The 125,886-nt window shown below is 33.0% G+C and overlaps 4 protein-coding genes across 9 annotated transcripts; 1 reads left to right on the top strand and 3 right to left on the bottom strand.

Moving 5' to 3' along the window:
• Nucleotides 1-7,516: 7,516 nt before the first annotated feature.
• On the bottom strand, nt 7,517-15,686 carry LOC124368904 (zinc finger protein 836-like). Its single transcript, XM_046826433.1, has 3 exons — nt 13,907-15,686; nt 9,412-9,906; nt 7,517-8,635 (listed from the first exon to the last, which is right to left on the bottom strand). Exons 1-3 carry the CDS (start codon nt 15,377-15,379, stop codon nt 7,553-7,555), a joined length of 3,051 nt encoding a protein of 1,016 aa, XP_046682389.1. The 5' UTR covers nt 15,380-15,686; the 3' UTR covers nt 7,517-7,552.
• A 2,256-nt stretch (nt 15,687-17,942) lies between these two features.
• LOC124368895 (queuine tRNA-ribosyltransferase accessory subunit 2) lies at nt 17,943-61,515 on the top strand. The gene is made up of 9 exons (XM_046826404.1): nt 17,943-18,380; nt 26,412-26,564; nt 30,979-31,097; nt 35,441-35,597; nt 36,395-36,586; nt 36,879-37,057; nt 40,402-40,548; nt 44,108-44,233; nt 58,171-61,515. Exons 1-9 carry the CDS (start codon nt 18,258-18,260, stop codon nt 58,262-58,264), a joined length of 1,290 nt encoding a protein of 429 aa, XP_046682360.1. The 5' UTR covers nt 17,943-18,257; the 3' UTR covers nt 58,265-61,515.
• A 298-nt stretch (nt 61,516-61,813) lies between these two features.
• Nucleotides 61,814-84,713, bottom strand: LOC124368900 (b(0,+)-type amino acid transporter 1-like). Its single transcript, XM_046826418.1, has 10 exons — nt 84,572-84,713; nt 84,082-84,207; nt 80,253-80,353; nt 79,789-79,833; nt 77,413-77,536; nt 69,710-69,813; nt 68,220-68,316; nt 67,432-67,581; nt 65,171-65,339; nt 61,814-61,965 (listed from the first exon to the last, which is right to left on the bottom strand). Exons 2-10 carry the CDS (start codon nt 84,094-84,096, stop codon nt 61,898-61,900), a joined length of 873 nt encoding a protein of 290 aa, XP_046682374.1. The 5' UTR covers nt 84,097-84,207; nt 84,572-84,713; the 3' UTR covers nt 61,814-61,897.
• An 18,755-nt stretch (nt 84,714-103,468) lies between these two features.
• Nucleotides 103,469-117,200, bottom strand: LOC124368873. 6 transcript variants are annotated; one of them, XM_046826349.1, is made up of 5 exons: nt 117,090-117,168; nt 114,704-114,861; nt 110,111-110,248; nt 106,793-107,054; nt 103,469-104,105 (listed from the first exon to the last, which is right to left on the bottom strand). In XM_046826349.1, exons 3-5 carry the CDS (start codon nt 110,216-110,218, stop codon nt 103,579-103,581), a joined length of 897 nt encoding a protein of 298 aa, XP_046682305.1. In that variant the 5' UTR covers nt 110,219-110,248; nt 114,704-114,861; nt 117,090-117,168; the 3' UTR covers nt 103,469-103,578. The 6 variants fall into 6 exon arrangements, with proteins under 6 accessions (XP_046682305.1, XP_046682343.1, XP_046682315.1 ...); XM_046826387.1 differs by having other exon boundaries at nt 110,111-110,236; XM_046826359.1 differs by lacking the exon at nt 114,704-114,861 and having other exon boundaries at nt 117,090-117,200.
• Between the last annotated feature and the right edge of the window lie 8,686 nt (nt 117,201-125,886).

The raw sequence follows: 125,886 nt of genomic DNA, 5'->3' as shown, positions 1-125,886 counted from the left end.
AATTACATTAACTGGATTAATTTTAATTGTTCGTTAATGTTAATTTAGAGCTTGTAACAATGTTTCTTGTTTTACGACACCATCCATTCATATACACTGTATGTATTTAATGAATAATAATGTTTCTGAATGAATAAATTATCATAGTTTAGAACCAAGCCAAAATTTATAGTAAAATTTGTTTTTTTTTTTTATTTTGGCCCATGTTCTAAAAACGGGGCACATGAAAAATGTGCCATTTTCTCTGCTTTTGGGAAAATAATCATATATATATGTATATGATTATATGATATATATATATATATATATATACAGGGTGTACATAAAGTCCTGCACAGGTATAATATTTTCTGAACGATAACAGATAAATCAACAAGATTTGGTACATCAACACTACACCTAAAAATCTACTTTTTGAAGGAACTATCAGTTTTCTGTATTATCATGGGGACGTCCCGCAAGGAGTCAGAAGGAAATCTTAAATAGGAGCATAGGTCAATATGCACATCATTTTAAAGGGCTTATCTAGCAGAGTTTAATGCCGCAAACCGCACTCAAAAAGATCAATCCAGTACAAAATGGCAGCTGTTCAAATGTTTTACTTGGTTACATTTTATTAGTAACCATAACCCCAGTAAAGCAAAACTGTAACCAAACGAATACTACATTATGCTTGTCAGTTGTACTGAAGTGAATTATGACGTTAGTTATCCTCAAGGGTTACAAATTTGGTCCTAATATATTGATAATGGGGAAAACCTGATAACAGTAACAATTAGAAAGCTCTTATCTTTGGGTCGCAGTTTGGACTTTCCTATTAGCTAGTCTATTCACAGTAGGCTATTCTAGTTTTCTTGTTTCAGTAGTGTTGTCCAACCTTTCTATCAGTGCGCTTTAGTACAAAAGAGTTTATCGTATTGCTTGTAGTTCTTCAACTACACTATGTCGCTTGACGAACGTGAACGTATACCACTTCTTATTATGGTTGGTTGGGGAAACAACAGACAATCACACGAGGAATCGCGCACTGATAGAAAGGTTGGACAGCACTACTAAAACAAGAAAACTAGAATAGTCTACTATGAATAGACTGGCTAATAGGAAAGTCCAAATTGCGACCCAAAGATAAGAGCTTTCTAATTGTTACTGTTATCAAATTTTCCCCGTTATCAATATATTAGGACCAAATTTGTAACCCTTGAGGATAACTAACATCATAATTCACTTCTGTACAACTGACAAGCATAATGTAGTATTTAGCTGCAGTATTCTTTGGTTGCAGTTTTGCTATACTGGGGTTATGGCTACTAATAAAATGTAACCAAGTAAAACATTTGAACAGCTGCCATTTTGTACTGGATTGATCTTTTTGAGTGCGGTTTGCGGCATTAAACTCTGCTAGATAAGCCCTTTAAAATGATGTGCATATTGACCTATGCTCCTATTTAAGATTTCCTTCTGGCTCCTTGCGGGACGTCCCCATGATGATACAGAAAACTGATAGTTCCTTCAAAAAGTAGAATTTTAGGTGTAGTGTTGATGTACCAAATCTTGTTGATTTATCTGTTATCGTTCAGAAAATATTATACCTGTGCAGGACTTTATGTACACCCTGTATATAATTATTTATTCAAAAGCTCTAGTTTTAGGCATTATTTTTTTACCTGTATAATATACTGAAAAATATATACGTAGGACTATGAAAAAATTATATATATATATATATGTATATTATATAACGGAATTGACCCCTAAAACACTGATTAAAAACTACATCGAAACGCTGAAATATCTTCTAGAATTAAAAAATTCTTAATGCTAATTTTTATTTGGGATTACCATTACAAGAAAAAATATAAAAATGTAGTTATAATAATTTTTAAAATTTTTATACTGAATGAAACCCTTCATGACAGGTTACACTACAGTTATATATATTCTGTTAAAATTTGCATAAATATTTACATGAAACAATGTGAAACCCATACAATAGTCTATAAAGGAAAAACCAAAATTCCCCCCTTTTTTGCTTGAATTTGGTTGTACTTTATAAAACCTTATTTATTTAAAATAATCAAATATTATTATGTATAATAACATTGTTATAATATACAAAATATTGCACATAAAGTACACAAAATGCATTCAAATTACGTTTTTCTTAGTAAAATGATAATTGAAAAGTCAGACTAATTATAGTTTATTTATTTTTAATAAAACATATTCATTATTAACTAGCACGTACTCATCACTTTCACATGGATTATGAAGAATTATATTTTCATCCTCTTCATTGTCCACAGAGTGAACACCAATCGCACTTGAGAATGAAGTGTTCATAATATTACTTGCAAATTCATCCAAATTTGGATTGTCTGGACTAGCCATTATATTATACAACTATTCTACAACTCAGTTAAAACAACCTAAAACATCAATTGAATAACAATAGTTTGTTTCAAAAGTGACGAAAACTTTGTTTACCAATACACACACAATTTAGCAGCTGATAAAAAGAAAAGGCACATACGCGTCACAGGCTATACGAGAAATGGCAGCCGTTACTTTCTAGCCGACTGTCGACCGTTTCAACAACGATGACACAGTGCTTTGTCTAGTGCTGACAGCCAAAACGAACATCAACCTGCTCTCTTACTGATGTTTTAAGCACTGATTCTTAGCAATTTCAAAAGTAAAGCTTTTGGCGTTATAGACGCTATCCATGTTTAAAGCATCATCAGTTTCACGTTTTGCACTAGCCATGCTGGAGGTGTTAACAAATTACCATAATTTTTAAAATAATACTTGGCTTGCAGTTCATATTTTATATAATTATGTTCATACATTACCTTGAGTATACTATTTTTATGCATGGATGTCTGCTGATTGATGACAAAAAATCAGTTTTGCTTATCTCGCAATTAGTGTTGTTGCTTAAATATATTCTATATAATATAAATATTGTTATATTTTAAAACTACCATGCTTAACCCTTTTCATGCCAACGTACCGGTATTACGGCCGTCGGCTACTCAACTGAAAATCGCCAACGGCCGTAATATAGGTACGTCAGGTTTTTCGCCTGTAATTTTCTTATAGTTCATCTGATTGCCGCGAAATTTTGACTAATCGATAGTGGATTAGTTGCTTTGCAACCACAAAGTAGTTAATTCCTTTATGGACTGTTTGTTTGGTCGTATTTGAGCTACGCAGCTGTTGAATTGTTTGGTCGAGATTGAGGTTACGTTCGTGTTGCTATGCGTTGTTTACGTTTGTAATTCTCTCATTACTTTTGTTGTTAGGGCATTTTTACTATGCCCCTTTTATTAGATTCATTGGTACTTTGGGATTATACCGACCACACCCAGACATAAATCGTTATTTGACATTTAGCTTCAACTGATTATTAGATTAGCGTAGAACAATATTTCGTCGATATAAAACAGGAATTGTCTTATCGCATACCCCTCCCCATCCTCAGACAGTTGACATTTAGCTTCTACTGATTACTAGATTAGCGTAGAACCATATTTCGTCAGTATAAAACAGGAATTGTCTTATCGCAAACCCCTCCCCATTCTCAGACAGAGGTCAAAGACGAGCGGTGTAGTAGATAACGTGATTGCAGAGTCTCGCCGCCCGTTCGCTTTGTTGTACTTTCGTATTTTACCCCTACATTTCTCCAAACACAAAAATTCAACAAAAACAAACATTACCAAACAAAAACTAAACTCTTTATTGAAAAAAAAAACACACAAAACTTGTTATTATTCTTGATCAAACTCCGCCACCCAAAATGCGAGTGCCTCCGGCCGAAGGTGCTTCCGAAGCTCGCGCTGATGTCAACGAAAGAAAAACATCCCTCGAGATAGTATCTATCAGTAAATATAATTCTAGAGGGGCTGATCAGAAATATAAATTGAATTGTAATGGAAAGGCAATTATGTACCGTGCAAAAACTTAAATAATCATGTGATGCCGCGCGGCCTGCCGTAATCGGGATTCTCGAGAAAGATAAGATAACAGCGACCACAATACCGATCACAATACCTGGAAATGCTTGTTGATTGATGGAATTTTAGTTCTGTTACTCAAATACATCGTTTTATAACGTTCTAAGTTCATTGAAAAAAGTTTAAGCGAATCTAACCTCATTAACAATTGACAATCTTTGTAAGTTTGTAATTTTGTAATTAAAGAGTTGTTTTTTCGTTCTAAAATGTTTGTTTATAATATATCTATAAATTTATATTTTTGTGTTCTTCATACTGGTGTGGTTAGTATAATCCCAAAGTACCGATTTGTATAGTGTCAAATATTGATTTGTGAATATAGTGTAACATTACATACAACGTCCATGCAAATTACAAAAACTGTGCCCGTGTCACATTTAGTGAAAAAAATCATAACTGGACTTCTATATAAGGTAGGCTTTTGAAATTTTTTTAATTAGGTTAAGGGTTAGATATAGTTTACTAGGATATAACAGGAAATCAGCATACAATTAAACCACTTATTTGTGCTAAAAAAAAAATGTTTTTTGGAAATTTTAATTTTCTTTTTCTTAATTTTGAATTTTTTTATAAGTTTAAAGTATATTTATGCAACTAAAATTTACCAACAGAACAAGGGCATTTCATAATTAAAATAATGGTAAAAAAAATCATCAATATCTGTAAAAAAAATAAAAAAGTTATGATACATTTAGTGAAAGCTTGCAAAACTGCTGAAAATGCCCTTGGCGTTTCTGGGTAGTACTTTTGGAAAATGGGCTGGCATGCAAAGGGTTAAAGTTCGTTTGACATTTTTTCAAACATTTAAGGTTCAAATTTATTTTATAAGTAATAAAAATACATTTCCAGATTTTTTCAGATAAAATGCATATATTCTGAAAGTGTATTTTATAATATACTAAATAAAATGAAAAGGTAGAGGACTGGATTTTTGGGGTATGCATTGTAAACAAAACTGTATAATATGCTTTTGAAAGGAATTAAGGTTATTATTATTGTTGTAATGTAGCTCTTAAAATAAAATATAGCCAATTCCAATAAACCTCTGCAAATCCTGTATATACGTTCATTGTGGCACAAGACATGTACTGACTTAAAAATTTGAAAATCAAGAGTCAATTTTTTAAGATTCAAAATCAAATCCAAAAATTATGGATTTGATCATAACTAGTGTGTTTATGTAAATCAAGTTCTGGACTGTTTCATAAGACATATTATTATTATTCCTGATATAAATTGCATTATTTTAAATAATTTTTAAGTTAAATAAATTGTACTTTAACTATTTGTTTTTTATTTGTCAGTAGGATAAGAAAAGTACATTTATTTGACTTATTTAAATTAAAATATTTGTATTTGAAGATTGCAAACAATAATTATAAATTGTCTTCATATTTAAAATACAACATTTATTAGTTTAGAACACCGGTATTAAAGTTTTATTTCTAATTTTTGTGTGCGTATTTTATGGGTTTATTCAAGCCCAGTTGTCATGACTAAATGGTAAAATGTGTTTCAGTGCGTGTTTATAAAATTAGTCCCCACCAGTTGGGAGTACCGTATGTGAAAACGTTCATAACTTTGGTCGTTAAGGTGGGTTTTATAACCATCTTTAAATATTATTTCCAATGCATTAAATGAGTTACGATTCTTCACTGGTGCAAACGTTAGATAGTAACTTTGTCTTATCTGCATCACTGATCAAGCATTATGTATGCTTTATATTTTCTAAAATTTAAATCTAAAGAAATGTTTCATCCTCTATGGCAAATTTCAGCTGAAAGTGTAAACAAAAGTATCAGTTAAATTTGGATTATGTTCCACAAATATTATTATTATTTCCCAAATTCAAAAATGTTCCAGAAAACTATTCCAATTTTTATTTTAATAAATATCTTCTTTTGATTTTAAAGAATAATTAAAAAGAATTAGGTAAAATCGATCTAGCCATTCTCGAGATTAACAAGGCATTTAACGATTAATTTTTATTTTATACAAGAGGAATTAAGTTATATTTAATGAAATCAGTACAGTTCAACAAGAGATGAAGGTGATCACCCAAATCATTTTCTTATTGTTAATGGAAATAATGTGGAGCAATCATTGAAACTGTGTTTTTTTAATTGGGTACAACTTACAGGGAAGCAAAAAAAAAACATTTAATTGAAACATATGCTACATAGCTGCTGATTGTTACTGATTTATATCTATTAAAAGTTATAATCACTGATTTTAAGCATGCAAAAGGTATTCTATTACAAATTATTTAGAAATGTGTTTAAAATTTGGAGAAATACGAGGGGTATTAGAAAAATAAGCTTCCCTATGCCGCCAAGACAGAATGCGATATGTTGGGAGAAATCAGGCAACACTGTCTTACCCATCAGCTGTCCCTCTCTCTACCCATACCACTCACGCCTGGCTATGTCCAACAGTGCCGCCCTAACTACCTTCGAAGATGGAGCTCCTTATCGTTGTTATTGCCAGATGCAAAATTCGTGCTGTGATACGTTTTTTAAATGCAAAACAGATTTCACCTATTGAAATTCATCGTCAGTTAATCGAAGTTTATGGGGAAAACTGCATATCTGTTTAACACGTTCGGAAATGGTGTAGAGAATTCAGTGAAGGCCGCATGGAAATTCACAATGAAAACCGAAGTGGACGGCCTGTCATGACAACCGTCTTTTGGGACAGGAAGGGCATGCTTTTGATTGACTTTTTGCCTCATGGAACAACAGTAAACTCTGAAAGATATTCCGACACATTAAGAAAACTGAGACGCGCGATCCAGAACCGCCGGAGAGGAAGATTGTCCAGTGGTGTGAGGCTTCTCCATGAAAACGCTCGACCTCATGTCTCACGTCAAACTCAAGAACTGCTGACAAATTTTTCCTGGACTATTGTGCCCCATCCCCCCTACAGCCCAGACCTAACCCCAAGTGATTATCACTTTTTCCCAAAATTAAAGGAACACTTGGGTGGCCAACGCTTCAGTACTGATGATGAAGTCAAGGAAGATGTTACTCGATTCCTCAAAAGATTGGTGGCAGAATTCTACAACATGGGGATAGAAAAGTTGGAGCATCGTCTACAAAAGTGTTTGGACAGAAACGGTGATTATGTGGAAAAATAGCTTAACTTTTAAATTTATGTATAACACTAAGTATAAATATAGAGCTGTCTATTTTAAAAAATCATGGGAACCTTATTTTTTAATACCCCTCGTAGTATTTTGACTGAACTAAGTGGTAATTAGTCTGTATTGTTGTTATTTTTTTTGTGATGATATCAACAAAAAAAGCTAAGAATTTACACTAAAAAACAAATTTTTACAATTACAATTAGTAATAGGATATCTTAAACATGATTACATAATACATTCTTTCAGACCATTCAAGGCAAGGAATAGAGGAAATGTTTCATCATAACTCCATACAAAAGCAAACTAAAGGTGTATTTTATAAATATTAAATTTCCTCGGAGAATCAAATAAAAGTCCATCGATTTCATAACAAACTTTACTTAAATAAAATATGTTACGATTTACAATGTTTAGCTTCTATGTGTTTTTTTAGTGTGATACCCACTGAAAACGCAAGTGGACAATAAGTGCACTGATAAGGCTTCTCCCCTGTATGTGTTCTCATATGGACACTCATCCTAGTCTTGATAGATTTACCACATACTTGACATGTTTTCAGTTTAACTTTACTCGAGTGGGTTTTGAGGTGTGTAATGAAGGTAGACTGGTGAGCGAAATTCTTATCACAGTGCTTGCAGTGATAGGGTTGTTCATTAGCATGTGTTGTCATGTGTTCCGAGAGCAGAGACATCTGATAAAAGCTTTTACCACATACAGCACACCTGAAGAGTTCTTCCTTATGAACAACTTTAGCATGGTAATTCAAGTTTCCTACAGTTTTGAAGGTTTTATCACAGTCAGGACATTTGTGCTGTCTCTCACTGGAGTGTGAAAACATATGATAGGTGAGGTCCGAGGGCTTGTTGAAGCCCTTGCTGCACACTGAACATGTCAACTTGTACACTCCGTTATGTTGCAACTTGTGCCTGGTTAGTTGACTCTCCAACACAAAGATCATTCCACATACATCACACTTGTGTGAAAAGTCCTTAGTACATACTTTGATATGACTCCTAAGATTAGGTTCAGTAGTGAAAGTGTGTCCACAGAATTCACATATAAACGGTCGAATGCCAGTATGTTTGTAACTGTGAATTTCCAAAGAAACTTTTCTCGTGAAACCTTTTCCACAAGTTTCACAGTTAAAGTTGAAACTCCCTGAGTGGTTTTTCTGATGATGTGTGTTAAAATGATGCTTGCTTGTAAAGATTTCACCGCAAATTTCACAAAGCATCAGGACATCTCGAGTTGATCCATTGTGCCAGTTTAAATGTTTTTCCAAGTTAGATTTCAAAGGAAACCCTTTACCACATCGCTCACAATAATAGCGAAACTCTTTGGTGTGCTGCTGGAGATGAAGATCAAGTGTTTTCCGTGAAGATAGAATCTTATTGCAGTATGAACATTCATAGTCATTGGTAGTTTCACAGTCACTGGTTGCTAATACTTTTTCATCATCGAGGTATTCATTTTCCACCTAAAACAAAACATTCAAGTAAGATCTTTGGATACAATTGATAAACTAATCAATTGTAACTATCATTGAAGTTTTATGGTTCACACCGTGTTTAAACAATGTTAACACAATTAAACATATTTTTAATTAACCATGCTGAAATATCTCAAAATTTTACTTTTGTGAATTTGTAAAACTTTTGACATGGTGTGAACAAAGAAACTGATGACACCAGCCACCAAAGCCCACCAGCTAAGATAAGCCATTATATATAATTTTGTTGCAATGATAAGTCAAGGATGTTCAAAACACCTATTTGTAGATGAGAATTAGATTGATAAATGAAGCAAATATAAATCAATTTACTTAGGATTAATTTAGAAGTATCCACAATGTTGGTTAAAATTTACTTTGGATAAAAACATTGGTATTAATTTCTGTGAGTGCTATGATCATAAGTTTTAGGTTTTTTTTTACCAAATATAAATAAAAACTAAGTTGTTTATTTTCCCATTTTTGGCACATGGAAGTGCATAAATTATAATATATCAGAGAAAATTTCATTTAAGAATATTTTTTATCTTAAAAGAGTTACAATTATCATATTCATAATTTTCTATTCAACTGAATAATGTGAAAATCTAAATTACACACCCTGTTTAACGTAAATGTAGACTATTTTAGGAATTATGAAAATACACATACAAATCACAAATACTGTACAGACTGGAGTAAAAGAAAGCATAAACTATCCTCTAAAAGGACAAACCAATATATAATAATCATATTAAACATACTGATTGTTGATCCATTTCGACAATTGAGTTTTCCAACTTGTTGTTATCTTCAGTAGGAAGAGATTTAGAAACTTTTTCATTTTGCAAGAGATGTTCAACTTGAACCACAATTTGGACACCCTCCTCCAGCATCTGATCTACCTCCGGCATCAGCTGCTGAACTGTCTTCAGGAAACTGTCATTAATCGCCTGCTTGGTTGTTTTCAACTTGACTTCCAGTATTTCCACAGTTTCAATAAGGTTTAAACACCGACGGCACATAAAACTGTTGTGGAGTTTTATATAATGTTGCAGATCCATTGGCAAGATTTGCTCTAGTTTTGTACGGACAGGAGTTCTTGATGATGTCAAAGGAAATGAGTCATTTAAATGAATGAACTGGTTGGCAGGCATCAATGATGATGTGACTGTATTACAAATTAAACATCGCAATAACACTTCACTGTTACAAATTTTACTAGCTTGATATGACTTCTTTATTTCTTCAATGGAAATCTGAAAAGAAATATATGTAACATTTATTAGTACAGTGCACTGGTATCATAACAGATCATAATATTATTATAATTTGTTCAATTAATAGAGATATAAAAAGCAAGAAATTGGTTCTAAATTACACTGGTACATTTTTAGAGATTTAAATATCATATCCTTTAAGTAACCCAATTTCTAATATGTCGTAAAGTAGGAGAGGTTAAGGAAAACCTGTGAAGAATCTTAAAATGGCATAACAGGCAATAATAGCAATAGCAGGTTTAGGTAAGATGACAAGCAGAGATAAAAGACTTTTTAAACAATACAAATTCTCAATGTACTTTGTCAGATTGTTTTAGGGATAATCCTTTACATAAATAGCCCTATTGACTCGGTCAGAAAAGTAGAGAGATCTTGTTAAAGTTAAAATATGTATAATTTATTTCTTGGATTTACTTAATGAGATTGATTTAATCAGTATCTCAAAAACCTTTTGACAGAACTATGGAACTGTTAACAAGCAATGGAAGTGTCTAATTTTATTAACGCTAATTTAAAAAAATCTATTTTTAAATAAGTCAAGAAAAGAAATTCATGATCCAGCATCTAAAATATAGTTCTGAGTTTAAATTAAAAATGAAGTAAGAACTAATCATGATGTAATTTGGGATATTTTAAAATTTGTCGTTATCCAATCTGTTATTGGATATGCTTTTACATAGATTTCCTATGAAATCTATAAAACTGCTTTCTATAAATCTGCCTATTGCAATCGCCCTCATGACAGAATTTCCACAAGATCTTTTGCATTTTCTCCAATCATGACCCCACAGAATCCAAAAATGTATACGTATGCATGTTATGGACTTATGCAATATAATACGAACTTGTGAACACAATAACTACCAGAATTTAAAAAATATCCAGACTTAACTTAGTACAAAGGCAGTACTTACACATAGATTGGATGAGTTCATTAGTCTTAATAAATGTAACATTTCAAAATGGCAACCATTCACATTGGAGCAAAAATTTAAACTTAACTAATACCCAACGTAAACCTAAAACCATAATTTAAAAAAATATATAATAGGTAATAAACTACTTTTATTCTTTTACTTTTTTCTGTCTCTCTTAAGGATAAAAGGTGGTGGTAGTCATTCAAAGTTTGGAAAATAAATGGTTAGAGTTGTGATTATCCAAGGTAGTTGGGGCGAGGAATAACTCATATAGTACCTACTAAGGTTATGTGGTTATGCAAAAAAATAACATGGAGTGAGATTATAATATATGAGGGTTGTTTGGAAAATAAGTTGCTTTAAAGCTTGCATGCAACTGTAGCAGCTTTTTTATTATATACATTTGAAAGAATAACTATTTTTCTACACAATTACCATTTACATTTAAGCACTTACCATGTAAGTTTTCAATACTAATTGAATAAAATTCTGTTGCCTATGCACGTGACCGATTGTGACGGTTTTCACGATTCCAATGAGGTGTGGCTCCACAATTGATTTCCTCTTTTGTTTGACATTGAAATAAGAAACCCGTTTCTTGGATAATGTAACAGAAAAACCTGAGACTATGAAGTTAAATGCATCACCTTCTTCATGGTACCAGATTTAAAAAAAATTAGATCTGGTTCCACTCTCTTTGTTTTGAGTTGATCAGTCAAAGACAGTCATATAAGACATAACATTAAGATATCCAAATTTCCCAGCTGAAATTTTAACTTGATAACTATGGAAAATGCTTGAAAGATCTGTAATTATTTTAATGAGGGCGGCGAACCATATAACGTATATGGATTTGTGTATATCAATAGATATTGTTCTAGAGAGAGGGTATGCCGCCTACTTCTCTCGTATCATTAAGTATAGAAAACTGAGCACGAATGTACTACCAGAAACCTACAATTAAATCATTAAAATTTAGCTTGTTTACTTGTACATTTACGCATATAAAAAAAAATTTACAAGCTATAGCTTCTTTTTTCTATTTCAACAGCAACGAAAATAAAGAATGAAGGTAGGCCTACCAATTCTTGGTGCTTTTCAACAAAACTTCAACTATGAAATATTGAATTCATATTTCAGAAATTTGTGATCCAACTACTATAAAAGATAGTTACAAGTGTAATATTTTGAGTACATAATTATAAATGTTGAATTACACAAACAAAAGTTGTTATCAAATTACCATCTGACTTTTATTCTTGATCAAATGGTTAAAAACATTTGGTATTGCTCATGTACAGATTTTTAAAGTTGTTATCTTGGATGTGAAATGTTACACTGTTTGCTGACCAACATTGAAGAATGAATCAGAAAACTATCTCTTATAATTAATGATCCGTGGAATAAGTAGCCTCTAACGAATAGTACCTTACAAAGAACCCCACGAATATGAACATAATAAATAACATAATCAATTATTGGCTATTCGTTACACAACAATAAAATTACGCCATCACAACTAGATGTTTATTTTACAAAGCATTGTGAATAGTAATGCCTTGTAGCTATATAGTAAACAAATACAAGAAAGGCTGTGGTTCAGCACACGGCTTGTTCAATAAATTGTAATCACACACTCTGAAATGCCTCAACGTGATGCGACATAGGGGTAAGACTAACTTAAGACAAGTAGAGACAACTTTGAATTAATCAGCCACAGGTAAGACTCGCGAACATATCATGATTACACCACACATTGTAGCAAGCATGAGCTATAAACAATTTTACGACATCACTGCCCTCACACCATCAATTTCCTTTCACAGTTAAATGGATCATGAGATTTAAATACAATGTATGGGATTAATCTACTCCTGACTCAAAAAATTTGTTAACATTTTCTTTATTTTAGAAAGTTGGTACTTAGATATTATCCAGAGGCCACTATTTTTGGATGAGTTTTACTTACCAGGGACCTAAAATCTACATTTTTAAAAACAGACTTTATTTTACTTCCTGTGAAAATTTCATGTCTTTATATTGGTTCTTGTTTTCTACCTCCAAAAAGGAGGCGCTGTTGACAAGGAGACCACTCTGTCTATATCTACCATTGGTTATTAGACTATAATAAGTAGGTTTAGATTAGGTTACCAAAAATGTATTAGTAGTACTACCAAAGTTAAAGATAATCTTGATGAGTGCTCACATAATCTGAGCTTGAATTTGGGTACTATATAGAGGAATATTTTTCCTTTTTTTGACAAAGGTACGGGATGGTGCCATTGAAGCCCACACTGATGGTTAGGTGTGTCACAGATCACGTTTCAGATTGTCCAACTTTTTCGACATCAGATCACTTTGGATGATTTGGTTAAGTTAAGAAAATTACAGATTGGAAATGCCCCTAGCCACAGTGCTTGTACATCCCAAGAGATAGTAAATTTATGATAACCTAATCTAAACCAACTTATTATAGCCTAATAATAAATAGTAGATATGGACAGAGTGGCCTCCTTCTCGCAGACATAGCTTCCTTTTGGGAGGCAGAAAACAAGAACCGATTGTCATAGTAAAACAGTCTGTTCTTTCTAATATAGTTTTTTATATCCTCAGTAAGATAAACTTCCAAAAATAGTGGTCTCTGGAGAATACCAAAGTAGGCACCAAAAATTATTTAAGACATAAAGTTTGGTTTTTAGGTTCCCCAGCTCTACAATGAGATTTATTGTTGATTTTCATGGTCAGGTAAATTTGTGGCCACCCAGTCATGATGTTAAGGGACTATGGAGGGAGGCTGTTGATCCATCCCTCCCTGATAATGTAAATGGTAATTATGAAAAATTAATTTAATTGTTCTTTCTAATGTATAGTTTATAATTAAAAAGCTGTAAAATTTACATATTTTTTTATCATAGCAACCTACTTCCTGAGCACCTTAACATTTTATATATTTAACATTTTTATTCATTATTAACACAATGTCATTAACATTAAAAGGAAACCCTTTTACTGTCAAAGAAACGCATACCATAACTAAAATACTAAAAAGTATTTATGCCTACCTCACTTTCAATCTCACCAATATCATCCGATTCTTCAACGATTATATTGCTTTCGTCACTTTCACTTGACACTGCTTCGGAATTTTTAAATCCATTTTTTTCATTTTCATTTGGGTTTAAAGAAGATAAATTTTCATTTCCACTACTATTTTTTCTTTCCTGTCCACTATCCCTCAAAACAAATCTTGTGCTCTCAACCTGGTTTATCACTTTTCCTGAACATTTGTTAATTTGGCAACAATCTGTTAAAGTACTATTGAAAGTTGTTCTATTGTTTGCATTACTTCCAAGAGTTTGTTGCACCTTGTTAGGTTCTTTGTTGTGTTTGGAATGAAATTGGTTGTTGACACTATTTTGAGTTTGTGGACTGGTAAAAACTTTGCTGTTATTCTGGTCAAGTAATGGTTCTTGTATCGTGTGATTTTCATTGTGATTTGGATGAGATTTTGTTTGAGACATACATGCATTATTCTTATTTACATATGTTGAGTAGTTTTCTGATGGAGTATAATAAAGCTTTGATGGTGGAATATTATACTGTCCAAAAATCATGTTTTCTTGGGATTCACTGACAGCATTGAACATATTAGGGCTAGATATATAATTCTGCATAGATTGGAATGTAGATTTCCAATCTTTAGGCACAAGGCCTGTTTGATAAGAACCTTGTTGTTTTAATGTTGCAATATTCTCTTGTAACATAGCTGATTTATTTTCCATAGGAAATGAGTTGTGTTTCAAACTATTCACATTGCTGTCAACGTGTTTATTGTTGGCATTTAAATTTTCGAAACAAACATCAGGACTCTGAACGCACATATCATTTTGCTTTAAATCTGACTGGTCAATCAAAGGAAGATTCATCTGTGGAATATTATAGTTTTGAGTTACAGATCTTTCATTATACTTGCAATACTGTTGGTTACTAGAAATCTGAGAAGGAATTTGGAGATTCAGCCAACTCTGAATGGGATCAATCACGTTCATTGTTAAGTTTGTTTTATTCTGAAAACTTGGTACATCACATGTTGACTTACTAACTTGTTCGGTTGGTAGTGGAGAAGATATACCTAGAGAATCGAGCATACCAAACCTATTAACACAACAAGAATGAGATGTTGTTGGAGGAAGAGAGTGGCTAGTAGTGTTGATACTTTTATCTGGAATTAAGGATCCTGTTATCTGATTATGTTGGTTAGGTATTCTATTGTCAGAGAGCCATTGAAGATTGTTGTCATAACTAGACAATGATGTGTTAAATCCAGGACTGCCATAAAAACCACTAAAAGATGTACTTTGATAGCTAAGAAGAGGATTCCCAGATGGACCTTGTGAATTCTGTATGAGTAGATTAGTAACGTTTTGATTTCCACTGTCCACTAGTTGAGATATCTGAAGATCATTGTGATTTCTTCTTGAATCAGGGACAGTACAAGGCTTTCCTTGGATAACATTATAGGGATTGTTTGACATAGCTTAAACCTAAAATAGATAAAATATATAATATATGCACAAGTAATATATAATCACTTGATATTTTGTTTTAAATTACTGGTTTGAGGTTAGGTGTACATTTGAAGTAATGAAATAAAAATCGTGTTACACAGTAACAATAAGAGTAAAGTATAACATAAAAAATAAAACTTATGAAATTGCAAATCATTAAATTCAATCACCAGTTCACCAAACTAAAGGTTTCAATTCACAATGTAAACAAATCCTGTTTTTTGACAGTTAGCTTCCCTCACTTGACCATTTTTAGTTTTGTTTCGGTTCGGTCATGTGCACTTCAGATGGGTGATGAGTTGCCAACGTCGTAAAGTGCAAAAACCACGCACCCTTAGAATTAAAATTGCCTGCAGAGCACCAACATGAAAACGCTTTACCGTTAGGTACTTAAATTAGGTCATAAGTAAATACTAACAACTATAGTACTGTATTTAAGCTAAAACTGTTGAACTTAAATCACCTTAGACTTTAATTTAGAAAATACTAAGCATTTTCAAATTATAGAACATTTTGTTGAAACATATAAAACCTCAAAAATAGAGTACTATAACACCGCATTCATTTTGGAATTTCTTTAATATATTGTAATCGGTTTCTTATAAACTCAAATCTTTAACAGAAAAGTCTCCCACTTTGGAGGACTTGAGTAAAGAAACGACTTTAATGTTGAAGATGGAGCTTGTATTCGCTACTATTAACTTAATCACTTCATTTAGAACACCCAAATCAATACGTAAAACTTTTGTTTTTATGAGGCCGAATATAGCCTTGCTTTAAGTCTATTTTCCGATTCCAAAATCTCTGTAAGGCTAATGAGACAATTTCCGCCACTCAATTGACGATACTGCTCAAAATTTGATTCAATGTAACCATTTTCCAATTTTGTAATTTAGTTCTAAGAGCGTTGTTGTTAGTTAGCATGCTCTGTTAGGCTTTTAATATTGATTGCAGTTTCAAACTAAGATTTATTTTGAAATTAATCGCTTTCTGAGTGTTGAAGCGGCAAATCTACAACCATGAAAGATACTTTTAATGTGTCAATTAATACTGCCCATGCTACACGGAAAATCACTTTTATTGCTTACAAAGCTAAACACATAATTTGTAATGTCACTATCTTTCAAACAAATATTAAGGAAAGTGTATTAACGCAAACTGACAAACTTACTTTAGGAGGACCATTTATAAATGTGAATTGATTCTGCAAAAAGCTATACAATTTTCATTTGTTATTGAAATAAAATCAAGCTTCTTATTATAAAACTTGGCTACATTCTTACTAACATTACAAAAACGATTTATGTTATTCTGTTTGCTCTATTCATATTCTTATATTAGTGAATTCATTTTTTGATTTTCTATTTTCAGACGTTTTCTATTTTTGTTCTAGTATGTAACATGCAACTGGGTTAATTTTTATATATTGTAGGAAAAGATCCATTTTTTAATTTTGGAATTGCCCTTTTACTGGTAGTAATTCTATATGTTTTTACAGTCATCTCTAGCTATACCACAATGAAGGAAATGATCACAAAGTACATAATTTTTTCAGGTACAAAATTGTCACGATGAATAAATGTAACTCGTATTTGCATTAAATCATTATTTAACGGAAACCTCAATACCAACTTTAGTTCTGTTTCGTCTTAATTGGAATTGCAGTCTGAAACGCATAACTTTCGTAGCACATTTAATAGAATAGGTACTCGTATTTATTCACCGTACGTAATTGCAAAATAATTAATTGCTTCCATGTTAGACAAATAATAACCATTAGTTTAGTTATTCAGACACTAATAAAAAAAACATACTGTACTACCAATACCAAAGCCAACGCAATGCTGTTGTGATTTGTCAATACGAGCAACCACGGGGATGATGCTCCAAGAGCTACAATTCAGCCACCGTTCGTGGCACTTGTGGCATTCTATCGGCCCAGAGTTTATGCTGGTCCCGAACAAACCACTTTAAAAGCTATATAGTTATATCCATCTCCAGTTCTTCTTTTTATCCTAGGTTTATCCTACGATGTAATGGGTAGTCTGTGAAATACACGTAAACACTCAACTCAACGAGGAAATACTAAGTATAATTTAGTTTTGGTGTATGTCTGGTTAAGGACAGGAATGGACTATCTCTTATTTATTCATAGTCAAGTATCAATACAGGAGTCAAAACATGTATATAATCGGTAAAACGTAATACAGTTTTTTGTTTCTTTTTTGATATTGTATATAAGTTGTGCTATTATAGTAGTTGTGCTATTGTATATAAGTGCTATAGATTTGTAATAATCGACGATTCATATTTGATTTAATATTTAAAAATTGCTTATTTTTAATTATGAATTATAACATGAAAAGGAAGACTGATGCTATAATCAAAGCTTTGGTAAAATCGGTATTCAACTATAGTTATGCTTTTAATTTTTATTTCCAATAACTGGAGCTCTTTAAATAAGTTAAGTTGGTATTAGATGAAACATCTGTTTTACTATAACCAACGTGGGGATAGCAGGATGTCTGTGGTTGCAAAAAAGGATTGTAAACATTTGTTTCTGTTTTTGTTTCTGATTCATATTGTGTCAATTATTTGAAAGAAACTGTGTAGGAACACGTGAGCTTGATTATTATAACGTAATAAAATACATTTAATTATATAAACAGGGAAAGATTTATTTTCAAACATTACAATTGAATCTGCTTTTAATTGGTATTTATTATCTTTGTTCAGTACAGCAATAATAAGTCTGTCTTTTGCTAATCCTAAAATATTTATTTATTCAAAATAAATAATTATTTTGACAATAATAATCTGTATTAAACCCATTAGGTAAAAGAAAATGAAGTTTACAGTTCGTCCTATTGATTTACCCAGTTGTAATTTGAGAATAGGTAAATTGAGTGAAATCAAGAGAATTCCAAACACAGTTCTTCTAACACCCCTTCTTCTCCTTTATTCCAAGGTAAGTAGTGAGTCAATCTCAATTTGAAAAGTTTTACAGGTATCTATGAGGTTAAAGGCTGACCTGGCAAATCACGAATTTGATGTTATCAATGTATTCTGCTCATCCTCCTGAACCAAAATATATATATGGTTTTTAGGGGGTGCAAATGACAAATAACATGGTTTTAGGGGTTATATTCATAAATTTTAAGTTTTTAATGTTTTATGTTTTGTTTGTGTGATTTGTCTGGATGCCTGTTTACTTCAATATTATCTGCAGCCGGGAATGATAGTGTATCTTTTATCTGAACGCTCCGGGGCAGAAGTCAGTTCTTCACAAGATATTGTGTACTGTAGTTTGGATCGAGTGAGTGCGTGACAATCATGGATCAACCATCCACTAGTTCGACGAATCTTAGTAAATTGGGGTAGGGTACGATAAGCGGATCCGGTTTTTTATATAGAAATTGGCAAACGATATTACTTAATCATAACCATCGATATAATCAATCAATACGATAAATTATTTTGAACTATTAACTTAAATAATCTATATCAACAGCTGTAAACACTTTAAAATAATACACGTAGGGTAATATTTCAATTTTACATAAGTAATTTTGATTATTAAAAATGACAATCAATTTTAGAAAACTACACTCGATAAGACATGTTTTCGTGGCTTCAACATGTTGGACACATACTGAAAAACCCATTACGTGAAATTTGAAACCACGTGAGAGGAGCAAATATGGTCGTCATCAGTTTTCCTAATTTTGTTATAATAATTTGTTTGATCACTGTAAATATTAAATTCATATTTTAATTTAAAACATATGATTGTTGTTGAGGACTATAGGTACTTTTATATTGATTGATAGTCTAGGATTTGAGATGCGAATATTAGGTATTGATGACTACATGCTTCGATATAAAAAACGGGTCTGCTTATCGTACCCTACCCGTAAGTTGTGTATGTCGGAGTGTTTTGTCGGGCATGTTAAGACCGAAACGAGATTATTTCCTCTTTAATAGAACATGGATTTTTTAATAATGAGTGTATTTGTTCGTCGTGTGGTTGCGTATTGTATTTATACCGGAAGACTTTGATGTTTTGTTGCAACAGAAAAATTCGTAAAAGTAGTAAAAAAAAGTTTTAAGTGTTGTCATTTTTAAAAATTGGCCAGGGCAGGTTCCTTTTTTGAAAAAACGCGCTTATACGTAGAGAAATATTTTGGTTTGGTGGCCACGTTGCTTTTGAAGCCGCCGAGACAACGCTATATTTCGTTGGAGTTTGATGTTTCTGCACATTCTGTGTAGATTGGTATTCTTTCTGCCACCAAGTCGTTGAAATTGATGAGGCCAAATTTGGAAGGAAAAAATACAATTGTGGCAGAAGAATTCAGGGACAGTGGGTTTTTGGGGGAATCAAAAGGCAGAGCAGAGATTCCTTCCTTGTTCCTGTTGAACAATGTGACAGGGACACCCTCCTTGACATAATTAAAGAATGGGTTCTGCCAGGAACGACAATTGTTACAGACTGTTGGAAGGCCTACAACTGTTTCGGTGGCGAGGGATTCAGGCATTTCTCTGTCAATCATTCCATTAATTTTGTTGACTGTGATACTGTGCACTTACAAACACCATTGAAAGACACTGGCGTGAAGTCAGGGCGAACATCTCTCGTTATAGTGTCCGGGGTGACCATTTTGTCTGATACCTGGAAGAATTAATTCCTTTTCAAGGCCAAATACCCCCACCACGTGTTTGTTGCTGCTGCTGAGCTCTATCCACCTACTAATGGTAAGTATTCTCTATTAATGTCCATTTATATATTTATATTAGGGTTTTTCATAATTTATTACATGATTTAAACTTTACATAATTGCCTTTGCAATACATTTCAATTTATATTTCTGATCAGCCCCTCTAGAATTTGATATTTTACTGATAGGTACTATCTCGAGGGTTGTTTTCTTTCGTTGATATCGAAGGTGCTGCTGCTGCCTGCGCTGATGGTTGGAGGCACTCGTCTCAACCCAATAATAACTAATTAATTTATAGCTCAAAATTAAGAAAAACATTGTTCATTTAGTAAAAATTTTGTTCATATTAGTATTATTTTTCATTTACGTTTCCAAAAATGGCGCCGCATCCGATGACGTCATCACAAGGTTGAACCACGGTCACAAAAGGTCACATGACACCTGATGCATATGTAAAACATGGAAATATTGCTCCGCACATGAACAGTTGTTCCATTTTTTTATGTTCTACAACTTCGTTATTTCTCATTTCCACCCTGTCAAACCTTATATTGTTTTGTTCTGTAGGACGATTCCAATAAGTTAATAAAACAAAACTCGTATTTTGCCGTATTACTTTCACAATTACCGTTTTACAATTTACAGAATAAGTCTAGCTTATTAATTTAAAGGGGACCATGCTATTAGTTTTCATTAGACATAGCTTACTGGAATAATTTAGTATTAAGGGTTGTCCCCTAAATTAAGCAATGCCCCATGGGTGTTTTCGGCACTGTTTCATGGGAGAGTGTGGGGTACCAGCGTAATGTAACAATTAAACTTCAATAATTAATTCCTAGAATACGTTAACAAACTTTTCCTGGTTCCCCAGGAAGTTACTGTTATAACTCCCCTCATTAAAGGAAACATCAAGATTTGTAAATCTTTTAAAGAAGATAAAACTTTGTTAAACATTATCTTTATCATAAATTAAAATATGCAAGTTGATAAAAACATTTACTGAGTGGTCTGTCATGTTAGGACCGATGGGTGCGACAAGTATGTAGGCGCCAAATCATCTGTTAGTGCGTTTGCATTACAGTTTATATAACAGTGTAGTGAATGCCATGCCAAGAGATGGTTTAGTGATTGTATTAAAATGTCAGAAGAAACAGCAAACAGTTCAAAATTTTGTTCTTCAGTTATGGATATTATGGTAATGGTATAGTAATAAATCATAATTTACTTTTGAGTTTACAATTATTTTAATTATACTACTATTTTTAGAATAATATAAATTGAGGGAGGGTTGTTGGTAATAGTGTTAAGGTTAAAAGTCCATTACAAGCTGAGGAAAGGGGGTCTGAAAAATCCAATTTTAGCGTTACATAATTTAGGGCTCCTTAACCCATTAACCACTTACAAACACCCATCACGAGACGGTACTGTGATGACGACATGCGTTATTAATATATTTTTAAACATTATTATGGACTCAAATAGTAAAGTTTATATATTAAATCTATACAAAAGAACATATGTACTATACATATAAATATGTATTACTCTAGAAAAATGGGTTAATAATAGTTTCAATATCAATTAAATAGTAAATGTTGTGTTTTGGAACATCAGTAATAATGAACTTAAACTAAATTTACAATATTTCTGATGGAAAACTTTAACTAACATGATACATTTTAGTATAAAAACTAATTAAAAGGGGTAGTGTACGATAACTAGACCTGGTTTTTTATATTGATGTTAACAAACAACATTGCTTGATTATAACCATTGATATAATCAACATATAGCCTACTGATTAATAATAATATATATTAATGTCGGCATACAGTCGAGAATACTGCATTATAAAAGTGTTTTTGAATGGAAAGTGGTAAACCGGTGACTCTTATTTTTGTTTAAACAAGTTGAGAACTAAAATTATGTTTTTTTTTACAGGGTGAGTCTATTATTTTTCACATATTACAGATACATAATTAGGCTAACTTAAAATTAAATTTAAGAAGTTATCTGGTACATACAGTTTTTCAAATTTTAGAAACATTTTCTATTAGTAACTGTGACTCATGGAACAATTCAGAAAATGTCTGAAGATTTGCTTCCGACTGATGATGAGATGAAGAAGAAAACTATGAAGTCACAATAGCCCTCTTGAAATACTTGTATTGGAAAAAGAAGAAAATATCATATTACTTTAAGGGAATTAAAACAACTAACTGAATTAGTTAAAGAAGTTAAAGTAGGCAATGGCCAAGGACAACAACCAGATGATGAAAGCAATCCTTTATTCTCAACACCAAAGGTTGATAATGGTGAATTAATAAAAATGGGTGAGTAAGCATGATCAGCCTCACTGAAGAAACTTATTCTAGTGTGGTTAAGAAGAAACAAAACAAAAGTAATATTTTGAAACTAAATCAGTCTAAGCGTAGGGATAGAGGGTCAAACTATAGTTTTAAGTCCACTAACCGTTTTGAGTTATTGGAAGTCGAAGAAGAAAATATGGTTGAAAAAAAGGGTTTTCTGATTGGTCCAAGTCTTTTGGACGAAATACTGAAAAGAAAATATGGATTTTTCTGACAGCCATGGCAGAGATTTGTTGTGGTATGTGAACTCGCAACAAGATACGCATAAAGCGGTTGGCTTTGTCAGACCTGGTGCTGGCTCAAAACAAGGAAATGTGCAATAATTTTCAAGAACTTCACAAGGAAAACTTGAAAATTCTTTACTCTGGTTCTCTTGTGTGGGTTGAACGATGTGACAAAGAATGAGTCTCAGGTAAGTCATTAATGGAGTTTCTGATATTCGCAGGAGAGTTAATGGGACCTGCAAGATAGTTTTTGTTGACTTACCAACAAGGTATGATTTGGTTGAATGGTCATTTATAAACATGTTAATAAAACATACTCATTTCTTAAGGAACTATGTAATAAAAATCCAAATTTAATTCCAGTAGAGGCTAGTAAGACTGAAAGAACTCTTCATACAAGGTACGGGATTGTAATCTTAGATAGACAAAATGGTTATCTAATCAAATTATTAAGACAGTAGAAGATTTAGAACTTAAGTTTATTCCGATGGACAATTCTAGTCCTGTTCTTGAGTCACATATTTATATTGGATGTATCTCTCCTGGAAACTTCTCTAAGATCCCCTCTTTGGAAGAACCTAAGACTACATTAAAAACTGAGCCCAATGTTAAAAGAAATCTACAGCTTAACACAGGCTCTAGGTCAGGAGGCTTGTGCAACTAGTTCTGAGTCTAGTTGTTTGAGCTGTTTTCTTTTGTCCTTCTTATTTTTAAACATTCAGGGTGGATTGCTTGGCAAGCTAAACACTCTTGAGTCTGTGATTATGAATAATAACTGTGATATTGTTTATCTGAGCATTGACTGAGCAGTTCTGAAATTAATGCCTGTAGCTTAAGAAATTTTTATTTAGTTTCAATATATCAGAGAAAAGTTAATAATTATGGACTTATTTATGCTTCTAATAGACTAAAATGTTGTAATGTCGATGTTTCATCTTTTTGTATTGACAATCATTTTGAGGCATGTGCTTTACTGCTTGACGAATTCAAGATTATTGTTATAAGTCTGCACCGTATTCCTGCAAATGATGAGTGTTTGTTTTACAGAAACTTGAAAGCCTTTTGACTTTTTTTACTGATCAGTGGGCGAATTATAGACGTGTGGTGGTGACTTTAATGCACAGTTTGATCTAACCAAAGATGTAAAGTCTGTTATAGAATTCTTAAATTTGTTGAAACAATTCAGCATGTATTGCCATAACTCTAAACCTACTCGTTATAATGCGTGTTTGGATAATGGTTTTTTTTAATTATCCCACTCCAAAACTATTTCTCTTTTTTGGAACATTTCCCATATACGGACCACGACGCTGTATGGTGCAGGATCTATGTCACCACTATTTTCTTAACTGTCCACCCAACACCCTTAAGGAGTCAACTGGTGAAGAAGCAATTTTACTCACAAGGCAAAACCTTTCAACTAAGAAATGAACTCTCAAGGATTAACTGGACTCATACATTATGTTGTAGTGTTTTGTATTTTAATGATGCGGAGACCTTTTTTTAACAGGTTCTATAGTATATTTATGTCTATTTTTGATAATATTTTTCCTTTTAAGAAATTTGGTTGTAAGCCCAATGATAAAACTAAAACAGGGGTAACTGGTTTAATGGTAATTAAAAAAAAAATTAGATCTTTGTTAATGGTTGCTTATAACAAGTACTGTACGAAGTTTCAATGTCAACATGTGATCAAGATTGTTCAAAAACAGTTAATAAGGATTCCTATGGCCTATCTAACAATATGTTGAAGGAAGTAGTAAATCATTTTGCAGAACCAATTACCATTAGTATTAATTTATGCATGGAGCAGGGAGTATTTCCTGATAGTCTCAAAATGTTCAAAACAAAACCGGTATTTAAAAAATGGCCAAAAACAAGTTCGGCAAGTTTCTATCCTATCTCCTTTATTCCAGTCTTTGGTAATGTAATTGAACACGTTATTTATAAGCAGGTAAGCCTGTACTTGGTTTTTTTATCTGATCAACAGGTTGGCTCTAATCAAAGTAGATCAACAATATCTGCTATTGGTGCTGTGGTAAGGAAGATTTTCAGTGCTTTTGAGTCCAAAGAGTATGGCCTAGGGACCACTATTATTGACCTAAGCTGTGCTTTTGCTTGCGTTGATTATAGCTTGTTGTTTGGAAAGATGGAACATTATGGCATCAGTGGATCTGGAAACAATTTTTTACATTTTATATGTCTAACAGGAGTCAAACTGTATATCGAACATGTATAATGTTCACTAGCTTTAAGAATAAACTTTGGTAAATTGGTTATCTATTCTTTTCTTGTACAAGTTGATATGTAATTTAAGTTGTGGTTTTCTTAACTGGATGTATATTTAAGAGTAATGTTTATGAGCAACATAAAAATAAAGTTAATTTAAATAGATGTTTAATATCAACAAAACATGTTCAACAACTTAACTTCAAAACTTATTCCACATTTCTATGTTTCGCCTCACCAAAGCATTAGTACTTCAGTCGGTGGTGTAACTAAGAAGGAGAGTATGAAGGGGGGGTAGAACCCATCTCCAAAGCCATAAAAAGTTTATATATAATAGCAATCCTACAGGTTTAAAATAAAATAGTGAAATATTTTACTTTGAATTAAGCCAATCTAATTGATTTAAATTCAGATTCATTCCATACTGTCCACTCTTCCCCCCCCCCCATTTGGTAAGGTGTGTTATCAGATTCTTCCTTTCCTCCAAAACCAAGTTCTATTTATACCACTGATTTAATTTAAATTATAATATACACTATAGCAGTTTCAATAGCACTGACCTAGTAAAAAAAACTCAATGCAATATTTAGTGTTGTGTGTACTGTAAATAGTGAAATATTAATTTTAGTATCTTATTTAGCCAATAGAAAAATGTTTCTGAAACTTTCGATACTCCTAGTGGCTAAAAGGTTAATTATAATCAAAATAATGCCAAGAATAGAAGTCTTAGAATTGCATGTCAAACCCAAATCAGTCAGAAGAAATGTGGGTTTTCATAAAAATTTCAATGACACATTTCCCAAATGTTGACTGCCATATTGGAAAATGGTGACTGAATTTTTAAATTAATGTAATTGTAATAAGCATAAAACATAAGGTAAAGTTTCCAATTTTAAGTTTAATAATTTCTGAGATCACACTGGTAGCCTCCCTGAATTGATCACTCTGTTCACTATCTTTCGTGCATTATATGATATTGCTGTTCCTTATACCTTGAACACTGTACCGCTCATTAGACAAGTGTTATTATACTATTCTATAAGTTAGAAGTGTTGTCATATAAGATGTTCACTACCCCAGCTTTATACGTGGTCTTTCTATTCACGAAATCGTCACATAAGAAACTGTGCCCCTCATTATTTAAAGAGTTAAGGTAGAGTGTTATACCATCAGTGATATTCAAATTAACCTTGAGAACTAGAAATGAATCTTTAATTTGATATTTAGTATAACGTCTGTTCATTAAATATACATTTGTTACAACAATTCCATATTGTAATTTTTTTATTTTATATTTATGCTGCTATTAATGTAAATAAAATGTTATTCCTCAGAATTGAGTAACAGTGACCTACTTATACTTGTCATTTAGCTTGTTGAAGTGTCATATTAGTCATGTAAAATATTCAGCTAATGTTACAAACTTTTATTATGTTTGATAGTTATGTTTTTATTTTTCTAGGGAGGAAGTGTAACACACATGACACGTGAAGTCCTTGAAATGGTTACAGACATTTCTTCACAAGCGGTGCATATTCCATTGTCAAACAGTGCTCAGTGTTATAATGGAGTTAAACACTTTAAAGAGGGAATTTCCAGCTTTGCTGGTCTACATGTAAGTATAATCCTTAAATTTGTTAGATCGAGGATGTCATTCATTTTTCTTTTAAATAGACACTTAAAATTAAAATATGAAATGTTTTTGTAAAAGGAAATAAGTTAATTAAGGGAATGTAGCGCAGCATCTGAAGAAAAACGTAATTTAACTAAAAAAAAAAATAACAAAAGTAAAAAAAAAAAAAAACTAGATAAAATGAAGTAAGAAATATAGGAAAATAACTCAAAATTTTCATTCAACAGTATCATTTTCAAAAAGTCAAAAGTAACCAACAACAATAATGAATTATTATTATGCTGGCCAAATTGATCAGCTGATGTACTGGTTGGACATGATCTCCTTTTCATTGTTTGTTGAGACTCTTGGTTCACTCTGTACATTAACATAATCATCAAATCGTCTGGGAAGAGTAACTGCTCTCCGCAGTCTTTCTGATCTGATGTCTTTATTTTCATATACAGGTGAACAAACTTGGCCAGAAGAGGACTGCCCCTTGATTCAGCAGTCTGTGGTACTAACTCACTGTCGTCTAATCTGGCTTCACTTGATATAGCTAGTCCTGGAACACAGGGTTTCATGAATCTCTCAGTCCTAACATACACAGCTCCATTTTCATCATCCTCCACTTCATATGAATGATTTCCTCGACTATTGACCACTTTACCCCTTTTCCATAAGTCATCTTCTAGCTTCCTCTTGTACCAAACCTCTTCACCAACAGCTAGATCTCTTCTTTGAACCACATTCTTTGTATATGTTTTTGCTGATCAGGTCTTATTTTTAGCCAAACTTTCTTGAACATCTGCTGGATCCACAATTCTTTGATTTGCTTTGGTGTTTGGAAATTGTAATCTTAACCAGCAACACATGATTCATTGTGCTGGGCTGAAGTTGGTCTTGTTGGATGTGTTTCTTTGCAGCAGTAATATCTTGTATAAGTCAGTTTTTTCTTATATTGGGTTCTGGATCATATCCTCTGCTAGTCTTACAGACACCTCAGCCTTTCCATTGCTGTGCCTACAGTAAGGACTACTTGTGATATGTTCAAACTCCCAGTCTTGAGCAAATGGTTTGAATTCTTATTTGAGATACACTGAATGGCCTTAGTACTGCTCTGGACTCACTAAGATTTAAAGATTTTATACCAACAATTCTCTGCAGGAATTTGAGACCGACAATGTTACAAGATGCTCCTGTGTCCAGTGGAAAACAGACGTCCACCACTCCACTATCTCTTCGGATGATTTTCAAAGTGGCAAATACTCCCTGGCCCTGACGCTTTTCTATCTTCAGAACAGTTTGGTCATCTTCCTCAACATCCACAGAGACTTGCTTGATTTGTTTTGGACTTCTACAAACAATTTCAAAATGTCCTTTCTTACCACAATTTATGCATATTTGTTCTCTCTGTTCATATCTTGCATCTTGTTCATTTACTGTTTTGTCACCTTGCTGCTTTTGTACATTTGAACAGCGTCGACCAAAGTTATATATTTATCAGCCAAAACTTTTTTCACAGCTTTAGGTCCTTTATTGAACAAACATTTTGTTGTCTAAAATGAGCTTATTCTCCATTTGCGTGAAGTCACTCAGATTCACCTGAGTCATTAGCCTCATGAAGTACTCCTGGTATGTCTCTTCTGTCTCCTGCTTGATTAAATTAAACAAGTATCTCTCATACTGAATATTAAACTCTGAAGTTAGCTTCTGTTCCAGCACACATAGCACCTCATTCATCATTGTCCTCTCAGGTTCATCCATCAACCTGTAAATGATCCTGCTGGCCTCATCGCCAATGACGCTCATCATTAAAGCTATTTGAACAGAGTGGTCCTCGTCACAGAGCCTGGTTGCTAAGGAATAGTTGCTGAATATCTTCCTAAAGTGTTGAATGTTCTCCCTCATGTTGCCATCAAGCTTCAGCTTACTAGGTACTGGTACTTGTCTTACCACATTGCTGCCAGCAGTGGAACCTGATGTGTTGTTGAAGGACAAATGTTATCTTTGATCTGAGCGTTGCTAGGCCTTGACATCTGACTCATTTCTTGTCTCAAGCGTACATTTTCTGCTTCAATCTCTTGTCTCAGACGTGCATTCTTCCTTCTACTGCCAAGATACTGTCATTGACATCTTTATGAAAAACCTTCACTAAGCTTATAATAAAACTTTTTAGTACCTGAAACCATAATGTAACTTCAGAAAAAACAATAAAATAAAGTAAGAAATAAAAGAAAATAACTCAACATTTTTATTCAACAGTTTACAACAGAATCATTTTCAAGAAGTCAAAAGTAAACAATAACAATAATGTATTATTATTAATGCTGGCCAAACTCTGATCAGCTGACCAGCTGATCAAGGTACTGGGTGTACGTCAAAAGGATAACATGAAAACTCATTAGGTCTTAAACATACATTAGGTATGCTTGTCAAGACTTCATATCACCAAATCAAAAATCTTCCCAAAAAAATAAGAATCTTTTTATTTGGGGTAAATGGCCCCCTTAAAAAGTGACAGTAAAAAGAAAAAAAAGTAATAAAGTGGTGAGTCAATGTTAAAAGTCAGTGACAAGATTTGTAAACATTCTATTCACTCTCAATCCAGTCAGTGTCCAGTCTTAGTAAATCTCTTTGCTAATGAAGCGTGTAAGTAAAATGCAGTGAATTTTGCTGCATAATGTTAATTAGTAGTGTTCTAATGTTATGCTATGTTATGTCCATTATGTTATTCTGAAATTAAAATTCCAGCATGTTCCAGTATTTAAGTGTTCCAAATGTTATGTTAATTCCTAATTTTTAATGCTGCAAACTTTTTACTCTTTGTTCATGAAATATGACTATATATATACTCCAATATGGGTATGCCCTTGAGATTAATCACTTCAAACTTAAATCCTTATAATTTTTACTTTTAGAGCAAGAAATTTATCATACGATTTGACATCCAGCTAAAGATTTTGGCACGTTGTTGTAATTTACAAAGTAATTGCATACTGACTCTAAGAAACACATGATTCATGTTGAGTGCTTGAGCTTATTATCACTGGAGCTCTATACAAAAAGCGAAGTCTTGACTCCTCCCTGTGTGAAAATAAAATTAATTCATCTAGTACAGTCTTTAGTTATTTATTAATGGTGATTTCCCCCCCCCCTCATTTATAAGGCATGCACAGCCATGACTTTCATCTAAGTTCTCTGGTTCACACTGCATTTAAACATTATTAACACAATTGAAATCTTGAAATGTTTTATTTAACTTTGGAGAACCATCTGTTTCAGATAGGTGTGTTCACACACCTACAATTGCACATGGTTCTTCATAGCCAATATATCTAACCAAAATGCTTCAAGAATTTAATTTTGTGAATAAGTTGTAAGCCCTGAAAACTTAGATAGTACCAGGCTGCTATTTATGTTTCTGGCCTTGGTAACACTGATTTGTTGCTTGGCACCAGCTGACGTTTCTAATACCAAGTTCACATTGTTAAACATAACATCAACCAAAACATTTTGTTATTTCACTGTTGTTGCTGTTATTGGCACCAGGTTGTAAAATTGATCTTTGGTGAAACTGGAATTAAATCGTGAACACTTTAGTACATTAATTTTTCAATGACTAAACTTTTGATATAGCCTGACACGGCAAGAGTGCACAGATGAATTTAATTCCTTTCATAGTAATGAAGCGCTTTCCTACAGCACCGTAAAAACTGGTATAATGAATTCAATTGTGGCTGACGATCACTCCAGGAAGAACCCTGTGAAGTTCGTCTAACATCGGTTGTTATGAAAGAAAACCGATGCTGTGCATGACCTGATAAAGCATGATCGTCATGTGACATATCGTGATATTTAGGCATCTTTAGGCATTAGCATGACAAGCATCAGTAGGATTTTGCATGAATATTTGCATGTGAAAGATATTTGTTCGTGTTGGATACTGCATAACCTGACAAACACTCCAAAGGAGGCTCGTGTTGATTGGTGCAAGAAAATTCACTCAAGGTGCATCAAAAGCAGTTTGTAATATCTCCACAGGTGACGAATCATGGATATACTCATATTATCCTGAAACAAATCAGCAGTCTGGGTCTTTCAAGATGAACCAAATCCAACCAAAGTTGTTCGTGGAAGAAGCAAATCAAAGCAAATAGTTGCCTGTTTTTTGGCATTGAATTGGAGTGAAAAAATGCTTTGAAAATTGGTTCCAATGCATGCAAAAGTGTATCAATATTCATGGAGAATATTTTGAAAAACAATAAAACTGATTTTGTCCTTTAGTTCTTGTATTTTCATCCTTAGGCCAGAAACATAGGTAGCAGCTCTCGTAACAACAGTAAATGGTAGTAATTTCTCTGAACCAAATACTGTAAACCCGAGCCATGTTTGATTGTTGTTGCTATTTTGACAGGAGTGTTTATCATACTGCTCAGTACAAGACCCTGCGGAAGCAACTAGAGTGGGCTACAATGAGAAAACTAGCATAACAATTTGGACTCACACTGGTAGGAAACAGCTTACAGCAGATAAGTAAGTTAATAGGAATCTAGACCTATTAAATATCTTCAAATAATTAATTTAACTTTTTGATTACTGTAATATATTAGTCTTACAGTGCAACCTCGTTTATCCGGATTCCATTTATCTGGATCATATGAATTGGTTTATGCAGTGTCAAAAATCTTTTGAAGAATAAACGATTTCTGTTGAATTTCCAGTGTAATTGGTTGTTTTGTTAAGTTTAGAATAATGCTCACAATATAATAACAAACTAAAAATGTTGTAGTAGGGCTGCAAGAGGTTGATAATTGTAAATTGAAAAACGTGCATGATTGGTGTCAGGCCGACAATAGCATTGGCGTGATGATGACGTAGTTGTATCAGCTGCTTATTCTTCAATGTAACAGAGTACAGAGCAAATGATTCTGATAATGAAGAACCAGAAGATATTATGACTCATAGTGATGCCGATACGGCACAGCTAGATCTGCTGATAGTTTATTTTGGACGACATCAACACAAATAATGGCCTTGAACATTTGCGAGATTATACTCCCCAGAAGCAGTGTACCAGAGTTAAATGAATAGACTAATAAATTGAGGTTTCTTTTACATTAAACACATTTTTTAATTTGTTTAATTTATAATCAATCTCTGTTTTTAATAAATTTTCTCTCTTTTACTACCATATTTGTAACAAACTTCTTATTATTTTTAATATATTGTGTTTATATTGTATTCTTTGTTCATCTAGATCACTTCCAATCCCCATTAAACCAGATAAACTAGGTTGCACTGTACGTAACAATAAATAATTTAAATGTTCTTCCTTACATATTTGATGCTTGATGTATTGGATTGGAGTAACAATACGGAATATTGTTGTTCCATAGAAATTGTAAATATCCCAGTTTAACTCAAAATATTACACTAAAAGTTTATAAATGATAATAATATATAATAATAATTTTGTATTTATTGGTTAAGCTTTAGTGCATCCTATCACTCAGGCTGGAAAAGTTTCAATATCTGTTTTTCTATGTATCTGTTTGTCTGGTCACATGATATTTTGAAAATGAAATAACCAATAGGCTTGAAATTTTGCATGAAGCTTAATTTCTGTATAGGCAACTCAGAGTTCCACAAATAAAACATGAAGTTAAAAAAAAAAAAAACTAAAAAATACCTAGTAGATTTAGCTGGGTACTCAATAAAGAAATTATTTTAAATAGGATAGTGTAAGAATATTATTTTATCAATATGATTATAACTCAGTAAAATAAGGCAAAATAAGGATGCAACCTCGGAATGAGAGATAATAAGCTAAAATTTTGCATACGTCTTTGTTTTGATGATATAAAACTTACCTCAAAAGTCTCTTATAATCACGTGTATGCGTCTTTAGATATTTAAGGTCAAAGTTCACGAAAATCAGTTTTTTGCAAATATCTCGTTTCCCTTACGCTAAATGACTTTGAAGGTGGTTAGAGAAATTGTAGAACGGAAAATTCTCTTCAACTTTTGTATGAAGTAATTTCATGTATGTTCAACCCTTTTTGAGATACAGCGCAAAGAGTAGGGGACCGCTTACCTGTATATATACGATAATGCGAGGTCAGCCAGTAGAATACAATAAATAAATGAGTTATATTGTTAATTATTCACTTACTATTATTATTATTACTTAATACTATTATTATTGTTAGCATTATTATCATTATTATAAAATTTTTATTATTACTTATTATTTAATATGCCTAGACGAAACCACTACAACATATATCATCGATGGTGGATTTCTCTTGCATCAAATTGTATGGAATAAAGATGATACTATCTCTGATATTTTGAATAAATACGTCAAATATTTACAAACACATTATGGGTCAAGTATCGTTGTTGTATTTGATGGTTACTCAGACTACACTAAGAACATTAAAGCAATGGAACAATTAAGAAGAACTGCTGGTGTTTCAAAATCTTATGAACTCCGCTTTGATGAAACAATGGAGGTGGCAATCAGCCAAGAAAAAGTGTTATCGCATTCATCTAATAAAAAAATATTTATAGACATGCTTATCAACAAATTAAAAACTGTTAATATCACTACAAAACAAGCCAGAGATGACGCTGATGTTCCCATTGTAGAAACAGCTATTGTAGAGTGTAAACTTAAAAAAAACTTCTGTCATTGTAAGAGAAGATATTGATTTGTTAGTTATTTTGATAGGACGTGCTCAATCACATCAACAAGAAATTTTTTTCAAAAAAATGGGTAAGGGTAATGTGGAGACAATACTGAATTCATCGAAAAGTTTTCATAAATACCCCATTATAAGAAACACATATTATTTTTACACGCGTTTAGTGTATTTGATACGACTTCTGCGCTTTATAAAAAAGGTAAAATATCGTTTATTAAAATGTTAGAAAAAATCACAATTTAAATCAATCAGCTCAATTATTTAAACAAAAAAACTGCTCTGTACAAGAATTATTTGAAAATGAAGTACGTATTTTCTTAGCAACGTATAATGCTCCGAAATCAGAAGTCATTTCGATACACCCAGTTCATCAAATCAACAAGACTCAAGAAACCAGTGCAGTTATAAAGTCTTCTACCTTCAAGTACAGCAGCTCGTCAGTATATCCTTCGTGTCTATTATCAGACCCAAATTTGGTTGGGAAATGATTTAGAACCCCAGGAATTCGGCTGGGTAGTGCAAAATGTACTCCTGGAACCAATAAAAACATTATTACCACCAGCACCAGAAGAACTGCTGAATACATTATTTTGCAATTGCAAGGAAGGTTGTGGTTCTAATAGCGGATGCAGGAAATCAGGATTGCGATGCACTTTAATTTGTCGGCAGTATAATGGACAATCATGCCTCAACGCTTCATCAACTTCAGATGGTTTCAATGAAGAAAGTGAATATGCACCTGATATTCTTGACTCTTTCTATTCTGATACTTTAGTAAACGAGAATGATGATAATGAATCCGATATTGAACAGCCAGAGGAAGAAGAAAAAGAAGAAGAAGAAAAAGAAGAAGAAGAAAAAGAAGAAGAAGAAAAAGAAGAAGAAGAAAAAGAAGAAGAAGAAGAAGACGATGAACATGAAGAAAATTAAAACAAAAATACCAATCATTAATAATGAAAACAAATATTTTATATTTGATATTTTAATAAATTAATTATTGGATCAATAAATAAATATATAATTAAAATTCATTTGAAATATTTCTTTTAATATTGTATGTTTGGTAAAAATAAAATAAGTATTATTTAGAGAATATATAATTTATAATTAATATCTATAAATATGGTATATTAAATAATAATAAAAATGTAATAATAATGATAATATTGCTAACAATAATAATAGTATTAAGTAATAATAATAATAATATTAAGTGAATAATTAACAATATAACTCATTTATTTATTGTATTCTACTGGCTGACCTCGCATTATCGTATATACAGGTAAGCGGTCCCCTACTCTTTGCGCTGTATCTCAAAAAGGGTTGAACGTACATGAAATTACTTCATACAAAAGTTGAAGAGAATTTTCCGTTCTACAATTCCTCTAACCACCTTCAAAGTCATTTAGCGTAAGGGAAACGAGATATTTGCAAAAAACTGATTTTCGTGAACTTTGACCTTAAATATCTAAAGACGCGTACACGTGATTATATGAGACTTTTGAGGTAAGTTTTATACCATCAAAATAAAGACGTATGCAAAATTTTAGCTTTTTATCTCTCATTCCGAGGTTGCATCCTTATTTTACCGGACTATTATTGTTATGACTATTTCAATGTAAAGTTTGAACTTGAAACTTATGATAATTAAAGAATGATTGTCTGGTGGTTAGTAGAATGAATGAGAGAATTGAAGAGAACATGATTCACAATGGAAATGCTCTCAGATTAGTTTCTATAAGTTTTAGTACTGTTTACATGAGTGTAACCAACTGCTTAGGTTTAAGTCAAGTGTTTTCCTGCTGAGTTTTCTTCACTGGTGGCATGTTTATTTGATGACAAGTACAGTACTTGAACAGTCATGTTCAACCATCACAGGAATCATGTTGAAAAATAGTTGAATATAAAATAATTATGATCAGTAATATAAGATAAAAATTATTACTTACTGTCCAGACATGCCTTGTATAAAAATTAGTGTACTGTTTAATATTTTTGTAAAGAAATTTGGTTTGCTCTTTTTACAAAAATATAATTCAACACAAGCATTACTTGTTGTTGCAGTAGATATTAAAATTGTTTATGTAAAAGAAGTATTTGCTCTTATTGGTTAAGAGAAGGAAAACTTTAACTTTAAGTAACAAATACTTATTTTTTTGCCATCAGGTACATGGATATGATGGAAGCATTCAGGCCAGACATGTACCAAGCACTTTGTGATGGAGATACTAATACAGAAAGCTCCCGGAAGAGAAGCCAGAAAGCGGTGGATGTATCGACTAGTTTGTTCCTATCATGTGCAGACAGGCACACAAAGTCACAGGTACTGTTCTCTCAAAAAGGTAGTTTATTGGTTGCCGAAAAATAATATTTTTCATACTCATAAAAATGCACTCTTTGAAACATTTTATTGTATAATTTGTGTACCAGTCCTGAATGGAACTGGTTGTTTGATCTAAGCTACTCGGAGGTCTGGTTTGGAAGATGATATGAAGCTAGGTGTATTGGCCTCTTAACATCTTTGTGCCTTCTGATGTTTGCACTTATCCCTTCTATGACGGTGTAAATGCATCTAGGTCCCAGACGGGATTTGAGGAGAAACAATGGAGATTAAAAGCTGGATTTCAGAAAACTGCTTCTACAGCTAGTTATTTAATGATTTAATGTAATATAGAAGGGAGATCAACAAATGACCTAAAATCTACTCTGTATGCTGTAAAACCTACTGAGAGAGATGAGCAAGGGAGGTGAGTGAGTTAATCTTTCATCACGTTGAAGGAATGGAGGGAGGGTACATCATCAAAATATCATGGCATACTCCTAAAATACAATTATCTTAATAAGAATGTAATCAAATCTTCATCATCCAATCGAATGGCCAAAGTATCAACATTTTTTTAAAACTTGATTTTAAAATATATATATTTGTGTGTTTCTGTTATTGAATATATTTTGGTACTGGTTGAACTAGTTGAGAAGCACAAAATAATAAATCGTATGATGGTTTGAGCCAATAACAAGATTCACCATATAGTTATATACAGTAACAAGTTTCACCATATAGTTATATACAGTAACAAGATTCACCAGATAGTTATAGACAGTTGCAGGATGTTTCAGAGCCTGAAGGACAGTGCATTGCTTGCTACAGTAGAGGGGGGATATGACCTGGAAGCTAGGCGTCAGTCAGCACAGATGTTCAGCCGCCATCCCTTGGTTCAAGGGTTTGTCATCGATGGACTTCATAACAACGGCATGGCTGTGGAACAGATGAGTTATGACACCATCCGGCCAGTCATCACGGAAACATTGGTACTCAACTTTTATTATAATATACCCTCTTTAGGTTTAGAGTGGTGTTCTGCTGTTACAGAAACTAACACCTTAAGCTGATTATAAATATATTTTATGTATTATATTTTGAAAAGTTGGTGTATAAAATAACAAAGCCAATTTTTACTTTCGACCTTCTTTTTCTAAGATGATTAAACCTTTTATAATAAAATAGAACAATGAAGCATTAATTTATATTGATTGAGGTTTTTTATAATTTTGTGTATAATTAATGCAAAACTTTTCTGAATTTTTTTCTACCTCCTTATAGAAATACTTGCCTGAAGATAAACTACGAGTTCTGCACGGTTGCTGGAGACCAGATGTTGTGTTAGAGCTAGTCCAAGCAGGTATCGATGTGTTCGACTCCTCTCTTGTATACTTGGCTGCTGAGCGTGGGTGTGCATTTACTTTCACCTACCATGCTTGCCCTCATCCAGTGTTATCAAAGTAAGTTAGTTTTATTTAGAATAAATATGTTATTTTTGTCTCTGATGTTTAAAATACAACCTGATGAGCATTATATGTGTGTATATACAGGGTGCGGCAGCATAACTTCCTTTTTTTAAATGCGCGCCATTCAGTAAGTTGATGTCATAGCGGAGCGCTAGTGGTCTCATTCAAGAGGGGGTACTCTAAAGTTTTGTCCCGACACGGTTCAGTCACCATCATGCGTTGGAATAGTGAGGAGCGTGCCTTTGCCGTTGAGGCCTACTTTTCAAGCGGATGTTCGGTTATTGCAACACAGCGTGCATTTCGGAATCGCTTTAATTTAGCCCCGTTGGCTCCGGTCCCAGACCGCAAATCAATTTTTTACATGGGTGCGACAAACTGCAAGTGCGATAAAACGAAGAACTGGAGTCCCTCGGCCCGTTAGATCACCTGAGAACATTGAAGCAGTGAGAGCGTCAATGTTGCGATCACCACGGCGTTCCGCGCGCAAACACGCATCTGCCCTTGGACTATCCGATCGTTCTGTGAGAAGAATTCTTCGTGATGATCTTCATTTTCATCCATATAAGATGGCGATAGTGCAGAAAATTTCAGAACGTGACTTCAATTCTCGGATGAACGCGTGTGAGCTTCTTCTTGTTGTCGTTCCCGAGGTTGCTATTGTTCTTTTTAGCGAAGAAGCCCATTTTTATTTGAGTGGGTCGGTTAACAAACAAAACATGCGCTACTGGGCTGACACCAACCCTCGAGAATTGCATCAAAGGCCTTTGCATTCATCGGAAGTCACAGTGTGGTGTGCAATTTCCTCAGCTGGAATTATTGGTCCCTGGTTTTTTGAGGAAAATGAGGTTACAGTGACAGTGACTTCTGACCGGTATGTAAACATGCTACAGAATTTTTTTGCCCACGGCTAGAAGATTGGGATTTGGGTGACACTTGGTTCCAACACCCCTGTGGGTGGTGTTGTTGCGTATATTTCCAAAACCCCATAGAAAAAAAATCACAAGGTGACAGATCGGGAGAACGTGCCGGCCATTCCAAATCGCCTCTAATTGAGATAAGGCGCTCTGGAAAGTTTTCCCTCAAAACAGCCATCGATGCTCTCGCAGTGTGTGCTGTTGCACCGTCTTGTTGAATGTTGTGACCCATGTAACAATTGATTGCGGTCTGGGACGGGGGCCAACGGGGCTAAATTAAAGCGATTCCGAAATGCACGCTGTGTTGCAATAACCGAACATCCGCTTGAAAAGTAGGCCTCAACGGCAAAGGCACGCTCCTCACTATATCAACGCATGATGGTGACTGAACCGTGTCGGGACAAAACTTTAGAGTACCCCCTCTTGAATGAGACCACTAGCGCTCCGCTATGACATCAACTAACTGAATGGCGCGCATTTAAAGAAAGGAAGTTATGCTGCCGCACCCTGTATAATGCTCATCACACACACACACACACACACACACACACACACACACACACACACACACACACACACACACACACACACACACACACACACACACACACACACACCACGCACACGCACACGCACACACACACACACACACACCACACACACACACACACACACACACGCATACGCGCACACACACACACACACACACACACCTCTTCCAAGATACTCTTCAATAGTCTACAAAAAATTTGCTATCAGCAACTTTTTTACTTAATTTTTTAAACTTTTAGCTTTACACTTCTTGAGGTCTTCTGGTTCCACAGCTTTTCCTATGTATGAGGGCTTCTCCTCAAATAGAGCTAGTTGGTGCATAGGAAGATTGAAGTTTGCTTCACCTCGAGTGATGTAGTAATGGATGCTGGAACATCTGGGTAGGCTGCTTTCATGCACAAATTTTACTGCCTCCAGAATATACAGAGCTATTATTAGCTCGTTAGTATTGAAAAGTTGATAAAGGATGGGCAACCTCATTCTCTTAGTTGTAAGTCAACAAGTGCCTTCACTGCCATCTACTGGATAATATGCTGTTTTGGCAGTATCTATTGTTTTTGTTAGACTTGTTATAATATAGATCTCAGTTTTCATTTTTTGACATAGATTATCAATGTGCAATGTCTAACTGAGGTCTTTATCTTTTATCACTCTCAAGTATTTTACCTCTGTTGTCACCTTAACATTAGGTAAGTGAGCTGTTTGTTCTTTTTTGCTGCAGATAATGATTTGGTGGGTCTTAGTTATATTGGAAATACTACACAACCAGATTCATTACAATATATGACTGGATCTCTAGTTGTTCTGCACATTTTTCAAACCATAATATGATTGTGTCATTGGCATACATTTAGTTTTTGGCAAATTCTTCCAGATACTTAGGAAGATCGTTAGCAAAAATTGTGAAAAGAACAAGCCCCAAAACAGATTCCTGTGGAATACCCCTTAGAACTGGCCAAGTGCAGGATCTAGTTTGATGGACTATTGGCCCACCTAAAGCATTTTGCTGTGGTGTCTTGTATGCCCAAGGAGGATAGTTTTGTCAAGAGTTGTTCATGTTAAAGGATGTTAAAGGCTTTGCTTAAGTCCAGTAGTATTGCAGTAGTTGTATTGTTTTCCTTCTAATTAGTCAATGATGTGTTCAATGAAGCTAACCAGAGCAATCGATGTTGATTTCTTAGTGGATCCGGCCATTTAGATTATTGTATATGGATTGTCATTATAGCCACAGAAGACCACTTCACGATGTAGGCTCAAAGGTTCAAAACTAATAACAAATAGGAAAATAAGAAACTCCAGACAACAACTTTCAGTTCTCAATCAACATAGCTTCCCTATACTCGATAATTTAGTCCTCAAGAACCTGAAATTCCTTTAGTGTCTTTGAATTGTGTGTTGCATAGTTAGGATACCGAAAGATTGGTGGATGCTTCAAGCATCTAATTACACCTAACCAGTCTGTGGAGTTTTAAAGAGTTTAATTACATTTAAGTAACAAAGTAAGAACTTTTAAGTAACTAGATTTTTTAGTTATAGTGTGTATAATTCTCCACAATTTCTTTAATTATTTAAAACATTTTTCATAACAAAAATTTTGTTAAAAAAGTTTAAAACTTTGGAATAGCATTCAATATTTAGGAAAACCAAAGTTTATTGATACTATTATTTAGTGTTTGAATAGTAAATTATACATTAATAGATATTTTCAGTTATCTTTACAGGGCAGGTACATAAATTTAAGGAACATTTAGATTAATAGCTTTTACAACTTTATTATGACTTTTAGAATATGATTATTTTATTTTAAAGAACATGTTTTCTTGTATGAAATGTATATTTAAAAAGTAATGATTAAAATTTGGTGAGCTGCAGTGAGGACCAGTGTAGTAGAGTGATTGAGGAAGAACAAAAAGAGAATGGATGCATTAAGAACGTTACACAGAACTGTAAGCCAGATGACATGCAGACCAAGACCTGTAAACGTATTACCGACTATGAGATGAATCTCAATGACAAAATGTAAGTAGTGCAATTTCACTTTTGCATGTTATTATAACTTGTATATTTTTAGAGTTTTTAAAAGAAGTTTCCAATGCATGTTAACTATCCAATTACTTGAAATATAATTGATTAACATCTTTAAATGTGTGGATTAATCATTTGATGTAGCTTCAAAACATGGAACAATGTTGCGAACATTTTGCTAGCTGTAAAATCATGTTGCTATCATTACTAGTATCAGGCTCTGTACTAGTAAAACTAGTGGTGACAGAAGAGCATTGTACTCCCTTTTTTGTTGTTACATTTTTGATTAATTTGATTGATTTAGTTTAATTAAGATAAAAACACGGCCAGGTTCAGTCTTATGCTTCATAATACTGAGTTTGACCTAGAAATAAGAGGTGATTGTGATTAGCGATATTGAAAACATAGATTACTTCAAGATGATCACAAAAGAAGTGTCAGTGATTCTGTATATTCCTGTAACTGTGCAACAAACTGTTCCATGGCTCGTTAAAGCTATCCATTTATATTAACAGATGGGAAACAATTTGACAATGTCAACTGAAATATATTTTCACCTATCATTCTTCACATGGTAAGTTCTGGAGAATTATTTAAAAATTTTCATTGTGTCACATTTGAAATTAGTTAAGACATAGGGAAGGACACAATGTTGTTGTCAAATCATATAGAATTATATGGAATCTAACTTACATAAACATTGGATAAGTGCAATTATAACACAGTATAATATTATGCAGATGCAACCATTATGAAAAGAGTGCTAGTGAAAAAAGAGTATTGACTGAAAAATGATCAGTCACAATTTCGGGCAGATTGGTTGTCATCTACTAGCTGAACCCGGCCCACACTTTTCTATAATTAATTTTTTTGTTAGGTAAATATAAAAAAATCTACATAAATATCAAATGAGATCTGTTATACATTTTAGAGTTATTTCCTGTTAGGCTGCCAAACACTTAGAGCAACACATTCTTTATGAAAACAAGATTATTTAATAAATTACCACTATAATCCCACTATCATGTTAGTCTAAGTAGATTTTACAAAAATGTTTGAGTGAATGATTGAAAAAAGTATTTGTACAAAGTTGGATGATTACATGAAAGCAGATGGTATAAGTTTAAGTAAAATCTATTGCATGTAAATTATAAATAATTGATTATTATATTTTAATATTGTTGTATTGTTTAAAGGGGAGTTGCCCTCCTGTACTTCTCAATGTTAACTTATGTACACTTTACTCAATACTCTGCAGAGATACAAGAGTGAAATTTTGTACACTTATTCTGTGGTATTTGATACACACTTGTGTGAGTTTTTTTGCTTTAAGTAGCTTGGAAACCGTTTTATGATTTTTTTAAAAAAAGCTTTCAAAACTTTTGAAAATAGGGTTGTAATAGTTGTAAATAATCCCTCATCTAAATATTCAATATATATTCAAAAGTATATGTACACATTTTCAGGCCTCTATCTATTATACTTTTTTTAAATGTACCTAAAGGAAATAAATACACACAATTTTCAAAATCTCAAAGAAAAATAAATGTAATCGAAGTTTGTAGGATTTTCACCTTTTAGTACTGTCCTGGAGCATAGGTTGGGTTGTCAGAGTCTTCACCTTCCTGCTCATCGTCCTCTAATACCTTTTCAAGGTAGTGTCTTTTCAGCATTTCCTAGCTATTTCGTTAACGGCTTTTTCAGCTTTTTGAATTAACACTGTGTCACTTTTCTTTAGCGCCGTGACACAATTTTGGCCCGGTTATAGACCTAGCACTATAAACACAAGACATTTTAATACAAGACCCTTGTTGTAGTTGGATACTGCTTCATAAACAGCCATTTTCAGAGTATCAACTCGAACAAACACTTTCTTAGGAATTTGGCTCCATATTATATTATTCAGCGATTTGCTAACGTTTTGAGTACCGCCATGTGTGCACTTTGCAACGGATTCAATAGGTCTCTGAAATGGTGTTTTATTTACATCATCAGAACTTTTGGCAGATTAGTGTTCTTTTCATGATCGTGTGGAGAACCTTCTAGGACTGAATTCTGATACTTGCACCAGGTATCTTCTCCTTTGAGACACATATTGTGGTGCAGTTTGTCATTTGTAGAACAGAGGTGGAAGTAAGTAGCCCTTATTCTTTTTTTATACATTTTCATCCTTAGGGCTGAACTTATATGAAGAAGAAATTGGCTTTGTTCCACTCGTACTTGGGGTTTGTACATAACAAAATCTACAGATGTTTCAGTTTGTCAAAGGTCACTTATTGGGAGGTAAAACTGTTTTTTTTACAAGTATTTTTTAGAAATATCTTTTTAAACCTAAAAATTTTACACTAATCTGAATTTAAACTACAATAGTAAAAACATTTAAAAACAATATACTAAGATATTCTCCTGCATATAAATTTATGAAAACACACTTACCTCTTCTGGCATAAGCCATGTTAGTTTGTGGGTGATTAGTTTCAAGTCGTCTCCGAATGATTAGTCAACTTTCTGGTGAGTTCAACTGCTTGTACTGGCCCGAGTATCATTGTTAACAAAAGTTATTTGACCCTTGACCCTAGAGTAATAAAACCTCATACTTTAGATCAAATATCTGGTTTTCCTGTCTTAATGGCTAGTTGGTAAAATATTTTTAGGTTTACAATTAAAAATAAAATTATAAAATTCTATTTTTGTCCATTGTATAAACCAAATAAAAAATATATATTACTATAAACTAGAAAAGTTAAGCTACTCAAATATGGCAAGATAAAACAAATCGAAAAAGATTTAAAATTTGGATGTCGACGCCCCTTAACTATTTAGTACCTATTTAGTCTATTATTTGTTAATTTTGTATAATATTTTACTACTATTAATTTTTTTATATATGTATTGTATATTTGATTTATATTATCACTTAAGTAGTTAATAACAAAATGTACTTAATATAATCTTAACATAAACATAATTATTGTAGTAATATAAAACTGATGATATCCATTGCACCAATTTGTGTCTAATGATTAATATAATCATAGTAACAACATAATTATTGTAGTAATATAAAACTGATGATATCCATTGCACCAATTTGTGTCTAATGATTAATATAATCATAGTAACAACATAATTATTGTAGTAATATAAAACTGATGAGATCCATTACACAAATTTGTGTATAATGATTGTCTTGAATCATCTATATCAACTGTAATTCTGTCAATTAATAATACTGCAATTCATAATATTATACAGATATAATATTTTTAACACACAAGCATAAAAATCAAAATCCATAAAAAATTTAAAAATTAAGTAATATCACATTGATTTGTATTAACAAATAAGTTTTACAGAAGTGATCAAATTGTTCTTGTATCGTACTAAATGAAAATTATATTTTTTAGTGCATCAAGGCTTTTGGGAAGTCTTAATGGTTGTGAAAGAATGTCTAATACAATGCCTGTTCCCTTCCTACCAGTCTCCCTCCCCTGAAACCTAATTATGAAAATTAAATGATTCATAATAAAATAAGTTTTGATCTCTTGTTCAGATATTTTGATGACCTGAGCCCCATAATGCGAGATTGTAAGTGCCTGGCTTGTACTAAACACACAAGAGCTTATATCCACCATCTGCTCAACACCAGAGAGATGCTGGCATCCGTTCTGCTTATGATGTGAGTTAGCCTATTAGAATATTTCACTTTCAAGTTGGCTATACTAAATCATTGTCTTTAATTTTTTTACAAATGATTAAGTAATAATTTAAAGTAGTTAGTCAATGTAGTATAAATATATCTAACAGCTTGATAATTTGTACACAAACTGTTCTCAGCCATAGTTGCCTAATTGTTAACGAGATAAAAGTTTTTAAGTCAATTTCATAGAAATTTGCCTTTGCAATTCGTCTCAACGAGAATTTTCAGAAAATATATTCGTCTATCTTCTCAATTCGTTGCCTCCAGAATTCAAAACCAGTTAATATACCAAATATCTAGTAATTCTATTCACTATCTAAAATCAAAGGTTTGTAGATGCCCGCTGTAACTTGGGTAAACCTGCACATATTCTGACTAAAATTTGGTTGCTTAGTTTATGTTACGTCAACTCTTTGAGAACTAGACATTATTTTTAGGTTAAGCAAATCTTTTCACCTCCCTTTAATAGGCATGTAAAAATCAACCTGGTCGAAATTGTAAATTTGGTTTGTGTTTGGAAACATATTCAGAAATCCAACACATTAGTTTCATGAGAACTGAACAAAATGTTCACTAAATTGAAGGCCAACAACTCTATTTTTATTAAAACCAAAACTTTTATATTAACCCATTGGGGAAGACATCTATGCTGGTTACGTGCCCGTTCTGAAAGCCAATCTACGTGCTGTTTACGTGGTCTTTGTTTAGCCACTCTTTATTGTGCCTTTTCTGTTACATTGTTGATAGTATACTTCAACTCAACAAGCTGTTTCCTGTCATTTAATTAGCTGTGAAACCAGTCTACTGTTTCTCTGCTATACCTAATGCTTTTAGTTTTTCAACTAGGCAACTGTGATTGAGGCAGTCAAAAGCTTTACTGAAATCTAAAAATAGACTGGTGACAATGCCCTCTTCTAGCTTATCTATGAAATGCTCTACAAGGTGCATTAGAGCAATTGCTGTTGATGTGCCTTTTTAGAAACTATGTTGTTTATTTGTAAGCAGGTTATTTTGCTCAAGATAGTGTAAGATCTGTTCCAAAACAATCTTTTCAATCACCTATGAAGAGGTTGGTATAATTGAGATTGGGCAGTAATTATCTATTTGTATAGCAGACCCATTTTGTACTTTGGATACATTTCAGCAGTTGTAAGTTGCACTGGAAAAATTCCTTGCTGCAACAATTTATTTATTATAATTGTTAAAGGAGTAGTCAATTAGTGTTTAAAAAACAGCCAATTTGGTGGATATCTAATCTATTCCTGTCGATGTTTTAGGTTTAAAAGTGTGTGGCTTTCATTACTTCTTTTACACCTACAGATTTGAACTGGAGTTTATTTGTTGCTAATGATATTGCATGCTTTTTACTATTAGGATTGATCTTGTTATTTCGGAGTCTTTTTCACTATTAAGGTCAAGAACCGGTTGAAGTGATCAGCTATTTCCACTGGCTTTTAATGGTAATTCTATTTACTTGAAAATGATTAATAAGATAAGCTTTAGCTTTCCTTTCTGTATTAATCATTTACCAAAGTGCTTTAGATTTGTTCTCTGCGTTGTTGGTGTAGTGTTTTTGTGTTAAGGTTTAAGGTCATATTCCTTTTTCCGTGCAGCTGTGACTCTTTTGTCTTCATCTTGGCCTGTGGAGAGATGGCATTCCAGAGCTTTGATGTAAGCATTCTTCAAACTTGTGCAATCAGTATCCCAGCACTGCTTCTATTTTTCTTGCAATAAGTTCTTGAGAATGGGCAGGTAGTGTTCAAATTTGTCTGAATGATGTTATGGAAGGTGTTGTAAGCTACATTAACGTCCTCAGTCAAGAGAGAGTTTTCTCAGTTATGCTTTCCCCCAAATTTGAATGGCTTATGGAAGAAGTTTGTGTAGTAACTATTGAAATATATATATATTTTTTACGGAAACGAGGCACTTGATGGTCCTGTGTTATACAGCGACCCATGCAGGTCCATCAAGCCCCCTATTTAAACCTTCATATAACCGTATTATGAATTTGTTCTCAGCATATATTTATGTTTTATAACTTGCTTAATAAATGTATGCTAATATTTTTTAATATATAAAAACTTTTGTCCACATGCTGGTCCGCGTGTAATGAGCCGTCCATGTTGGTCCTTTTTATACACCGTACAATTAAGCTGTACATGTTGGTCCGCGGGTCGTGTGGTTGGTGGTGGGAGACAGAGGGGAAGGGACCTGCATCTGCCTTTTGATTGTAAATTATTGAAAGGACCTGTACTTGCCTTTCGTTTGTAAAACTCCAAGTCACAAAGCATTAATTTCACATATTTAATTTAATTTTAAGGTAATCAATAATATTACCTTTGGTAAAAGTAACAGAATTTCTTGGATAATCATTAATACTAAAACAAAAGTTGCTGTTGCATCTGATCCGTGGCCTCCTTATTACCCATAGATATTTATTGTATTTCATAATATTAAACATGTATTTCAATAGAATGACATTTTCTAAATCATACGCATTAAATAGATTTTCAGTTTAAATTATTTTTCCATTTATAATTATAAATAGATATGGCAATGCGCATGTTTTAATGTAAGTAAAATGTATCTATGCCGTGCATTTTTGTCGTAATACTGTTTTTTAATTTGTTAATGGGTCGCGTTCCTGTAGTGAATTTAACAAAAAAGTTAACTGATAGTGGCTGGTTTACACACGGAGAATACTATGCTTCAAGTGTCTCAATTATTGCTGGGTAGTTGTGTGGTCAGCAAATCAGCGCAAGGATTGCATTTAAATATACAAAATAACAGTTTTATTTTGCCAGAACATCACAAATTTTATAGCACTCTTCAAAGTATTTTTTATTTTAATATTTTAAACATCTACATCACATATATCACCCTAACACACTAAAAGAATGTAAATATTCTACATTAATATTATTTTTAAAACAATACACCAATCATCAATGATGAACTTAAATCTAAGAAATGTTTTAAATTTAAACTAATTTTCGAATATGATCAGGGACCAGGAATGTATACACGTATAGGCCTACTAATTCTATACTAACTGCTGAATTACATCTATCAATTTATACTATGAGATAACCAGCAACATATTTATCTGCTAAAATTATAAATACGGAATGAGATGAAAAAAAAGTTGTACATTTTATAATAAACCTGCCATAAAAATTAAATTATAACTATGTAATATTGAAGGGAGTTGAATTCACTAACAGCTAAAAAAGACACATTATACTAAGTTTATACAAATAAGGTCTTAACATTTCAATTTATTGTGGACAACATCTTGAGCTGATCTTATAAAATTATTAGTTCTCAGGTACTGCACTTAATTGTAAAGTTTTAATAAAATTTATTCCTTTTCCATAAATGTTTTATAGAAATAAGTGCGCACAAATTTTATTATTTTATTAAATTCGCCTATTAAGAATACAGAAGGCCAATGCGCAATACCGTTTCTTATATTATCTCTTTTTATTGGCCCTTTAATTTGTAAATATTTAATGTAACATGTGATGTTAGTCTTTCACTACTTTAGCCTATACTGGTTATGGTTGTATTTTATTTAACAATTATACAAGAATTTACTTCCTCAAATTACATATTAAATGTTTGATTGCAAGAAGATGGTTTGAAAGTTATTTAAAAGATAGAAAGCAGTGTGTGAGAATAGGGAAAGTATACAGTGATTTTGAAACAGTTGAATGCGGTGTGCCTCAAGGTTCAGTTCTAGGTCCAATTCTTTTCCTTGTGTACATAAACGACCTATGTAATGGAGAATTAAATGGTAAATTGACAGCTTTTGCAGATGATACAGCACTGACGTATTCTGATTACAATTTGGAAGCTATTAGTAGACAAATGAATGATGATTTGAAAGTTTTAAATTTTTGGTTTAATAAAAATGCAATGCTCCTAAGTGACAAAACAAAATTCATGATATTTAACTTACGAGGTATAAGTAATTTTGAATATGATGTATACTACCATCATTTTACGTGCTCTGCGGGTAACGTTTGTAATTGTAAAAAGATTGAAAAAGTGGACAGATACAAATACCTTGGACTTACCATTGACTCAAATCTATCTTGGAAAGGTCATGTAAATTCACTGAAAAAAGAGTTTTATAGAAGTTTGAGAAGCTTTTATATGTTGCGTGATGTATGTCCTCCAAGCTTGCTGCTGAATGTTTACCACGCTTTAATACACTCCAGACTAAGTTATGGGCTTGTATGCTGGGGAGGTACGTATATATCCATGCTTTATCCTCTCATTACATTTCAAAAATCCTTTATCCGTATTATTACCAAATCAAATAAAACCAATCATTCCTGGCCACTATTTTTAAATTTAAAAATACTCCCTTTGCGAAATCTTTACATATATAAGGTATTAAAACTATTTTTCACAAGAAGCTCAAACCCGGCCCTCACACGTAATATTAGATATAATTTCAGAAGTTTGCTTGTTCCGGTTCCAAAGCCTAATCTAACTGTTTTCAAACATTTTTTTACATTTAATGCTCCAAGATTGTTTAATCTTATTTCCTTTAAATTAGATCATTTAGCACCATTAAATAGTTTTTTAAAAAGTTTAAAAATGTTTTTATTTTCATTGGATAATTGTGAGTGCCTTCTGAAAATTGTTGAATGAAGTAATGAATAATGTGTACATTTTAGTTCGTTTTATCATCTTTTATAATTCAAATTAGTCTTTTAATTTTTACGTCCATGACTTGTTTTTATAGATTTTGTATGGTTTTCTTGTTAATATATTATTATGTAGCGGTTTCATTCCTTCATTGAGTTTAGTTTTGTTATGTTATTTTAATCTGATGTGCATCCTCCATCGGGCTTTTGCCTATTGGATGCTCTATTTTATTTCACAATTATCGAGCTTGTATTTTTTAAGTTCTTTTGATTGTTAAGTTTACTTTTAGTTTGTTTGAAGATTATATTATTATTTGATTATTTTTAAGTTTGTAAATATTTCAAGATCAATGGTTTTATATTCTTTGTTGCTTTTGTTTTGTATAAATATATTGTAAAGTTTGTAAATACTGTGAAATAAAATCTTTTTGAAATGAAATGAAATGAATGAATGAACCACTGAGGACTAATTTAAAGTTACTGAATTTGGGAAGAAATATTTTGGTATTACACAAAGAGATATTACTCAAACATATCTCCATATAGCATAATATAAAACCATAAAATGTAGCTAAGGTCTGTTCACACTCTACATTTACAGATGGTAAAACCAACTCTTCGTTATACTCTGCATTAAAAGATGGTACATAAAAGCAACATAGATATTTTCACATTCTAATTCTGTATTAAACATATCGGAATTAGTAAATAATATACAAGAGTGGTCTGAAAAGTTTGCTTTTTGAACATGAAGATGGAAGCTTCGTTAACAAAAGCTACTGAATTTCGTCTGTTGACAGTTACTCAAAAAAGTTTTAGCTATTTTCGACGAGCCGTTTTTATGTAACAGTCGAGTGAGGTGATGTGAGTGTTTTTGTGACATGGACAACGATTAACGTGCTGCCATTAAATATTTGTGTTTCAAAGGCAATACGCCTTCTCAAATCAAAAATGAGTTGGATTCTGTGTATGGAAACTCTGCAAAATCATTTACCTCAGTGAAATTTTGGGCTGCTTCATTTAAAAATGGCCATAAGATCTTGGGAGACGATGAACGTTCGGGACGTCCAAAAGCTGCAACTACCCATGAAATCATCGACAAAGTTAACCAAATGGTGCTAAACGAACACTGAATTAAAGTGAAAAATATATCAGAGGTTATATTTCTAAAGAACGTGTTTATCACATTTTAACCCTTTGCACGCCAAGTAATTACGTATATGTTTTGCCCTAGCGGCAAATTACTGAATATTTCAATTTTTTGAAAACTGTAAAGCCATTTTTTTTATTTGTTTAAGTAATTGATTTAAAGAATAAAAAACCATGAAATGCTTTTATGGGCATTTTTTAAAATGAAATATAGACATTTTTCTATTTTAAGGACCAGTAGGTATGAAATGAATGAAAACGTTATTTTGATAAAACTGTATAATTTTTACAAACGTATACCGGTACATGAAGTAGATATGATGTGTGATAAGTAAATAAATACACATTTTGGAAAACAGTAAAAAAATATCTTACAAACTGTTTTCTGTTTTTTTTTTTTTACGAATAATCGTCCAAAGTATATAACCCCAAGAACGAAATCGTCAAAGTCTGGATCGTCTGCGTTAGCCATAATTATGGCAATATATTCACAAGTTACGTCAAAATAATAAATAATAGTTATTACTATAGTAATAATTTTAATAGTTCACAAGCACTAAACGTAATATAAACTAATAAAACTGTAAAAACATAAACTGTCAGTGAGCAGGAACACTAGAGATAGAACTTCACGAAATGGCGGCGAGTATAATCGCTTTGGGCGTTTCGAGAAGTACGGGAAACAAACATGAATAGAAAGAAACAGCTGTGTTACCGATCGATACTCCTCAAACGTTCAGTTGGCACGTTAGCTAATGCACTAGGCAGTAAAAGTGACTTTCTCTGCCATCTAGCGGCAAATTCGACAACTATTAAACTATCTAATGTTGTAAAATGTAGTTCGCGATATAACTCGCTATGGGCGCTGTACGGACTTTTATGCATGCGAAATAACTCGCTTATGGCGTGCAAAGGGTTAAATCAACATTTAGGCATGAGAAAGCTGTCCGCACGTTTAATGTCGCGTTTGCTCACGTTAGACCAAAAAGGTTTTAGGATGAACATTTCCAACGCTCTTCTGGCGCAGTTTTGGCGAAATAATCCAAATGCGCTGATTAATTACTGTAGATAAAACTCGACTACACCATTTTACACCCGAAAGAAAAATACAAAAGAGGAACTGACTCAAAAAAAGAAAAAAATGCTGCTTCTTTGGCTGGGAAAGAGATGACGACTGTTTATGCGATATTAATAGAATTAATTTAATTGATTAGCTTCAAAAAGGAAAACCATTACAGGAGCATACTATCCATCATTACTTGACAAGGTAAAGGTAGAAATTTTTTAAAGAAACGCCTAAATTTGTAAAAAAAGAATATAATGTTTCACCAAGGCTATGAACCTTCTCGTCCCTTAGTGGTTATGATGGCGAAGATCCATGAATTACGGGTTTAACTGATTAACCATCCGTCTTACTCACCAGCTCCGGTCCCAAGCAAATTCTTTTCATTCCTTCATCTCAAAATTGCGCTCGGAGGACAAAGATGATCGTCAAATGAAGAGGCAATCACCTTCGTGAACAATTATTTTGCAGAGAAATATTCCGAGTACAATTTTTACGGGTTACAGAGATGGTATTGCTGATAGAAGTGTGTAGAGTGACAAGGAAACTATGTTGATTTTTTTTATTTCACAAATGATGTCATGTTTGTTAGGTCGGAAACTTTTCAGACCACTCTCGTAGATATAAAGCATTGTTAATGGCTTTTAACCCTTCGACGGACCGCGACGTACGCCGTACGTCTAGTGTTTACCGCTGAACTCGGCCCGCGACGTACGCTGTACGCATCGCGCAGTCCGATCTTATAACGAATATATTTCGGTTATTTTCGGTGTAATACATTTGAGTTATACATCGTTGGAAAGAAAATGAAATGAACTATCGGTGTGTCGATACCTATGTATCAAATCCGTTCAACATGTAGTTTATAGTAGACGAAAAACATCGATCAAGGTGGCGCTTGCTGTCAGCTGTTTCTAACTACACAATTGACTGTGAAACGACTTTGTCTGCTGGCATGACAATGTTATTGTTTGTGTTTAGCTGTTTATTTGTTTGGTTATGATTGGTATTGTAGTAGAATATAATAAGAATATGGGGGTGTGGACCATAGAGATCAAATGCTAGAGAACTATCAACTGGAAAGGAAAAGAGGTACTAAATGGTACATGAAAGTCTTCAAGCGTATGCTAAACATTACAATTCTGAACTCATACATCATTTGGAAGTCAAAAGACAACAATATTGATCACTTAACATTTAGATTAGGTCTAGTAAAAGAAATTTTGGAAAGATTTCAACAAGAGGTACCAAGAACAGTTCAAGGCAGACCATCCACTGAGACTCCACCAATGCGCCTAACTGAAAAACATTTTATTGAAAAGATTCCACCAACTGGGAAAAAAGCAAAGCCTCAAAGGAGATAGTGTGGTTTGCTACAAACATAGCAGAAGAAGGGACACAATCTACTGGTGTCCCCAATGCGAGGCTGGCCTATGCCTAGAGGACTGCTTCAAGACATATCACACAGTTTGCAAATTTCTAATGTAATTACAGCAAATAACTTCCAGTAAACATGTCTTAAAAAATGTTGTAATGGTACTTTGTACATGTTTGTATGGGTATACTTATATTTTAGCAATACAATCACTTTTACAAGTATAGGCTTAACAGAAAATCATTTAATGTATGTATAGGTAATGTTGTCACAAAACTGTGAAAACCAAGAAATTAAGTGGACCACTTAGGGGGTGTTCAGTTGAAATTAAATAGTGCGTTGAAGGGTTAAGACCTACATACATTGAATGTAGAAAATGTTTGTCAAGTTTGTAAATTAGGACCAAAAACGGATGGATATCAAAATTTTATTTTTGTACGTAATTTAGAACTTCAGGAAAGGACAAAATATTTCATAAATAATTACTTATTTAAAATTACACATATCTTAAAAATGTCTATCTTATATCAAATATAATTTAAGAATTTTATGATGAATAAAATAAAAATATTCCAACAAGCCACTTTTCTAGCACGTACTGTAAAATGTATTATCCTTATTATGAATGATTTTTAGGCCTGGATATAACATGAAGGTATTAATAATATTACAAATGGAAAAGTGCTTATGTTTATTTTTGCTTATGGTTTTGCTTTCACGCTTTAACTATTAACTCATTGTACTGCAATTTTACGTAGACATTCTTAGAGTTCCTTGGATGAATATATGCATATTCTTATTTCAAAAATCTCTTCGGGCTACGCCCTACTGGTTTATAAAATAGCTAAAAATCCCATTTTCTGTCTCTACAGTTACAAAAATTAGTTAATTAGAAGAGCCTCTTAAATGTCAACTGTTATAAAATATTATAGGTGCGAATTTTGCACATTGATTATTTTATGATCATTATTATAAATTTCTTTGTGTTATGGAACTGCCCAAAATAGAGAATGGTGTGAACCTACCGATAAAAATGTTTAAAAACTCGTATATATATTTTTTAATAAATATCAACGTTTTTACATACCTATTGCGTAAGCCGAATAAGGTTGCTTTACTCATTGTGCATTGCATTTGATTAAGGGGTCTAGCCAAATAAACCCTCCCCCCCCAATTCTTTCACATTCATACACACGATAATAGTCGTTGCAAAGAATGTTAATTATCTTTTAGTATATTTTTGAATGAAAATGAATTCAAGATATTTCTATCGATTTAAACACTACACAACACAGTAATAACAGCTAAATATACTCTTATGGGATAAATGTAGAAGAGGTTTCCAATGTTGCTTGATTTTGAAACTTCAACGCCGCGCCTTAGTTTTCCGTATATAGTAGTTTTAATTATATCAAATAATTTTCCTGAAAAATAGTAACACTTACGAAAGTAATATGTTTTTTGTTATGGTTCATGTTAGCAAAATCAATACGAATATTGTTTGTATTTGTGTTGTTTTTACTTAATAATTAAGGTTAATAATAACATGATGTAAATAAAAATAACAAATGTTTTAACGTATTTAAAATGAGAAATGAAAATAATAAAATTGTTTCAGCTTTAAAGAATTTCCATAAGATGTGAACCTGGCAATCAGCGATAAGATAGATGGTCGCTCAACATTGCTTTGCGGATACCAGTCCCAGAATAAATGGCAGATTTTCCAAATAAACCTATATAGAGCACACATAGTAAATATTGTATTAGTTATGAACGAATGAAGATTACTCCGTATAAGAAAAATATCATATGGGAAATCCACCGCTCCTTCCCAGGAAAGGAAGCATCACTATCAAATGCTCCTAATCTCTGTTATGTATATGCGATGGATAAACACTCAGTAAATTGCGTTAAATCACTTCCATCCTAGAGTTTAGAATATTTGTTTGCACTAAGTCTGGTGCATGAATGTAAAGATCAAATGAGTATATGGCCATTTCACAAACCTTCCATGAACTAAAATCTCCCCATAAGGGAATCGTTCACCGGAAATAACTGCGACTTTGGTTTTATTTAATATGGTTACTGGACCGTAATGCCTCTCACCCATAACAAAACACATCCGCTGGTCTAGTGAAAAATATAGCGGGCATACATTGGAATGACCATTTTGGAAATCCCCATTGCCTCATTATTATCAGTGTCGGCAAACTGTGGTTCATTGATGTAGAACTGCTAATTTGCTCAAGTCACCCTACAGCCCTCTTTCTAGGAAAGTAATTATAAAAGGCCTTTGAACAAATTTTGACCGTGAACGTGTTACCCCTAAGATACCCTTAAAATCTTTTACGGATATTCGTTTTATGAAGTACTTGATTCTTGAGTGCTATAATTATCGTGTTTGTTTCGTGCTTTAACTACATAAATACGTTTGAACAAAACAATCTAAAATTAAAATATATTGAAATATTTGTATAGAAATCAGATAAACTAAACATTAACTTCATATAACGTGATTTCCCTTTAATTTATTGAATGCACAAAAATACACATTATACTTATAGGGAGCATAACGCTAAAAAAAAACTAAATAGTTCTTCTCCAAGTTTGTATTGTTTGGTAATAAATTCACCTGTCATTATGGGGGAAATATTTGATCTGAACATAATTTCATTCTCAAGGTACTATAAAGCAATACGGATAATTGTTCACGTAGGTCTTATTGCAAACCACTGTTTAGATAAAGCAATATTTGTAACTAAATCCTATGATTTGTTTCATTAGCCCATAGGAACCTTAGTTTTTTATAGTTGTGGCAGCGAAAATTTCCTCTTGCCAATGGCACAGTGTAGCGGTACGGGATCAAGCAACGTCGAGCATGGCAGCTGCTTGGATGGGTAACCAACGTTTTAAAATAGGTTATAGCAAAAATTTAAAAATATGATTGTGCTCTTATACCATAACTCAATAGTAAAAAACAAACAATATAATTCTTTAGGTAAATTTTGGAGTGCCACTGAAAGAAATGTAAACAGTATTCAATACGTAACTTAGTAGTTATCAGAGGCGTAAAGAATGAAAATATCAATTCAAGAACGGCCAGTAAGAAGATATATTTCATATGTTATCATTCAATCACATTCATTACTCTAGATAAATTTAATGTAATTTTACTGTTAATAATGAACGTACTTGGGAAGTCCGCCCAAAATCATGATCATTACTTTACCCTTTATAAATCGGGATTACTTTTCCAAGTTTGAAAGCGATTGGGAAAATGCCCTCATTAATACTCTGATTCATTATATGAAGTAAGGGAAAAATTAAATGGGCCAAATAAATTTGAAGGAATTAAGCCAGAATGTTATCACTGCCGGGAGCCGAGCCGCCCTTCATATCCGTGACAATGTGCTGGAGTTCGGGGCCTGTTATAGATTCTAGCCGGAAGTAAGCATCCACCAGGTACTCAGTATCGTTCGTGATGACCCAGGTTACAGGAAAAACCAGGGCTAGGCTGTCCCCGACGTTTGCGTAATATTTCTTGAATGAATCTGCTTCATCTTTTACATCGTAGAGTTTTAACCTTTCGTTGACCCTTGATTGAAATGATCAATTAATTGGAATCCTTTCTTTATCTTTGTTTATATCAATGGCTTTTGAAATATTTTCCCACATTTTTTCATTTTTCGAGTCATTGATTTTATTACAGTAATTACCTAAATTTTTTGGAAACGTCAGGACCATTTGAAATTGGGTTTTCAAAGCAGTGTTGAAAGGTTGCCTTTACAAACGGTAGCTCATCTAATTTCTCCTCTAGATTGATCTGATCAAACCGCTAATTATCCAAGGTATTTCATATGGTTAATTTTGTATGGAAATTGTGATATCTTCGTTCACAATATGATAATATTCTGAAGCTGCTTGACGTAAGTTTCACAACTTGATTCGAGCTCTTTATTGTTTAGTACTGAAAACCAATCTCTACCAGAGATAAGATGGAACGTCAAGTTAATTGTTCTTATGTTTAAACAAAGTCTGACCTGGATTTTTGTCCAAACTTGGTTGAAACAAGGCAACAGTAAAATAATGATTTGTCATTTCTGATTGTATTACTGTGGATTTGACTGAATTTGCGATTTTTATGCTCATAAATATATCATTGATATCATTAGAAAACGCTTAAACACTAGTAGATACATTGATACAACTTACATAACAGGGTATCAAGGTATCTTTGAGAGAGCTTATCTGTTAAAATACAAAAATGTATGTCTCTAACGAGTCACTGCGACTCCACCCTACCCGGTGCCTACCGTCGAGATAAAACCCAAGGTCGCCGGACGGATTCATGTACAGTGCAAGCAGCAATAGCTGCTCACCGCCAAACTTTATGTCCACTCTAGTACACGTGCTCCATGCAAATTCACTTCTTCCGAACACGCAAACATATTAATTCACAAACGCAATCACACCGTTGTTCTGGTTCTTACTACAAGTTTTACCAATCACATCATATCCATTCATACCCACATGCGGAATATCTCTCATCCAGCTAAGTATCTGTTAAAACGATAATGTCAAATTTGTTGTTAAATCTATTAAGAACATCATTAACTCGTTTTCATTTATATTATACCAATGAATATTTAAACTGAGAATTGTTAAGGACTTTCTCAATTCTACAGTCTGAGAAAATCTTAAAGGTGCCCACCTCTTTATTTATGCATGCATTCATAACTCTATTAGCTATCTCATCCAAAACATCATCCTCTGAGCTGTAAAATGTAACTTAACAGCCAACGTTTTTCATTTTAATACTTAAACACACAGAAAATAACCAAGACCTTAAAAATTTAAAGTGAATTATGTGTGGTCCAAATACAAAACTGACATTGTATTGTATTATGACAATTTGTATTGTCTTTGTGGTATTGGTTAGTTCGGTGATAAAAGTACCTTATTTAAAATTCCGATCATCATCGGTGCAAATATTATACACCTTGGTCACTTCTTGGTCCAGGATGTTACACGCTCTATACAGAACCTCGTAACTTGCGGGTCCGGACCAACACGTTCCAGGCCGGACCAGCATGAGGCGCGATGACCGACAAGGTACGCACGATTTACGCTCCTGGACCAGCAAGTGCTGAGGTTCTAAACATATATATATATATATATATATATATATATATATATAGTCTTAAAGAATAATTCATTTGGAAACATGCTTTACCATGCAAGTTCCATGGCAACCCTCACTGCATCTTGAGCTGACCTTTGCCTATTTTAAGAGTGTTATAAAACATTGTTTTTCAATGTTTGAGATGGGCAGAATATATACCACCCGGTCTTGAGACGGTTAAGTTAGTTTTATTCTTTTTAGATTACATTAGTTTATAAATATTTATTTTGTTACTTTTCAGTTAGAATGTGTTTGCCTAAATTAGATTAAGCTATGGGATTTTAATTATGATTAATTATTTATTTTTTAGTTCAAAACTAATTAATGTTTTACTTTGTTTGCTAAACATTGCCATTTACTCATTTCATTCTTTGTTTAAAATTAATCCGAATTTCATAAAATTTGGGTTTTAGTTCATAGAAGCTTAACAAATTAAAGGGAATATTGTTTATTTCAAACAACAGTAATAATGGCTTGTTTATTTTTCAGCCATAACCTCCACCACTATCAGAAGTTCTTTGAGGCAATTCGAGAGAATGGAAAAAAAGGTCAGCTGTTGGCCATAAACTGTCACCCAAGTTAGCATGAAGCATGCGGTACTTGAGTTACCTTTTAAGTATTGAACAGTCTGTAATTCCTATTTTTTACTTTTTTGAACAATAGAGATAGTTTATTTATAGTTGTAGGTAGTAGTAGTGACTTTCTCCCTTGTATCTGGTGTAGGAGGAAGAATTCCGATGATTTGAAGAGTAAGGTTTTGTCTTCAGAGGAAATATCCACCCGATTAACATTTTGTTTTGTGAAAATAATAGTATTCAGTTTTTGGTAAGGTTATATCGCCAAAACTACAAACCAATAAATGAAACGAGGCTGACCAAATTTTGTTCATGGTTATTTTATTGTTAGGACATTTTTATTTTGGAACTTTTTAATCCAAAACCATATTTTTTTTTAATATCCAACATTTTGTTAAAACCAGAGACGGATAATAAAAAGTAGACTGTCATTCCATGTGGGAGAAGTTGTGCTAAGTCGGTGTCAGCCAAATTGTTGTAGTGTTGACAGCCCACCCTAGATTGTGCTGTGCTGGCGTTCCCTCTACCCTGAACTTCCTCATCCCTTGCCCCCACCCTCCCCCACACTACCTTGCTCTTCCCTCCCCATCTTCACTCCACAGCTTGTGTTATGGCTAGATCTTCTAGAGTGAACTATAGTTGCACTGTTCTCGCCAGCCTCCAATTTCAATATATGATTACGTCTGCTTCTATTATTGGTCTCTGGTTGAAACAGCCTGAACAATTTTGAAACCAAGAACTGTGTGGGATGTATCGCTTTGAGTTTGAACCACTGACAAAAACTTAATTTAGTACAATCTAGCAGAAATTGAAATTGCCAAAAACTTTATAAGAATGTTTTCTTGTAATGCATACATAATGGGAGAAAGATTTCAACAATATTATGTGGCACCAATTATTTTTATTATTGTACCCTATATAGATACTTGTAATGTGTAAGAAGAAACATGTGCATTTTGTTAAGGTAAATAATAACTGTGCACAGAGGAATTTGTACAATTCATGAAATAATGAATGTGTGTAGTTATGACCAAAGAATAAATCTTTGGCTGTGTTTATTAGAGACTTTTAATTAATTAACTATCTTTAATTAAATACTCTTAGCCGGTGAAAGACAATTACCACAAAATACCATATAGTATATAACAAATGGACTTTCTATTTTGTGGAGAAAAGTTTTGGTATCAATAAAAGTTCAATTAATGTACTAAATACTTCACAAAAACTAATTGACTGTTGGAAAAAATCATAACTATATAACAACAATATTATAACCATAATATACTGTTCCTAACTTAAAATAGTTTAAGTAAATATTTATTTAACATTTAGTGATAGTGTCAAATATACAGTTATCACATGTTGGACTGTATTGTTTTCTGTGTTATAATTGTTTGTCTGACCATATATTATGCGATTTAGCAGAGGATCGTAGAAATTCTTCTCGTGGGTTCCTTTGTGCCTAAGTGCAGTGGCCTGATTTCTCTGTTTCTTTTCATTTATAATTTCTCACTGATTCACTGTGGCTTGTCATATCATCTATTTAGAACAGTAAAAAAGATCAGAACAAAATATTTTTTAACGGCCGTAAGCTTTTACAAAATTTTTTTGTAGCACAATTTTTTTGCTTAACCACTTAATTTTATTTTTGGTTTGTTTACATTTTTTGTTACATTTGTCTTATATACAAACTTATGTTTACATAGTGGTGGATGTGATATTTATGGGTTGCAAGTGATCATTAGGTAATAAACATTGTGCTACTAGTGATTGTGTAGAATGACGCAATAATTATTTCAGATGAATTTTTAACAGAGATTTTTATGAATGTAGTAAGTGACAAGTTTGTGATGATGCCTTCCCTTAGTATTCAGTTAAAAAATACTAACAAAATATTTATTTTCCATTATATTGTTTATTATTAATATACATTTTTTAAGTCAAAAAGTTTTATTTAATTAAAAAAAGTGTAATTTTTCTCTCTCTGTCTATCTAGCAAATGTAAATATATATATATATATATATATATACAAACAAAGGGAATTTAAAAATCCAATTTTGTCACGAATATTAAAAACACGATCTATAAAATTGAACTACAGAGCTATTCTTCCTATCATACTATATGGAAGTAAACAGTATAACCCTTAATAGTATTTATATATATTCAACATAGATTTTATCTTTACTATATAAATGTCAATGCTGTTCAAATGTTTTTGTTAATGTTGTTATTTTAAAATAGTTATTTTTGTGTATTGTATCTTGTGATGTGTAAGGCAAGGCAGAAATCAGTATAAAATAGACATTTTTTGTATAAAATGTTTAAATATTCAAGACTTTATTAACAAAAATTTTTAAAACAAAATAATAACCCTACATTATTGGAACAAATATTTGAATCATTTGTACATTTCTATTGCAATCCTTTGTAATAGTATAATGCAAGTATGACAAGCTCACAATAAAAATATCCTTATGAAGGCACCAAAGCTTATGTTGAGAATGCCATTGGATATTTATTCATCATTTTGATCTTTCATCTAGAATAACTTTCATTTAGAATAACTTTCGTCTAAAATAAGAGATAAATGAAACATATATGATTCAACTGAAATATTGAGAATAAGATACCGAGCAATTAATTGATATATGATGAATAGAGTAAAGCCAATTGTAATTACAAAACCCACAACTCCCTTACAATATTTTAATCTTAATTTATTTTTATTTAATTACGTGAGTAACAAATCTTTTTTACGGTAACAACTGCCTTACACTTATATAGTGTTTTATTATATACTTATTAATTTTAGTTTCAAAACGTATAAATTGTTTATAATAAGGTTTTTCTGTTACTATACAGTGCATACTTTATTTTAATCATGCTAAAAAATAAAATAAAATAAAATGTTTTTTTAGTATATGTTTACATAATCTTGGAAAACCACATAACATATAAGTAAGAGCTCATATTATGCATTTTATAAAACATAATGAATAAACTTGACATGTTTTCAGAAAATTTGTTATTTGATTAGTTGCTATTAAAATGTATGAATACTTTTCATTTCTGTATCTGAATGGTTAGAAAATGAGTTAGACTGTAATTTAGATACAGAATTTAGTATAATAATAGGTTGTAAGTCAATAAATCTGTGAATTATCTGTACAAATTAGGTTAAAGATAAGTTTTAGTTTGGCCAGTATGTCATTTGCAAATTGTGATTTCTTTGGAAATAAAACAATATAAACACTAGGGGATGAGTTTATTGTATTTCCATTTTTAAATTAATGAAATAAATCTGGAAGAATTTGTATACCTTATATAAAAATATTTTAATCCCACATTAATTCGAACAGTTTGAAAAAAGAAAAGAATGATGAGCATAATTTATTACAGTTTAGGTTGATGTAAACTTAAAACAGAATTTGGAACCCATTAATTTTACCATTTATATGTATTGTATATTATTAGTATTATGTACAAAATAGTTTCTATTTACAAATACGTTAATAAAGTTAATTAAAAAAAACTTATGAGTGAGTACATTTAGTTAATGAGGATAAATATTTATTTACATTATGAGCAAATGTTATATTTAATTAAAAATATTATATGATAAAGTATTAAATAGTTATCACAAAACATCTGGCTCGGCTGTAGGTACCACTTGTAGTAGGACCTGTACGAAGTATGTAAATTTATCTGAAACACAAGTAAACAGAATAATTACAATTTAATGATGTACAGCTTCCTTTTCACTGATTCAGTAATAAATATAATAACTACAGTGTTGGAAAATATTAAAACTAATTTTGGTTTTAAAACTTAAATCCTAAACCTTAAATTTTGGTTTGTATTATTTGTATTTATTTTACCCTTTATATATAGTAAGTAACCTGTACTTTGTGAACCTTCAAATTTAATGAGAGAAATCAATTTGATATTTAGTGTTGTTTATACAGAATTCTTCTAGAAAATAACGTTTTTTATTCTATAGGAGAAATTGTTATGTGTTTGAATCAAGTAACATATTAATTTTCGTAACTTTAAAATCAATGAAAATACAATGAGTCATAAAACCATACAAGGTCTTAAATCCGTCTTCTATTTAGCTAGTATTTAAGATTATTAAGTTATACATAAAATATTTTAAACTATACAACTATGTTACTTTATAATTCTGAATTACCACACTAAAGAATTCCATTGAAAATAAAAGGAATAAATTGTCATTATTCCATTGAAAGGGCTTTTATTGTTTATGCTACCGAACATATTATTTACAGTTTTGGTTCATACATACAAGTCAGATATCGCTTATTCTTTTCTTTATTATGTGTGTATTATGGCATTGTATCTGTTTTTTTTCTTTAATAGTCTTGATCAAATTATCTTCATTTATTAAACTCACAATATTTTATAAATATCAAAGGTACAAGTACGTTATACTATGTCGTAACAGGCTTTCCAGAGATTGCATTAAAAATTTCAAATCTATAGCTCATTTTTTTTAGATGTCCTACGGACAGATAGACAGACAGACAGACAATCGTACAACAAAGAAATTTACATAAAAATTACACATTAGAACTCATTCTTGTAAAAACGAAGTTTCATGCAAAATTTAAAGTCTACAAATGAAATCTTTCTCAATCTATCTTGCCCAATAATACATTTTTGTTCCATTAAATTAGGTTTAATGTCAATGTTTAAATAATAAAAGTCTACACACCAAGTCACTATAAAATGATTTATGTGTGGGGGCTTCATGTGTTAATATGTCAAATCTTTGAATCTGAATTATTGAGTTTCCGTGAAGATTTATTTATTTTGATATTTTCTTATTGTCACCATGGTCACCTATAAGACCAATGTAAAAATATTCGCTAATGCTGAGCCTGATCTCATGGAGTGACATGTACCATTATCTAACTCAGTGTTCCTCATGTGTAACTTCAGGAGCAAAGAAATGACATTTTTCCAGCCTCACGAGTGATAGGCTTTGCTAAAGCTCAGCCAATAAACTCAAGTTAATGAATTTTGATACATCTCCTGAGGATGTTTGATTTTTCAGTCACTTGATGTTGGTTGGGAATGTGAATGTGCTCAGGGCAGTGTACATTTCCCCTCCTGAATTCCGCAATCAATATGACTGAGAACAGTGTCTGATTTATAGGAGTAGAGGTGGCAGAACTGTAACCTCCCGGGTGTCTGGATGTTATGGAACACGTCCGGGTGCCCCTATCTCTGAACTGTACTTAGTCATCGTATGAGAATTAAGCTAGCCGACAGCTTAGGAATAGTAAGATGAGAGCAGTGAACTCGACGTGACCAAACTAGCTTTGCAAACCGAATGAACAGATCACAAAGTACACCACCCTCCACTGCACAATCATGTCTCCATTAGGTTATTTTACTGTGTTATGTTTATAATTCTGAGTATTTGTTGTGGTATAAAATGCAGCATTATAAAATATATACAATATAGTATTATTTATGTATAACTAGCGGGCCCGGCGCGCTTTGCTGCGCATTTCAATAATTTTTTGCAAAAGTTGCCCGCGGCTTCGCACGCAATTTCCCGTTTGAAAACAGTACACTATATTCACTTATTCTTTTTCTATCACATTCTAAACATTGCTGAGATAATTGATAGTCGTTCCATCGTGAGCCTCTTGGGCGTATTATGAAGGTATGTACCATATTCCTGCCTCTATCTAGCTGTTACCCACGGCTTCGCACGCAAATCTTAAGAACCGAAGTCCTTATATTACTTAGTAAATTTTTTTTTACTATAATAAATTTTAGATTAAATTAGTTATATCTCCGATGCCACGATTGAGCTTGCTTTGTTGTCTCGATCGAGAGAATATGTACACACGGAGTTTTGAGAACCATACTTCTGTCAAAAAAAACAACTAAGGTTGATTTTATAACATTCTTTATATTTGTAGCCAACGTAAGATAGTAATTATGATATCTGCATTGCTCTTCTGATCAAGCATGAGCATGGTTTATATTAAATAAATATTGCAGTTAAAGGTGAATTTTTACGTCAAATTTGAATTGTATTATCTGGATAGTAAAGTCTATGTTTAACAGTGATTGCAGAAACAGTTTAAACAAAATTTGTCGTTTCTCTTAAGCTTACTCTATGCTTTAAAAACTATAAGTGTAATATATGTTTACAAAGAACAGCTGATTAAAAATTTGAAAAGACGTTAACATATGTTTGCTGCAATGCATTTCTTATGGGTATTTCTGTAACCAGTGGGGCGGAATCCTGAATCGGGAAAGGGATGGGCATAGCTTATAAACCTTCTCCGTGGAAAAATACATATACGTACAAATTTTCATCATGATCGGTTCCAATAGTTCACGATTCCATAAAGGACAAACATACAAACATTCATTTTTATATATATAGATAATATAGATGAACACTGTTCTGATTATTGATATTTTAAGTCATATAATCAAGTAGTGAGATCCAAAGTTTTTTCTATTATTTACTATGTATTGTTTTGGATACCGTATATTTATAAATCCAAGTAGACTAGAAAAGTTCTTTTTCGGACAACCAAATAGTTTCAATTGATTAGCTCCTTTATAATTCTGAACAGACTTTAATGGTAATAATATAGTTGTTATAATCTGAAAGTTTAGCTGGAAGCTTGTTATAATTTTTTACAATCTGAAACTAACCTGGAACCATTTAACTCACTATTTTTGGCTGGTTTCAAATGATTACATGTTAGTATGTGAAAATTATTTGCCTGATTCAAGATTAAAACAAGTATAATCGGCTGCTAAAAAATGAAACCAAGATTACTTTAATATTACTAATAATGAACTTACACAATAAATTGAATTACTCTTGTATTACTATTAAAAGAAAAAAAATTACCCATGTAAGGCAGGCTGAGCTTGCGGTAGACGAAGGGGTAGTAGACAATAACACCCAGCACTATGAGTACTAGAGCTACGATGTACTGCAGAGGAGGCTGAGTCACCAGGGGGATGATGGCCAACATCAAAGCGATTACCATAACCAGAGCAGGTATCACCAGTGGCACCTATTGGGACAGTGTTCTGACTAGTGTGGCGGAAATCCTTAAGTAGTTCAATTTAAAATAACAGAAATATATCACATTCAATTTAGTTAATTATCATAATTTTGAAAGTCATATCTTTAATAAAAAAAAGATAAACTGCGAGATTTATTTTATTACTTGAAATTTGAACATAAGAAATTTTAAGCCAGTCTGCAGTTATCATCAGGTGTGATATATGGGTTATATGAATAGTATAATGCACAACTCTTAAAATGCAATTATAAAAAAGAAAAGGAATTCTCAGTCAAGGAACTGTGTTGCTCTACAATAATGCTCAGCCCCATGATCCTACTAGTGACACTCAAAAACTATTTCAACACATTTGTTGCGAGTATTTTAATCACCGCCATTATTGCAGATCTGGTATCATATTATTGTCACTTATTCCTGCACATGAAGTGCGGGTTTGGTGGTAAGTACTTTGAAATGATAACAGCACAAGAATTTGTTAAGTTATGGTTTAGAAGTTTTCACAACTGTATTGTTGCTATGTTATCTGAACATTGGTGTTAACTACGTTCAAAATAGTTTTAGGTATGGTCTTTAGTGTAAAAATAAAACTAAAAGAAGTTTCAAAACAGTACTTCTTTCCAGACAAGTCTATAGATGTGGTGGTCAGAAGTTTTTTTTTTCTGAGAAGCATAATTTGATCAAAATGTGTCTACTTCCGCCAAAAGGAATAGTGTGAAAAATCCTGATTTCTGGCTGAACCTACTATTCAATAGACTAACAGTGGTACTAAATCTCTCTGCTGTATGTCAAACTGTAACTGAAATATAATGTGGGGACATACAAAGACAAACAGACAAGAACTTTTCAGACCAGCCCAATTTATTGGCTTCATTTTGCTCATCCAAATATTATATGGCTGAATGCATCCAAGTTCACAGTTACCGTTACCAGCAGAAGCTTCTTGAGGCGTTTGAGTCACTTTCCTCTTGTAAATTTGTTACTTCATCTTCTCTTTCAATGGTTTGCTCACAGTGTATTAACCATTCGGGAAGGCAAGATTTCCTCCAGAGTGTTTTAAGTCACCTAACTTGAAAATGATGTTATTTTTAAACATATAATCCTTAATAAGAACCAAAAGTCTGGGTATTTTTAAGACACCTTTAATGTATCATCCCATGTGCTAAATTTTCAAAAATTTATATACATTATATTTTTAAATGTCTGATTTCAATTAAAGTGTCCAGCTTTCTAATCTAATAAAAACAAGACTCAGCAATTTATACTAAATAAAATGCAATATGCACACAAGGCTGATTATTACATAAGTGAAGTGCTCTACACTTTTAGTAAACAGGAGCCCAGTAGTACCACAGCACTTCATACTCCTGTAAATCTAATAGACTTGGTAACAATGTTCAGATGGTGTTATACTACCCCTAATCACCAATCCAAAACTTTTTTTGTATCTGTGACCACCAGCACACTTCGTAGAAAAGTGTTCTAAAAAAAAACAGTCTTGTGTTTAACAAAAAAGATTACCCTGATAATATTTATGTTTAACTTACTCTGTAACAACAAAACATGTAATAGTTTTAATGGAAACTAAAATTACTTTTTCATTCAGTTCTTTTGTAGAAGCAATAATGACAAAATATAATTTTGTGTCTGTGAGATATTGAAGATAATCAGCTTCAGGTCTGTTCCTCCTCATCACAAACACTGTGACCATGGTCAGTCCATAGAAGATCCACAACAATTTGATGGGAGACACCATACCACGTGCCAAGGGTGTGAGTGGGAGGGAATTGAAATTACCTTGTAACTTCGTTTAGCTTCAGGTCTGGTTCTCCTCAGTACAAACACTGTGACCATGGTCAGTCCATAGAAGATCCACAACAATTTGATGGGAGACACCATATCACCTGCCAAGGGTGTGAGTGGGAGGGGATTGAAATTACCTTGTAACTTCGTTTAGCTTCAGGTCTGGTTCTCCTCAGTACAAACACTGTGACCATGGTCAGTCCATAGAAGATCCACAACAATTTGATGAGAGACACCATATCACCTGCCAAGGGTGTGAGTGGGAGGGGATTGAAATTACCTTGTAACTTCGTTTAGCTTCAGGTCTGGTTCTCCTCAGTACAAACACTGTGACCATGGTCAGTCCATAGAAGATCCATAACAAGAAGTTTGAGAAGTTAATGAGGGACACCATATCACCTGCCAGCAAAAACACTCCTGTCAGTGCAATCTGGAAAGAATTAAAACAAAATTCTGATCACTGAATTTTTGTTTTATTGTTTATTAATTAATTAATTAATGTTATTAAAGTTATTCAGATGATATAGAACTTTCGATATTTACATATCATGTTTTAACTTACTGTGGATTAAATTTTTATTACATAACTTCAGCAGGTACAAACTAATTTTGGCACAGACCATACAAGGAATTTAATTTTGTACCTTGCCACTTGCTGGCAAGTCACTTACTCATTATGTGCCTCTTTTGTGAATAACAAAGCAAGTCAACCAAATATCAGATATTTAATCTATGTAGCTTAATAGCATAAATTCATACAGATTTCACTGTCAATATTCTATATTTATGCAGCATATAACATTTAAATGTCTTTCCAAGTTACCTTTCCAACTTTTTGTGAGTCAAAACTTTCTGTCAAACATTTTCTTTCATTGAGGTCTCTTTTTTACATTTATAATTGAAAAGCTACTTGATACGGTCTAGCCTTTTGTCTAGAATACATTTGTCTATATCACCTGGACAACAAAAACACTAGACGAATTTATGAATATTCAAGTTAGACTAGAATTATGAGAAGTAGGTTTTTATTTTCATTAAAATTTACTTGCTCTAGGTATTGTAAGTTACCTGCAGGAGAATGGCTGGAACTGGTGTCAGTTTATCCATATGTATGTAGGACAGTGACTCCACGAGGTGACCGTCTCTAGCTGCCACGTAAGACAATCTACATTACATACAATACTGCCATGGTCAATTAGTACAGGGAATTCAAGTTTAATGGGATTTTAAATAAAACTAATCAAAGAACGTCAACCCCTTAAAGGCTTTTGCTGAGTTAGTTAGTTGCTTACTTATGACTAAAATAGGCCACTGACGAGTTAGTCGTGCAACAAAGACCCATTTTATTTCGATTTATGACGGGTGGCAATTGAACTAGTGGAAAAATGGCAAAATAAATAACACTACGTTGTCAACGGTTTTGTCACTAGTAGGCCTGGGCATGCATATTGGCTTATATTGAGATGTGTAGCTTGCTTCAAGAATAACATGTGTTGAGGATCGCTTTACCAGTACAAAGATTGCAATGTAGATGTATACGTCGCTTCTTGCTTCGAGGTTTTCCATACCAAAAAATCAACTAAAATTGGCATTCACAAACAAGTATGTGTAGATATGAGTAAATAATATACATGTGCAAAACAGTGTTGTACCTCTGTTTAGTATTTAAGCAGCTCGTAAAAATGTTTGTACTGACACTTTGAGTGCCATTGAAAATGACCCAAATTTATTGGAAAGAATAATAACATGTGATGAATCATGGTTTTTTACTTATGATCCGGAAATGAAGCGCCAATCCATGCATTGGAAGACCTCAACTTCACCGAGAGCCAAAAAAGCAAGAATAAGCAAGTCAAAATTTAAAGCAATGATGATTGTTTTTTTCGACATTCGTGGGATTGTGTACCTTCACTGGGTTCCTGAAGGTCAAACAATTAATCAACATTACTATCTTGAGGTACTTAATAAACTACGTGAAAGAGTAAGAAAAAAACGACCCGAAATGTGGAGGACAAATCATGGATTTTGCACCAAGACAATGCGCCAGCTCATTCCGCGTTATCTGTCAAGCGGTTCCTGACCAAGTACAGCATCCCAGTGTTAGAACATCCACCTTACTCGCCAGACCTAGCACCATGCGACTTTTATCTTTTCCCCAAGGTGAAATCTGCATTGAAAGGTACGAGATTTGAATCCGTAGAAGCTGTTCAAGAAAAAGCTCCAAGACTCTGAAAGAGTTGACAGAAGATGACTTTCAGCATTGTTTGCAACAATGGAAAATTCGCATGGAGCGTTGCAGGGATAGAGAAGGGGTGTATATTGAAGGTGATAATAAGTAATTATGTTTAAAATGAAAATAAATTTTTTTACAATATCAGTCCCGTTATTTAATAGCCATACCTCGTAATTACTATTTCCAAAATATACTGAAAAATACTTGATTTTAAGTAAAATATTCGTTATTAGAGTTTAACAAATAAAAGTAAAGGAGGAAAAAATTTGATTTTAATAAGAAAATTGTGTTCAAGCAATCAAACCTACAAAATAAGAAAACTCACCTAGAAGCAGCAAAAACGTTGCACAACCCTGAGCCAAACGCAGAAAAAGCTACACCCAAGGAGATCACCAGCTTCCACTTACCAAAAACTAGGTCTCCAAACACCTGAAATTGTTATAAACACCTGATTTGAAGCAAATTAGATATGTTTATGTATAGAACAAATACAATACAATATTTCACTGAAAACTTCTCAACATGGATATCAAACCATGGGTAAATACAGGGTGATTCATGAAGTTCTCCCCCCCACTTCTACAGCACATTGTACTAGTAAAAATAATGAAAAAATGTTATATAAACATAGGTCCGAAAACGCTTTCGTTAGCGAGTTACAGCTAGCGAAAGATTTCGCCTGAATTCCTGGGTAAAGAGTAAAATAAAGCCATACTGAACTTTTGGAAAGGTTAATTAAGTAAGAAATATCGTGGATTCTTATGTATTTTTTACCTGATAAAGCTAATAAAATAGGTTTCAGAACTGTACCTGTAGTAGTTTTTGAGGGATTCAGGGTTAAATGCAAAAAAATTGGGGCACGAAACAATGTTTTTTTTAAGTTTGATGTACAATAATTTTGTTAAATTGGTAATAAATACATAAAATCAACAAACATTAATTGTAGAGAATTTAATTCTGAGAAAATTGATATAATCAAAGTCTAAAATAAAACAGAAATAATTACCAAAAAATTGATTTTATTCAGTATAGTACATTACTAGCTGTAAAGAAATACCGTACGGTATTTAGTTAAAATAAAACAAAAACAAAATGTTTTGTTCCTTAATGATGAGATAAATTGAGAAAACAAGATTAACTGTTAAATAAATTTTGTTTGTAAATAAAAATATCATGTTTTTTATTACGTTGTATTTTTTTTTAAATAAAAATTTACATCAAATGTTCGAAAAATAAATGAAGCAAACATTTTCCCATTATTGTTTACTAATCATCGAAATGCAGTTTTTTGTTTTATTAATTTCTAAGTTGGTAACGCACGAATAACAGCTGATCAACAATGGTATTCTGTACTGTTACGTTAGAACTGTGTATTAGTGGTGTTTTGCAAGCTACAGCAGGAGATCGGTTCTGTGAATCGTGTTATTAAATGGCAATTTTTCTGTGAGTTATAATTCGATTGTTTATTCAGCGAAAAAATGCCTTACTTATTTACATCAGAGGAATACGCTGATATGGTTTTTATTTGGGTTACTGTAATGGTAATGCTAGAGCTGCTGTAGAAGAATATGAACTACGTTACCCTAATAGGAGGATTCCAGATACCAAAACAATTTCAGGAAACTTTCGTACTCTTCGGGAAACAGGATCACTACCAAGTACTAGAACCAATTATGAACGAGCTGTCCAACTTGATGATGATATTGTTATTAAATGCTGTTCATCGCAGTCCAGGTGTAAGTACACGACGTATTTCTAGGGGCGGATAGGAGTTTTCGCAGTCAACGGTGTGGAGGTCACTTAATCGAAACAAATTTTATCCGTTTCATAAACAAAAGGTTCAACATCTACAGCTAGGGGATGGTCCGCTTCGCTTGGAGTTTTCGCAACTTTTTGAATATTAAATAATCAACTCTACAAGCGTATTTTGTTTACGGATGAGGCACAATTCACTCGGATGGTGTCAATAACTTTGCACACAATGAACACTCATGGGCAGAAGAAAATCCACATGAGGTAGTGGAACAGAACTTTCAACACCGATTTAGTGTCAATGGTCTGGTGTGGCCTTTTGCACAATCGGCTAATTGGACCTTTCATATTACCTGGACGCCTAAATGCTGAGTTCTATTTGCATTTCCTTCAAGAAGAGTTTGCCGCAGCTGTTAGAGAATGTTTCCTTTAACATCTCAGACCAAAATTTGTACTTCCAGCATGACGGAGCACCTCCCCCACTTTTCACGTGCCGTTTCTGCTTACTTAAATTCATCAATTTCCTGGACACTGGATTGGTCGTGGAGGGCCTCACCCTTGACCACCAAGATCACCACAATCTATCTCCATTGGATTATTGCATCTGGGGATGGATGAAAGACATTGTATACAAGACAAAAGTGAATTCTCGTGATGAATTAATTGCCCGTATTATGGATTCTCGGCTGTGCATATACAGGGAAGTCCTGAAAAAATTAAGAAACGCAACAAAAGCAATACACAAAACGTGCTGCAAAATTTATTGATAATGATGGCCTCATTTTCGAACATCTATTATAAAAAGGTGCGTATGGTTGGCCCAACCTGATTAATTTTGCTTAAAACTAGTAATGTATTATACTGAATAAAATCGATTTTTTGGTACTTATTTCTGTTTCATTTTAGACTGATTATAACAATTTTCTCAGAATTAAATTCTCTACAATTAATGTTTGTTTGATTTTATGTATTTATTACCAATTTAACAAAGTTATTGTACATCAAACTTAAAAAAACATTGTTTCGTGCCCCAATTTTTTTGCATTTAACCCTGAATCCCTCAAAAACTACTACAGGTACAGTTCTGAAACCTATTTTATTAGCTTTATCAGGTAAAAATACATAAGAATCCCACGATATTTCTTACTTAATTAACCTTTCCAAAAGTTCAGTATGGCTTTATTTTACTCTTTACCCAGGAATTCAGGCGAAATCTTTCGCTAGCTGTAACTCGCTAACGAAGCGTTTTTCGGACCTATGTTTATATAACATTTTTTCATTATTTTTACTAGTACAATGTGCTGTAGAAGTGGGGGGAGAACTTCATGAATCACCCTGTATATGGTTAGAACACAGTATTGATGGACCAGACAGATAAATGAAAATCTATATTGACAGATTGTAACTTTTTCCCAAAACTTCATATTTTAGATTATTGGATTTTGCAAACCTTGATCAATAACCTTTTGGATTACTGAGTTCAATAATTTAATGTTTTTCGTCTTATAAAACTTATGTAATCCAAGAATGCTTTTTGTTTTCTTTAACAATTTTTTATAGGGTAACAGAGATTAAAATAGTATCTGAAGATACTGTCAAAACAAATATACTGGAAAATAAAATACTGAATACTAGGTTTTTTCCAATAGAGACTTAAAAAGTACAATATTGTCAAGTGAGAATATTCCTTCACAGTGAGTCAAGGCCTTGTTTTACTTTGGTTTGCAAAAGTTCAAGCATTTATGCATCATGGTTAGATAAGGATTTGATAATCCCAGAAACTTTAATTTCATGTATATGTGTCAGGAAATTGACAGTTCCCTTGACTCTTTGGATTTATCCAACATGTCAACATGCAAATCTCCTGTAATGATTAAATAATTATTTTTTTCTACAAGTAATTCTATAAGAAAGTTTAACCTATCTAAAAATTCTTTATTATTTAAACTAAGGTGTTTTAAAACACCTACCAATATAGAACTAAACCTTTCTATCTTAAATTTAGCTAAACAACATTCAAATAATTGTAGCTTAACAGCATTCAAATAATTTGTCTTGACAAAGATCTACAATAGTTGGAAAAACAGCTGCCTCCCCCTCAACCCCTTTTAAAAGAATTACCATACCTCCCCCAGAAGTTTTAGCACAAGCATATTATGAATACCCTATGTTAGGATAGCCAAGTAGTCTAATGGACTAGCCGTTTGTGGAATGATCATATAAGAAGTTGTCAGTGATCTGTGATAAAGCTGATGGAGGACCCATCTTCAATTACAGCTGGTTGGTTTGGATGGTGGGCAAGGTCCATGAATTCTTGTATGTCACACAAAAAACATCTGTTTTGCACTTTTCTGATTCAACTTTTCTGACTAAAACCTAGCACTACTACTTCTATGTTGGTACTAAATTATTCAATAAGCTATCTGTAAATGCCAAAGATGTCTCTTTTAGAAATTTAAAAATGTTTTGATTAAATGGTTAAAACAAAAAGCTTTTCATAATGTAAACGAAATGCTTATGTGTAATTTAGATAGTTTATTCTTTTAAACTTGATCTTTGACTTTTACTATTTACCATATATATGTAGTATGTACAACCCTTCTGGTATAATGACTTTGTCACTGCAATGTATTTGTGGGGCGAAAATACATTCTTATCAGAAAAAATAAAAAGTCCATTCAAATTAAATTATTTAGTCACATTACGGTGCTTTTGGGATTAATGATTAAATTATAGTGTGTACTTAAATTTACAGGACTTTTGTTGTCCTTTGTTTTAAATTGTATCAAGAACTTCTAAAAGTCTCAGGTAAAAATTAAATTTAGATATAAATTGTATAAGTATTACATATATTACATAAATACTTATATAAGTATTTTATGTGTAGTAATGCTTTAAAATTTAAAAAGTACATAATATGGTTAAAAATGTATTTTGCTTTTTAATTTATTAAGTAAATTTGATTTTTGAGAATTGATGTCTAAAAGTAGCTAATTAAAAAAAAAATACATATTTTAGAGAGATAAGTTCAGAAAAAAATCCTGGATATAGTAAGTTTCATATAATATTTATAATAAGCACTAAACTAATATATCAAGTAACTTGTGCTTTGCATATTTTGCTATTATACTGTTTTGCTTTTTAATCTTTACAGGAAGAGAGTGATTGACGTGTCAAGAAATTAAATATGGGTTAGCTAAGATTGCAACTTTTACTTTTTATGAAGGCTGGTCAATTCCAAAAAAAAGTTTATTCACAAATAATGAATAATACTAATCAATTCTAAATACTTCTGTAATTAATAATTGTAATACTGTAATTGTATTGTAATTAATAACATTGATAATAATTTACACATTATCAACCAAAAAGTTTAAATTCATTGAAAAATTAAAAATGTACTATGTGAATTCAACAGCGTTTCTTATAAACTTATTGTTTCTTGACAGATAACGGCTCTCTCACTATCACAAAAATCCTCATTTTCTTAGACAACCAGTGTTTAACTAGAATTGCAGCTAGCTTGCAAGTGTTGAAATTAGTCCTTAAAACCAAAACACAAAAACCATGCTGAATATTCGAAATTGGCAATACATGAATATAATATCAGTGGGATTTGTCAGTTGCAATAAAAAATTGGCAATACCTGAATACAGTACCATTGAGGATTAGACGAATTCGCACATCTGAGTTACGGTAAACATGGTGAGTAAGATGAAGTTTTCACTGAGATAGACTAACTTACACTGCTATGGCATATTCAGAGACCATCTTAGGTACTGTAAGTATTGTGAAGCAGCTGCAACTGCTGACTCCAAGACCATCTGAGGTATTTGAGTATGGTGAGTGAAGCAGAGTTTACATACACTGAGGTAGAGTTATTTACAACTGCCACTGCTAACTCCGAGACCATATGAAGAATTGTGAGCATGGTGAGATAGGCGAGGTTTGTAGTGAGTACTTATGGCAGCCACAGCTGACTCTGATACTATCAGAGGTATTGTGAGGTAGGTGAGGTTTATACTGAGTACAGTTACTTAAGGCAGCAAGAGCTGGCTCTGATACCATCAGAGGTATTGTGAGGTAGGTGAGGTTTATACTGAGTACAGTTACTTACGGCAACTAGAGCTGGCTCTGATACTATCAGAGGTATTGTGAGGTAAGTGAGGTTTATACTGAGTACAGTTACTTAAGGCAGCAAGAGTTGGCTCTGATACTATCAGAGGTATTGTGAGGTAGGTGAGGTTTATACTGAGTACAGTTACTTACGGCAGCCAGAGCTGGCTCTGATACTATCAGAGGTATTGTGAGGTAGGTGAGGTTTATACTGAGTACAGTTACTTAAGGCAGCAAGAGCTGGCTCTGATACTATCAGAGGTATTGTGAGGTAGGTGAGGTTTATACTGAGTACAGTTACTTACGGCAGCCAGAGCTGGCTCTGATACTATGAGAGGTATTGTGAGGTAGGTGAGGTTTATACTGAGTACAGTTACTTAAGGCAGCAAGAGTTGGCTCTGATACTATCAGAGGTATTGTGAGGTAGGTGAGGTTTATACTGAGTACAGTTACTTACGGCAGCCAGAGCTGGCTCTGATACTATCAGAGGTATTGTGAGGTAGGTGAGGTTTATACTGAGTACAGTTACTTAAGGCAGCCAGAGCTGGCTCTGATACTATCAGAGGTATTGTGAGGTAGGTGAGGTTTATACTGAGTACAGTTACTTAAGGCAGCCAGAGCTGGCTCTGATACTATCAGAGGTATTGTGAGGTAAGTGAGGTTTATACTGAGTACAGTTACTTAAGGCAGCTAGAGCTGGCTCTGATACTATCAGAGGTGTTGTGAGGTAGGTGAGGTTTATACTGAGTACAGTTACTTACGGCAGCCAGAGCTGGCTCTGATACTATCAGAGGTATTGTGAGGTAGGTGAGGTTTATACTGAGTACAGTTACGTAAGGCAGCTAGAGCTAACTCTGATACTATCAGAGGTATTGTGAGGTAGGTGAGGTTTATACTGAGTACAGTTACTTACGGCAGCCAGAGCTGGCTCTGATACTATCAGAGGTATTGTGAGGTAGGTGAGGTTTATACTGAGTACAGTTACTTACGGCAGCCAGAGCTGGCTCTGATACTATCAGAGGTATTGTGAGGTAGGTGAGGTTTATACTGAGTACAGTTACTTAAGGCAGCTAGAGCTGGCTCTGATACTATCAGAGGTATTGTGAGGTAGGTGAGGTTTATACTGAGTACAGTTACTTAAGGCAGCCAGAGCTGGCTCTGATACTATCAGAGGTATTGTGAGGTAGGTGAGGTTTATACTGAGTACAGTTACTTACGGCAGCCAGAGCTGGCTCTGATACTATCAGAGGTATTGTGAGGTAGGTGAGGTTTATACTGAGTACAGTTACTTAAGGCAGCCAGAGCTGGCTCTGATACTATCAGAGGTATTGTGAGGTAGGTGAGGTTTATACTGAGTACAGTTACTTACGGCAGCCAGAGCTGGCTCTGATACTATCAGAGGTATTGTGAGGTAGGTGAGGTTTATACTGAGTACAGTTACTTACGGCAGCCAGAGCTGGCTCTGATACTATCAGAGGTATTGTGAGGTAGGTGAGGTTTATACTGAGTACAGTTACTTACGGCAGCTAGAGCTGGCTCTGATACTATCAGAGGTATTGTGAGGTAGGTGAGGTTTATACTGAGTACAGTTACTTAAGGCAGCTAGAGCTGGCTCTGATACTATCAGAGGTATTGTGAGGTAGGTGAGGTTTATACTGAGTACAGTTACTTACGGCAGCCAGAGCTGGCTCTGATACTATCAGAGGTATTGTGAGCATAGTGAGGTAGGTGAGGTTTATACTGATGTACAGTTACTTAAGGCAGCCAGAGCTGGCTCTGATACTATCAGAGGTATTGTGAGGTAGGTGAGGTTTATACTGAGTACAGTTACTTACGGCAGCCAGAGCTGGCTCTGATACTATCAGAGGTATTGTGAGGTAGGTGAGGTTTATACTGAGTACAGTTACTTAAGGCAGCTAGAGCTGGCTCTGATACTATCAGAGGTATTGTGAGGTAGGTGAGGTTTATACTGAGTACAGTTACTTACGGCAGCCAGAGCTGGCTCTGATACCATCTGAGGTATTGTGAGCATAGTGAGGTAGGCAAGGTTTACACTGATGTAGAGTTACTTACAACAGCCACAGCTGACTCTGATACCATCTGAGGTATTGTGAGCATAGTGAAGGTAGGCAAGGTTTAGACTGAGATAGAGTTACTTACAACAGCCACAGCTGACTCTGATACCATCTGAGGTATTGTGAGCATAGTGAGGTAGGCAAGGTTTACACTGAGGTAAAGGCATGTCACAAGTGGCACTGCTATCAAGATGCTGAATAGGATGTTTCTGTTAACAGAGCATCAAAAAGTAGAGCGTTCCAAATGTAAAGTTTCTGAACTAGTTAAAAGTTTTGACCATAGAAATAATTTTAATTGCACATTTATAACATTGAAGATTTACAACTACCTTATATTTATGCTAATAACAATACTAAAATTATTAATTTATTGATACAAAGTTTACAGTAGCTTAATGGTTTGAAACAGTGGTTTATCTCTGAATAAAGATGATCAGTAATTGAAAATGTTCCAGACAAATAATTTAGTGATATCCAAAACGCAGTACAGTAGATGTTTATCCTGATAGAAATATATAAATTATGGAAATACACAGTTTTTTTAATAATATTTGTTGACAGTAAAATTAATTTACTAGCTTACTTTTATACAACCTTTAAAAACTTAAACAATATCTTATAAACTCTCATTCTGTTACAAAAATGCACTATCATAATTATTTATTCTCATACCTTATCTGTTTGGAAATGATCATCTGATATATCACAAGTTACCCAATGTATGATTTATATTATTTGAAACATATTTTTATCTAATGCTAATGAAAAACCATAGGTAAATAACTAAAATAATGAAATGTTGTGGTCTTATAAATAATATTTGACTTGAAATTCATACATTCTATGTTTATGTTTGTGAATCGCCGCACACCTATGCACTGTCAAGTGTTGATAGGCAGTAAAAACCAAACAATAAAATGTGGTTTTTTTTTGGGTTCATACATTAAAACCATAAATAGATAGCCAAAGTAACAAATATCATGATTTTCTAAATAATATTTGATTTAAAGTTTGTATTTTTTATGTCTATATTGTATTTTTATGGGTCTGCTGTATCTATAGTGGACTTTTGTTGCAAGGTATTGGGGTCTTCATACTCATATGCCTTGTTTAAGCACTTTTTTACAACCACCTTGTCTTCCTTCAAGAGCTGTTCTTTCTGTGCACACACACCTGTGGACTGTCTAATCTAACTCTGTCTTCTTAAATACATCAGATTAGACTGAGGTAAACTGAGTGGTTTGTTTTTCTATTATCTAATATTTATCCATTTTTTGTTTCATTCTAATTTTATCTATTGGGTCTGTGTCAGAACTCTGGATTTCAACCATTCTTTTTTGAAGTTGGTTTATTTTCCTGCTTTCCATGCCAAGGTGGGCATATGCTAAGGGCTGCATTGGTCAAGAAACTGCTTGATTATAAATATGCGGACTCTGGGTATCAGGTGGCCTCCAGATACAAATCTAGACTTCTCGCACAGTGGCAATACCGTAGCCAATTGCTTATTATGCTTTGCTCTGATGTGGATGGCTTTTAGTTTCCTTGCTACGTGTGGAATTTGCATGGAAAGCCGAAAAAAACCTAAAATTAGTATCCCTCTAAAAACAATAACCATAGCTGAGTGTGTCTCATTGTCTCAGTCTTTGTCTGTGAAGCAAGAGCTCTTGCCCTAGAGGCTACAACTACAGATACAATAGTTTAAGGGGTTGATTCAGGCCTTATGAATGCTATTCAGTACTCCAACAACCCAAATAGTACAAAATCTCAGGTACTGGGGGCTGTACAAAAAAGATTCAAGGATTTGCTGGCTCAGGGTGTTCATCCTCATAGTCCTAACAGTCAGAGCTCTTGAACCATAGGAGCATATCGGGGGTCTGCTCCGATTTCTCTACTGAAATTATGTTGGATGATCAGATGAAGAGCACTCAGGAGGCCCTCATCAGAAAAATCCTTGATCTGCCCTTCGGAGAGGACTTCAAGCCTGGTTTCACATCCTGCTCTTCCAAACACGGATTTGTTGTCCTCTCCTGTGATGACAAGGCTACAGCCCAATAGATCCTGTTTGTTGGCTCAAGCCTCAAACTATGGAAGGGGCCAAACTCAACTGTGGAACATACGGAAATCCCTCGTATCTAGATCGTCATGGCCTACTTCCACACAGCTCGAACTGTTTAAGTGACAACTTCACTGTGACACATGTAAAGTCTTGCAATAAAAAACAGATAAAACATGTCTGTAATGTTGTCCTATACAGAGTAACTAGTATGATAAAAGTAGTGTGATTTCTGCTAAAATATAGTATGCAATACAACTATTTTGTTGCTTGTTATAAAAAGTAGTTACTTGTAGCACGTCACAACTCAATACTGTGTATATGAACATATAAGAGTTGATGTGCAGTAATGCTATTATCAAGTTAACATTTTGTTTGAATCATTTGGGATAAAAGTAGTAAACTTACTTGTTAGGATTTTTTATCTCTTCTGTAACCCCAGTGACAATACACCTGAAAAGACAATTTCTAGAATTAGAATTCATATGGTCATACCAAGCAATGTTGTAAATATAAATAAATACATTTTGTCATTGAATAAAAACACAAAATTAATAAATTTAGTAAAGTGTTTGCATTTATTGGGAAAAAACATTTTTAGTGATTCTATAAAGATAATGAATGGGAAAAAACATTTGTTTGAATTAGGATTCATTGACATGAAGAGAATATAAAAATAATTCTGTGTGAGATTTTAATAACACTCTCAAAGTTTATGTAATTAATAAAGAATTTGACTGAAAATGGATATATTAAGGATTTGGTATTCAATCATGCAAAACCTATATATAAAATAATATACAATAAATTATTGACTATTATATTAATTGAATTCAATATGGTGGATGACTGTATTTGTCATAAAAAAGTACCAGCCATCAAATGTGTAAAGTCCGCTGTAGAAGGCCATGATTAGACCCTTGGTGGAGTAGTTAGTGCCTTGGAAGCCCAAATACAATTGGGTGGGATTGCCCTGTTGACACAAAAATATTTGAATTGAACTAACATGTAAGAAATATATAAATATACAGGGTGGAGCGCGGTAATTTGCTTTTTTGCACTGCAGGCTGTGGTGGCACTGTTGGTCGAAGAGAGGGGAGAGTGGGCGTGGCTTATAGTGGCTGACGGGAGATTTGTATTCCTCCGCGTTCCAGTTGCCATCATGCAGTGGACACGAGAGGTCATTTTGTGTTGAAGCGTATTTTTCAAATGCCCACTCGATCATTGCAGTGCAGCGTGCTTTTCGTTTACGATTGGCTGTTCCCCCACGCGGACGTGTTCCTGGTCGGCAATCAATTGTAAATTGGGTAACTGCATTTAGAACAGCAGGGAATGTGTCATGTGTACGAAGGGGACCTCAGAGAAGGATTACAACACCGGAAAACATCGATAGAGTTAGAGCAGCAGTACTGCGATCTCCAAAACGCTCTGCTTGGAAGCAATCACTTGCTCTTGGCATTTCAAGACGTTCTCTCCACCGGATTCTTCATGATGAACTGAGATTTCACCAGTATAAAATGTGCGTGGTCCATCAATTGTCAGCACGGGACTATTTGGCATGGCGTACTTCTTGTGAAAACATGCTTGCAACTATACCGCGTGACACAATTGTGTTCTTTTCTGATGAGACACATTTTCACCTCAGTGGGTGTGTCAACAAGCAAAACATGCGCTACTGGAGTGAAACAAACCCCAGAGAAGTCCACCAGAGACCTCTGCATTTGGACCGTGTCACTGTGTGGTGCGCCATATCACGAGTAGGCATCATTGGCCCTTACTTTTTTCAGGATAACCGTCGTGCCATAACTGTGAACTCCGAACGGTACTTGACTATGATACAGGATTTTTTTCAGCCGGCTCTTGAGGCAATGCAATTAGAGGATACATGGTTCCAACAGGATGGTGCCACTGCACACACAGCGAGGGTTACCATGAATTGTTTGAAGCAAATGTTTCCTGGACGGCTTATCTCTTTGAGGGGTGATGTGAACTGGCCGGCACGCTCACCAGACTTAGCCCCATGCGATTTTTTCCTTTGGGGTTACCTGAAGTCGAAGGTGTATATCAAACGTCCCAACACCTTGGAAGACCTAAGGAACAATATTGAGGCTGAAATTGGCAGAATACCAGTCGACATGCTTGTTAGAGTTAATGAAAACTTCAGAAAACGTGTGCAGCAGTGTGTGGATGCCGAAGGTCGACATTTGCCAAATACATTATTTAAACCATGTAATTTAAAAATTCCCTTACTGTTCAATATAATTAAAATAAAAAATAACTTTTTCTAAGGTTCATAATTTTTTTATTTCATTTCCAAATCAGCAAATTACCGCGCTCCACCCTGTATAACAAATAATAACAACAATATGATAGTATTAAAACTGAGTTTTGAGGAACTTTCAGGGGCGTGCAAACCATGCAAGTTTAGGCATTGGGTCTTGCCCTCAAAATGATAAATACATTTGAAAATTACTTCTGAGCAGACCCGGACTTAAGAGCAATTAATGATTAGCTTGTGCTATAATAGCACATATTCTTGGAGTTTTTACTTTAGATGGTTGTACTTTCTACGAGGGTCATTCAATAAGCAATGAGACAAATTACTACTCAAAAATGGTTTATTAAATCAGTACAAACCTTTGGTTAACATAGGCCCCAGCAACACTTATACACTGATCCCACCCTTCTGCTAATTTGTAAATGCCCTTGGCATAAAATTCTTTGAGTTGATTTCAAAGTTACTTTTGCCCCTGATTTTTTTATCTCTTCATTGGATTGAAACTGTTTCCATCGTAGACCCTCTTTAAAAGGTCCAAAGGGATGGAAGTCTGATGGGGTGAGGTTAGGACATAAGGGCATTGTAGAAGGATCTCCAACCCTACTTTCTGGAATTTTTTTCGTCAGCTGTGCTGTATGTGGATGGGTGTTGTCATAAGGCAAAATCACGCTTTCAGTCAAGAGCCTGTGGTGTTTCGTCCAAATAGCAGGTCTTATTTTGTTTTCCAGCATGTCACTGAAGTACTGACTGTTGATAAAGAAAATCATAATAAATTTGCCCCTGAAAATCCCCGGATATTGTAAGCATATCAGCAGATAGCTGGGTCCAGAATTTGTTGCTAGTAGGAAAAGTCATAAGCTTCCATTCAAGGATCTGTCATTGTGACTCTGGCTCATGAATCCGTGTTCAATTTCTTTTTTAAAACATTCAAATAACGATTTTTCAACTATTGACTGATTTGAAGCCAGTTTCTTTGTGATTGTCCGTGAGTTGTCTGGTCACTCATTTCACACAGGTTTTCCTGTACGGCAGTTTGTTGTGAATAATTTTATGAACAGTTTCAACACTCACACTTATTTTTACACTTATCAGTTCAACTGTGATATGCCTATTATCCGAATTAATGCGTCAATCCGAGATTCGAGAGAAGAAGTCCCAACTTTGACCGGCCTTCGAGTGCGTTGCTCGTCAGAAAATTTGGTACATACACTTTAAAACTTTTCTACTCATTTGTAAACGTTTTATTACTTCAAACAATTGTTTCCATACATTTTTAACATTATTTTGAGGATTGTTAAAACCTTTGTCACTAAAAATTTGATCACGGTGCGTTACTCTTTCACAGTGATATTCTTGAGTGGAATCACCATTATTAGCTGAGTAAATTTGAGGCTATATTTATAAAATATCATTGAACAGCCAATCAGAAGTTATGACATGATTGAACAAAATAGTAAAATAATAATATAGTATTTTTCTGATTGGTTGACCCCAATAATAATAAAATATTAAAATTGTAAAAAAATTTAAGACTGATACTCATGTATGTGATTTTTTTCTCAAATTTAAACAAACACTTTCACTGTGGCTCTATACTAAGTTAACACAACCAACACAGAACATTCACTATGAAGTCTGCCGCAGTAGAATGGGCAATAATTTAACAATTTTTTAAACTTTCTGTATTGGTTTGTTATTATTAAACTTAAGATGAATTTCTATGAATTATAATAATTTATTGAAAAATGTACATAACCTAAAATCTACAGGTCTGTTAAATCATAAAAGTTATGCATACATTTTTTTTGTCAATTTGCTCATGATGTCAATATAAAGTAAAATATAAAGATCAACAGGAATTTTTATAGAGTAAGAGTGTTATGCTACTGGTAGACAGAAAAATATACCTGACCATTCCTCCTTATAAGTGTTAATATCCTCAATAAAAAATACCATTGCCATAGAAAGATTCTCCTGAAAAAAATCTAGATAACTCATATATGAGAAATTAACCAATTTTGAACATTTTGAAATCTGTAGCAGAAATGGTAAACACTCTTGGTCAAAACTTTGCACCATATGAATTAGTACAATATTTTTAAATGTCAGCCCAAATTTATTTTTTGATTATAAACTAAACTTGTACAAATTAAACCCAAGAAATGCGATACAAATGTTTGTGTGAATATACTATGGATGTAAATTAAATTAGAAAAAGTAGAGTAAAAGAATTGCAAAATTTGTCCAAAGAAATATATAAGTACTCCAATTAAAAAAACAAGTAATAATACAAGTAATAACCAATCTAAGATCACGTAAGGTTAAAATAAAAATATTTTATCTATTTCTAATTACCAGCAATTCAAATGGAAACAAAAAGCAAAAGTATGAAGGGAAAAGAATTATAGGATGTTACATGTTACCTGTTGCCTGCACATAAACTGCTCCCATGATGACCATGGCACAGATACTCAACTTGAGGTATGAGAACATGTTCTGGACATGGACGTACAACTTGACACTGACAAGGTTGATGTATCCCATGATACCTGTAATATTAGTTGAAAAGACTGTTTTCATCAAAATAATTTCATACTGTATAATACCAAAAGAGGCTGTCAATTTCAAATATTTGTGTTAGAATAAGCCAATTTCTTTCTTGTGTAATTGCAGAATGTATCTAGTAAATAAAAACATACTTTTTGAACTAAAACCTTTTAAATAAACTATAATTATTTTAAATTACATTGTATTATAAATTCCCTTCATAAAATAATTTTTTTTATAAATTTTCATAACAATTATATTTGTAACACTTAACAAATATCCTAACAAAACTAATAATAACCCAATTTCATGCTGATTACCATAAGTAAGCATAATTCAATGAAAAGGAAATGCTAAGTAACAGACCTAGGGCAAGGAAGCTGATGAGAATTTTGAGCCTGTTCTCCATCTCCGGGTCCAGCTGAGTGCTGCAGATAGCACCCAAGGACTTGTGAGTGTACTCTGTGAAGGTGAGACAGAAGATGGCAAGTGTTGCTGGGTACACTATCAAAACATTCATCCACACGAAGATGAAGCCAGTAATCGGTCCGTAGAATGGGTGTAAGTCCTTGAACGCAGCTTGGAAGAAAGCATATTGTCCTCCAGACTTTGGTACCACAATACCCAACTCCGCAAATGCAAGAGCTCCTGTTTGAACATTGTTTTACATGAGTCCGTTTGAAAATTTATTTTCTGATATTAATACACATAATTAACTATGGGTACACTCATGGTTCCAAATCAGATTGAGCTAACGTTGTTACACACCATTTCAAATAGAAATTTCTAAAAAGGATGTTAGATCTGCAATATGTTTGAATAGACATAAAATATTGAATTACCCACATAATCATTTTTTTAAAATTTGTTATTATCACAATTCATATAATAATAATAATAATAATATTTATTTGCCATAAGAATCACAAAAGATCATTGACAATGTCATTTAGCTGCTAAGTAAGCTTAGTCATGAGTCCATCACATATTCAAACATGGTCAATCAGTATTTTATAATCAATCAAACACAATATTAAAAAGGATTACAAATTACAAATATTATATGTTAACTACAACCTAAAAATATTTACATAACCAATACAATGTAAGATTACACCTTGTGAAAATCCAAATCATAAAATTCCCTGCATAAATCAACATAATGATTTTAACATAATAACCCTCCATTTAACTGATACTATCCAATATAAATACCAAACAGTACCCATCAAATACTCCGTCAACAACAGCCTCTCTCCGCATCAGCCAAGCATACATCCTTCAAGCAAAGACCAGCAAAACATGATTAACAAAAATGGTGATTTGTAACAGGCCTCGTGCAAAGTTCTAAAAGTCTATTGGATCAATGACAAAAAAGTCATCTAGTTTATAAAGGGGATGTTCTAATAGCCAGTTATAAAACTTGTTTTTAAATTGTAGGATTGGATATTTATCCATAAGTACCTTTAATTTATTGTATATTTTCATAGATATAATGGTATGGCTACTTTGGCATTTACTCAGTCTAGAAAACGCTATGAGGGCTCTATCCTTATTCCTTGTATTATAGTTATGAATATCATAATTATATTTATAACTACTTTTATTTTTAATTGCATATAGGGTTAAGTCATAAATATAGAGATTAATTACTGTTTGTATTTTCATTTTAATAAATAAGGGTTGACAATGTTCATATTCTTGTGAATTTGTTAAAGCCCTTAAGGCTCTTTTTTGGAGTATTAATATTTCTCCTATTCTGCTACAATTTCCCCAGAGTATGAGCCCATAACACATTATTGACTGAAAATATGCAAAATATGCTGTTCTGTTATACGATTCCGGGATTTTATTAGTGAGACTCCTCAAGAGATAAATGATTCTATTTAGTCTTGGATTAATCGAGTCAATGTGTTGGCTCCATGTTAAATGGTTATCAATAAACACTCCCAAAAACTTGACTGCATTAAGGTAATCAGGATTCTCAGGGATATTATTTTTTAAACTAAATATAATTTTTTGGGTTTTATCTTGATTTAGAAGAAATCCATTGGCATTGAACCATGTGGTGGCACCCTGAAGAGCGTTTTCAGTTAATTCTTCCAAAGCATTAATGTCTGCAGTGGAATTCACCAGAGTTGTGTCGTCAGCATATAATATAGTTCTGGCTTTTATAAAATCAGGGAGGTCATTTATTGATATTAAAAAGAGGAGAGGTCCTAGGACTGATCCCTGAGGTACACCGAAGTTGACTTTTAGTTCTTGGGACCAAATACCATCAATTAGAACTTTTTGACTTCTATTTTGTAAGTATGATTCAAAAAACTTAAAGGGGGAGTTTTCAACACCATAAAACTTAAGTTTATTTAAGAGGTAGTCATGATTGACACAATCAAAGGCCTTGCTCAGGTCACAGAGTGTGGCCTGAGCATAGGCCTTGTTTTCAAATGCCTGAAAGGCTTCTTGTACTAATTTATCTATTGCATCTACAGTTGACATCCCCCTTCTAAAACCGAATTGTGTTACATTAAGGTAGTTATTTACTTCAAGATGCATACTAAGCTGGTCATATACTATTATTTCAACAATTTTGGGTATTATTGGTAGTATTGATACAGGGCGGTAACTTTGTGGTGTACTTACTGGCCCTTTTTTGTATATTGGACATATCCGAGATATTTTGAGCTGGTAAGGAAATACACCTTCTTCCAATAATTTGTTTATGCAGAATGCTAGAGGAACGGAAACTGTCTGAATTATCTTTTTTAAAACGCTGTTAGAAAGGTTACAAATGTCTTTACTGTTGGAGTTGTTAAGTCTCTTTGCTGCTTTTATAATATCTTGGGGGGTAATGTAGTTCCAATTAAAGTTAGCTTTACTTATTTGTTTCCTACTTAGAAGATCATCGAATGTCACGGGAGTCTTAACAAGTTTTCTCTGAATACCATTAACAGATTCAATAAAAAAGTTATTAAAATCATCTGGTGAAAGATTAGACTTGGAATGACTGGGAGTTGAATTGTTATTCTGTTTAATCAAATTCCAGGCAGCTTTGCAATTGTTGCTACTATTTTCAATATACTGAGCATTCGATGCTAATTTTGCATTCTTAAGAGCTGTTCGATATTGGTATTTAAGATTTTTCATTTGGTTTACCAAATCATCATTAGGACTAAGACTATTTTTAATAAGGCTGTTATAGAATAACAGTTTATTTTTCATCGAGGCCAGTTCACCTGTGTACCACTGATGTTTATTTTGATTTTTTGTATTTCTTTGTTTACTGTTTTTTATTTTAAGGCTACTATTTAAACTGTCTAAAAAGATTTCAAAAAATACTTTAAAGTTTTGACAAGCATTTAAGTTATTACTGAGATATAGCTCCCAATCGTATGTGGCTAAGTGTTCCTCGAGCAACTGGACACTTTTGTCCGTAAGAACCAACTGTGGGGTTAAACCAGCATCAGTTGGTTGCTCCAGCCTGGAGTTATTCCTTTTAATGGGCACACTTATTATCAAACCGTCATGGTCTGAAAAGGGACAGTTAAAAAGCTCACATTCTACTCTATTGTTTAAGTTAGCATTTATAGATATGTTATCTAAACAATTTTTACCCCTAGTGGGCATTTTATTTACACAATAAAAATTGAATTGCCTTAAGATATTCTGAAATTGTTTAGCTGTAGGCTTATTAGTTGTGACATCAAAGGCCGAGTTCAGGTCTCCTCCTATAATAACTGTATAGGAAGGCCAGGATAATAAAAAGTTAAGACATTTTTGTATATATTCTAGAAATTTGTATGATTTTCCTGATGTTGAATGGTATAATGATGCAATAATAACTTTTAAATCTTCATTAATTACTGCGGACACTTCAAAATTTAGTTCTTCACACAGTGCACTAGTGTCAAGTTTTTTGGTGTTAGTATCGTTACGGGCAAAAATAAGTGTTCCGCCCCTTCTTTGTACCACTCGGCTGTATACCGCTGCGCAGTAAAAGCCTGTGGGAAAAGAAAATTCTGATTCGTTCTCATTTAGCCAGTGCTCTGAAATACAGATAAAACGTATTTTATTATTATTTGGTAATAGACTTTCTAGGGCTAAGGATTTACCTTTCAAACCTTGTATATTCAAATACAAGACCTGAAAGTCTGAATTTACTCCTACTTTAATTTGTGTTGGAAGTTTGTACCTGGAGAAACCATAACTCAGACCTGTGACATCACTGTTGGGCTTAACACTTGTAAAAAAACATCATTACATGGTAACATGACATCTTGTTCCTTCAGGGAACCATTCACTTTACAATCACCCTCCACACTTCCAACACTAGACTGACTTTTCTCACTTAAAAAGGCACCAATAGCTTGAGAACACTCAGAGACCAAAAAGCACTCGGATACCAAGGAACACTCAGGGACCAAAGCAGGGGGAGTGAATTCATTGCTGGATCCTGAGGCCTGGGCAGAGTTGATGTCAGGAGTTGCTGATCGGTCCTCAGCCTTGTTCTCTTCAGGCGCTGAACTCTGCTCTCGTTCCATTCGGTCAGCAATCAGTTGTCGTAACGTCTTCACGAACTCCTCATGTGACATCCCACGCCACAGTTTACGTTTCGCTTCTTGGTTATAGGATACTATATAGACTGTAGCTCCTGTTGCCTTCTGAAACTCGCTTATTCTATCAACAAAGTGCTGTGGCTGGATCAGATCCCTAACGCAACCCATTGCAGAGCATATCAGCACTTTTAAAACCTCTAGTTTGAAAATCTATTTTTAGTTGTTGAAAAGCTGTATCATATTCTTCATTGGTCGGCTTGCCATAGTACATCTCTTTTGTCACCAAACTGTACACTGAAAGCCCTTCATTGACTTGCTGATATGCTAGATTTTGAAAAATGAGGTCAGACATCTGAGGGCGACCGAATTTCTTTCGAAACACAACAGCCACACCTGCAGACATTTGAAAATCACGGGAAACTGTGTGTGCTAGACCTACAGTAGGATCATTATTATACCGTTCTATAACTTTACTCATCTCTTCTTCCACAACTATGATCCCGCCACCATTGCGATGTTGGATCATATTGGACGGAACTTTTGTTGCATCGGCTGGGTTTTGGTGAGGTCCTTTGATTTGCATTAATTTATTAACCATTTCAGCTATTCTGACTTTCCCTTTTTTGTTAAAGTGAAGACCGTGAGATGTGTAGACTTGCCTTGGAAGAAGATGGAGTGGAAGCAGTTTAATGTTTGGATAATTCACTGCCATTGTTTCAATTTTTGTGTTTACTGCTACTATTTTGAGGTCCAAATCTGGCCGATCATACCGCATTGGTATTGTACCTAAGATTAGATTCATGTGTTGCGAAGTTTCCAGTACATTATTTATATCATTAGTAAGTCTCTCTGTGCCGGAGCCCTGCGTATTATTGGTGCCCGCAATAATCAGCAGGTGGTCCTTATTTGTGAGGTTTTTTGTATGTTGTTTAAGTTCTTCCGTGACTCCATCAAAATGTGCTCCCGGCCTAATGAAAGAGCAAACATCTACTGAGGTTTTCTGTTCAATGATATGTCCCAGCTGCTTACCATGACTGTCTGCCAGAATAATAAGCTTAGAGCTGTAATTAAACTCTCTGTCTGTACGTACAGCTTTAGTTTGATGTTTAGGCTTGTTGTTATTTTTTTTTTCTGAAATTTGTGTTTTTTTATAGTTGGTAGTGATTAGTCCTCCTTGAGAGTTTTCTTCATCATTTCTATCAGAGATAAGTTCATTGAGCCGGTTTTTACATGGAATTTCAAATGTATTAAGTTTTCTGGAACTGTCTTTAGATGAATGTGAAGTACTGTCCATTAGACAGTTTTTTAAAGGAGGGTAACAATTTAAGCATTTCTGGTGACTTGATTCCAATTTAGTTATCTTTTCTTCTAACATTTTTTTTATCTGTTTCAAGTGTCTCAATCACTCCCAGGAGATTTAGATTTTCCGTCTTAAATTTATTCAGTTGTTGTTTTAAAATCTGTGTGTGATAATCACTGTTAGTTTTGTTTTCCAACTTCATCAATGCCTCCAGGAAATGCATTTTTCTGTCATTGCATGCAGTTGAAAATCTGGATCAAGTTCTCTTGTGGTGTTTACAGTGGCATCTTTAAATGAAATTCTTATATTGCTTTGATTATTAGTGACTACTTTGTTTGGTTGATTGCGGTTCACATGGTCAGTTTGTAGAGGAGTACTAGTTGCTTCGGGGACAGCTTTTAGTGGTGTATGAGTAATCCTCTCTGTTAAAGCAGAGTCAGACAATTTTGCCTGGCTATTATTTAAGCTTTTTTCAGCTTCCTTCATAGCTTTAGAAAAATACTTTGCTTTTGATGAGCCATATTTACTTTTGTTTTCAAGAAATGGACAAATATCCATTTCCTTCACTGCCAGTCCAATTTCATTAGTTCCATAAAACGTTACATTGTATTTGCATATTCTACTTTCATTATCAATGGCATCAATAATGGCAGGCCAGTGAGAAAAGCCCTTGATTTTAGCAAATACTCGGTCTCCAATTTTGTACTTGCTGGTATTTCCATTATTCATTTTCAGATTAATGTAAACTTATAGATATTATTTGAGTAAAAAGTAAACTTTGAATTGTATTATCTTATAGAAGCAACTACTATAACTAAGTCCCCAGACTGATGTTTAAACGTTCAGTAGAGATGACAAAAGGATGGTGATAATAAAGATTTATTTAAAGTATTCATTCAATTGGCTAAACTTTTGTCAAAAATATATCCAGTAAGGAAATCAATGAAGTATTAGTTAATGAAATTCCTTTTCTACACAAATGCTCAGAATTCCCAATGGTAGTACTATGAATAATAAAAATCTTTTCTTCAAAGAAGTTGACTGATTCATTGATAAGGAAGGACTTTGAACCAGTTGTATTTAATAATATTTGAGGTTTCACAAATTCTTATCAGCTCCGCTGAAAGGTAGTTGACCTTGACTGTCAGATTTGTTACACTGTGTCTAAAGTCTGTAGAGACATCTGATTAGCCAAATTGAGTTTTGACAGGAACAGCTGTTTAACGTGCAGGTTTTGATAGGCTGTGAATTACGATATTGAAATACAGGTTTGAAAAGTATTTCTGAGAATGTTACTCTTAAATTTATTGTACATTATTTTGTTTTATGATTCAATATTTTAAATGTGTTAAGTTCAATTTTATTTGTTCACAAAACAGAAGTTCCAATTCTAAAACGTCTAAGTGTATAATACACATCAACCATATGAGTAAGACCCAGAAAGGTGAGTACTATTTAATTACTGTTCTATAAGTATCACTCTAATTTTCAAACCAAGTTTATTGTTATTTTATATAAAAAAGTATCTCAGTTTGTATTATTAATCACTGTTTTCACTGGGAGACCATTATAACATACTAAAATTTGTTAAAAACTGCAGAAAACTTTACATCTCAGAAACTAGATCACAGGCGTACTTATACTTCTATACAGTGTACTATGTATGAGAATATTCAGAATATAGGCTCTTGGAATTGAACCATCTAAAAATAATTAGTTACAGTACTTGAATGTGCAATGGATGATTCATAAAAGTAACTTTAAGCATCAATTAACTGTTTACATATTATTTAGTGGAAATAAAATAATGCAAAATAGTAGTAGAATGTATATGTGACTGTGATGATAGTCTAAGAACAAGTTTGAATAGAAATATAATACCATCTCAAAAGCAATTAAGAAATCTATACTTTTTGTCCAAAATAAATACTGATTTTTGTTCGATTTATCCAGACATTAAATTAAGCATTTTATTATTTTCCCCCTTTCGTGAAAGAGGGAGGGTGTATGTTAGAGCGCAGACCCATTGCTTCACATTGTAACAGTAGGAAAATCTGTATTGTTTTTATTCAGAAAAGTTATATATATATATATATATATACTTTTTCGATTCAATTATTTTGTATTTGGCCGTATCTGTCACATATGTGTTTAAATAAGCAAACTAACATATGATCGGAAGACCAAACACCTGTCAAACGACTTTTATTTACGTTAAATTGTATAAATGGCAATAGCCTTATTTAATTTCAATAAACATTGAATCACAAAAAGTACTTGCTCCGCCGGGAGTCGAACCCGGATCTCTCACTTGCCGGGTGAATGTGATATATATATATATATCTTATATACTTATATATATATATATATATATATATATATATAAGATTATATATATATAATCTTATACTTATTATTGTTTAATTATGGTATTAAATCACATAAATTTGAAATCATCACTATGATAAAAATGTAAACATAAAATTTGATTGAAATATAATATAATAGATTTGATATTTATAATATGAAAACATTGTTATTGCAACACATGCTACATAGGCAATGTAATAAGTATTTACTACATATTGATGGAAGAAAATATATGCGAAATAATTTTACAATTTAATTAGTGATATTAAAATATAGTTAAAATAAATAATGTAATTCCTCAAGAAAGGGTCTGAGTATGTACATGTACGAATGGTACAGTAAGACAGCAGGTTTTTTCGGGTAATCTACATTGATAACAGGATTACAATAGGGGTAGGTTTGGGTTGACTAGTCTCTGTGGCCATGTGATTGGATAAAGGAGGTTAATCAAAGGCTTCGGTTATAGTTAGCTGGTGAGGGGAAGGGGTTGGTATAAAAACCTTCAACACGTGCATCTCAAAGTCTTTTTGAATTTAAATTTTGCAGTTTAATTGTTGGTGTTTTTGATTAATATATGACTTTACAAGTCTGTGTTGGATTTTGCATAAATAGCTCATTTATAGTCAAATTACGATTTTGGTATGAGAAATTCGTTATCAACTAATGTTAGCTTCTTTTACAGAGATTATTGTATTATTTTGATATATTTTGATTTGATATGATAAGGTAAATAAGAAGATTTGGATTCACTTAATAATTAACGTAAGTTTTCAAGAGAGTACATGTCGTTGCAAGTATTGTTCAAACTTACGTCTTCAATCTTAATATTATTTAGTAAATATTTGTGGGTGAAACATAATTCAATTCCAGTTTGAACTTTGAGTCTGCCAACAGTAACAGGTTGTGATACAAGTGGCATGAAGACTTTTTCAAGAAGTTTTTGGTTCAGTTTTGTTCAGCTTCATTTATCATAAAGAAAGGTACATTTTAATTTGAGTTAAATTTGAAACTTTTATTTTATTTAAGATGAATAAGAAAGTTAAATTTTTGTTCAATTTTATTTTTGAAACAAGAAGTTAAGTTTAATTTAATTTATTTTATTTGAAAGAAGAAAACCTTTTATTGAGAAAACTTTTACAGCAAAAGTGGTTATGTAAGCTTATGGGAATTAAATCGAAATATCCAACAAGTACAAGGATCATTGTTTTAAGTCCAATTTAATTGCAAATTACTGAACTGCTAATTAATAAACAAGTTTTAAAGTGATTTGAGAAATTATTTTCCTGTCTATCTACCCGAAACAAATGTAATTAATTAGTTTTGAATCTGGATAATTAGGTGAAATTAAACTAATAAAAAAATGATGTAAAGGGATTTTGTGAAACTTGCGGGTCTCTCTACAGTTATGTTACAAATGTTAAATTAGCAATAGTTTAGATTTGTAAATATGACAAATATATAAATCTTATGTTATAATACAGAAGATCCAGTGATTCTGATTCTGCTTCAGGAGGATCAGTTTATAGTTAGTATGAACTATAACGTTTCCCCCTTCTGTATACATTAATCAAATGAGAATGCTAGAAATCAGAAAATGCAGAATTGAAAAAGACCTATTTATATTTGTTTTGAATAAATTATTTAATTTACAATCTAAAATGTTTATCGTGTTATCAACAATATGATTGATTATTAGTCAGCCTCAAAAATTTTTATATTATAAACATTTGATTTTTAACATTTTCATCATAAACTATTCTTTGTGGTTTTACTTTATATAATGCTGTAGGTGAGAATTTTCTAACTAGAAAAGTAAAAGGATTTCACGCACATAGAATTTTCAAACAATTTTCTAGTTTATTACTAGGAGTGACATTGCTCACCTAACACAGAGATGCCACCACAGAGCGCCCAGATGACGAGACTCATACCCACGGAACCTGAGTGTACCAGCACGATCCCAGGGGTGATGAAGATTCCAGAACCTGGCAATCATCTTAAATGCTTATTGTTTAATATTTACAATACGTTTGGGTAGCGTAAGTTTTAGCTGCATTACTTGATAATCACAGTCTCCTGTTATCCTGGGTGCTACCTATACTTGAGTATGTATGTCAGATTGGACATGTTGAAATGCTAAATAGGGTCCAGCTCCATTTTATTAGGATACTTGGCATCAGTCTTAGATACCCATACTTACAAACTCTTGTGTCTCAAGTTAAAAACCAGTTTAAAAAAGAACCTCTCCAATTAAGAAGAAACACTGCGATGTTAAGTTTTTGATTAAACTTGCCAATGGACTACTCCCTTGGACTTGATGGACTTGATGGGATTGCCCTGACCTCCTAAACAACCTTGATATTCCAGATCCAAGAGGTATTTGATTAAAGTATTTTCCATCAAGAATTTTAGTCCACCTACTATTCCTACAAAACTGGAATCGCTCGATTGCTTTGTATCTGTGAACTGATGTTATTGACAAACAGTTTATAGAACAAAGGGCCAATATGAGATCACTGAGATATTCCTGACAGAACTGTAAAGGCGAGAATATGCCACCATTACATTAGACAATAAATACTCTATTGGATAAGTAAGTAGCTCCTCAACTACTTTACAAGGACCCACAGATGTATCCTCCATAGATCCCTCAAGTTTTTAAAGTGCACAGAAGTAATTTACCTAATCGAGGACTTTGGAGAAGTTAAGATAGGCACAATGAACTTGAGAGGCAACAATGAAAGAATTAGTAATGTGATGTTGGTACTGGACGGTTTGCGACAGTTGATTGGCAACGCAAGATTCCGTGTTGCTTGGGACATAGGCAGTGATTGAGACAACAATAAAGATTTTCAAGCACCACACTCTCAAGAATTTTGGCAATAGCATATTGAATAGCTGTTAACCTATAATTCTTAACACTAGCCCTATGTTATTCAGGATGTCCCACGAGTAACCCAAAAAACTTCTCAGGTGGTTTCCTCTCATCACAATAATGAAAACAGTTCATATAAACATACGTCTGGAAACGCTTTGATAGCGAACTACGGCTAGTAAAAGATTTCACCTGATTTTCTGGGAAAGGATGGAAATAAAGTGAAACTGATGTTTTTATGGTGTAAATTTACAATAACAACTTGGATTCAGGTGTTGTTGTAGCAGTGTTGCCAACTCTCGATTTCTAATAAACTAAAAGCATTTCAATTGACACTGTATTTGTAGAATCTTGTTTCTCAACCTACAATTTATACTGTAAATGTTTGTAATTATTTATTTGACTGAAAAAAAAAAAATAAATTTTAAAATGTTTTGTTTTACGAAGAAAATTCATTTAATAAACAGATATTGCATTTTCTGTCTTATTTTTCATACGTGTTGATGTAATTAAACATTCAGTTTTTAAACTTTGTGTTTGTATATTATTGGCCTATTTTACATCATTCTCTTCAAGAAAGAAATTAAATTCTCTACAAGTTTTGATTAAAAAGTTTGAATGTTTATTTCCCATTTAATGAAGTGAATGTACATAAAATAAAAACAAATTATGTGTTTAGAGACAGAATTTTGCTTATTTTGTCTGATATCTCAGATATGAGTGGTCTTACAGGTCTGGGACATATTGTATTCAATTTTTCAGTTCATTTGACATAAAATGTGATAAATTTAATGCCTAACATTATGCCATAAAAAATTAGTTTTGCTTTATTTCTGTTCCTTCCCAGAAAATCGGGTTAACAGTAGTTCACTAAGAAAGCATTTCCGGACATATGTTTATATGGACATTTTCATTATTTTGATAAGAGAAAACCACCTGAGAAGTTTGTTGGGTTACTCATGGGACACCCTGTATACTAATATAGATTTGTATATTGGAATAATAAATCACATTTTGAGATGTGATGGTCAGTAGGAGGCACCAAACAACCAGATATCGATGTATTCCGTCTCAAGTTAAAAGTTGGTAGAGGCATATCAGCTACACTAAATACGGAGGTGAAAAATTTTGCAAAAAGCTCACACATCTTTGATGGATCAAGTGGATCTTGTGAGTTATAGGTCATTTTAGGGGGAATGACAGGGGAACTTTTCAGACAGTGTGTAACCAAAAAGACTATATTGTGAGGAATACTATCTTCTATCTTCCACTTCTGTGAGTCTCTTGCAATTAGAACAAATTTTACGAAAGCTTTCACGATCCAAGCAACTTAATGACATTTTTCAATGTTTGTGCAACTTTTCTTCTAGATTACGAGTTGCTACAGATCTGTACAAAACCATTTGGGGAAGTTTGATTGGCAAATTCTCTTCATAGGAGAGTTTGACTTCACAATTCTGGCCAACTGCTTAATGAAAGTGTTAAAAGCTAATTCAGGATTAAGATCTTTCAGATTTTGTTAGTTCAGAAGTTAAAGTTTACTGAAAACAGAGTCCAAATCATGTCTTTGATAGTCCATGACACTTGGATTTATGAGAAAGAGATTCTTTTCACAGCAAAATTCTTTGGTGTGACACTGGACAGTACATTAACTTAGAATGAGCACATAAAATAACTATGCATGTATGTAAGCACAAGAGTGTACGTTGTCAAATGCTAAAATGGAATGGAGGACTGGAAGATGCAATAACTGCATATTATGCGCTCATTGAATCTCACCTCAGATACGGGCTTGTTGTGTGGGGTGGCTCGTCAATGGGATATCTTAACAGAATTCTTCTCCTTCATAATAGACTATACAGGTACATGCGTGACAAATATACAACATATTTTCCTAATCCTCATAATTGAAGTATCATTGAAATAGATAGATATGTTGTAAATGACTCACAATATAATAAGCAGTGGTGATAGTTTTAGGTCGAGTGGAAATGAATTGAATAAAGTGATATGACTTTTTGATATATATTCACCCAGTAAAGAGTTGTCACTGGATGAGTCTATGGTTCTGTTTAGAGTTATATTTAAGTTTAAACAGTACATTAAGAATAAACTGTATAAATATGGAATAAAGCTAAAAATTATTGCAGACATACATTTCTCTGACAAAATTTCTTACAGAGAACAAAACCTGCATCACAGGAATTCTACGATCAAACAGAGTAGGTGTATCCAAAGATGTGGTAACTAAAAAACTGAATAAATGCGAAACAGTGGCAAAATACCATGATGGTATAATGGTAGGAAATTGGAATGATGTAAGTGAGGTTGTTTATATAAGTAATCAATATGAAAATGATATGAATCTGTTCTTGAACTGACGGGGTAGAGACAGAATGAAGCTCTTACCTATAATAGAATAAAATAATAATTATATGAGTGGAATCGATAGGAAGGATCAGCTCATGAATTATTATCCATGTGAGCGGAAGACTATGGGAGGGCACAAAAAGCTGCTGATCCACATTTTACAAATGGGTATCCTCAATGCTTTTAGTTTGTATAACAAGTTTGTTACTGGAAAGAAAATAACAATGCTGGACTGATTGGACATTGTGATAAACCTTCTACGGCCTGATAGAGAACATCAACATGAAGAGGAAGAAAGTGGGAGGAAGTGAGGCACCTATCTATAAAGCTGCCTTTGAATGGCAAAGAAATCAAAGCAAGAAAAAAGTGTAAAATGTGTTCTTGCAACGGATGAAGAAAGGATACAACATACCAGTGCAAAGCTTGTCCAGAAACATCAGCTTTGTGTCTTCAAGACTGTTTTGCGAGTTATCATCCCTAGAAGAAATGTTCTGTATATAGTGTAAAGTTGTGTGATGAATTTATTATTATTTCCATTCAGAGATGTAAACATATGGTAAGTGAAACAAATTCAATTTGTATTATCATTCTAAAATCAGGTGTTATTTGTCACTTAAAGCTCCTGGACGCGTTATCGCCTCTTCAGCACATAGCGTCAATATGTTATGCTATGTACTGACAACTCGTTTACGAGTCCATTTTTTTAAAGTGAAATTCGTAATAAAGTTTATTTTTGTACCAAAGACAAATATTTTTGTGTGTCTATACTTTCTTTTTAGTACAGATCAACTCATAGGTAAAATTGGTCAGAAGTGGATGTGTTAAAATTACTCTGAAACATACATTAACAATCTTCAATTGGAGCAACTCCACACTTAGGTTATGAAGTACCAATCTATCAATTCAGTAGTAGATCCAGAAGATGCTCTCCACTGTCCTGTTAGTGTCTACAGTATTGTAACTCACCAGGAATTTCACAAGTGTTCAGAAGCTGAACTATCACAATGCTGTTGCTATTTCATCCCTCTTACTAAAACTCTTGTATTGGCACAAGACTACAAGTTAAAACTTTGTTCCGACTACTACATTCAGTGGCTATGGGACAGATGGAATAGTCATAACACCCTGTATTCCCACGATTCCTCTGGATTATCAGTTTTAATTTAAAAGACTACAGTTCCTAGTCACACTCTGCTTTTCTATGACAGTGAAAAAAGCTCAAGGGCAATCGTTAAACATGGCTGGAGTGGATTTAAGAAGGCTGTGTTTCTCCCATGGCCAGTTGTATGTGGCCTACTCTCGAGTAAGTTCTTTTGGTAGTCTGGTGATTCTGTGACTTGAGGGTTGTACAAAAAATGTTGTGTAACAGGGAAATTTTAAGACTATAAACTTACAAATATAAATGCATAACTTATTTATTACAATATTTAATACACAGTTGTCACATGACAAACAAAGTTATGTTTGGTCTTGTAGAAAAGCATGGGTATTCTCAGCTATAGTAGGAGACATATCATTGCAAGCCTGAGTTATAGAAAATACACTTTTGTTTAATACACCTGAAATATATTGTTTAAACTTCGTATGAGTACAGAAGATCTTATAGGTTTTTGAGATCCACCTATTTTTTTATTAGTACATTTTCAGGCTTATTTAGGTAACTGTATACATGTAATCTGGCTGTTTTTTGTTGTAACACTTGTTCACATCTCTGCTGACCGCAGCTCATGACTTAGACAAGCTAATAATCATCAATGTACCAGTGGCTGCTTTAATGGTTCTGTAAAATGACCTAATTTAATATTTATAATTAATATCCCTTCCTTTAAGAATAAAATTGAACATATCTCAGTATTGATTTAGAGGTGATAGCATAATTATATACAATTACAAACATAAGCCTCTAACTTCAAAATAAAAAAGATATGCATAACATTTTTATACTTCCCATTTAAATGTTGTTGACTTTGGTCCAAAGTTGTACAACGGTCTGCACTGTAATCTTAAATTGATCAAAGGTTGCAATTTTAAAGTTAAGCTTAAGAAACATTTATTTATGCTTAAGTGAAATTTTTGTTCTGGTAATTGTTTTAAATGAAAAACAGATATATGGTAATCGATCACAATAAATGCCTGTTTATTTTATTTATTTATTAGAAAATAAAACAAGTTATACAATTTGTTAGAATATTCTATATATTGCTTGAGTTTTTTTTATCCTTTGTGTACATAATGCAAATATTTCAAAAGCCACTTTTTTCAAGTCTCTGTCATAATGCAAACCAAGAAAATAATTACATTCCATATTTTTGCCTCACTCTATAAATTTTGTCATCAAATAAAGTTATATACATTTTGTAAGCAAATAAATCATTATAAACAAACATTAATAAACTAATTGTGATTTAAGTTATATGCTACTATCAGATTGCACAAAATGCATTAAAACTGTCAATGCTTTGGTTTAGGACAGGTACTTATACAACACTTCTATACTGTAAGTGCAGTTATATTATACTCAATATCTGTAATCACTTTATTGTTTTGGTGTATTTCTGACACAGAATTTAATTTTTTAACCTAGTGTGAGGCAACAGTTGTCAAATAATTGTTTGTTACTTAAATCTTAGTTTTTAAAATTCTGTAAATTACACAAAATATGTTCAGCAGGCAGCAAAAATGTTGTGTTTTTATTCTTCCAAAAGATTTTTAAAAGGTACTCAAAATGAAGAAAAATTGAAACATTAAATATCAATGTTCTAGGTATTTGTTTAAAACAATTTTCTGTTTTATTGACGAACAAAACTAAATTGAATTGTTTTCATTCTTAAATTAGAAGCATAATTTAAATCCATCCTAATTGATCTCTTACCGATTGTGCCATTGACAATGAGGTTCACAGAGGAAATCAGGCTGAGTTCTCGCTTCAGTTGTGGTTTTTTTCGACCGAAATATCCCACTGAGTCGCTCAAAACTCCTTCTTGCAAACTCAATCCCTGGCACACTGAGATGACTGGTGATGCTGGACAAGCTGTGAGCTATATTAGGAATACTTAGTCTGGACATGGTGTTTCCTCAGATGCTGCCGTTACAATGGCCTTATCACTATGTTATCAGATTACATTTGGTCCACCGTGTCACTAACGCTCACTACTTGATGTCACCCTAATGTTACTAATTACTACATAATAAATAAATCATCCTATCATTACTGATAAAACTAACCAATTATGCAGATTTGAGAGATAGTGGAACCTTGTATATTTTAAATGCTCATAATTGATGACATTTCGATATGATTTAAAGTGAAGATAAATTCAAAATATGCTAATTATGTTAAATGTTATTATAATAAAAATCCTAGTTATTTTAGATATGGTTTGCATTTTTATCTGTTGATTTTAATACTTTTTTGTACAGTCTCTGAAATACATAGCTCTTTACAATGTAGTCCATGTGTACTGCATACACAATTCTCTGTATAGTAATTATACGATAAAAACACAACTACTTATGTGTCATTGACATGACTTACTTTCTTATTTCTTATGCCACCAAATGTTTTCTTCTATATTTAAGTTAGTATAAAAAAGTTATGTATATGTTTTTAGAAACAACTTTTAATAAAAAGATCTATTCACAAAAATATTCTTCTAAATAGCTATAAAAATCTCACAACCAACTGTTAACACTTTTTAACAAATATTTTAGTAAATTTTCTAATTTATTTATCTGTGATATAATTGTAATTATGTGTTTTTGCACAATGGAACTTTGAAAGCCAATAAGATTTTGTTTTAGAAAGATACCATGTAATACAGTGCATGTATTATCATGGATGTTGTATGAAAACTCTGTGCCCTTCCAGACTAATTAAATGTAAATCATTGATTTGTTTAAGTGATATAATAGACATCCTAGTGAATTTTACAGAATTTGTATTCAAAATGATAAATATTTCCATAATCCAACAAATTTATTGTAAATATGCCATTATCTTATTCTACTGAACTTTCATAATAAAACATAATTCATTGAACTTTCTAAATTATTGTATTTCACATTATACTTAATGTAGTAATAACAATAATTCTTCCATATGGTCAATTAACAGATTCGTTCTTGACAGTTAGCCAATAGTGTTAGATCCGTAACCAGTTTAGATTCCAAGTAAAACAGCAGGTTCTTTAGTGTTCCTGGACTATAAGTTAATTACTTTTTAAGAATCACCCAACGTAAGATTGTAACAAGTTTATGACAAATTCACATTCATTCTCCACACTGCAACTTTACCTGTTTGTGTCAATCAACTACAATTTCACTTGTTTGGGTAAATTAAAAGAACAACCAAAACACAACTGGTTGTGTTATTACAACTATCACATTCTGTTTTATAATTTGTTAATATTGAAAATAAAATGAGACTTTAAAAGAATGTATGTAGGGTATTTACAGTTTCTTTTGAAATAACTAAAATATTTCTACTATGTCAAAATGAAAATTTTATGGTAAGAGTATACAATAATGTTCACTAATAACATAATTGAATGCTCTAATGGCCACACTGAACGTGCTTAATGGACCAGATATAAACTAATTGTAATTGGACAAGACAACCAAACATTTTCCACTTCAAATTCTATGGCTCTCCTCCTTTACTCTAGTTGTTTAAAATGATTGTTTTACCCATAATTAAATACAAGTATAACAGTTATTATGTGAATAGGACAGGCTACACAATGACCAAATTACACTATAGTGAAGTTTTTTGTTTTATTATAGTACAAGCCAGGTAGTGTTCCTCAACAATTATATTTAATATGTCCATTATAATACGTGATAGGGGCAAACATTTGTTATCTCCAGAATAGTTACCTATATTCGATAGGAACCTGCTGAAAGTAAAATCACTCTAGCTGTGGTTGGTTGCTTGTGCTACTGAAGTAAACACCCAGCTATTCATCGTTTACTACCGCCATAAATTAAGATCTCTTACAAAGAATTGGTAATTCATTGGATTAAAAAATGACTAGACCAACATGTAGCATTCCATCAAATTCTGTTTTCCATGTAAAGCTATTGTGATTCACAAAAAATGTCAATGTATAAGTGGCTTAGGAATTTCTATTAAGGTTGCACAAACAATGTAGATGGCCTTGAGAATGAATCAGTCCAACTACTTTTATAACAGATGAAAATATCTATGAGATTATGAAAACAGTCAAATTACCATTGATGCTGCCTCTAGTCTGTAAGTATGTTCACGATACTCAACTTCATGATTTGAAAATGAATTTCTTTACAAATGATTTTGAAAATGTAATTTCTTTAATAAAAAGAAATAAGAGAAAAAATCTCTTGGGTCATGGCAAAAAGTAAAGTTCAAATATCTTATGTTATCAGGCGAAGTTAGGGCTAAGAAGCCCTCTCTCAAATTTAACCTGGGGACCAACGGCTAAAAAGTGACTTCCGAACCAATGGCTGGATATTGCTGACATGGTGAATGAACATAGAACTTCTTGAAGACAACCTGACCGGTGTTATGGTACGATCACAAAATGTCAGTCATAATGCTCTAAAGACAAGACGGATTTCAATATATAGTTGCTCGGCATTTTCACCAGCATTGCTGTAAGCTGTAGACAGAAATTTCTCCTCTGCTTAAACATACACAATCATTACAGAAACTATTATACTCTCCTCAGATCATTATTGTATAAACTATTATTTAACATATATTTGTAAATAATGGTACCAGCAATTAATGATAAACACAGGAAACTAATTTAACATTTTCCTTTTTTAAGAAATGTAATTATTAAAATAATCATTAAAAATAACATGTTGGAGCTTAAAAATAATCATAGCAATAATGTAAGCATGGTAATAATCACTATTTTTGTTATCTATTTAAGAAAGAGCTCCATTCAGGAAAATGAGTGAGGAGACAAAGTGTTTGCATTGGTTTCTTTTCAAGATTTTGTCGCAAAATAGAGACAACAGTTGAGAGTGTCAAAGCTCCCACACTTGCAGCAATATGTGGGAAAATCGTTGATTTGATGTCCAAAAGGGAAACTATACTATGAAGCTCAGCCGGATAGAGAAGCACAAAATCTCTCTTGCTTTCCATACACTTTAACCTGACTTTGCTTATAAAACTGACAACAATGGTGACACAGCCTTCGTACAGCCGAGTTGCACCCACAATCCTCTGCAACCACATGTTTAGCACACTAGTCACTGTACAAAATATCCTTGTTGAGTTACTGCTCCAGTAAACGAGTCTATCAAACTTTTCATGTGTCCAAACACAACTGGGTTTTATACCTTGGAGTGATTCTTTAAATACTTCAAAAACATCTTCTTCCAAATATTTAGGCTTGCTTTGTATGAAGTCTTCTACCAAACTGATGGTAAAAAATTTTAGTCCTGAAAGAAGAGTAAAGTAAATTAAGTTTACAGTACTAAAGTATGTTAGAAGTATATACAAGTGGTTTGACATTTAGGAGAGTTTGCACTTTTGATTTTAAAGTTATTATAGGTAGGCAAACATATTTTAATGCTATTTTTTATCGAGAAACAATGGAAAATGTAGATTTTTAAATCAACCTAAAAGTTCTAAGGTAATATTTACTAAAGTTACAATGTATGTACATTTAATAAAAAATCATTAACTTGCTAGAATTTGAGAATCTTAAGTATGAAATTGGATTATTGAATGCCAAAAACTAATAATTAAATAAAAGTCAAACGTTTTTAATAAACCCATTATTGTTGATCGATATATCCGCTTAAAGATACTTTCTTCCTGAATATGATATGTTCTTACTTTTTAGTAAAGTGAAAATTTGTGATGATCATGGCTCAAAATACACAATAATTATGTCCCATATTTTTGAAAAATTGAAATTATTAAATAATAATTCAAGATATAATAATGCCAAAATAATAATTGAATGGCATATTAAATTAAAGGCATTTTATTTCTAAATATAAAAATGTCAATTGTAGTAAATAAAAGGTTGAGGTTGCCAAAGGCTAACATGAAAAAAATATTCACTTTAGTAACCAAGTTTAGTATGTACTTTGGTGAAGGATGAACAAAAAGGAAAAAGTAATTTAAAGCAATACATATAACAAAAAAGCAATGTACCTTAGTTCACAATGGATTTGTAATTGTTAAACCAAAAAATGACTGGACACGATGTGCCAGGATTGCGACATTCCGCTTTGTGTCCAACTGTTTTCGCGCCTTTCATACCATCAAAGATTTCTGAGAAGACTTGTGTACTGTTACTAACTTGTACCTAACCTGTACAATAGAGCAGGTCTAGCAAGAGCCGTGGGCCAAAGATGCGCAGTAGCCTAGAGGTCAGATGTAGGAGTGGGGGTAGCAGCCGGTTCAGTTCACTGCTGTCAGGCGTTGGAGTCGTGTCCTTCCGTTGTGCTGACATTTAGCGTTCACATGGCCGTGCTGTCGTTGTAGGTGTTATATAGTGGTTGTTTTATTGTTGTTTGTACTCATATTAATATGGAAGCTCAGCAGCATCGTAAACTAATTGGTGGACGAAAAGTATTGGATAGCCATAGTCGAGAAATCATTGCAAATGTGTAAAAATTTATGAAATGTGAAGCTGAAATTGGAGCTGCAATACATTTAAAACAAATTCAATGTCATGTAGCGGAAGCCACGGGTGTATCACTGACGTCTGTGAAGAGAATTATTGCAGAAAGTAGAACCGTTGTTCAGACTGAAACCCAGTTTTATACGCCAAATAAAAAAAGACATAGAGTAAAGAACAAAACGGAGTTAGATGAGTTTGATTTATGCGTTGTCAGGTGAACTGTAAATGGGTTCCACAAAATCAATGGCGAACGGCCAACAGTAAAAACTCTATTACCAGCTCTCAGAGAAAAAATTAATTTTACAGGGAGTAAATGGGTCGTTAGGTAAGAGTTTTACACAAGCTAAACTTTCACTGGAGGAAATCAGTTAATAACAGGAAAGTATTGGTTGAAAAAACTGATATAAGGGAACTACATTTAAAATATTTGAGAAATATCCAGAATTATCGATCGGAAGATAGGCCAGTAATCTATATGGACGAGGCCTACGTTCATTCTACACACACAAAACCCTTGAGTTGGAGTGATGGAAGCGAGGCAGGTTTAAAAACCCCTATTAGTAAGGGCGAGAGAATAATAATTGTTCATGCCGGTAACGAAGATGGCTTTGTAAATAATGCACTATTGACGTCCATTTCTGGGAAAAAAAAACAGGGGACATCATGGTGACATGAATTTCAGCAACTATGAAAAATGGATACGGACACAATTAATTCCTAACATACCCCAAAACTCTGTTATTGTTATTGATAATGCACCCTACCACAATGTGCGTTAACAATGTGCAATGTGCAATAGAACAGTGGAGTTCTCGTGTGATATAATTACTAATATTAAGGTATAAGTAGTTATGACTGCATTTAGAATGTCGTATCTGTGAATAGTGGTTGCTTGTGAGCACGTCGGCGCGGCTCGGTGAGGCCAGGCGGCTCAGTGCTTCCCTCCCTCTCGCCCCACTCCACATTTCCCTCTCGCGCCGGTCACGGCTCTTGCTAGACCTGCTCAGTTGTACTTTAGTATGTTTATGAGAAAATACTGAATATTTGGTCTTATTTTCATATTTTGTAAATATAATAACTTTTGTGCATGATTAGATTAATTTCTATATAAATACAAAAAACCTCAAAAGCGTTTAATTGAGTGTTTTTCATAACACATCTATTACAATAAACCCAAATAAAAAAAAACAAATAAAAAAAAAAACTAACTTTTTAAAACACTCTTACTGAGAAAAAACCCACCAGTCAAAGGGTTAATGAACAAAGAACACAATACATATTTTTTATTCAAAAATAAACTTTACTCATAAAATCACTCAGCTAATAGCTTTCTCTCTAGATTTGAAATATTGACTGTAGACCGTAGTTAACCAAGCTCATAAACATGAACTGAACAGTTGTTTCGTGACAGGATTAGCAATAAACTTGAAAAAGCAAAGTATAATGACAATGTATCTCTCAGTTTAACAATAAATTTCTGTCTGAACTTACCATGAAATCTCCAAAGCTGATCAAAGAAATGAGTTATGCTGTCCGAGGCAGAATCAGACAGTGAAAGTCTCAGCATCCGTTCCAGGACAGACTGCCAACGTTTATCTTGAGCTAGGCTGGTGTAATTGCGGATGAGAGACAGACCGATGGACAGGTCCAGAATCTTCTCTGCTTGTACTTGCAGCAAATAGCTCAGGTTCTGTGAAGGAGTCAGGGTTCCACAAACACACTCACTTTTGCCACAAATTAGGCGCAGCTGATTCTGGAAGATAATGAATTGTTACAAACTCCAGTCACAACAAATACTAGAGTATGTAACCGGAGAGAAATTTGTACAAGTGTACAAGTACACTTTCTATATCATTTAAGAATGTTTTCCATTCAATTTAAAATTGATTTTGGGGATCTTCTGTATGAAATCAACACACTAATTTAAAAAATTTACTTGACCACCTCACAATTTGATATGAAGGTATTCCTCATGTAGATGAGGAAAATTGCCAATTACCCCCCCCCCCCAAATATTTTAAATAGTTTCAAAGTTACTGTTATGTAATGTTTCTCAAAATCTACAAACAAAACCGAAAACACCATGTTTTGAAATCACCATAGCTTTACTCATAATCGAGCTAAGGAGATTGGAGTGGTCTCATTTTACTGTTTTAAATAATCTTTCTTTTGATGTAGAACCCAACATCCTTTGTAGTTAAAGGTTGTTTTGAAAAATCAAATTCAAATATTTTGATTTTTTTTTAAAGTGTGAAGTTTTTATAGCATGTTATTATGTAAATTCTTTCTGTAAGAATAGTAGTATCAACTTTGCAAAGTCAATGGTATCCATAATATGTATGGATGAAGGACCAGCAGGGTGCAAAATTGTCACTTTTACTTCATCTTTCTCCTTCATTCTTCTTCAACATATACATTTTTGATCATATGCAGGGGTTCTATATCCCTTTTTCCTATTTTTAGTTTTTCAGGGTACCTCCAGAGAATATTTGTATGTACATCTTTGATATACTTGAATTTACAGGGATACAAGTGTGATATTCCTGTGTTCCCTTAATAGTTACTGATTGGCTGAAATGGTTATTCATAAATTTCTCAGCTTCAACATACTCATCGTGAGTGGAGGAGGTAAAATTCCAGAAAAATACTAAACTACCCATAAAAAAAAGGAAATAAAATTTGTTCTTCATATGAACATTGTAGGATTGTTCTTTATAAAAGTCTCTTCATTGAGTCCCCAACTCAGCCATGTCTTTTTCAATAGGCAGTAGCAGAAAAATGTCATACTACCTCTACACCAAAATCTTGCTAATGATAAGTTAATAAAAGTTTGCATTTTTATATTGTGCAGTACATTCATAATAATCAGAACTATTTTTTTGCACTGACTTGAAGAATCATCTATGAGGATGGTTTAATAGATCTGGAAAAATAGAAAAAATATTGTTTTTAAAGACAAAAACTCACTTTATTTCAAGAACATGGTTATGTCAAGACATAATCTTCTTTTAAGGCTATACACTTGGTCCAACGAGTTTCCAATTTTTTCAACCCATCGGCAAAGTAGGCTTTGTCAAACTCTGCACATAGTCTGTCACAGCACCAGACACTTCCTCATTCAATGAAAACTTTTTCCCACCAAGCCAAATTTTCAAGTTTGGGAATAAAAAGAAGTCACTCTGAGCCAAATTTGGTGAATAGGGTGGACGAGGAACCAATTCGAATACCAAGTTGAGCACTTTTGCCATTGCGATAGCTGCTGTGTGGGCTGGAGCATTGTTCTGGCGAAACAGCACCTTCTTCCAATACCAATCTTGGACGTTTTTCAATGAGTTCCTGTTTAAAATGATCCAGAAGAGCAGCATAATAGGGCCCAGTTATGGAGGCAGGATCTGCCTTTTTTCCAAATAATCTATCAGGATTTTACCCTGAGAATTTCAAAAGACAATGGCTACCACCTTTCCAGCTGACAAAACAGACTTCGCCTTCTTTGGTGCACTTTCCCCCCCACTCTACGTCCATTATTTTTATTGTTTTTTGGTCTCTAGAGTGTATTAGTGGATCCAAGTTTCACTCACAGTAATGAATCTGCGCAACAAGTCCTGTGGTCTGAGTAGAAAAGTTCTTTCATATCTGTTTGTGGTCTAAAGTTAGCAGGCGCAGCACCCATCACGCACAGAGCTTCCTCATGGCTAGTTTTTCATGGAGGATGCAATGTAATCATTCATTTGAGATGCCTACAATGTCAGCTATCTCACGAACTTTTAATCTTCGATCTTCCATTAATTTATCATGCACCTTATCAATGGTTTCCTGTGTGGTAACTGTAAAGGGCCAACTGGAGCGTGCTTTATCTTCCGTGCCTCTCCGATTACATTTAAACTCATTGTTCCAAAAATAAATGGTATTCAATGTTGTGCAGAACCAACATGGACTTCATCCAACTCGGATTTGACCTGTGCAGCTGTCCAACCCTTCAAATGAAAATATTTAATGACCACTTGAAATTAGTTTTTCTCCAGCCTAAGGAACTAACTACGCAGTTATCACTTTAGCTGGCTGCCAAAAATCAACTAATAACAGCTACCATTCCGAACATGCTGTAATATCTGTGGAAATATCAGGCTTAACAACAAAAGTGTAGGTTCCGAAAATTTCCTGCTCTTTCATACAAATTTACTAAACTTATCAAACCGCCATCGTATATCAGTTTCCTGATTATTTATTATTTATGAGTAGCTCCTTGAATTTTCGAATAAAGTGCATTATGAAATAACAAAAAATTTCAACTAAAAACAATTATTTTGTGTATAACTAAATAGCTGTCTGAGGTACAACCCTCTTTTAAGTCCCTAAGTTATAATTATGATAATAATTACCATCATAATGAAATTAAGTAAAGTACATAGTAACTTATAACATTTTCACAATCATTTGTAAACACCCTTTCTTAAATAATTATTTAACTACAAACCCATTAGCCTCCTACTTTGAAATTTTGAGAATCACTTACCAAAAATATGAATGCCTCCCAAAAGGAAGCAATGTTGGTGAAGATATCTAGGCACTCTACTAATAAACAATAGTACAGACTATGTACTATTTGTTATGGAGGTAAATTACAAGAACCAATAGACATAATTAAATGTAATTTTTACAGTAAGTCAAACAAAGTCTGTTCTTTCTAAAAAATGTAGCTTTTTAGGTCTTCAGTAAGAAAAACTATTTCAAATATAGTGCCTCTGGATAATACCAAAGTACCTAATCTACACCTACAAAAAGAAAATTAAACAAGAGATTTGTACTTACTAATGCATTGTTTTTACTTTTGTATGAAGAATCTATGAGTTGAGCAAGGACATCGTTACAAAGATGTTCTATTTCTTCACCACTTGACATGTTCAGTACTTCCGTCATCCTGTATTAGCTCAGCATCTACAGAATATTCTGATTTACAAAAATACATGACAAATTAATAAAACAGTTTGTGGATATTATAACAACAAAAAATAAAAACAAGTAACAGATTAATTATCAATTGGAGGTTTTGTAAAATAAACAATAGCTATGAGTAGAAGCATAATTATGACTTTCCTCCCATTTTTTAAAAAGTGTGGGTTGGAGATATTACTTTGTAAAACAGAATGTAGATGAATTTATTAGTTTGCATACACTTAATAGCTATTTGTTATGAAATGAAATTGTACAGTTTTGATGAAAGTTAGGATATAAATCTAAATTATAAATAATTCATTCTGTAACAACTAATTCTAAATTGTTTATTTAAATCAACCGATTTTTAAATTTGAAGATTATAAATTATTTGTTTGTACAAAAACATGATTGATTAAAAAAGGCTCTTATGGTTAAAAAAAGTTATTTTCACTACTTGCCTAGATCATAAACTCTATTCCAATCAATGTTCATGTCTAAGTTACTGCACCTGCTGTGCACACTGTGATAAGTCGGATTGGTCACTCTCTGTTTATTATTCTACCAATCAGATGTTATTATTTATGAGTATTATTACTATTTGTTTGTTTTGTTGTGTGTGTCTTAGTGAACTGTTAATGTTACTTATGACAATGTATTTTCATGATCGAAATCTAGTAATTAAGAAACCTGAGGAAATAAATTCTTTTGCTTTAAAAGCCAAAGTCAAACTAACATTTATTTAGAACTATTATAAGTTAAATTAATTGAAAAATAATTAGTTACAAGATTGAACAATGAAAACCGAACCTTCAAGTTTTAACTTTTATAGTAGTAAGTTGTCATTTTAACAATATGTACTTTTTTATTTACCCTAAGTAAAAGTTTTAAAATATTCTACTCTTTTTTGTTTTACTCCAAATTGAAAGCTCTATGTTTAGTATATTTTGAATGTTTATATTGTAACTTGTACAAATCAAAACCTATGAATTCACTTTCTTGCAATTTTTTGTTTTCAAGGACACAGAGACTAAATTTATTATATACACAAAATATTTATTGCAAGAAAAATATCCCAGATAACAAAATAAAGATGAGGTCAAGTATGAGGTACCAAAATCAATCTACAACTGAAAGAAATTTGACTGCCAGTTCCAGAATTAAGAAGTGAATAAAAATGAGGAAAGGCCTCAAAAATGATTCCTAAAAAGGGAGACAGTTCAGTAATTCTCTACAATAGCTGTATAAACTTTTACTACTGAATTATATTACAAAGTGAATGTTAAAAAAAAATAAAATTTGAAACAATTACAAACAAGTGTTTGAAGGACGAAATAAAAGTTCCCGATATCAGATCAGAGCTGGCTTTTAGACCTCCGGTAGAAATAGAAAAACATCCCTCGAGATAGTACCTATCTTCAAGCTCAGATCACATAGGCACTTGTAAAGGTTAAATGTAACTTTTATCTATCTATAGTAGTACATTATGTACCTATCTACCTACATCGCATAATAACAAATAGTAATTAGGGACAGATTATTAATGTACAGTCGACTCTCGATAACTCGAACCTCAATAAGTCGAATTCTTTGATAACTCGAATTTTTTTTCCGTTCCCTTGAGAAAACCTGCCTAAGTCGAAAAAAAAAACCATGCGTAACTCGAATTAATTTTGCACCCGAATTTTACCTCAGTAACTCGAAGTAATAGAAAAATTACCCCTATAACTTGAAGTTCAGTAGATAAGTCGAAGTCTTTAAATACACTACCTCTACAACTCGAAATTTTCAGATCAACCCTCGCTAACTCGAAGCTGAACTAGAACTAACCCATGAACTAGAACCAAGACTTCCTAACGCTGAAGCTGAGTGGACCGTGATAAATAACGAGCTCCCGAATTTAGACTTTGATGATTTTGCAAATGTCGACGAGGGTGTTTCAGTCTACGGATCATTATCGGACCAAGACATCATCGCAACTGTAACAAGTGAAGACGTCCTCTCTGATGATGACAATGACGACGGCATGGAGCAGCCACCGGACATCACAACCAAGGAAGCCAAGGCCGCAGTGAACACTTTACGTAGCTACTTAGAACAATCAAGTGACGTACCAGACAACGTGTTCTCTGCTGTTGTTGTTATTGAGAACATTATAGACTTAAATTCTGAAAAAAGCCTTAGGCAGACAAAGATTACGGATTATTTTCAAATTTGAATTGTAAGTACGTATAAATTGTAGGCATACATTGCAGTGTGACAGTAAGTACAAATGATGTATGTAGTTACAGTACAAACATTAGTTTTGTAAAGGATGTAGGGAATAAAAAACATAGTTTATTTGTACCTCTATAACTCGAATTTTATTTTGTTTACCTCTGTAAGTCGAAATTTAGTGAAATATTACCTCTATAACTCGAACTATTCTTAAGTCGAACTATACGTAACTCGAAGAAAAAATCCGTTCCCTTGAAATTCGAGTTATCGAGAGTCGACTGTATTATTCAATTACTTTTAGGCTAATGATTATTTTATTTCACCAACACTAGTAAAATGTTATTAAAAATATTAACTTTGTAATATATTTCAATCAAAAAAATAAAGTTGATATATCATGTAATACCAATTTGTAGATAGGGACCAGGGGATTATATTGTTTGCTATATTTTATATTGTTTAATTACTATTTTATATTATTTTGTCTTCACAACTCATTTTCATTTCAAATGTCATTTAAAACATTCAGTTTGTAAAACATTTCAATAGTAGAAAGATTGGTTGATATAATTTTATAGAATTAATGAAAACCCTTCAATGTAAAGAATTTATAATTATGTATTCTACCAAAACATTTGCTACAACACATAACAGCCAAATGTATTCTTAAGTTTTGAGGAAATTAAGAAAACCTCGCTATCACACACATGTACACAGATCCACCCTACTGTCCTATCCGAGACTCTACCTCCCTACTCAAGGTCTAACAGCCATACCTCAGTACTTAAAAGGCATTTTTTCATTTTTCAGGGAAATATTTTTTTACGCCTTTCCTCATTTTAATCCATTTTCTCCACTTTGCAAACAGATATAGTGTAATAATCAAATTAACTATCAATTATAGAAATATTTAAACTATTGAATATAAAAACATTTGACCTACAGATATTCATATTAATAATTGGCAGCTGTTTTTAATTTACATAATAAGTTTTATTTTAGATAGTTCAAACTAAGTTAATTCAAACAAAGTTAACTCTTTTACGTAACGAGTAATGAAATCAGCAGGAACAATTTTGATGACCATGCAGTTTTGTGTCAAAATGTATTTTTAACATTGAACAACATTTCAAATGGCTTCAAGGTAAATATCTTGCGCCTTTAAATCCACTCTAAGTTTGGTTTAACGAATATGTTAACAATCATGTACTATTAGTTGGAACCAAACCTACTATGACTTTATAGTAAATGAATGTAGTTTTGACGTTATCGGATCGGTGTGTGTGCAGAAATAACATTGCAGATTAACTATCGTTTTGTAGAGAGGTTTGTTTTGTATGATCATAAAAATATAGCTTCACTATAATACAATCCTAAAAGCCTAACATAATAAGGTTCGACATTATTGTTTCAAATTAGTTCATACAAAGTAAAATCATGTATATGGTGTAGCATTTACTACATAGGCAATTTAAAATGTACTTATTACATATTGATGGGGAGAAATTATATGCAAAAATATTTAGAAGTTAATTAGAGATGTTACAATATAGGTAAATTGAATTATGTAATTTCTCAAGAAAGGGTTGGCGGATGTAGGAATGGTTATTACTAGTAACTTTGAAATAATATTAAAATGAAAAACTTTACTCTGAGCTATTATACTGGTATCGAAATTGTCTTTTGAAAACTTGGGTTAGTTATTAAGTGAATTCAAATCTTCTTATTTCCTTTTTGAAAAACAATTTACACAATATCCCTGTAAAAGAAAGCTACCATTAGTAAACAACAAAACTCTAATCCAAAAATTGATATTCGACTTTAAGGTAATAAGTCCTTTACACTACTAATGACTCAACAACCCTTTCTGCAAAAATAACAAATAAGACAGGATCGTTTAGTCTACAGGTTGTTGATACAATGACCATATTTTGATATTTAAGATTTTCTACATAGGTTCGTTGTTACAACAACCCACTAAATTGAATGAAAAGGGTCAATTACTCAACTGGGTTCGTAGCAACACTACTTTTTGTCTGAATATTTCAAAAGATGGGTCATTGTCTCAAGGAGCCTAAATTATATTGTACGTTTATATTGAGAGAACCAGGTCTTTTACTCAACAATTTTTTGTGTCAATGGACCAAAATGTAGCAATGTATAAGCAATGTGAAAAAGGGTCATAGCAACAACAACCTATTTTCAATTCAATGGATAAAATATAGTAAGAGGGTTGTTGAGACAACGACCTACTTTTAGCAGTTCAGAGGATCTATTAGTCAACTGGGTTCTATATGTAAACTGCATGCAGCCAGACAATGTGGAGAGAAGTTCCTGTGAAGTAGTTGTATGGCACTTGGTGTTGCACACGTATTGGTGTAGCGTACATATTCTCTTGCCACTATAAATTTCTAAAGTAACAGTTTTGTGTTAATTTAAAACTATATTAATACAAACCCCTTTTAACAGAGACAGATAAACTTTATAAGCAGTTATGCTAAACCTTACCAACTAAGAATTATAAAAATGTAATACAAATAGCTTTTAAAATGGAAATTGTAATGACAAATAGCAGTTCTAAATATTAAGAATACAGATCTAATTAGTAATAGTAATTAAGAATGACACATCATTTTAAAAGTAATAAGCAATTTACCTTATATCAAATGAATTATTAAAACTAACATTTCCATATCTTAAAACTTACATTTTTACAAATTAGTTTGATTCTCTATATAAACTTTAAAATCCATGATAAATAATTAAAAAAATTGTTTATATGTACATATAAATTAATTAATACAATTTAAGTGTTGTTCATTTTCCTATTATGGTCATGAACTCCTCTTCTAATTTTAACATGTTATTAACTCGATCTATATCTCTTAATTTATAAATAGTTAACTTTGTGGATTGAATAAAGTTGATACTTGAAGTTTAATAAATGCACTGAATATTAATATATAATTTTTCTTACAAATATATGCTGATTAATAATGTTTGAGGTGATAAGAAGTCATGGAGAGTTTCGTTAGAGGATTAACTTCAAGATTTATCATATTAAAATCTAATCGTATTTAGTAGTCTAAGGATAATCTTAAATGTAAGCATAGGTTATGTGGCTACCATCACTCATATTCATATTCCTTGTAGAATATGAATTACATGAGGAGAACTACATTTCGGCTATGCCAACAAACGTGTTGTCAATAAATATTTTTAAAAGCGTTCCATAATAGTGTTTCTTTGCAGGCAAACTGTTTAAAAAAGCACATCCGGCTCACATCCTTCAGAATGTTGGGTTGTTTCGGGGGGTTTTCTATCTCCATTTTGAACCAATTTAGTACCACCACGACAAAGTCAAGTTTTACACTGAACCTTATTCCAGCACTTTTCTTCACAGATACAGCATAAAACTAGTTATTCCCATTTCAAAACAACTTCCCGCATTTAACGCCTACACTACACACTCAATAACTTCTTCCTAGATTTTAAAAATACACTCACAAACAGACCTACTCCTTACAGAAACTAGAGCTAGACTGCTCCATAACTGGGTGAGCAATTAGAAGATGTGGGAGCATTTTTGAAGCCGTGTGAAAACAGAAGTCATTGCTCGGTAGCGGCGATTCACAAAAGTTCTATATTTTCGTGTGTTTTGTCTACCGGTTTAAGTTTTTTTGTCTGAATGGATTTCTGTGCATTTTGGGTATCTGATTGAACTAATAATAAGGAATTACATGAGATAAAACCAATAAAGGACACCCGTATACAATATTTTCTAAATTTGAATGAACTAATAATTTAATTACGATAAAAATCACAATGTGAAAAAATACAACACATGCCTTGCAGAACAAAAATATACACCAATCTAATGAATTATAAACTATTTATCCTTACTTCAATAGATATTATATATATCTGTGACTTATATAAAAAATATATATATATTACTTGATAAATTTTAATAGACAACAGTTTACTGTTTTTCAATGTATTAAATTATTTAAAATCTTCCAGAATAAATATCTAAAAACTATTGAAAGAGTAAAACCATTTCGGACATTTTCCATCGGTTATACTTAAAAAAAATGGAACACTACCTTTCGTCTTCAAGAATTGGAATTTGCTCCTTTTTATATGTCAAAACGCTTGTTCTGCTGTCAAATATTAATTACCATATTCAAGTTAATCACCACATATTAATTTTTGTTTCCTTTACATAATGCATTAGGTTTTTTTACATTTTTTGAAAAGGATTGCCTCCGATTCTCGAAACAGTGTTCTAATTTTTATCATATAACAAAGGCTAATGTCTAAAATCCTGTTAGTTATTCTTACGTCTTCTCTAATAAAATATTAATCGCAATAATCCAAATCCTAATTAAAAATGTTAAAGTGCCTTTGTTTGTTTGTTTTGCTTTCATGCTAAACTATTTAACTGATTGTAGGCTAGTTAACTTCATGTAAGGTTTGAATTAGTGATAAAAAGTATACTAGCCTTCACACACGTATGAGAAACAGTCTTTCATTGTAGGTTATGTCTTTGTAAAAATAATGCAAAACATAAAAACTAAATTTATTTTTGGGTTGTCGATATGAAACACATAATATTTAAAACTGTAAGATAACTTACATGACATTTGGCTTATCCCGGCATTCATAACATCTGATCTAAGGTACAATCAACATTTGAACTCAAGAATATCAGCTGATCAAATTTGGAATCGGGAAGAGGAAACTCAGGTCATAGACAGCGGAGTAAAAACTAGAATACCTGTATGCTGTATATTATGTATCTAGGAGATACTATATGAAATTACATGTGAAAAATCCGATTTACGTTCGAATAAATAATAAAAATGTAGGTCCATTCCATATGGTACCGATGGAAATTTAGACAGAACAGTTAGTACCGAAATCCTAACTTTTCTTGATTATTGTTGAATGCACTATACCGATCATGAATCACGATGTTGTGGCCCCCAATATGGTTGACCTCAGTGGGAAGAAGCACCCTGTTAGTGAACTTGTTGGGGAGCGTGATCTACGTTGCCACCCACATCTATAAACCGTAGAGATAAAATATTGTAACGAAATTGATTTAATACCTACAAATTTATTTTGGGATTAAAAGTTAATTTTGAACAAATAATTCTTTATTCCTATACATTTTGATGTTTAAATAAGGTTAATTTTTAAATGTGTTCAATCTAAACCATATAAAACGCAAACATATTCTTTTAATATCCTAGATTAGGCATTCCTTATAACAATTTTGACTTGTTGGAATTTGGGTACGATGACAAAAGTGCGCTGCGTTGTTACTTCCATAAAGGACTCGAGAAAACTGACGCGACTAGTCCTGGAGACAACAGGGATTGAACAAGTTCTGGAAGTCTAATACAATTTTAGTCAATTATAGTTGAATGTACCATAATGATCATGAAACAACACGATGTCACCCATATCTCAAGAACCGTTAGGAATAAAGCATTGTAACTAAAGCATGTTAACAGCTAAACATATTTATTTTCGGAAAAGTTATTAGGTACATAAAAATTCGCTTTTTTAATAGTTTGAGTTAAAAGAAAATTTCTTTCATTAATACACTTTTCCAGTAGATTTTTAAGTGGATTTTGTGGTTGGTGAACCCATTTCCTGAGGTATGAAATATTTGAAGCGGAGTGACTGATAAGGAAAAAGTATAAAGATTCTTTCTTAATGTATTATAAATAAAAAAGAAATTTTTTTAGATATATTAGATGTAGAGATATTCAAAGGGAAAAGAATTGTGTAGTCACGTAAATGAATATTACAAACAAATTGAGATGATGGTTTTAATATTCCGTAAAATCTCGATCACGGAATATTAGAGACAAACTAGTGAAGAATATTTTGACCACCAATGTAGGTTGAAAATTAAAGGAAATTTCCAATTCATCGTATGCTAAAGTTTAAGTTCATTGGCCATTGCCCAAGTCAGGCATATCCAATCTGCATTCTTGATCCATAAGTAATGATTTAATGACTGTGGCCGAAATTAAGAGAACAGTTTATAGTAAACCCCTGGAAGACATAAATCTTCTTAATACCAAGGTACAAATTATTGGTGGAAGGACATTAGTTCATTTTCTACACGAGTTGATCTCATGTACGAATGTACAGTAACATGAATACTACCTTTAAGAGACGTAGCCAGTGTGAATTCGAAGAACACTTTTATTATTAAAATGCCCAGTGACTCATAAAATATTCCAAAACAGTGTTCACAATGTATTGCTTTGCTATGAAACAAAATAAATCTACTTAAGTATAATTCTACCTACATTATTAGTAAAATTACAATATTGGCAGATATGTCTCTTCTAGAGGAGATATTAATAATGAAAATGGTTGTTTTTAAAAATGATCTCTAGCACATGAAACTAACAGGAAAACCTGAAATCCAATCAAAGGAAAGCAACACACGGATTTTTCATGCAAACTATCCCTTACTGAGTAAATCACACTAAATCTTATTTTTATATAGTCAAGACAAGGATGCTTTTGTATTAGAAGTATATTGTACTGGAAAAACAATATACACATATAGAAAAAGTGTAAAGTCTCTTCAAAAAAAAAAAACAGAAATTAATGGATATAGTTTTAATTCATCAATAAAAGTTGAAATTAGCGACTCACTATACATTTTAAATCAGAAATGTTAAATTTGTGTAGTCTGCTATAAATTGCTACTTATTGTAATATACCACATTTTACATTAATTATTATACAAAATAAACCAAATTATAATTGATAAACATAACGAAGCTATGATGAAAATGGTTGATTCAATGTAAATTTTGAGTTTAACTCCAGTTCACCTCCCTCTTAGTGCAGCGTCTGGAATCTTACGCTGTCATAGACTTGACTTCTAAAATGTCCGTCAGTTGAGCACCTGATGAGCCAATGATAACTCCTCTTCACACATATTAAATTATATTTTATAGTCTAGGCGTCTTTGGTATCGAAACGACATTGTTGTGTTTAATAGTACATTTCTCTTGCCTATCCTTAGGTATAGACTTAAGGGGTTAGGACAGCTGTGTGCAACTAACAAAACTTGACTCAGGCACCATATACCAAAATTTGTTAACATTAAAAAATAGTTTTCAAATAAAAGTATCAATTTTTTGTGAATATAACACAGCCCAACACATTTAATTTTACTGTTATATGTAGCATAAACATCCCAAGCACGCATTACAATTTCTTAGAAGCTAAAAAGTCATAAAACCTTTACTGACATATCTCTGAAGGCTCCAGTGTTATAGACACTTGATTTTAAACTTAATACTAACCAAGTTTTCAATATTAATAACATAGTGTTTGATATCTGGATTTATTTTATGACAAAGTCTATGGAATACTTCATAACATATAAGTGTATCCACTTAAGTCATTTTAGGTTACAAGATTTGAGTAGTCTACGTGCAAACATGATAGTTTTCATCCGAGTTCTACAATGAAACACAATGTTCTGTGTCACAAAATATAGATTAATTTTGGTCTTAGTTGATGTATGAACTTGGTCTGTGAAGTAAAAAAAATATAATAATCTATATTATTTTTACGATTATTGATCTGATATAACAGCACAGTTTAAAAAAATATGTTATGCTGAATTCTAGAAATTACTATATTTATGTAACAGGAACTATTGTTTGTCATTCATACCTTCACTGTCGTTCTATACCGAGTGAGACCGTCTAATTGGGGGGGGGGGGGTGGGGGGGGGGGGGGGTGGGGGGGGGGGGGGGTGGGGGGGGGGGGGGGTGGGGGGGGGGGGGGGTGGGGGGGGGGGGGGGTGGGGGATTTTTGCTTTTAATCACATAGCATCTTCTCTTCAAGATATCTTACTACTGTTATTGTAATGTAACTGCACAAGTGGATGACAATAAATTTAGTGGATTTGCATCCACTTCCATCCGAGGGACTTAAATCTCAAAAGGAAGTGGGTGAGACACTTGTTTAATCAATCCAGAATAAGTGAAACTTGGTCTAACTATATATTATGTAGCTCTGGACTATATCTGATTGGGCCAAACACAACTCTTGGTTAGCTTTCGCAAAGACATAGATTCCGGAAAAAAACATTCATAATTCAAAGAAATCTTAGTTATATACTGATGCAGATATCCTCCAGCCCTCCCCCAACTAAGAACTAAGATTCTATAACTATCTTTAATTACAAATGTCTGGATACATCTCAATCCTAGAGTCAACATAATAGTGTTAATTCCCCTTTTAATGGTTATTGCAATTAAACAAATGCCAAATAATTTCAATCTATTAGTCTTTAATAATTTCTACTTTTAAAAATAGGTACTTGAAAGGATTGTGGACCATTACATAGGTAAATATCTACTTCATTGGTTAACATCTGCAATTAAAATCAACATTATCCACCAATCAGCAAATTTTTGTGAGATTACTCTTCATCAGTTGGAGAGAAGTACTAAACATTAATATAAATAAGGATTCAAATCAAATCACAGTAAGAGAATTTGTGGTCACTGAAGCATATTTCAGATCACCTCATATGAATGAATGAATGAATGAATGAATGAATGAATGAATGAAAAAGTGTTTTTATTTTTGACCAAAATATAATACAATACATACAATAAAAAAACACTACATCTACAATGGCTTGAATGCCGTCTGTAGTGTTTAGCAGGAAAATGATACTGTACTAATCTAAGAATAAAAAAGTCAAGTTAAATGGCAATAATAATTTAAAATTATAAATCAACACACTGGGACACTTTTCCAAAAACTGAATAAGGCTAATTTAAAATTATTTAATTTCTCAATTTTAAAACTTATTACAACTTTTTTCAATAGAACAGCACACACGCACACACACATACACGCATACACATTTTATACAAATATAACACCTTAAACTCAGAAAAATTAAAACAAAATTACATTATAAATGGAAGAAAAAACAATGGGTGATGACTGAAATATACAAATGTCGTAATTAAAATATTTTCCCCTTTTTCCTACCTTAAATTCGACCCAAAAAATTGAATTCCTGGATTAATTGGCCATCTATACTTCCACGCGGTGCTCATGAAACCCCCCAAAACCCGCCAATTCCTAACCGTTTAAATAATGTATATATTCATTTTTGTTTAATGTTGATTTACCAAAATAGTATTTTCTTATTTCCCTCAAAATTGGACACACTGATACGAAATGAAAGACGGATTCAGCTTCATTTAAATTGCACAAAGAGCAGTTATAATTAAATTCTGGTAACCATGGTTTGTAATTTAAGTCAACTAGTTTCTGCCCTGGCTTTGATAGCCCACGATATTGTTGGGATATCATAACGATCAGTAAAAAACACTCCTGTCACCGAGGGCCAGGTCCAAGGTTAAATACTGTGAGCGGTTGACCGCGGTGCGGGCCCTGCCTTCGCACTCTCTGCTGCCCGCCACCGAGCGCTCATTCCAGATACCACCTCCATCAGCTGGTTGCGTAGATTGCCCAAGTTATCGGTCGAGAAATCCACCTCCACTCCACACTTTTCACCCAACCAACATTTTCCATTGTTTACACCAATAGATGTTTTTCAAAATTATTTGCTGGGCTAAAAATGTAGGGCAAACGGTGGTGTTCTAAATTTAAAATTTTACAGATATAACCAGAGCTAATTTTTTTAGTGTATGTAAACAATCTTTTCAAAATTTGTTTCTAAATATATAAACATAGTTAGGCGTATTATAAAGGTAGACGTAACATTTTTTTAATTAATGTTCTCTGGAACTGATTCTATTGCATCATATTCTGTGAAGCCCCATACCTGGGCACTGATAGCAAATAATGGATCTAATAATAGAATTGAAGCAGATAATTCTTTGCACTCAGAGGAGCTTTTATTAGAAAGAATCAAATTTCGCCAAATTGAATTGATTGCAAATTTAGCCATGGTCAATTTTTCTTGAAAATGCAGTCCCCCAAGATAAGGCGCTTGTAAAAAGCATACCCAAGTACTTGTACTTATCGACGACTTTAATTCGTTCTTCTTTTAAAGTCCAATTGTCGTTAGATTTTTAGTTTTCCGCCATTTCTAAAAAACCAATATGTTAGATTTAGCTAAATTTATTTTCAAATTCCAAGCATCGCAATAATTGTTCTAGTCTATTAATCATATGCTGTAGACCTGCAGCAGAAGGCGACATGAGAACAATGTCATCAGCGTTACATGAGTGTATTTACCCGTGTACTCCCAAAAACTACAATCCCCCCTCCACCGCTTCGGGCAAATCATTCACAAATAGCGAAAAACATTAAGGGACTGAGAATACAGCCTTGCCTTAAGCCTATTTTGGTATCAAAACTCTCAGTTTATATCTCCTTTGCACCATACATTCGCACTTGTACCATCATAATAATTAGTTAGAACATTTAACATTTTCGTTGAAATACCCATATTCGATAGTTTAAATTGCAACGCTTTCCTGTCGATGACGTCAAAAGCCGAAGAAAAGTCAATAAAGAAGCAGTATAATTTTCCTTTTTTGTTTGATAGCTGGAGTTTAATAATGTTCGGAAAGATTAAATATATTATCAATTGTAGAGTATCCTTTTCTGAACCCCGCCTGATATTCAGTTAGCATTTTCTTTTTCATTCACCCAATTGTATAGCCTATTATTCAACATTACTGGTAAATAGTTTACAAAATACAATCAATAAAAAGACAATCCCCTGTAGTTGTTACTGTCATTTTACATCGCCCTTTTTGTACAAAGGAAAAACAATAGACTTCTTAAAACTATCGGGTACTACACCCGTATTAAAAATATTATTATAAACTTCCAAAAGTTTGTTTTTTAGACTGATATGAGAGTTCTTAAAAAACTCATATGGCACTCTGTCTAATCCAGGCGCCTTATTATTTTTAGCCTTTTTCAGAACTATTTCCAGCTCATGGCAATGAAAAATTACAATCGAGAAACTCGTCGGCAATATATGGGCTAGCATAGCTGACGCTTGCAGCTAACAGAGGCGGATTAAGGAGTCTTCTGAAGTGTCCGAGCCACTCGTTAGGGGACAAATTTCCGATTATCCTTCGGTTCTCGAGTTTTAAAACTATTGATTGCATTCCAACATGTTTTGGAATCAGATGCATTATATACATATTATATAATAATATTATCAAGATATAATTTATGTTTATTTTTACACGTTAATTTGTAATTTTTTATTTTCTTCTAAATATTTTTGTTTAACTTGTATAGAATTTGACTTTCTAAATAAATTAAGTAAACGGAATACTTTCTTCCTAGCAGTAAAACATTCATGGTCAAACCAAGGCTGCTTAGCACTGAAAAAAGTGAGTACATGTGTTCGAGGTTTCTTTTAAGTGAGCAGATTTAATAATACATTTTATTATTATTGTTTTATGTTAAGTTGTTGTCATTGACAAGCTGCACCTGAGCAATTTCCCGACCAACTTTGTCGCGATAATGAATCTCGTCACCTTGTGTCCATTTGAGTTTTCGGCAATAACGGTAGGGTTTCGCCCCCCACTCGCGCCCCTCCCACAGCAACAGGAGCGTCCACACTGAGGGTTACCTCTATGGGCAAGTGGTCAGAACTAGGGAAACGGTACAATTCTGAAATCTTTAATCATATCAAGGACAATTAATTGAAGCCGCCGCGAGGTCTATAAACTGAATTCCCCATTGGTCCCACAAAAATGTAAATTCCCCATAAGTATCACCCGCAGATCGCTCCATTTGTCAAAATAACTAAACCCCCAAATTATCGAATAGGTTCTAAACATTTTTTACCTCTGACATTTATTAACCGATCTTTTGAATTTCTACTTTTCATTATAAACTGTAGTTAGTCAATCCGAGGAACGTTTCATAAATATTAAAATCTTGTTCAGTTCCAATTCGAGCGTTCAAATCTCCCATAATAAACTAAATTGCTAATAAAATTTTGCTTTAAAGAAGGACTCTACATTACGAAAAATAGTTTTCCCAACAATTAAAGTTTAAATAAAGTGGAAGAATCGATATAATTTTTCTTCCAAGTATTGATTTGTACAAAGTTAAGGAGATCACCTCATATATTCAAGCAGCTTTAAGGGAGTGGGCTCCTTTATATGCACAACTTCCAAGAAGCAGGGAAGGATAATAAATCTTAACACCTAAGGGCCATTGTACAAGAAACAGCAACAAGTGACTGCCCACAGGGAAGTTTCCTATCATTTCTCCTCTGAAATCTCATTGTTAATTTTTTTTTAATTAACAAAGTAGACGCTACATTCAGCCATGCTTGTTCAATGATTGACAATGATGATGACTCTCTGTTTCAAAGAAAAATCAAACACACAACTTGAAATGACAACATTCACTGAGCTCAACAACTTAATTCAACATTTCAATGAGCTCAATCTTAAAACAAACCCGTCAAAATCGGTGTTTGTTCAATTTCGTTTGCGGCCGACCGTCTCTGATCAAAGTCCTATAGTGATGTTGGAGGAGACTGAGATCGAAGAAGTCTACTCGACTAAATTCCTTGGAATACACCTTGATCGAGGGTTGACATGGGATAGTCATGTAGACAACGTTTGTTCAAAATTGTCCTCAGGCATTTATGTTTTGAGGCAGCTATCCAAATACTGCCCAACTCAGGTACTGATGACGGCGTACTATGGATTGATATACCCCCACCTGTCATACGGAGTGGTCTTGTGTGGAGGCTGTGCAAATACACATTTCTCTAGAGTGTTTACACTCCAAAAAAAAGCTGTTCGAACAATTTCAAAACTACAATGGAGAGAGTCGTGCAGACCAGCATTCAGAAAACTGAAACTGTTGACATTACCCTGCCTCTACATTCTAAAGACGTCTATGTTTTTCAAGTCAAAATGCAATCTCATCAGAGGTAGTGATATACACTCATATGAGACTAGAGGCAGGGACAACTACCGAACTGGGAGACACAGGACGGTAGTACATGAGCGCTTGCCTTCTCAGGCAGGAGCTCAGTTTGTCAACAAACTGCCAAATTTCATAAAAAGTGCCGCAATACCTAAGGCATTTAAAACTCGTCTGAAAAGCGCATTGCTCTCAGAAGCTTTTTACAATACAGACGAGTTCATGGCACATGTTTGGGTGACCACATAATTGGCTGACTGACGCTGGTGCTAGAGTGGGAAATTCGAATAAATGAGCAGTAGGATGGATGGAATAAATTGTATGTACGAAAGTAAACTAGATGTAATGTATGAATCCAAAATTTTAGCTTATTTTCTTCTTTGACAATTGCTATAACATGTACATGTTCTAAAGCAATAAAATTATTATTATTATTATTATAATGATAGTTCCCCAAAATAGTGGCGAATATTCTTAATATT

Source organism: Homalodisca vitripennis, chromosome 1, assembly GCF_021130785.1.
Source record: "Homalodisca vitripennis isolate AUS2020 chromosome 1, UT_GWSS_2.1, whole genome shotgun sequence".
NCBI lineage: Eukaryota > Metazoa > Arthropoda > Insecta > Hemiptera > Cicadellidae > Homalodisca > Homalodisca vitripennis.
This window is presented reverse-complemented; position numbering and strand designations above follow the sequence as displayed.

Excerpts from the sequence above, each read along its gene's own strand:
- LOC124368895 (XM_046826404.1), top strand. The coding sequence starts at position 18,258 with ATGAAGTTTACAGTTCGTCCTATTGATTTACCCAGTTGTAATTTGAGA. Across the intron at positions 31,098-35,440 it reads AAACAGCTTACAGCAGATAA|GTACATGGATATGATGGAAG; the intron begins GTAAGTTAATAG and ends TTTTGCCATCAG. Across the intron at positions 40,549-44,107 it reads ATGAATCTCAATGACAAAAT|ATATTTTGATGACCTGAGCC; the intron begins GTAAGTAGTGCA and ends TCTCTTGTTCAG.
- LOC124368873 (XM_046826359.1), bottom strand. The coding sequence starts at position 110,218 with ATGACGGAAGTACTGAACATGTCAAGTGGTGAAGAAATAGAACATCTT. Across the intron at positions 107,055-110,110 it reads AAAGTAAAAACAATGCATTA|AATCAGCTGCGCCTAATTTG; the intron begins GTAAGTACAAAT and ends ATTATCTTCCAG. Across the intron at positions 104,106-106,792 it reads TCAGCTTTGGAGATTTCATG|GACTAAAATTTTTTACCATC; the intron begins GTAAGTTCAGAC and ends CTCTTCTTTCAG.
- LOC124368904 (XM_046826433.1), bottom strand. The coding sequence starts at position 15,379 with ATGTCAAACAATCCCTATAATGTTATCCAAGGAAAGCCTTGTACTGTC. Across the intron at positions 9,907-13,906 it reads TTGGTGAGATTGAAAGTGAG|ATTTCCATTGAAGAAATAAA; the intron begins GTAGGCATAAAT and ends ATTTCTTTTCAG. Across the intron at positions 8,636-9,411 it reads TCGAAATGGATCAACAATCA|GTGGAAAATGAATACCTCGA; the intron begins GTATGTTTAATA and ends GTTTTGTTTTAG.
- LOC124368900 (XM_046826418.1), bottom strand. Across the intron at positions 77,537-79,788 it reads GAGATAAAAAATCCTAACAA|AAACATCCTATTCAGCATCT; the intron begins GTAAGTTTACTA and ends CTCTGTTAACAG. Across the intron at positions 68,317-69,709 it reads AACGTTTTTGCTGCTTCTAG|ATTGTCTTACGTGGCAGCTA; the intron begins GTGAGTTTTCTT and ends TATGTAATGTAG.